The 143,849-nt window shown below is 44.0% G+C and overlaps 2 protein-coding genes, 1 long non-coding RNA gene and 1 pseudogene across 9 annotated transcripts in view; 1 reads left to right on the top strand and 3 right to left on the bottom strand.

The window, feature by feature from the left end:
* CEACAM1 (CEA cell adhesion molecule 1) overlaps positions 1-13,168 on the bottom strand; it is a 21,887-nt gene extending 8,719 nt beyond the window's left edge. The window contains exons 1-5 of one of the 5 annotated variants that reach the window (XM_003915629.4): positions 12,942-13,168; positions 11,705-12,064; positions 6,046-6,324; positions 5,390-5,644; positions 2,772-3,059 (exon numbers count right to left, since the gene is read on the bottom strand). In XM_003915629.4, coding sequence (XP_003915678.1) covers positions 2,772-3,059; positions 5,390-5,644; positions 6,046-6,324; positions 11,705-12,064; positions 12,942-13,005 — 1,246 coding nt within the window. In that variant the 5' untranslated portion in view covers positions 13,006-13,168. Of the gene's footprint in view, positions 1-2,771; positions 3,060-5,389; positions 5,645-6,045; positions 6,325-11,704; positions 12,065-12,941 lie in introns of those variants that run through there. The other 4 variants (XM_009194625.3, XM_021930373.2, XM_003915631.4 and 1 more) reach the window with 4 other exon arrangements.
* A 24,753-nt stretch (positions 13,169-37,921) lies between these two features.
* On the top strand, positions 37,922-68,180 carry LOC108583361. 2 transcript variants are annotated; one of them, XR_004180457.1, is made up of 2 exons: positions 37,922-39,620; positions 68,076-68,180. It is a non-coding gene; the product is annotated as an uncharacterized LOC108583361 (long non-coding RNA). The 2 variants fall into 2 exon arrangements; XR_001897953.1 differs by lacking the exon at positions 68,076-68,180 and adding an exon at positions 41,300-41,769.
* Positions 63,938-78,902, bottom strand: LOC101024912 (carcinoembryonic antigen-related cell adhesion molecule 8). Its single transcript, XM_003915632.5, has 6 exons — positions 78,740-78,902; positions 77,508-77,867; positions 73,968-74,246; positions 73,313-73,567; positions 67,344-67,475; positions 63,938-65,831 (listed from the first exon to the last, which is right to left on the bottom strand). The coding sequence occupies exons 1-5, from the start codon at positions 78,801-78,803 to the stop codon at positions 67,384-67,386; spliced, it is 1,050 nt and encodes a 349-aa protein (XP_003915681.1). The 5' UTR covers positions 78,804-78,902; the 3' UTR covers positions 63,938-65,831; positions 67,344-67,383.
* Positions 78,903-104,460: 25,558 nt separating this feature from the next.
* On the bottom strand, positions 104,461-105,367 carry LOC116271648 (annotated as a pseudogene). The gene has a single exon (XR_004180258.1). The product of XR_004180258.1 is annotated as a protein shisa-5 pseudogene (transcript).
* Positions 105,368-143,849: the final 38,482 nt, after the last annotated feature.

Here is a 143,849-nt window from a genome sequence, read left to right as displayed (position 1 = left end):
TGCCATGATAGAATCATGAATAAATAGAAAATCCGAATAGACCTATAAGCAGTAATGAAAATGAGTTGATAAAAGCATTTGACAAAATTCAACATTCTTTCATGCTAAAAAACACTGAAACTAGGAATAGAAGGAAATTCTCAACATAATAAATGCTACACGTGAAAACCCCCAGCTACCATCATAGTCAATGGTGAAAGATTGAAAACTTTTCCTTTAAAATCAAGAATAAGACAAGGATGCCTGCTTTTGCCACTTCTATTCAATGTAGTATTGGAAGACCTAGACAGAACAATTAGCCAAGAAAAAAAAAGCATCTAGATTGGAAAGAAGTACAATTATACCTGTTTGCAGAATACACTAACTTATATATAGAAAACCCTAGAGATCCCACAAAAAAACTATTAGAATAATAAATTCAGCCAAGTGGCAGTATACAAAATCAACAAACAAAAATCAGTTGTATTTTTGTATACTAACAATGAACAATTCAAAGGAAAATTAAGAAAAAAATTATGTTTATAAGAGCTTTAAAAATACTTAGAAATAAACTTAACCAAAGAGGTGAAAGATTTGTACCCTGAAAATACAAAACATTGCCAAAAGAAATTAAATAAGACATAAATGGAAAAGACATCCCATTTTCATGGATTAGAAGACTTAATATTGTTAAGATGACAGTACTACCCAAAGTGATCTACAAATTCAGTGCAATCTCTATCAAAATTCCAGTAATATTTTTTGCAGAAATAGAAAAATTCATTCTAAAATTTATATAGACTCTGAAGGGACCATGAATAGTCAAAGCAATCTTGAAAAAGAACAAAGTTGAAAGGCTCATACTTCCTGGTTTCAAAAATTTTTACAAAGTTACGGTAATCATCACGCCCATAATCTTAGCACTTTGGGAAGTGGAGGTGGGTGTATTGCTTGAGCTCAGGAGTTTGAGACCAGCCTTGGCAACATGGTGAAACCCCACCTCTACAAAGAAAAGCAACAAAACTAAACAAAAAAACCCCACATGATAACAACACAACAAACAAACAAAACCCAAAAGCTACAGTAATCAAAACAGTATGGTACTGGCAAAAAGAAATAGAAACCAGTGGAATAAAATATAGAGCCCTGAAAGAAATGTTTGCATACATAGCCAAATGGTTTTTGACAAGGGTGCCAAGTTCATTCAATGGGGAAAGGATAGTCTTTTCAACAAATAGCATTGAAGAAACTGGATATCCCTGCAAAAGAATGAAATTGAACCTTTATGTAACACCATATGTAAAAATTAATTCAAAATGCATAAAAGACCCAAATGTAAGAGCTAAAACTATAAAGCTCTTGGAAGATAGAGTGAAAACTTTGGAACTTTGAATTTGGCAATGATTTCTTGGCTATGACACCAAAAGCATAGGCAACGAAAGAAGAAATAGAGAAATTGAACTTCATGAAAATTAAAAGCTTTTGTGCATCAAAGCACATTATCACAAAAGTGAAAAGACCTCTTATAGAATGGGAGAAAATACTTGAGAATCACGTATCTGATAAGAGATTAATATCCAAAATATATAAAGAACTACTGCAACTCAACAAAAAATCCCCAAACAACCTAATTAAAACATGAGCAAAGAACTTGAATAAACATTTCTCCAAAGAAGATAAATGGCCAATAAGCACATGAAAAGATGCTAAATATTGCTAATCATTAGGGAAGTGCAAATCAAAACTCCAGTGATATACCACCTTACAACCATTAGGATGGCCCTTATAAAAAACAAAACAAAACAAAACAAAACCAAAAAACAACAAATGTTTTTGAGGATGTAGAGAAATTGGAACTCTAGTGCATTACTGGTGGGAATGTGAAATGGTATAGCCACTGTGGAAAATGGTATGATGGTTCTTCAAAATTAACCGGAATTACCATTTGATCCAGCAGTTCCACTTCTGCGTATCTATTCAAAAGAACTGAAAGCAGGGATTTGAACAGATGTTTGTATACCCATGTGTATAATAGCATTATTCATAATAGCCAAAAGGTGGAAGCAACCTAACTGTCCATAGATGGATGAATGGATAAGCAAAATGTGATATATCTATCTACACAGCGTAATAGTATTCGGTCTCCAAAAAGAATGAAATTCTGATACGTTCTACAACATAGATGGACCTTGAAGACATTATGCTAAATGATGTAAGCCAGACACAAAAGGACAAATATTGCATGCTTCCATCTGTATGAGAGGTACTTAGAATAGTTAAATACAGGGTGGGCACAGTGGCTCATTCCAGTAATCCCAGCACTTTGGGAGGCGGAGGCTGAGACTAGGAGATTGAGACCAGCCTGGGCAACACAGTGAAACCCCATCTCTACAAAAAAATTTAAAAAATTAGCCAGGCATGGTGGTGCACACCTGTAGTCCCAGCTACTCTGGAGGCTGAAGTGGCAGGATTGCTTGAGCCCAGGGGATTGAGGCTAGAGTGAGCTTTGATCACACCACAGCACTCCAGCCTGGGTGACAGATCAAGACCCCGTCTCAAAACAACAAAATAAACAAAAAAAACCCAACCAACCAAAAAAAACCCCAAAAACCAAAAAACAAAAAAACTAAGTATATTTGATTCAGAGCCTAAGCTCTTAACCACTTTGCAATTCTGTTTGCTATAATGGTCTCTTCATTGAGATTCTGCCTCATGTGAGTTTTATCCATTTTGCACACCGTTGGAAGAGTAATCCTCCAGGGACATATAGGAAGGGGTGAGGAGTCACTTACAGTTTACGATGAGCACGATGGGGTCGCTTCGGTTCTTACTGATTAGGTTGAAGACCTCACACGAATACTTCCCAGCATCCTCTCTCTTGACAGGGTTTATGCTGAGGGTGGCATTGTCCTGGGACAGCTTCATCCTCTCTGAGGACGGGAGACTCTGGTCCTTGAAGAACCAACTGATGGAGATTCCAGTGTCATTTGTGGAGCAGGTCAGGTTCACAGAATCCTTATCTTCTGTGACTGTGGTCTTGCTGGCTTTGATTTGGGGCTGTGCTACTACTGGACTTAGTTCTGTGGACAAACAGAGTATCTGAGATAACCTCCTGAGAACAGGGTTGGGGCCTGAGGCCTGGGGCTATGGTCCTTTCCCTGAGATCTTAGCCAGCTCTCAGGTCCCACAGTGAGCTGTGCAAAGGTGACCAACCAGGGGATAGCCCTGACCCTCTGCAGAAGGTCAAGTGTCTTTGTTCAGGTGATGATCTGTGAGGAGAGGGCTACACTTCCCTTCTGACCCCAGATTGTCTCAGAGTGACCCTCTGGGTATCTCTGTATCCCCACTTGGAATCCTCTTCTCAGTGTGCAGACCGAGCAACATCATCAGGTAGAATGTTTTGCCCACTGACTTTTTTTTTTTTTTTTTTTTTGAGACAGAGCCTTGCTCTGTCGCCCAGGCTGGAGTGCAGTGGCATGATCTTGGCTCACTGCAAACCCCGCCTTTCGGGTTCACGCCATTCTCCTGCATCAGCCTACCGAGTAGCTGGGACTACAGGCGCCTGCCACCACACCCGGATAATTTTTTGTGTTTTTAGTAGAGACCAGGTTTCACTGTGTCAGCCAGGGTGGTCTCGATCTCCTGACCTTGTGATCCCCCACCTCAGCCTCCCAAAGTGCTGGGGTTACAGGCACGAGCCACCGTGCTCGGCCTCCCACTGACTTTTGTGTGACCCTTTCCTGGAGCTTTCTGTGATCAGGCCTCCTTCCTGTGACTGTCACTTTACATAAAAAAAGGGAAGGTAGTGTGTTTCATTAAATAATTTTTTAGAGAATGAAGTTGGCCCATCCAGTCTTCACGACCTTAGTATCTGGAGAAGTTCCAATCCGAAGGATTTCTCACTGTAAAGAGGAGTTTTACTTCCTGGTCTGTGGATAGAATATCACAGTGAAGGAGATTCCTAGAGAGTAGGCACAGTGTTAACAAAAGGCTGATATTCTTACCTTCTCTACAAATACACACTGTTTGGCATTGCCCATTCTCTCCAATGCAGAGCCCCTGTGGCTGAATCTCTGGATTTCTCCAAGTGTGGGTCACTTGCTGTGTTCTGTGCTATCCCACATGCTGTGCCCACAGCCTCATACAGCTGGTGATTTCAGAGCCAGGACAAGCTCAGGGAGGTAGCCTGACCCAGGAGAGGATCAGGTGTTGACTGCTTTTTTTTTTTTTTTTTGAGACAGAGTCTTGCTCTGTCGTCCAGGCCTGAGTACAGTGGCGGGGACTCGGCTCACTGCCAAGCTCCGCCTCCGGGTTCACGCCATTCTCCTGCCTCCAGCCTCCTGAGTAGCTGGGACTACAGGCCGCTACCCCTGCGCCCGCCCTAGTTTTTGTATTTTTAGTAGAGGCAATTTCACCTGTGCTGAGAGATGAGGTCTCAATCTCTGACCTAAATGATCGCCCATCTCAGCCTCCCAAAGTGCTGGGATTCAAAACTTGAGCCACCCGGCGCTAACCTTTGAGACAGAGGTCTCTCTCTGTTGTCAGGCTGGAGTGCAGTGGCGCCATCTCGGCTCATTGCAACCTCTGCCTCCCAGGTTGAAGTGATTCTTGTGCCTCAGCCTCCCTAGTGACTGGGATTACAGGCACGTACAACCATGCCTGGTTAATTTTTTTTTTTTTTTTTTTAATTTTTAGTAGAGACGGAGTTTTTGCTATGTTGGTCAGGCTGGTCTCGAACTCCTAATGTCAGGTGATCCTCCTACCTCGGCCTTCCGAAGTGCTGGGATTGCAGGCATGAGCCACCACACCCAGCCATTGACTGCCATTTTGATTTAGCTGGATTCACGACAGGCCACCTGGCCACCTTCTCCACACACCTGCGTCCTACCCCACATGGAGTCAGGGCAGAGCCAATCACCGGGCAAGCTGGGAGTAGAGCAGGGAGCAAAGTCTGAGCTGCTCATCGCTGATGAAGGGCATTTCCTTCTCTCATTTAGGGAAAACTAATGTGAGCCTGTTTTAAAACCTCACATATTCCTTATATCTCATGGAGTAGGTAAAAGAAGGCCAAGAAGTTACAGAGGGGGACATGTCAGTGACAGAAGCAACTTGACCTTGAGGACCCTTTCTGCTTTCCCCTCTGTGAAGTCCCTCCTGCTACATGGGGCTTTCTGGGACTGAGAGAACCCCCTCCCCACATTCCAGGCTGGACCTAAGTTCAGCTGTGAGAAATCAGAAAAACAAAGGGAAGAGAGTCGGCAGAGATGAATTGAGAGGGTTCAGGGGAGAATTTGGACTTGTTTTGCCCGTTGGATACAGGCTGGAAAAGAAAATTTCTTCTCTGCTCCTATTTGAAAACCAGAGAGCTTGTACCCCAGAGCTTAATGTCAATGCCCCAGGAATTACTTACCAGAGACTATGATCATCTTGACTGTGGTCCTGTTGCGGCCAGTGACTGAGTTATTGGCGTGGCAGGTATAGGATCCACTATTATTCACAGTGATGTTGGGGATAAACAGCTCTTGTGTGCTTTGCTGGAATGTTTCATTAATAAGCCAGGAATATTTTGCAGGTGGGTTAGAGGCCGCAGAGCAGGAGAGGCTGAGGTTTGCCCCTGGACGGTAATAGGTGTCTGAAGGGGAAATGGTGGGGGTGTCTGGGCCATCTGGAGCAAAGAAAATAAAGCCACAGGTGATGTCATCAGAGGGAAAGGGAAGCTCCTGGTCTGGAGAAGGGCCACAGTGTTCCTCTCTACCAAGTCACAACCCTGAAGTCCCAACCAAACCTCCGCTGTGTCCACTGAGTCTGGGTCTGAGACATTCACCTGTTTCTTCCATCACAGGCTGCAGACCCTGAACCTCCCAGGACAGGAGCAGCCCCTCCCCTCCTATTCTTGGTCCAGGCTGGGACTGCCCAGGTTTGCTTGGGACAGGAAGTCATGGCCAGCCTGGGTGTCTAGAGTTAAGGGTCTGCGTCCTTAGACCTGAGAGGGACTGAGACGCCCGGCCTCTGGGTGCGTGGATTTGGGCTGGCGGCCTGGGCCACAGAGGAACAGAAAATACTCACAGGTGACATTCAAGGTGACTGTGTCACTGCGGTTGGCACTCACTGGGTTCTGTATTTCACACTCATAGGGTCCTGTGTCATTCCTTAAGACACTGAGTAGAGTGAGGGTCTTATTGCCATTGGAGAGCTGCAGCCTGGAACTGACCGGGAGGCTCTGATTGTTTACCCACCACAGGTAGGTTGTGTCCTGAGCCTCAGATTCACAGGTGAAGGTCACAGCATCCTTGTCCTCCACGGGGTTGGAGTTGTTGATGGCGATGTAGGGCTTGGGCAGCTCCGCTGTACAGATAACAGAGAGAAGATTGCCCTGTGTGGCACCTTTGATTCCTCCACAGGCATTTTTCTTTTCTCTCTTTTTTTTTTTGGAGATGGAGCCTGGCTCTGTTGCCCAGGCTGGAGTGCAGTGGTGTGATCTTGGCTCACTGCAACCTCCACCTCCTGGGTTCAAGCAATTCTCCTCCCTCAGCCTCCCAAGTAACTGGGATTACAGGCACATGCCACCATGCCCGACGGGCTTTCACTGTGTTGCCCAGGCTGGTCTCGAACTCCTGAGCTCTGGCAATCCGCCTGACTCGGCCTCCCAAAGTGCTGGGATTACAAATGTGAGCCACCGTGCCTGGCTGGGCATTTTTCTTTCTTTCTTTTTTTTTTGAGGCGGAGTCTCGCTTTGCTGCTGAGGCTGGGGTGCAGTGGCACGATCTTGGCTCACTGCAACCTCTTCCTCCTGGGTTCAAGTGATTCTCCTGCCTCAGCCTCCTGAGTAACTGGGTCTACAGGTGTGTGCCACCATACCTGACTAATTTTTTGTATTTTTGGTAGAGACAGGGTTTCACCATTAGCCAGGATGGTCTCGATCTCCTGACCTCGTGATCCGCCCGCCTCAGCCTCCCAAAGTGCTGGGATTCCGGCCAGGCATTTTTCAGAGTTGGCATCTCCCCACCTCTCAGCCAACCTGAGTCTTTAAAAGCCCACGGCAAGTGTGTGTTTCACAAGACAGATGCACGATGATCTGAGGGCTCAGAGACCGTGAGACCACCTGCTTTGTGTGAGAGAAGCACAGACTTTCTCAAGTGTGAACTGAGCAGCAGTGTTGGGTCGTGGACAGTCATAGCCCCCGCCACTTCTGGTCCTTCCCTGACTGGCTGCTGACTGCCTGGCCCACCTGTGGGTCCTCACCTGGAACGTGCAAGTGCTGGCTCCCTTCTAGCTTCACAGTCCTACTTTGCCCCACTAGGTGTGTTTTCTCTGCAGCTTCCCTGTCTAAGGACATCCTAGAGATGGGTAATGATGGGACTTCTCATTGTCCTTAAACCCTGAGGATACTGTGCAGCCTGGCCTGGGACTCTACATTTCAGCAGAAATAACACAGGGAACACCAGAGGCAAGCCTGAAGGTCAGCTCAGTCGTCAGGCAGTGGAACCACAAGGTGGGGCAGTTTTTCCCAGGTGTTTAATGATGACTGACTTGAGCCAGTGACTCCTAAAGATAGAGCAGAGTCCAAGGAATGATCTAGAAAAGAGTGAGGGTGACAGGCAGGAGCTGCCTGGATTTAACAGCATAACTATGTTCCTTGACTTTGGTTTTTAATGTCCCTTCTTCCCCTGAAAAGGGCAGGTGACAGCACTGTGGATCTTTTCTGAAATATGTGGGTTTTTTGCAAATGCAGAATAACTGACTAGTGGAATGGAAGGAGCATGAACTTGCTGAAAATCTGACCCTCATGGACCGTGTGTGTTTGGTAGATCTGGGATATAAATTTGAGAAGTTAGATTATTCCATTTGTGAAAATTGTTATTAATACTCTGGATCTAACACCAACTACTAAGAGGAATATTTCTCTAGAGAGCATGATAAACTCTTAAACCAAGCTCTGAAGTCCGGTAGGATCATGTTATGATCAAAGAAAGATGCTGAAGTCAGTTTGAAATCAGTGACTCCCTGGGTAGAAGGAACTCCTGGGTCCTGTTAGGAAGACAGAACTTGTCAGAAAGGATATCTGAGGGTTCTCAATTGCATTAAGAGAGAAACGATGCCATATGAGGAGAAGTGATGTATGTTATGTTAGTAAATTTAGAAAGAGTTCTATGTTACAAATTCCTGTGGAAATTCAGGTAAAAAGACGAGGAACCCAAAACAGTCGTGTGAAATACTTTCTTCCTTTTCTTTCAACCTTAGGAAACACAACTAGAGTTTGACCATATTCATCCAAATTGGGCAGAGTCTAAGTGAGACACTAGTGGCTAATGCATCTGCCTGTCCGAGAGATCCCACCTTATGACAATGGTGTCATCATGAGGACACAGATGTATGTGGAATGGGCAGCAAACCCATCAGACAGCACCTGCCTGGACAGCTCCACCTGGGGAAGGTCCCAGGAACCAGTAGAGGACCTGTAATCCCAGTTACTTGGGAGGCTAAGGTGGGAAAATCGCGTGAACCCAGGAGGCAGAGGTTGCAGTGAGCCAAGATCGTGCCACTGTGCTCCAGCCTGGGAGACAGAGCAAGACTCTATCTCTTTTTTTTTTTTTTTTTTGAGACAGAATCTCGCTCTGTCACCCGGGCTGGACAGTAGAGGATGTGAGCCCACAGCAGGACAGGGATGGAGTTGGGAGTCAAATGGGTGAAATGAGCCCATGGGCTTTGGGGACTGCAGACCTGTCCTTCTGCCTCTGATCCCCTGGTGAGTCAGTGTAGAGAGTGCACGGAGGAGTCGCTCGTCCCTGTCCTGTGGCCTGTTCCGGGACTCATGTTGGCCTCCCTGAGGGAAAGAGCCCTGGATGGGAACACAGTGGAAGCTTGTTCTCCTGGTGAGCTGGGGACAGTGGCTCGTGATGGACCTGGCAGGGGCGGCTGCTCCGGGTTGTTTTCTGTGCCTTTCCTACTGCCTGGGAGGTGGGCCTGGCCACAGTGTGAGCAGGAAGGGAACAGGACAGCCAGCCTTGTAAGAGGGAGTGTCTGGGAAAGGCCTAAGGTTGGAGGAAATGGTGCAGTTCAGCTGGGATAAAAGGAGAGGAAAATGAGGACATGGAGGAGCAGAGAGAGAGAGTCAGAGATGCCCACGATAGTGAGCAGTGGGGGCTACAGTGACCTCAGAGACCCCAGCAACCAGGAGCCTCTGGTGTCCCAGAATCAAGACCAGGGAGCCCTGAAAACCTTCCCACAGCCGAGCAGCCCCAGAGAGTCACATGAAATGTGGTACTTGGGGTGGCTTTAGGGGTAGATGGTCAGGGGATGGAACATGGGTCTCAGTCCCTGGAAGGATGGGGAGCAGGCATGGCAAGAACCTCCCAGGATTCTGCAACCAGATCCAATCTCTAAAGAGGTTATGGATCATTCAATCATTCATTCATTCATGAGAGAACTACTGAGCGAGTGTGTATTTCTTGTTGGGCCCTGGCTGGTGCAGGGTGTGAGTGGGGAGAGAAAGCAAAGTCCTTTCCTTTATCCTCCTGTGGGAGTGACACCAACACATCAGGAAACACAGGATTTCAAGTCCAGGGAGCAGAGGCGTGGGTCTGAGGGGATAGGCCTGAACTTTTTTTTTTTTTTTTGAGATAGAGTCTCGGCTGGGCACGGTGGCTGACACCTGTAATCCCAGCACTTTGGGAGGCTGAGGTGGGTGAATCACGAGGTCAGGAGATCCAGACCATCCTGGCTAACACAGTGAAACCTTGTCTTTACTAATAAAATACAAAAATATTAGGCGGGCGCGGTGGCCTGCGCCTGTAGTCCCAGCTACTCCAGAGGTTGAGGTAGGAGAATGGTGTGAACCTGGGAGGCGGAGCTTGCAGTGAGCTGAGGTTGCACCACTACACTCCAGCCTGGGTGACAGAGCGAGATTCTGTCTCAAAAAAAAAAAAAAAAAAGAGATAGAGTCTTGCTCTGTCTCCCAGGCTGGAGCACAGTGGCACGATCTTGGCTCACTGCAACCTCTGCCTCCTGGGTTCACGCGATTTTCCCACCTTAGCCTCCCAAGTAACTGGGATTACAGGCACGCACCACCACGCCCGGCTAATTTTTTTTGTATTTTTAGTAGAGATGGGGTTTCACCATGTTGGCCAGGCTGGTCTTGAACTCCTGACCTCAAGTGATCTGCCCATCTTGGCATCCCAAAGTGCTGGGATTACAGGTGTGAGCCCCCATGCCTGGCCCAGGCCTGGACATTTCCGACACTGACTCTAATTGTTGAATAAGTTCCAGAATAAAACTTGGTTAATTCTCCATTTGATCTCACTCCCCAGACCAGGATCTCCCCTCTGGGCTGCAGATGCCTAAGAAGAAAGGAACTGAACCAACTCTGGTATTGGGGTCCACAGATGCCAAATAAGGCCCCTGGAGTAGAGGAGAAGTTGAGGCTGTGGTTGAAGACACATCTCCTGTAACTGATTTGCCAGTTATGGTCTGTGTGACCTTGATATAGTGACTGTATTTATTGCCACGTGGCTCAGTTTCCCCTCAGACCTCAGAAAAACAGTATAAATGGTTAAAGGTTTTGGCTTGTCTTGTATCTGTGAATTAACGTTAAAATATTTGTAATTATTTGACCTCAGCTCGGCATAGGGGAGCTGCCCAAATAAACAATCTTTTTTTTTTTTTTTTGAGACAGAGTCTCGATCTGTCACCCAGGCTAGGGTGCAGTGGTGTGATCTCAGCTCATTGCAACCTCCGCCTTCCGGGTTCAAGCGATTCTCCTGCCTCAGCCTCCTGAGTAGCTGGGATTACAGGCGCACGCCACCATGCCCGGCTAATTTTTTTGTATTTTTAGTAGAGATGGGGTTTCACCATGTTGGTCAGGCTGGTCTTGAACTCCTGACCTCATAGTCCGTCTGCCTCGGCCTCCCAAAGTGCTGGGATTACAGGCATGAGCCACTGCGCCCGGTCACAGCATCTATTATTGTTGGATTCTGTGAGAGTGCCTCTCAGTCTGATCCCTGGTAGACAAGGAGCTTTCAGGAGCATCCTGTCTCCTCTGTTCCTCCTCCTGGGGATGCTGCACTTCCTATGGCATCTCCTAAGCCCCCAGGGCAGTTGGCTGATGGCCTGGGGAGCTTGTGCATCTGTCCTCTCCAGGCCGAGACTAAGGTGAAGGATGAGGCTCTGTCCTTGCCCAAATGAGGCTCTAGTGCCTGAACCCTGGCTGGTTACCAGCTCTAGGAGCCACAGCCCTTGGATAACTCAAATTCTTGTTCCCAGTCAGCCTGGCCCAGGAGGCCACAATCTAGCACTGGCCCAGGCTTCTCAGGGTCACCAGGAGTCGAGAACCTTGGGATAGTGTGTTGGAGCAGAGGATTCCCAGGGCTGAGCTTGTCTGTGAGGATCCCAGAAGGCCCCTCAGGCCAGACCCTGACTGAGTCCTACTGGGTCTTTCTTAGGGACATGTTCACCAGGAGGGTCCCAGGGGGCTACACTGAGACTGGTCTCCCCTCGATAAGTTACCCACATCAGACTGTCCTTCCTCTGAAGCAAGTGTCTGCAGAATCAGGACTCTGGAGTAAGAAATTTGATATTTTGGTGTCTATCCCTTAGTGTGTGTCCTGCACTAAATGCTCAAACCTTAACGTGGGGTGTAATGCAGAGGGCGACACAGGCACAACCCAGGCCTGACAATCCCATGTGTGTGAAGTAGAACTAACCCCAGAGGTCATGGGGAATCACTCACGATATACCCGGAACTGGCCAGTTGCTTCTTCATTCACAAGATCTTCCTTTATGACTTGTAGGGTGTAGGATCCTGTGTCATTCTGGGTGACGTTCTGGATCAGCAGGGATGCATTGGAGTATATTATCTCTCGACCGCTGTGTGCGGGCCCTGGGGTAGTTTGTTGAGTTCCTATTACATATGCTACAATTAGACGTTTGGCATCCACTCTTTCCCCTTTGTACCAGTTGTAGCCAATAAGATTCTGGGACAGATTGTGGGCGAGTAGAAGAACCTCCTTCCCCTCTGCGACATTGAATGGCCTGGATTCAATAGTGAGCTGGGCAGTGGTAGGTGGGTTCCAGAAGGTTAGAAGTGAGGCTAGGAGAGAGGAGAGAGCATCGGTCAATATTGGGACCTATGCATTAGGGTGGAAAAACGGGGTCCTGGGTCCTGACCAGGTCTCTTCACCCCCCCACCTTGGAGTGTGTCTGTCCTACTGGGTCAAGGACAGCAGTGTGACTCCCATTCCCTTAGTGCCTCTGACCTTGTCATTTCCCTGGAATGCTCTTCCCCAGGGATCTGCATGGCTCCCTCCCCACTGCCCTCAGATCCTGCTTACATCAGGGTGTTCTTGGGAGATCCTTTCCCTGACATCTCCCCTAGAGACCCTGGGTCTTCTCTTTCTGACCTTTTCCTGCTCTGTTCCCTCCAGGGCTCTTGTCTACCCCTGACCTCACATTCTAGATCTCTTTGCGTGTCTGTCTTCCCCACTCATGAGAGCGTGAGCTCTGTGACGGCAGGGATTTGTGTGATGTTGGCTGCACCCCAGTGCCTGGGACAGGCTGCAGACTCCTGTGGATGAGTTCCTGAGCGTTGCCAGGGCCCTTCACATCCTGGGGTTTATTGCCAATATCTGAGGTTGGTGGCTCAGGGCTCTGTTTAATGCCCCTTTTAAAATGTTTTCCTTAATTGTCACACTGACTTAAATTGTGATTATTGTCATCAGTTTTTGAAATTTATTGCTCATTGATGATTCACTTGGAAAAGGTAAAAAATGGGAGATCGTTTCTTCACTAACAGTTTCAGATCACTGAGACTTTCCTTTTATGATCTCTATCCCTCTTTCATGGCTTCTCTTCTATTTGGCTCCAAGAGAAGCCCTCTCTCCCCTTGCAGAGCCCCATCCTCCCCAGGGGACCCTAGCCGTTCTCTGTGCACCCTCCTTCCACCCCTTCCCAGGGAGTCTTCCCCTCACCTGTGAGCAGAAGCCCCTGCCAGGGGACACGCACTCTGTGCAGTGGGGTTGAGAGGTGCCCCATGGTGTCTGCTACTGGCTCTGTCTTCACCTGTGGTGGAGAGCTTGGGCTCCAGGAACGCTTCGCGCAGGGCTGCTGTGACTGTCAGCTCTGCTATTTTCTACCCTCTCTGCTGAGCCTCCTCCCTGGGGCCGGGAGCTTTGTCTGATGATGTGTGCTGGGGCGGGGTTTGCCCAGGAGGCTCTGTTTCTTCTCTTGTTCCTGCCCCTTTGTCCTTACTTTCTCTTTTCTTTCTGTCTACACTTTGGTTTCCCAGACCACACTTTGAGAATCAAGGCTGACGGGACCTCTGTCCTCATCAGGGGAGGAGGATCCCCCCTCTCCAGCACTGACCTCTATTGTGTCCTGGCTATGGGTCTGTCAGCAGCACACAGAAAACCCTGGCATATCCAAATGTGGTAATTATTTTCTTTGCGACACAGTGAGCTTCCAGGTTTCCCCATGCTCTCCAGCGCTCTGGGAAGGTAGGAAGACACCCAGCAGGAAGGTGACAGAGGTGGCTCTGGGGGATAGAAAGGGGCTCACTGGGGTATGACTGGGGAGGGACCAGCCTTCTGTCTCTAGTGTCACCAGCCTGGCCTCTGACCCAGGGACAGAGACCCAGGCCCAGGGGTCTCAGGTGGAGCTGCAGCTCCTGGATATGGAGGGGCAGGTGTCCTGTGGGTCCTGGGAAGAGAGGACTGTGATGACTCTGGGTGGCTCTGGGCTCTACTGTCCTTGGGGAAGGCTTCAGGGGGACCCTCCCTCTCTGTGTCTGTTGGCTGAACTGAGGCTCAGGGCCTGTCCATGTTCTCCCTGACCATCCTGGGTGCTCTCTGTCCTCTGCGAGGCTGATTGTCTTGTGGTCACTGCACCTTCCCCACGGGTGGTACTAGGAGGGAATGGGGAGCTGCACAGGGACCCCTCACAGAACAGGGTCCTCAGAGGACCCAGGAAGGGACAGAGCAGGTACATGGGAGGGCCAGGAAGGGTGTTTTGGAGCAAGGGATGGAAAGTGAGCTCTACCTTCGCCTCCTTAGCAAAGCCCAGCTCATGACCAGGGGAATCCGTTTCCTGAGTTTTTGTCTGTGTGCAATGTCTCCCCCTGGAGGGCAAGATGAGATCTGCAGCCTTGTCAAGGGCCACCCCAGGGAGGCTGACCAGGGTCCACATGATGTGAGCTGGCCCTGACCTGTGGGCAGACGTGGGCTCTGACCTCCAGGCTTCAAGGTCAACTCACACCAGGTCCTGTTCATTAAGGGTCCCCAGGCTGCCCAGCTCCATGCAGTGCAGGATGAGCCCAGGGAGAGGACATGAGTTGTCCAGAGGACTTCTGTCAAGATTCGAGAGAACTGTCCACCAGGGGGATGGGCTGCCTCAGAAGGAGCCATCTGTCCCAGAGGTTTGAAAAACAAAAACAAAAACAAAAACAAAAACAAAGCAAAACCAAACAAGAAAACAAAGGCCCAGTGAGGTGTCTTTGGGGGCTTGAGAATGAAATCTTGTCACGTGTGGCAACATGAATGGAACTGGGCTAGGAACAGAAAGTTAAACACCACATGTTCTTACTAATATATGGAACCTAAAACCAGTTGATCTCATGGAAGGAAAAGGTAGAACAGAGGATACCAGAGGCTGGGAAGGGTAGAGAAAGGGATAAAATTACACCTAGATAGGCCGGGCACGGTGCCTCACGCCTGTAATCCCAGAACTTTGGGAGGCCAAGGCAGGTGGATCATGAGGTCAAGAGATAGAGACCATCCTGGCCAACATGGTGAAACCTCATTTGTACTAAAAATACAAAAAATTAGCCAGGCGTGGTGGCGGGTGCCTGTAATCCCAGCTACTTGGGAGGCTGAGGCAGGAGAATCATTTGAACCTGGGAGGCAGAGGTTGCAGTGAGCCAAGATTGCGCTGTTGCATTCCAGCCTGGCGACAGAGTGAGACTCTGTCTTTAAAAAAAAAAATACAGCTAGATAAGAGGAGGAATAAGTTCTAATGTTCTATACCACTGTAGGATGACTATAGATTTTTTTTTTTTTTTTTTTCTTTGAGACAGGGTCTGGAGTACACTGCAGCCTCAACCCCCTGCAATCAAGTGATACTCGTGCCTCAGTCTCCCATGTAGCTGGAACTATAGGTGCACGCCACCATGCCTGGTTAATTTTTTGTTTTATTTTTCAATTTTTTTTTTTTAAAATAAAGAGACAGGATCTCACTATGTTGCCAAGGCTGGCCTTGAACTCCTGAGCTCAAGTGATCCTCCCACCTAGGCCTCCCAAAGTGCTAGGATTACAGGCATAAGCCACCATGCCCAGCCAAGTGTTTTGATTTTTTTGTAGAGACTGATCTCATTATGTTGGTCAGGCTGGTCTCGAACTCCTGGGCTCAAGCAGTCCTCCCATCTTGGCTTTCCAAAGTGCTGAGATTATAGGTGTGACCCACCGCAACTGGCCTGACTATAGTTAACAATAATATATAGTTCCAAGTAGCTAGAAAGAGGATATTGAATGTTCCCAACACAACGAAATGCTAAATGTTTGAGATGATGAATATGCTAATCACCCTGACCTGATCACTATACCTTATATGTATCAATTCGCTATGGACCCATAAATATGTACAATGATTAGGTGTCAATTAAAAAAATACAGTTAAAAAAGTCATTTAGAGCTAAATCACGATGTGAAATGTTATTTTCTTGCCTCTCATCTCATGACAAACAACACTTGGCAATGGCAAAACATCCTCAGGAGCTGTGGCTGTGTGCTTTAGCGCACAGACCAGTTTGTTTGTGAGAATGTGTCACCTAATGCGAGTGAACCTACATGAGATCATCACCCTTCCTGGGGGACCTCAGAGAAGGACTGAGAACCGCTAGCTCAGTTGTGTGGAGGAGGTTGCAGGTGAGTCACTTGCTGGAAGGAAGGCCTGTGGGCCAGCTTGAGGAGGAATCTATTTGTGGAGGCCACTGGATGGGGCCACCTGGGCCTGGGTGAAGAGGGTCTGAGGGCACAGGACAGGGGGAGAGAGAAGGTGGTGTGCATCGTCATGCTGGCAGGTGCTTCAAATGTCTCTTCATTCGTTCATGGCAGGCAACTCACACTTTAACAAAGCAACTCAGCAAATAAAATGAGGATATTGGCTGGGTGCGGTGGCTCATGTCTGTAATCCCAGCGCTTTGGGAGGCCGAGGCAGGTGGATCACTTGAGGTTAGGAGTTCAAGACCAGCCTGGCCAACATGGTGAAACCTCGTCTCTACTAAAAATACAAAAATTAGCTGAGCATGGTGGCAGGCACCTGTAATCCCAGCTACTCTGGAGGCTGAGGCAGGAGAATCACTTGAACCCAGGAGGCGGAGGTTGCAGTGAGCCAAGATTGCACCATTGCATTCCAGCCTGGGCGACCAGAGCAAAACTCAGTCTTAAAAAAAAAAAAAAAAAAAAGATTTTTTTCTACTTAGTTCAAGTTCCTAAAAAGGTCTCCAGATTGTCAGATTCCCCTGGAAGCGGGTCAGGGAACGGTCCCCAGTAAGAACTATTGAAATACATTAACAAAAAATAAAGACAGATAGAATAGCTAAAACAATCTTGAAAAAGAAAATTGGAGGACTCACCTTTCTCTTTCTTTCTTTCTCTCTCTTTTTTTTTGAGACTGGAGTACAATGGCACGATCTCGGCTCACCTCAACCTCCGCCTCCCGGGTTCAAGTGATTCTCCTGTTTCAGCCCCCTGAGTAGCTGGAATTACAGGCATGCGCCACCACACCTGGCTAATTTTTTGTATTTTTAGTAGAGATGGGGTTTCTTCATGTTGGTCAGGCTGATCTTGAACTCCCAACCTCAGGTGATCCGCCTGTTTCAGCCTCCCAAAGTTCTGGGATTACAGGTGTGAGCCACCGCGCCCGGCCAGGACTCACATTTCCTTATCTGAAAACTTACTATGTGGTGGGTACAGTGTGCCTTGCTCCAGTGATGAATGTACTGAAGGCCTTGACTTTACCGCAGTGCAATATATCAGAATAGCAAAATATGAATATGCACATATTTAAAAAAAAATTTACTACAAAGTTACTGTAATCTGAAGAGTGTGGAACTGGCATAAAGATACACTTATACCAGTGGATTAGACTTGAGAGTCTGGACGTAAACCCTCACATGTACAGTCACTTCATCTTTGACAAGGGTGCTGTGGTTTTTTAGGTGTCAAGTTGCCTGGATTAAGAGACACCCTCATAGCTGGTAAAGCCTTGTATCTGGGTATGACTGTCAGGGTGTTTCCTGGAGAGACTGGCATTGGAGTCAGTGAACTCAGTAAGGAAGACCTGCCCTCACTCACTGTGGGTGGGCACCATCCACTTGGTTGAGGGCCTGGATAGAGCACAAAGGCAGAGGGATGGTGAATTCTCTGTCTCTCCTGGAGCTGGGACCCCCTTTTCCTTTTGCCCTTGGGCATTAGAACTCCAGGTTCTTTGGCCTTCGGCCACAGACTGAGAGTACACCATGGCTTCTTTGGTCAGAACTGAACCATGCTGCCAGCTTCCCGGGTTTTCCAGCATGCAACTGGCTAATCATGGGACTTCTCAGCCTCCGTATTCACACAAGGCAATTCCTCTAACAAATTCCCCTCGTATATCTACATCTATTTCTATGTCTACAACTGTATCTCTATCCTGTTGTCTCTGTCTCTCTGAGGACCCCAATTAATACAGGTGCCAAGTTAATTGAATAGGGGAAGAATAATCTTTTCAAATAATGGTGCTGGGACAATTGGATAACCACCTGCAAAGAAATGAAATTTTGGAGCTCTATTTCTCACCATATTCAAAAATTAACTCAAAACAGATTAATGAGTTAAGTATAAGAGCTAAAACCATAAGAAACTCTTAGAAGAAAACACAAGGATAAATCTTTATGACCTCAGATGTGGCAATGGACTTTTTAGATATGACACAAAAACATGAACAACAAAAGGAAAAATAAACTGGACTTTATCAAGATAAAAACCATTTGTACATCAAAGGACATTATCAAGAAAGTGAAAAGATCATCCACTAAATGGGAGAAAAAATTTGCAGACCATTATATGAATAAGGTTTTATGTCATGAAAATATAAAGAACTGCTACAACTCAATAACAAAACCCCAAAAACCTGATTACAAATGGGCAAAGGACTCCGATGGACATTTCTCTAAATGATATACAAATAGTCAATAAGCACATGAAAAGACACTTAGCATCAATAGTCACTAGTGAAATGCAAATCAAAACCACAGTAAGACCCCACACCGCACATACAACAATTGCTACAATTCATTTAAAATGTTAAATAAGATATGTTGGCAATATGTGGAGAAGCTGGAATCCTCATACATTGCTGGTAGGATTATAAAATGGCACAGTCACTGTGGGAAATGGTTTGGCTGTTCCTCAAAAAGCTAAACACAGAATTATCATATGAAATAGCAATTTAATTGTTAGGTATATGTCCAAATAATTGAAAACAGGGACTCAAACAGATACTTGCATGCGAATGTTCATTGCAGCATTATTCACAATAGGTAAAATGTAGAAACAACCCAAGTGTCCATCAACACATGAATGGATAAACAAATATGGTGATACATACAACAGAATGTCAGTCAGCCTTAAAATGGATTGAAGCTCTGACATGTGCTGCAACATAGATGGACCTTGGAAACATTATGCTAAGCGAAATAAGCCAGAAACAAAGTGACATATGTGTATGATGCTATTTGTATGAAAAATCAAGAAGAGGTAAATTCAGAGACAGAAAGTAGATTAGAGATTATCAAGATCTGGGGGCAGGGAGCAATGGGGAATTTTTTTTTTAATTTTTAATTTTTGTGGGTACATAGTAGGTGTATATATTTATGGCGTACATGAGACATTTTAGCACAGGTATGCACTATATAATAATCACATCATGAAAAACTGGGTATCCATCCCCTCAAGCATTTATCCTTTGTGTTACAAACAATCCAATTATATTCTTTTAGTTACTTTAAAATGTATAATTAAATTATTGTTGACTATAATCCCCTTGTGCTATTGAATAGTAGGTCTTACTCATTCTTTCTATATATATTTTTTATAACATTAACCATCCCCACCTCTCCCCTATCCTGCCACTACCCTTCCTAGTTTCTGGGAACCATCCTTCTCTTCTTTATCTCCATGAGTTCAATTGTTTTGATTTTTAGATCCCACAAATAAGTGAGAACATGTGATGTTTGTCTTCCTGTGCCTGGTTTATTTCACTTAACATGATGACCCTTACTTAGTTCCATCCATATTGTTGCAAATGACAGAATCTCATTTTTTTTTTATTATGGCTGAATAATACTCCATTGTGTATAAGTACCACCGTTTCTTCATTCATTCATCTGTTGATGGACACTTAGGTTACTTCCAAATCTTGGCTGTTGTGAACAGCTCTGTAACAAACATGGGAGTGCAGATATCTCTTTGATAAACTGATTTTCTTTCTTTTGGGTATATACCCAGCAGTAGGATTGCTGGATTGTATGGTAGTTCTATTTTTAGTTTTTTTGAGGAATCTCCAAACTGTTCTGCATAGTGGTTGTACTAATTTACATTCCTACCAACAGTGTACAAGAGTTCCCTTTACTCCATATCCTTGCTAGCATTTGTTATTGCCTGTCTTTTGAATAAAAGCCATTTTAACTGGGGCAAGATAATATCTCATTGTAGTTTTGATTTGTGTTTCTCTGATGATCAATGATGTTGAGCACCTTTTCATATGCCTGTTATTTGTATGTCTTCTTTTGAGAAAGTCTATTCAGATATTTTGCCCTTCTTTTAATTGGATTATTAGATTTTTTCCATAGAGTTGTCTGAGCTCCTTGTATATTCTGGTTATTAGCATTTCTAGTTCTTTAAGATGCATCATTAGGTTTTAGGTTATTTATTTGAAGTTCTCCTCTTTCTTTTTTGGATGTAGGCACTTAGAGCTACCAATTTCCCTCTTGGTACTGCTTTCATTGTTTCCCACAGGTTTTGGTATGTTCTGTTTTCATTATTATTTGTTTTGAGAAATTTTCTAATTTCCTTCTTAATTTCTTCATTGACCCACTGACCATTTAGGAGCATATTGTTTTAATTTCCATGTGTTTGTATAGTTTCCAAAATACCTCTTGTTATTGATTTCCGAAATACCTCTTCCCATTGTAGTCAGGGAAGATGCTTGATATTATTTCAATTTTTTGAATGTTTTAAGACTTGTTTTGTGACCTAATATATAGCCTATTTTTGAGAATGATCCATGTACTGAGGAGAAGAATGTGTATTTTGCAGCCATTGGATGAAATGTTCTGTAAATATCTATTAGGTACATTTGTGCTATAGTTCAGATTAAGTCTGATGTTTCTTTGTTGATTTTCTGTCTGGGAGATCTGTCTAATGCTGAAAGTGGGGTGTTGAAGTCTCCAACTATTATGGTATTGGGGTCTCTCTCCCTAATATTTGATTTATATATTTGGGTGCTCCAGTTTTGGGTGCATGTATGTTTACAATTGTTATGTCTTTTTGCTGAATTGAACCTTTTATCATTGTATAATGACCTCCTTTTTCCCTTCTAACAGTTTTTGTCTTAAAATCTATTTTGTCTGATACAAGTATAGCTACTCCTACTCTGTTTCTGGTTTCTGTTGGCATGGAATATCTTTTTCCATCCCTTTAATTTCAGTCTATATATATCTTTAAGGGTGAACTGTGTGTCTTGTAGGCAACAGATCATTATGTCTTATTTTTCAACCATTCAGCCACTCTGTGTCTTTTTTTTGGAGAATTTAGTCCATTTACATTCAATGTTATTATTGATAAGTAGGGACTTACTCCTGCCATTTTGTTGTTTCTTTTTCTGTTTTTGTTTATTGCAGTCTTCTCTTTCTTCTTTCCTTCCTTCCTGTCTTCCTTTTAGTGAAGGTGATTTTCTCTGGTGGTATGCTTTAATTTCTAGCTTTTTATTTTTTGTGTGTTTGTTGTATGCTTTTTGATTTGTGGTTATTATGAGGCTTGCAAATACTGTCTTAAAACCATCATTTTAAACTGACAACAACTTAACACTGATTGCATAAACAAACAAACATGCAAAAGGAAAACTAATAAAAACTCTACACTTCAGCTTTGTCACTCCACTTTTTAATGTTTTGTTGTTTCTCTTTATGTCTTATTGTACTGTCTGTGTCTTGAAAAGTTAATGTAGTTGTGATTTTTGATTGGTTCATCATTTAGTCTTTCTGCATAAGAGAAGTTTGTACACCACAATTACAGTGTTATACTATTCTGTGTACTTAACTATTACCAGTGAGTTTTGTACCTTTAGGTGATTTCTTCTTCATTATTAACATCCTTTTCTTTCAGATTAAAGAACTCCCTTTAGCATTTCTCATAGGACAGGTCTGGTGTCGATGAAATCGCTCAGCTTTTGTTTGTCTGTGAAGGTCTTTATTTCTCCTTCATGTTTGAAGGATATTTTTGCCTGATATACTATTCTAGGGTAAAAGGTTTTTTCCTTCAGCACTTTAAATATGCCATACACTTTCTCCTGGCCTGTAAGGTTTCCACTGAAAAGTCTGCTGCCAGATGTATTGGAGCTCAATTGTATGTTGTTTCTTTTCTCTTGCTGCTTTTAGGATCCTTTGATCTTAGGGAGTTTGATTATTAAATGCCTTGAGGTAGTCTTCTTTGTGTTAAATCTGCTTGGTGTTCTATAACCTTCTTGTATTTGAATGTTGATATCTTTCTCTGGGGTTGGGAAGTTCTCTTAGATTATTCCTTTGAATAAACTTTATGTGCCTATCTTTTTCTCTACCTCCTCTTTAAGGCCAATACCTTTTTTTTTGGAGACAGAGTCTTGCTCTGTCACTCTGGCTGGAGTTCTGTGGCACCTTCTCGGCTCACTACAAGCTCCGCCTCCTGGGTTGGTTCACACCATTCTCCTGCCTCAGCCTCCGGAGTAGCTGGGACTACAGGTACCCACCACCATGCCCGGCTAATGTTTTTGTATTTTTAGTAGAGACAGGGTTTCACCGTTTTAGCCAGGATGGTCTCGATCTCCTGACCTTGTGATCCGCCTGCCTCGGCCTCCCAAAGCACTGGGATTACAGGTGTGAGCCACTGCACCTGGCCTAAGGCCAATAACTCTTAGATTTAACCTTTTGAGCCTATTTTCTAGATCTTATAGATATACTTCTTTTTTTTTTTGGTCTCCTCTGTGTTTTCAAATAGCCTGTCTTCAAGCTCATGAATTCTTTCTTCTGCTTGATCAATTCTGCTATTAAGAGACTCTGTTGCATTCTTCAACATGTCAATTGCATTTTTTCAACTCTAGAATTTCTGCTTGAGTGTTTTAAATTATTTTAATCTCTTTGTTAACATTTTAATTTTATTTATTTTATAGAGACAGAGTCTCACTCTGTTGCCCAGGCTGGTCTCAAACTCCTGAGTTGAAGTGATCTTCTGGCCTCTGTCTCCCAAAGTGTTAGGATTACAGGCACGAGCCACTGTGCCCAGCCTGTTTGTTAAATTTATCTGATAGGATTCTGAATTTCTTCTGTGTTTTGTCTTGAATTTCTTTTGAGTTTCCTCAAAACAGTTATTTTGAATTCTGTGTCTGAAAGGTCACATATTTCTGTTTCTCCAAGATTGGTTCCTGGTGTCTTATTTAGCTTGTTTAGTGAGGTCGTCTTTTCATGGATGGTGCTGATGCTTATAGGTGTTTGTTGGTGTCTGGTCACTGAAAAGTTAGGTATTTATTGTAGTCTTCATGTCGTAGTCTGGGCTTGTTTATGCCTGTCCTTCTTGGGAAGGCTTTCCAGGTATTTGAAGGCACTTGGGTCCCAAGCCTAAGAATGCTGTGGTTTTTGCAGACTTAAATAGGTACCGCCTTGGTGATCTTGGATAAGATCTGGAAGAATTTTCTGGATTACCAGGTAAAGACTCATGTTATTTTCCCTTAATTTGTCTCAAACAAATGGAATCTCTCTGTTCATGCAGAGCCATCTGGAACTGGGAATGTGGTGATGCAAGCACCCCTGTGGCCACCACCACTGGGACTGTGCTGGGCCAGACCTAAGCACTGCACTGGGTCTTGCCCAAGGCCCTTCCCTTCAGAGTGGTGAGTTCTCCCAAGCCTCAGATGTGTCTAGAAATGCTGTCTGGGAGCCAGGGATTGGAGTAAAAAACTGTGGCTGATTAGCCAGGCATGATTGTGGGTGCCTGTAATCCCAGCTACTCGGGAAGCTGAGGTAGGAGAATCGCTTGAACCCGGGAGGCAGAGGTTGCGGTGATCAGAGATCATGCCATTGCACTCCAGTCTGGGCGACAAGAATGAGATTCCATCGCAACAAACAGACAAACAAACAAACAAACACACACACAACTGTGGCTAATCTGGCACTCAAACAATGCAAAGTCCTTCAGGCTCTTCCTTCCCCTTTCTCCACCACCATCACTGTTCCACAGGGGATTCCACCCGTCCTCTGCTGATGTTCACTTAAAGCCCAGGGGCTCTTCCATCAGCTTGTGGTGAATGCTGCCAGGCCTGGGACTCACTCTTCAGGGCAGTGGGCTCCACTCTGGTCCAGGGAAGGTCCAGAAATGCTCTCCAGGAACATAGGCCTGGACTCGGGGACCCCAAGAGACTGCTTGTTACTCTAGCCCACTGCGGCTGAGCTGGTACCTGAGGCACAAGACAAAGTCCCCTTTACTTTTTCCTCTATTTTTCTCAAGTAGAAGCAGTCTCTCCCCATGGCTACCACAGCTGGGAATGCGCTGGGTCACCCCTGAAGCCAGCATGTCTCAGAGCCCAAGGCCCACTGCATACTACCTGGGTATCACTGCTGGTTATTCAGGGCCCAGGGGCTCTTTAGTCAGCAGGTGATGAGTTCTGCCAGGATCAGGTCCTTCCATTCAAGGCAGTGGGTTCCCTTTTGGCTCACGGCGTGTCTAGAGATGTCATCTGGGAGCTAGGGCCTAGAATAAGGGCCTCATGACTCTGCCCAGTTCCCTCTCCTACTGTGACTGAACTGGTATCCAAGATGCAAGACAAAGTCCTCTTTACTCTTTGCTCTTTTCTCCTTAAGCAGAAGGAGGGAGTCACTTTCATTGCTCTAGCTGCATTGCCTGGGGTTGGGGGAGGGGTGGTGAAAGCGTTCCCTTAGCCATGCCAGCTGGTGTCTCCTTTGGTTACATGCCACCCTAGTCCACTGGCTTTAAGCCCAGCCAACTAGCAGTTGCCTTTCAAGTTTACCTAGGACTCCAGAGCACATCAGCCCTCCGTGGGGAGGCTCCCTGACAAACTGAAGTTCCGACTGCTGGGATGGGTGATTCCTCTCTGGCTAGGGCTGGTCCAAATACTGCCTCTGTGTGTGGGCACTGGCTGAGCCCAGCATGGCTTTATTCTTTCCTGTGATGAGGCAGCACGGAATTTAGTGTAAGGTCCTCCAGTCGCTGCACTCATCCTTCCCAAAGTGCAGATTCTCTCTCCACGCTGCAGGGCTGCTGCGGGGTGGTGGGGGATGGGTGAGGGGTGGCGTGGCCTCTCTCTGGCCCTCTTCAGTGCCTTCTTTCTTTTTGTAAGACAGAGAGCCTCGCTCTGTCACCCAGGCTGGAGTGCAATGGTGCAATCTCAGCTCACTGCAGCCTCCACCTCCTGGGTTCAGGTGATTCTCATGCCTTAGCCTCTGGAGTAACTGGGATTACAGGAGTGCACCACCACGCCTGGCTAATTTTTTTTTGAGGCAGAGTCTCACTCTGTTGCCCAGGTTGGAGTGCAGAGGTGCGATCTTGGCTCACCACAACCTCCGCTTCCTGGGTTCAAGCGATTCTCCTGCCTCAGCCTCCTGAGTAGCTAGGATTACAGGCATGTGCCACCATGCCTGGCTATTTTTGTATTTTTAGTAGAGACAGGGTTTCATTATGTTGGCCACGGTGGTCTCAAATTTCTGACCTTGTGATTCGCTCGCCTCAGCTTTCCAAAGTGCTGGGATTATAAGCGTGAGCCACTGCGCCCGGCCTAATTTTTGTATTTTTGGTAGAGATGGAGTCTGTGTAGCCCAGGCTGGTCTCACGCTCCTGACCTCAAGTGATCCGCCTGCCTCCACCTCCCAAAGTGCTGGGATTACAGGCATGAGCCACTGCACCTGGCCCAATGCCTCTTTCAGCGATATGAAGTTAAAACCAGGTACTGTGATTGCTCCCCTGGTTTTTGGTTCTTGTGACAGTGCTTTTCTATGTGCAGATTAAAATGTGGTGTTCCAGTTGGTTGGGGGGGGTGGTGCAAATGGTATAGGTGTCTATTCTACCACCTTGCTCTGTACCCTGGGAACTATTGTTTAATGATACAAAGTTTCTGTTTGGGGTGATGAAAATTTTTTGGAAAAAGTAGTGGTGATGGTGGTTTAACTTTGTGAATATAGTTAATTCCACTTGTGTAATTAGAGACAGGGTCTCACTATGTTGCCCAGACTAGAGTCCAACTCCTGGCCTCAAGCAATCCTCCCTCCTCAGCCTCCTGAGTAGCTGGGGCTACAGGAGAACTCCATCAGGGCTCTGTAGTAAATTCCATTTAATTGTACAGTTTAAAATGATTAAAATGATACATTTTTTGATATGTATATTTTATTACAGTTTTAAATAAGTATTTGGTGAAAAAACCCCCAGCATGTGAAATACCCACCCTGGGCAGATAGTCCTCAAACTCATGTGCAGACCCATCATGACATTCTGCGCAGAGATCCAATGATTTAGACATGTGACTGACCACACAACTGCAGATGCATGAAATAAATGTACTCGCAAAGAAACGGTTGCGCTGGGCCCACAGACGGGAGGTCAGCAGCCCCCTGGAAAGGCCCTAGGCTGGGGCCCTCTGGTGGACGGTGAGGAAATTGTAGAAGAAAAAGTCATGCCAAGCGGGTTTGGTTAAAAAAAAAATCATCCTTTGTTTTTAATGTGTCTAGACAAAATTTCAACACTGTCATGTTCCATATATTTTCTTTCACAATGTTCTTTGATTCTAGCTCTTCTCTGGTGTTTTAAAACAAGCTTACACTAAACTCAGATGTTCAAAGTCTGATGCCCTGCCACTTTCTTACTTCAGTGCACATTTCTTTTTCGAGATGAAGTCTTGCTCTGTCGCCCAGGCTGGAGTGCAATGGCACGATCTTGGCTCCTGCAACCTCCGCCTCCTGGGTTCCAGCGATTCTTCTGCCTCAGCCTCCTGAGTAACTGGGATTACAGGCGGGTGCCACCACACCCAGCTAATTTTTGTATTTTTAGTAGAGACGGGGTTTTACCATGTTAGCCAGGGTGGTCTCGAACTCAGGTGATCCACCCGTCTCAGCCTCCCAAAGTCCTGGGATTACAGGCATGAGCCACTGTGCCCAGCCTCAGTGCACGTTTCTTATAATTCCTTCTAAAATCCGACCATTGTCATGGGCATGCATCAAGTCTGTGAATGCAGACCTCTGGGATATGCCCAATGGGAATATTGGGGACTCAGAGAATAGTTATTACCCAGGGTAGGAAGGCATGAGGCAGTATCAAGGGACACCTGCAGAGGGGTGGGGGTTGTGTCCCACAGATGGTGGGAGCCACGGATGGTTTCATCAGGACAGAGGCACAATAACCCCATCTTGATGGTCTCAGGGCTTAGACTCACCTGTTGCATCCAGAACCAGGCATTCAAATTAGCGCTCCACCTGCGGAGCACTGGGCAGAGATGGACAGCAACCTCCCCCTGCAGGACAGTCAGTGCAGCCTGGGTCACCTCAGCACTCCATGGGCCTTTGCCTGCAGTGTTCTGGCCAGGGAGGAGGCCAGGCCTATCCCTGTCATATCACCTAAAGGGCTGTCTGCCCCGAGGGTCTGCAGAGGAGTTGAACAGAGTGAGGGGTGTAGGAAGCAGTAGGGCCGTGTTTCTTCTTGAGCTCTGTGAACTTTTGTCTTCTTACTCCCTGAGGTCACTCCAAAATGTGGGCATCTAGACCTGAGGCAGGAGGGTAGGACTGGGCCAGCTTCTTCTTGGCATGTGACCTGTGTCATCACATGGGGGCCTGTGCTTAGGAGGGTCCTTCACTTAATATAATGCCCTTCTGTGACTGTGTTGAAACTCTTAATCCTGTCTTGAAGAAGGGTACTGCATTTTTGGGTTGCACTGAATCCCTCACATTATGTTGCTCTTCCTGGGTCAGGAGCAGGGAGAGGGAGAGGCCATGAGGTGAGGGGGAGGCTCTGGGCTAGGTGGGACCTGTGTCCCCCAGGGCTCTGTGCTGCCCCTGTCTTAGGACCTGTAGAGTGGTTTGGTCTCATCTGTTTGCTCCCGGTGTCCACTGAATGGTGAATCCTTGTATACCAGGGACTGTCCCACTATCCAGGACAAGCCTACAGTGTGTGTGCTCACTCAGTATGTATGTCAGGCTGGACAGAACCTCACTTTATCCCTGTCTGCTGTGAGAGCTGCAGGGAGGATCACCTCCTGGGAGTCTCGGTGTCTCTGTACCTGAGTGGTGGGATTAAGAGACCTCAAAGGGCCGTCTCAGAGGGGACTCAACAGTGTCGAGGCTGGAGGAGGCCTGGGCTCTGGGGCCCGAGGATGTCACACACCTCTTCAGTCTTTTGAAATGGTTTCATCTGTTATTTTGAAAATCACATAGGAGGCCGGGCGCGGTGGCTCACACCTGTAATCCCAGCACTTTGGGAGGCCAAGACGGGTGGATCACGTGGTCAGGAGATCGAGACCATCCTGGTTAACACGGTAAAACCCCATCTCTACTAAAATTACAAAAAATTAGCCAGGCGTGGTGGCAGTCGCCTGTATTCTCAGCTACTCAGGAGGGTGAGGCAGGAGAATGGCGTGAACCCAAGAGGTGGAACTTACAGTGAGCTGAGATCGCGCCACTGTACTCTGGCCTGGGCAACAGAGCAAGACTCTGTCTCAAAAAAAAAAAAAAAAAAAAAAAAAAAGTCACATAAGAAAGTGTAGCAATATAAGCATGTGTAAAATAATGTGTCAGATCCCTGACCCCACCCCACTCCAATTCCATTTCCAGGATGTAACCGCTGTTTGCAGTTGGTATGAATCTTTCAATAATACTTTCTCATTTGTCCCACTCATTGTTTATACAGTCAAACATTAATGAATTATACTATTACTTGGTAATGTTGTTTATAGTGAAGCATGTGTGGTGGACACTTCCTTTCTCTATACATGGATTTGCTCCAATTGTGTTTCTTTTTCTGTTTTAGAGGTTTCATTTTAGATTCAGGGGTACATGTACAGGTTTATTATATACATAAACTGCATGTCACAGGGGTTTGGTGTACAGATGATTTTGCCACCCAGGTATTAAGCCTAGTACCCAATAGGTGTTTTATCTGATCCTCTCCCTCCTCCTACTCTCCACCCTCAAGTAGGCCCCAGTGTTTGTTGTTCTTCTCTTTGTGTCTATGTGTTCTAATCATTTAGGTCCCACTTAAAAGTGGGAACATGTGGCCGGGCACATGACTCATACCTGTAATCCCAGCACTTTGGGAGGCTGAGGTGGGCAGATCACAAGGTCAGGAGTTTGAGACCAGCCTGGTCAGTATGGTGAAACCCCGTCTCTACTAAAAATAAAAAAGTGAGAATATGCAATATTTGGTTTTCTGTTCCTCTGTTAGTTTGCTAAGGATAATGGCCTCCAGCTCCATCCATGTTTCTGCAAAGGAAATGACCTCATTCTTTTTTATAGCTGTGTAGTATTCCATGGTGTGTAGGTACCACATTTTCTTTATCCAGTCTACCACTGATGGACATTAATGTTGATTCCATGTCTTTGCTATTGTGAATAGTGCTGCAATGAACATTCATATGCATGTAGAATGGTAGAATGGTTTATATTCCTCTGGGTATATACCCAGTAATGGGGTTGCAGGGTCAAATGGTACTTTTGTTTTTAGCTCTTTGAGGAATTCCCATACTGCTTTCCATAATCGCTAAACTAATTTACATTCTCACCAACAGTGTATAAACGTTCCCTTTTCTCTCTCTCTGTTTTTTCTTTTTTAGACAATCCTGCTCTGTTGCCCAGACTGGAGTGCAGTGGCACAGCCTCAGCTCTCTGCAACCTCCACCTCCCAGGTTCAAGTGATTCTCGTGCCTCAGCCTCCCAAGTAGCTGGGACTACAGGTGTGCACCACCACGCCTGGCTAATTTTTGTATTCTTAGTAGAGTGGAGGTTTCATCCTGTTGGGCAGGCTGGTCTTGAACTCCTGGCCTCAAGTGATCCTCCCTCTTTGGCTTCCCAAATTGCTGGGATTACAGGTGTGAGCCACTGTGACCAGCGCATACCTTTTTCTCTGCAACCTCAGCAGCATCTGTTATTTTTTGACTTTTTAATAATAGCCACTCTGGTGTGAAATGGTATCTTACTGTAGTTTTGATTTGCATCTCTCTAATAATTAGTGATGTTGAGCATTTTTTCATATGCTTGTTGGCCACATGTGTATGTTCAAGCTTTTGAAAAGCATCTGTTCGGCTGGGCGCGGTGGCTCAAGCCTGTAATCCCAGCACTTTGGGAGGCTGAGACAGGCGGATCACGAGGTCAGGAGATCAAGACCATCCTGGCTAACACGGTGAAACCCCGTCTCTACTAAAAAAATACAAAAAACTAGGCAGGCGCCTGTGGTCCCAGCTACTCCGGAGGCTGAGGCAGCGTAAACCCGGGAGGCGGAGCTTGCAGTAAGCTGAGATCCAGCCACTGCCCTCCAGCCCGGGCGACAGAGCGAGTCTCCTTCTCAAAAAAAAAAAAAAAAAAAAAAAAAAAAAAAAAAAAAAAGAAAAGCATCTGTTCATGTTCTTTGCCCCAGTTGTGTTTTTTAATTGGTTTTTCCTTATTTATTTTGTTGCATGGCTACACTGTGATGCTTTATCCACTTGCCTATTGGATTTGACGCTGTGTCCCACTCTTCATGTTGAGAAGACATTCTGCAGTGACTATCCTCATACACATATCTTTTACCCACGTGGAGTATTAATCCAGGAACTCATTTATTCAGCTCTTATAAAGTGCCTTGTGCCAGGCTGTGGGCAGGTCAAGGGCTTTAACAGAGACAGGGCAGGCACAGTCCTGCCTTCTTAGAGCTCACCCTCAGTGGGGCTCTCAGAAGTAGGACAGTGGTCAAAGCGTATGCACACTGAACACAATGAGGCCAGGGCCGGGTGTGGTGGCTGAGCTCAAACCTGCAATTCCAGAGCTTTGGGAGGCCAAGGCAGGAGGTTGCTTGAGGCTAGGAGTTCAAGGCTGCCGTGAGCTATGATCATGCCACTGTACTCCTGCCTGGGCAACAGAGTGAGACTCCATCTCAAAAACCCCCACAAACACCCCCCCAAAAAAAAATCATGGGCCAACGTTGTTGTAAGTACTGCGATGTCATCAGGAATATATGAAAATGTCCATCTCCAATATCCCTATGTTTCTTGGAATAATGATTAGAGTAGAAAGTGCCTGTATTCCTGTGCCTACCTCTGCCCACACACCGTCTTCACTTGCACTTAGTCATCTACCACTTACCCTTTCACTAAGTGCTGTTGATTATGTCCCTGTGGTGGACCAGATGCCAGGAGCCCTGAGATGTCCTGAGCAGCTCCCTCTGCTGGTCCTTCTAAGAGTTCTGGTCTACAGGTGACACACCTGAGCACAGGTGACCCCTGCAGAACCTGTGATTACCACTGAAGGCTGACAGTGAGTGATGGGTGTTCCAGGAGGGGCTGTCACCTCCATGTACAGGGTGGGGGAAGGTGGAAGGGAGCAAGTGGCTGATGACTTTGGCTGTAAAGCAGGTGGACAGGCTGATGTGGGCTCCTGGGAAAGGATGGAGAGGGGAGGGGAGAGGAGGGGAGGGAAGGGAAGGGAAGGGAAGCGGAGGGAAAGGAAGGGAAAGGAAAGGAAGAGAACGATACAGAGGTTGGAACTTGCCTTCATGGACCAAGAACAGCAGTGAGGCCATCCAGGCTGCAGCTGGGGAGGGAAGACATGGGGAGTAGTGGGTCAAGGGAGAAGCAGACAGTAATTGACCTTGGGGGCTGAGCGTGAACAGAGGTGTGTTATGTGTATCTGTCCCCGCCATTGATATGAGGAGGGGTGGGGATGTGGGTGACACCTGGGTCAGTGGGATTTCCTAGCGTCTGCTGTTCCCCAAAGCCTCTCCATGTAGAGGGTCAGTATAGATCTGATGCTGTGTCTGGGGGAAGCGGCTGGTGGTCCGAGGCAGCCTGTGGTGCTTACTGTCCCTAGGGATGAGAGGAAAGAGATGAGGAAGCCTCTTTACAGTGAAGCCTCAGGTGTGTGAAGCCACAGGTGTCTCACATGTGCCTTGGGTGACAGTTTCAGGGTTCAGGTGGTTGTTATTGTTATGATGTTTGCCTGACAAGGACCCAGGTATCCAGGGATCCAGAGCACAAGGCCCTGGTGAGGGGAGGGTCAGATGAGGCTGAGCAGGTTCAAGTGGTCAGAGTGGGAGGGACTCCTGGAGAGACTGAACCTCAACTCTTCCTGTCAGGAGCTGTGACTGTGTCCAGGAGAGATGACAGGCGTGACCCAGGACATTGAGTGAGTCATTGAGACATTGGATATGAGGGCAGGGTAGAGAGGACCCTGGTGACTGCTCAGATGTGGGATGTGAGCAGGGCTCTGACCCATGCAAGTTACAGGATCCCCCCACCCCCAGCCCACAGACAACCCTTACACTGGGGATTCTGAGTGCTGTGTGTGCCCAACAGGGACACTGGATTGGCTGGACCTGAGTCCCTGTAAGGGCAGGGATGGGCTGTAAGACCAGAGTCTTCTCTGTGGGTGTGATGTGAGCAGGAATGAGCAAGATGGGGGTGATAAGGCTTGGCCTGGGGGAGCTGGTAGAGGAGCCCTGGGGCTTGGATCAGCTCAACTTCCCAGTGGCTCAGCTGGGGCTGGAGGAGCAGGATGCTGTACTCGGGGTGCTCCAGGCTGGGTGATGTGTGAGGTCAAATGTTAATCATGAAAAGTTCCCCCCTTTTGTAGGCAGACAGTGGCCTGAGGGTCAGTTGCAGGAAGATGCATCATGAGGCAGGAGCAGGCACTCATCCTTCCAGAGACCACACCCTGGGTGCAGCACTCAGCCCTGCAGGGAGTGGCAACAGATGTGCCTACAACCCTAATGTCCAGGCACATGCAACAAATGTTTCTCCCTCATTGCATCTTTCTCATGTGGAATAGAATGGGCAGTGATATGGTTTGGCTGTGTTCCCACCCAAATCTCATCTTGAATTGTAATTGCCATAATCCCCACATGTTGTGGAAGGGACCTGGTGGGAGGTAATTGAATCATGGGGGTGGTTTCCCCCATGCTATTATCGTGATAGTAAGTACTCATGAGATCTGATGGTTTTATAAAGGGCCTCCCCCTTTGCTTGGCTCTCATTCTTCTCATTGATGCTGCCATTTGAAGGACATGTTTGCTTCCCCTTCTGCCATGATTGTAAGTTTCCTGAGGCCTTCCCAGCCATGCTGAATGTGAGTCAGTTAAACCTCTTTCCTTTATAAATTACCCAGTCTCCAGCAGTTCTTTATAGAAGCTTGAGAACGGACTAATACAGGCAGCTTTTCCCAAAGTCTCTTCCCATCCTTGTGCTGCCTGCTGTGGTGCCTGGGAATGAGGGCCCTGGGTCACTGTCCAGGGTGCTGATGTCCATGAACTGTTGAAGAGCTGGTGAGTTGTGATCTCCCACTTACTTCTGCTTTCTTTTATTCTTAACAACTGAGCATGTCACCAAAGAGAAGATAGAGAGATACTAAGGGCATGAAGAGCCCTCTGTCTGTCTCTCTCTCAGGACCTGGAGGGTGCTGGGGACATCACTACAGGAACTGACACCAAAGTTAGGATGACCCCATCCAGATACACATGTGTAGTTTGTAATGAATGATGATGAGAAAATGGCCTTGAAAGGAGTGATGAACAGCACAAGAGCCTCTCAAAGATGTGCACATCCTCATCTCCATATCTGTGAATAAGTCTCATGGTAAAAGACACTTTACAGATTAAAGGAAAGTTCATGAGATGGGAAGTGATATGGTTTGGCTGTGTCCCCACCCAAATCTCACCTTGAATTCCCATGTATTGTGGGAGGGGCCTGGTGGGAGGTAATTGAATCATGGGGGCAGGTCTTTCCCATGCTGTTCTTGTGATGGTGAGTGGGTCTCAGGAGATCTGATAGTTTTATAAGGGGGAGTTTCCCTGTACAAGCTCTCTTTTTGACTGCTGCCATCCATGTAAGACATGACTTGCTCCTCCTTCCCTTCTGCCATGATTTTGAGGCCTCCCTACCCATGTGGAACTGTAAGTGCATTAAACCTCTTTCTTTTGTAAATTGCCCAGTCTCAGGTATGTCTTTATCAGCAGCATGAAAACAGACTAATACAGTAAATTGGTACCAGTAGAGTGGGGTGCTGCTGAAAAGATACCCCAAAATGTTGATAGCAAAATGGACAATAAAGTCCAGGCTGAGGTGGTCTCAGATGGAAGTGAGGAACTTGTCAGGAACTAGAGCAAAGGTGACTCTTGTTATGTTTTAGCAAAGAGACTGGTGGCATTTTGCCCCAGCCCTAGAGATCTGTGGAACTTTGAGCTTGAGAGAGATGATTTAGGGTATCTGGTGGAAGAAATTTCTTTCTTTCTCTCTCTTTCTCTCTCTCTCTCTCTTTCTCTCTTTCTCTCTTTCTTTCTTTCTTTTTCTTTCTTTCTTTCCTCCCTTTCTTTCTTTCTCCCTTTCTCCCTCTCTTTCTCTCTTTCTTTCTTTCTTGACACAGTTTCACTCTTGTTGCCCAGGCTGGAGTGCAATGGCACAACCTCAGCTCACTGCAACCTCTGCCTCCTGAGTTCAAGTGTTTCTCCTGCCTCAGCCTCCTGAGTAGCTGGGATGACAGGCTTGTGCCACCACATCTGGCTAATTTTGTAGTTTTAGTAGAGATGGGGTTTCTCCATGTTGGTCAGGCTGGTCTTGAACTCCCAACCTCAGGCAATCTGGCCACCTTGGCTTCCCAAAGTGCTGGGATTACAGGCATGAGCCAACGTGCCCAGCCCTCTGGTGGAAGAAATTTCTAAGCAGCAAAGCATTCAAGAGATGACTTGGGTGCTGTTAAAGGCATTCAGTTTTATAAGGGAAGCAGAGCATAAAAGTTTGGAAAATTTGCAGCCTGATGATGCAATAGAAAAGAAAATCCCATTTTTTTGAGGAGAAATTCAAACTGTCTGCAGAAATTTGCATAAGTAATGAGGAGCTGAATGTTAATCCCCAAGACAATGGGGAAAGTGTCTTCAGGGCACATCAGAGGTCTTCATGGCAGCCCCTCCCATCACAGGCCCAAGAGGCCTAGGGGGAAAAAGTGGTTTCGTGGGTTGGGCCCAAGTTCTCTGTGTTGTGTGCACTCTAGAGTCTTGGTGCCCTGCATCCCATCTGCTCCAGCTGTGGCTGAAAGGGGCCAACATAGAGCTTGGGCCATGGCTTCAGAGGGTGCAAGCCCCAAGCTTTGGCAGCTTCCATGTGGTGTTGAGCCTATGGGTGTACATAAGTCAAGAATTGGGGTTTCAGAACCTCCAAGTAGATTTCAGAAGATGTATGGAAACACCTGGATGCTCAGACAGGAGTTTGCTACAGGGGCAGGGCCCTTATGGAGAACCTCTTCTAGGGCAGTGCAGAAGATAAATGTGGGGTTGGAGCCCCCACACAGAGCCCCTACTGGGGCACTACCTAGTGGAGCTGTGAGAAGAGGGCTACCATCCTCCAGACCCCAGAATGGTGTATCTACTGACAGCTTGTACCATGTGCCTGGAAAAGCTGCAGACACACTCAATGCCAACTCATGAAAGTAGCCAGGAGGGAGGCTGTATCTTGCAAAGCCACAGGGGTGGAGCTGCCCAAGACCATAGGAACTCACCTCTTGCATCAGTGTGACCTGGATGTGATACATGGAGTCAAAGGACATCATTTTGGAGCTTTAAGATTTGACTGCACCACTGGATTTCAGACTAGCATGGGGCCTATGACCTCTTCGTTTTGGCTAATTTCTCCCATTTGGAATGGTTGTAATTACCCAATGTGTGTACTCCCCTTTGTATCTAAGAAGTAACTAACTTGCTTTTGATTTTACAGGCTCATAGGCAGAAGGGACTTGCCTTGTCTCAGATGAGACTTTGAGCTGTGGACTTTTGAGTTAATGCTGAAATGAGTTAAGACTTTGGGGGACTGTTGGGAAGGCATGATTGGTTTTGCAATGTGAGAACAGGAGATTTGGGAGGGGCTGGGGTGGAATAACATGGTTTAGCTGTGTCCCAACCCAAATCTCATCTTGAATTACCACATGTTGTGGGAGGAGCCTGGTGGGAGGTAATTGAATCATGGGGGCAGGTCTTTCCCATGCTGTTCTTGTGATGGTGAGTGGGTCTCATGAGATCTGATGGTTTTATAAGAGAAAGTTTCCCTGAACAAGCTCTCTCTTTTTGCCTGCTGCCGTCTATGTAAGACATGACTTGGTCCTCCACCTTCTGCCATGATTGTGAGGCCTCCCCAGCCATGTGAAACTGTAAGTCCATTAAGCCTCTTTCTTTTGTAAATTGCCCAGTCTCAGGTATGTCTTTATCAGCAGCATGAAAATGGACTAATACAGGGAGATTATTGTGGTTTATCCAAGCTGCATCCAAAATAACCACAAGGCCCCTTTCTTATAAGTAAGAGAGGGAGGCAGGAGTGGGTGGAGATGTGGAGACAGAAGCAGAGGACAGAGTGGTTTCAAGATGCTGGGCTGCTGTCTTTGAAGATGGAGAAAAAGGACACAACCAAAGATGTAGGCAGCCTCTAGGAGGTGGAAAAGGAGAGGAAATGGATTCTGACCTGGGGCTTCCAGAAGGCACACAGCCATGAGGGCCCCTTGTCACTAAGCTTGTAGTAACTTATCACAGCATCAACAAGAAACTAAAGAGGTGTCACCTTTCCTCATCTGATGGTGTGTGCAGGTGGGATCAGGGGTCATTTAGAGTTAAATCCTGATGTAAATTCTGATGTAAATTAACCCATTACTAGTTGTTTTCTTACCTCTCATCTCAAGATGAAGAACCTGTGGCAGTGGCAGAACACCCTTGGGAACCGTGGTTCTGTGCTTTAGTGCAGGGACTGGCTTGTTTGTGGGAAGGGGCCGCCTGGTCCAAGTAAACTTACATGAGATTGTCACCCTTCCAGGGGCCCTCAGGGAAGGGCTGAGAACCACTGGCCCAGGTGTGTGGAGGAGCTGCAGGTGAGGCAGGGCTGGAGGGGTCTGCGGGGCCAGGTAGAGGAGCAAACAGGTTGTCCCATCCCCATGGGAGCCTGCATGAGCTTTAGGCTGGGGAGCCCTGCTCCTCTGACCTGGACGCTCCTGTGTGGAGAGGAGGCTTGCTCAGTGAGATCCACGCCAGGGGGTAAATTGGGAACTGATGGGAAGTGAGTGGCTAGAGTCCTGGGTAGTGCCTGGGAGGACCGTGCTCGAGGACTGAATTCTTGGTCTGTCCCCACCTTGGTTACTCTGACAGCCCCTCTCTGTGTCCCACCAGAGTCAAGATGTCCTGAGCAGTAGCCACTGGGACAGAGAACCTGGTGGCCAGGGCTAAGTATCCAGGATCCTGGATTTGGGAACAGGCAAGCTCATTTGCAGAGGACAGTGATAGATGGGCCACCAGGGCCTGGGTGAAGAGGGCAGGAGGGCTCAGGACACTGGAGGCTATGTGGGGGTCACACCCATGATCTGCACCACCTATGGACGCTCCTGCATTGCTCACCTTTGTGTGGACGTCAGATGGCCCCAACTTCCGCGCTCCTGAGACACCTCGTGCATTCACAGAGGGAGCCAGGCTGGGGCTGTGCATGGCCTTGGTCCCTGGGGCAATGTGAGGACAGCTGAGCGCTCGGTTGGCTGGGCAGGGCTCCTGTGAATCCCACCCTTTCCTGTGTAGGGTCCACTCCAGCCTGAGTCCCAACCCCCTACTCATGTCTCCCAGGGAAGAAAGACTGGGGTTGAGATAAGGTGGAGATATTTTCCCTGTGTGACCCGGGAGAGAATGGACATGGAGTTTCAGGTGAGTTTCTGCTAAGTTCCCATGAGCAGAAAAAGAGCCAAGGAGAGGAAGGGTCCTCTTTATTCTTATCCTTTCCGGGTGACCCTGAGTGGGCCACAGGCCCATTCACTTTCCCTGCAAAAGCCCCCGCTTCCTGTGGTGATGAGAGGCCTTTGTCTTGGCCCACCCAGAGCCTAGGGCAGCCTGTCAGGGTCTCCAGATATTCAGTAGGGACCCTCATCCCTCCCTGTCCCCAGGCCTGTGTCTCCTCAGGATTCAGAGCTGGTTCTCCGTCTCAGGCTCCATGTCCTTCCCCATCCCCAGGGCTGGGGGTCGGGGACGCCACATTGACCCACAGGAGCAGCTCCCAGAGGAACCTAAGAAACCACATCTGCTTTGTGGTTGACCCAGCAGTAAATATGTGTGTCATGGTTTAACGAGTCCTGAAAAAAAAAAACCAAAAACAAAAAAACCCAGAAGAGGCCTTGACCCCTGTGGCCTTCTCAGAACAGAGTCTGGTGTCTCCCAGGCTCTGGGCCCACCCAGGGCTGCTCTGGGACTGAACCTGGCTGTGGTTCAGGGGGTTCCTGTTCCCAGGCCCCTTCCTCATCTGATCACCATCCCCTGTTCCTGTTTGCAGTTTCCTGAATCTCAGAGCTCAGCCAGGTGTGGGTGGGGGCAGATCCTGGGTCCCCCTGGGGCCTGCGGGACCAGAACATCTGTGACCCACACTTACCTCATAGACGACAGTGGCTGTCCTGGGGCTGGGTAGTGGGGGCCTGGGCAGGGGAGAGAGGGCATGTCAGGGGACAGGGAGGGAGGGTCATGGAGGCCCAGCCTGGAAGGTTCCTGTCTCTGATTGGCCAGGACTTACTTCCCTGGGTCTACTTCTGGTCATTTCCCCTCAGGAGTGACCAGCTCTGCCCCTGAGCTCAGCCTCCCAGTGTGGACACAGCACCCTGACCCCTATCCTGGCTGGGCCCACCCTGTACCCTTGTTAATGTGGGCCCCTGACTGATGCTCCCAGTGTCCGCTCTGCACCTACTGGGCTCCAGGGGTCTTCTCAGGCAATGGAGGGTCCCGGGGTGGGGTCAGCACAGGGCGTGGGTGGTCCTGGCCCTGTAGGGAAGCCTGGATCCTGGCCGGAGGCACTCACTTTGACCTGACTGTTCTGGGGAAAGGTGGGTTTGTGCTATGCTGTGGGGTTGATGGTCCCTCTACCCTGAACCTGCACTGCTGGGACCCCAGTAGAAAGGGGCTGGGGAGGGGATGGGCTTACAGGGTAGGTGGAGCTGTTTGAGGGACCATGGCCTGGGGGACAGAGACACGAGTCAGTAGCAGGGTGGGAGGAGAGCCTGGGCCCCTCACGGAGGAGGGTGTTGGGGTCCTGAACTCCCAGAGAATCAGGGAGAAGGGGCTTCTTACCAGGAGAGACCGTCCAGCCATTTTAGGGGCCAAGTGAGCAAGTGAGTTTGCAGAGGTGGCCCATGACCAAGAACCCACAGGTCAGGGCTGACCTGGCCAGTCGGGGTTCCCTGCAATGATGTTTTATGAGACTCCTTGAAGCCCCATGGAAAGGATCAGAGGACGTCAGAGGGTGACTGGCAGGAGTGGACACTGTGGGCCAGGCTTAGGGGTTCCTAGCCACACCCAGGCTGAAGGGACACCGGGGAGCTGCTCTCTAAAGGCCACTGGCCCTAGGAAAGGTCAGGCTTACTTGTGAGGAGTGCAAGATTAAAAGCCAAACTTTGGAGTTAGAACAGGGGATGAAGAGGGGACCCTGTTTCCAAAGAGGGGCATGGGGATCTCCTTTCTCCATGGGTTCTGTAGCAGGAGCTGAGCCAGGTAAGGGGGTTGAAGACCTTACAAAGCCACATCTGTCCTGACCAGAGGGGAAGGACCCTCAGGTTGATGCTGGGCTGGGAGAACATTGACCCAGGGATGCAGGAAAGGAACTGAGGGCCCAGGGAAGGAACCAGATCGTGGGGGTTTGCTGAGAGGAAGGGTTAAGGCCCCAGAGGGGAAGCAGGGCCAGGCACAGGTTCAGGACACTGAGGGGACCGCAAGTGTCTTGGATTCTCCCGGAACTCAGTGTCCCTGCTGTGGCCAGACCCTGCACTCAGGGCTGGTGATGCTGAAATGGGACAATAGCCTTGTCTTCTCTCTCTACCTCTTAGCAAGAGACATAAAGGACATTCCAGAACATGCCATCCTGGAGCCCAGATTCTCTTGTCTCACAGCTCAGGGGCTGCAGGAACTGCATTAGCCATGGGGGCACTGACCCCACCCAGCATGTCCAAGCTGTTACACCCTTCACTGTGTGACTATGCCCAGGACTCCCCCTCAGACCCCGAGCCTGCAAATCCCTCCTCACTTGGTGGGTGGATTCAATGAACAGCAAGAGGTACCGGGTACTGAGCACCCCCTCCCCCACTCCCTTCCTCCAGGCAGCTGTGGCTTTGCTGTGTGAGGGAACTAGGACCACATCCAGAGGTGAGACCTTAACCGGGCTGAATTCACAGAGGAGGAAGCTGTTGAGGAAGCAGCCCAGGGTCAGCAGCTGGTGAGGGAGGAGCTGTGGAATGAGAGGGAAGGATCTCTTGGGGAGGGCTCAGAGAGCCTAGCCCTGAATACTGGGTGGGGTCTTCTTCCTCCTGGCCTGGGGTCAGACTGGGAGGTGGGAGGGAGGCTGGGGAAAAGCTGTAGTAACTTCCAGTCCTGGCGAGGAGCAGGAAACATGCCAGAGCAGCCACCGGTGCCACGCCAACCAGAACCCTGGTCACAATGCCAGCGATGGCCCCCACAGGAAGGCCTGGGGCATTTTTTTCTGCAGAAAGGGGAAGGCAAAGGGGATGAAGCCCAAGTCTGTTCCAGGGGGAACCATGAGGGGCCTTGCAGGGCAGGGGCTTGAGTGTGGTCTCTTGTGATGTCTTCATAGCTGACTCCCTTGCTCTCTGCGGTTTTCAAGCCTGAGACATTTTCTGTGTCTCAGGCTTGAAATACTGGGATGCACCGACTCCTACATTCTCCCCCAGGTGCCTGCACCTCGCCCTGCTCCTGTGCCTTTAAATCCCCTTCTTCCTCTCACTTCACACTTCTTCCCTCTGTCTTTTTTTTTCTTTTTTCTTTTTCTTTCTTTTTTGAGACGGAGTCTTGCTCTGTCGCCAGACTGGAGTGCAGTGGTGTGATCTCGGCTCACTACAACCTCCACCTCCCAGGTTCAAGTGATTCTCCTGCCTCAGCCTCCTGAGTAGCTGGGATTACAGGTGTGTGCCACCATGCCAGGCTAATTTTTGTATTTTAAGTAGAGACGGGGTTTCACCATGTTGGCCAGGATGATCTCGATCTCTTGACCTCTTGATCCACCCACCTCGGCCTTCTAAAGTGCTGAGATTACAGGTGTGAGTCACCCCACCTGGCGTTTTCTTTTTTTTTTTTTAGACAGAGTCTCGTCCAGGCTGGAGTAGAGTGGTGCGATCTCCTGCTCACTGAAACCTCCATCTCCTGAGTTCAAACGGTTCTCCTGTCTCAGCCTCCCTCATAATTGGGAGTACAGGCATGTGCCACCATGCCAGGCTAATTTTTGTATTTTTAGTACAGACGGAGTTTCACCATGTTGGCCAGGCTCTTCTCGAATTCCTGACCTCAGGCGATCTGTCTACCTCGGCCTCCCAAAGTGCTGGGATTACAGGCGTGAGCCACAGTGCCCGGTCTTCCCTCTGTTTCTTTTTTTCCATTCCATGATTGTCATACAGAGCTAGCCCTTGCTGTCCACTCAATGCTGATGAGTGGGGATGATGCTCTTTGACTGTTTTCAGGGGCCTTCCATGTGCAAGGCCCAGTGGGCACCAACCTACGTACAGCTCATCTCATCCTCGCATCACCTTGAGGGAAGGGGCATCACCCCCAGCTGCAGAGTTAGCATCTGAGACTTACAGTGCCTCAGTAAGTCAAGGAAGGTGACAGAACTCGTACATGATACAACCAAATTTTAACCAAGGTCTCCTTGACTTAGCTAATAACAAAGTTCATAAAAAAAGTAATACTAGTTGATAGCACTGATTGAGCCCTGGCTCTGTGCACTAGTCTGTTAAGGGCTTTAATTACATTAATCATTGAATAAACATCCTCACAACCACCCTGAGATCCAAGTGTTTGTTAAAATTCTACAGGTGAGGAAACTGAGGCCTAGGAAGTTGAGTGTCTTGCTTAAGGTCAAACACCTGGAATGTTTCTGGCGCTGACTGTCAGGCCTCTGAGCCCAAGCTAAGCCATCATAACCCCTGTGACCTGCACATATACATCCAGATGGCCTGGAACAACTGAAGAACCACTAAAGAAGTGAAAAAGCCAATTCCTGCCTTAATTGATGACATTCCACCATTGTGATTTGTTCCTGCCCCACCCTAACTAATCAATTGGCCTTGTGACATTCCCCCTACTGGACAATGAGTCTCATGATCTCTCCACCATGCACCTTGTGACCCTGCCCCTGCCCACAAGAGAAAACCACCTTTAACTGTAATTTTCCACTACCTACCCAAATCCTGTAAAACTGCCCCACCCCTATCTCCCTTTGCTGACTCCTTTTTTGGATTGAGCCCACTTGCACCCAAGTGAATAAACAGCCTCACTGCTCACACAAAGCCTGTTTGGTGGTCTCTTCACGCGGACACGCATAACACTGACCCTGATAGTTGACACAAGAGATTTAGTTCCAGGTAAAAACTGATGAGTTCTCCTTTTGCTCCTCATTCCTCAGATCAGACTCTCCGCCCCTGCACTGTAGATGCCCAGATGAAGGGAGATGAACCCATGACTGGTCTCAGGTCTGCAGATGCCTAATAACAAGCAGCCTCATACAGCCCCGGTGGAGGAGAGGAGGGGGCTGTGGCTGCAGACAGACCTCGCCTGACTAATCTGCCAGCTATGGACTGTGTTGTTATAGGAGTTATTAAGAAATTATTTTAGGGAGATAGAGAGGAAAGGGGGTCCTTGGGAAGTTTTTCTTTTTCTTTTTTTTGAGACAGAGTGTTGCTCTGTTGCCCAGTCTGGAGTGCAGTGGCATGGTTTCAGCTCACTGCAACCTGTCTCCCAGGTTCAAGTGATTCTCCTGCCCAGCCTCCTGAGTAGCTGGGATTACAGGCACACACCACGACACCCGGTTAATTTTTGTATGTTTAGTAGAGACGGAGTTTCACCATGTTGGCCAGGCTAGTCTCCAACTCTTGATGTCAGGTGATCCACCCACCTTGGCCTCCCAAAGTGTTGGGATTGCAGGCGTGAGCCACCGCCCGGCCAGTTTTTGTTTCTTTTAAAGCAGTTCCAGAAATGTTTCTTGTCTAGCAGAAAAGCCTCAGCTTTTAGAGACTGGCTGGCAAGCTTTGATATGCAAATGAAGGCCATTGGAAACTGGGTCCACCCAAATATGGTGATTCCCGCCCTCTTCTTGCCCTTGCTGCCATATGTGCCTGGCAACATGGCCGCGCCCACATATCCCCATGTGTAGAACGTCAAGGCACCCTGCATTTGTATATTAAAAGACTAGGGTGGGAGGGCCAGTTTCTTCTCAGGCTACATGAGTGACATGCCTGGTCAAACCAATGATCTGAGCCCTATGCAAATCAGATACCACCTCCTCTGGCCTCCTCATATAACTGGCTGTTTTCTGCTATACTTGGGGTTTCCTCTCTTTGCTTGGAACCCCCCTCCCTCTGTCCCTGTATGGGGGAACTTTTTCCTTCTTTTTTGGCCTATTAAACTCTTTGCTCCACGTGTTCTGTGTTGTTTTATCTAAATTGGCATAAGACCAAGGATCCTGGTATTGCTCCAGTCACCAGAGCCATATCATTGTGACCCTAGTCAGTGACTGTCTCCCTGGGCCTCAGTTTCCTTTCAATAAATAAGATAAATGTTATTTGGCTACAAGGTTGTTTATGAATTAACCTCAAAATGTTTACAATTACTTGACCTCAGCTGTGCATAGGGCAGCTGCCCAGATGAACAACATGTATGTGTTTGCAATGCTTGTTCCCTGGTGCCATAAAGAAATACCACTTGAACATAAATTTAATTTTCTCAGCAAGGCCATTTTTATATTTTCTGCAGAAAGGGTACACTCGCCAGCAGTTTTGCCACGAGAGTACACCGAACAAGGGAGACAGGGTCATTTATAATCTGATGTGTCTACCTTACTGCTGTGTCTGGTTTCCATTGGCTGGAATGGGACCTCCCATTCTGTGTCTGTCCTGATTGGCTAGCAACTTATAACTTTTTAAAAGAGGCAAAGGCAGAGAACAAAGCAAGGAAGAAGTAACTTGTGGAATGCTGAGAAAGGTAAAAACATCTTCAAATAAGGAAGAGGAACAGGCTATGACCTAATGCTTGCTTGGACCAGTATAAGCATGCCAGGGCAAATATTCAGTCTAAATTGTGGGAGCTAAGAACATAACATACATTGATTTTTTTTTTTTTTTTTACAGCTAGCAGATATTTAAGAATATTAGCACACGTCTTTGAGTAAATTTTGCTTCTAAGAAAAGTTGCTATTTATTCCTGATTAGACAGGGAGGAAAGTCTTTGAAGAGGAACCTCTACTTTACTTTTTACATATGCTTATTTGCCTCTAAGAGAAAGGGCCCTGGACCTGATTTCAGGTGGAGAAGGAGCTGCTGGGCATATCCTCTCTTCTTTGTTCCTCTCCCTAGGGACACTGAACTTCCAATGGAGTCACCTAAGTCCCCCAGGGCAATGGACTCATACATGCTGAGTCTCAGGTGAAGGTTGAGGCTCTGTCCTTGCCCAGATGAGGGCCTGGGGGCTGAGCCCTGACTAGTGACCAGCTCCAGGAGCCACTGCCTGGACAGCTGGTAAATTGTTGCTCCCAGTCAGCCCTGCCCAGGAGGCAACAACCCAGCCCTGGCATAGGCTCCCCAAAGCTCCACAGGATTCCATAGACCCCTCAGGTCAGACCCTGACTTAGTTCTCCAGGGTCTTCTCAAGGTCGTGTCCATGGGGAGGGCATGGGGTGCTTGGCTGAGACTGATCTTCCCCTGCGGAGTTCCCCCCATCAGACTGTCCTTCCTCTGCAGTGAATGTCTGCAGGGTCTGGATACAGGAAAGGAATTCTGATCTGTTGAAGTTTGTGTACCTTGTATGTGTCCTGCAGTAAATGTTCAAACCCCAACGTAGGACATAATGCAGAAGGGGACACAGGCACAGCCCAGGCCTGACAATCCCATGTATGTGAAGTAGAACTGACCCCCAATAATCAGAGGCTGTGGGAAAATCACAATGTACATGGAACTGGTCAGATACTTCCTCTTCATCTTTATGGAATATAGGGTGTAGAATCCTGTGTCCTGGATGACATTCTGGATCAGCAGGGATGCATTGGGGTATATTGTCTCTTGAATGCTGTGTGCAGACCCTGGGGGTAGTTATTAGAGTTCCTATTACATATCCTGTAATATGGTGGTTGGTCTCCACCCTTTCCCCTTTGTACCAATAAGATCCTGGGGCAGACTGTGAGTGAATAGAAGAACCTCCTTCCACTCTGCGGCATTGGACAGCATGGCTTCAATAGTGAGCCTGGCAGTAGTTGGTGGGTTCCAGAAAGTTAAAAGTGAGGCTAAGATGGGGGAGAAAGCATCAGTCAATACTGGGACCTATGTATTTGGATGGAAAGATGGGGCCTTGGGTTCTGAGGAGGTCTCTTCACCCCCCCAGCCCTGGAGAGAAAGAGAGAGAGAGAGAGAGAGAGAGACAGACAGACAGACAGACAGACAGTGTGTGCATGTGCATGTGCACGCGTGGGTCCTGCTGAGTCAAGGTCAGCAGCGTAACCCCCATTCCCTCAGCACCTCTGACCTTGGCACTTCCCAGTTTGGAATCCTCTTCCCCAGGAGTCTGCACAGGCCCCCACCCCTTACTGCCCTCAGATCCTGCTCACATCAGGGCATCCTTGGGAGACCCTTCCCCTGACACCTCCTCTAGAGACCCTGTTTCTTCCCTTTCTGACCTTTCCCTGCTCTGTTCCCTCCAGGGCTCTTATCAGCACTTGACCTCACATTCTAGATCTCTTTGGGTGTCTGTCTTCCTCCCCATGAGATCGTGAGCTCTGTGAACGCAAGGACTTGTGTGATTTTGGTTGCACCCCAGTGCCTGGGACAGGCTGCAGACTCCTGTGGATGAGTTCATGAGCATTCCCATGGCCCCCCACCTCCTGGGATTTACTTGCCAATTTCTGAGGTTCATGGGTAAGGACAGTGTTTAGTAGCCCTGGTTCTGTTTTTTTCTGGAGTGTTACCCTGACATAAAATTTTATTGTCGTCAGTTTTCAGAATTTATTCATCAGTGATGATTCACTTGCAGTATGTTAACAATGGAGATTGTTTCTCCATTAACAGCTTCAGATCATTGAGATTTTCCTGGTGTGACCCCTGTTCCTCTCTGGTGTCCTCTCCTCTGAGGCTCCAACAGAAACCCTCTGTCCCCCCTCAGAGTCCCATCCTCCCCAGGAGATCCCAGTCAGTCTCTGTGCTCCCTCCTCCCTCCCACTCCCAAGGAGTCCTCCCCTCACCTGTGAGAAGGAGCCCCTGCCAGGGGATGCACTCTCTGCAGGGAGGGCTGAGGGAAGAGCCTGAGCTCCAGGAACGCTCTTGTCAGGGCTGCTGTGACTATGACTCTGCTGTCCTTCCTCCCTGTGTGCTGAGTGTCCTCCCAGGGCAGGAGCACTTCCCAGGGTCATGGATGGGGGTGGACTCTGCCCAGGAAGCCTCTCTGCCCACTCCCCTCTCAGTCCTGCCTCCTAGTCCATCCTTCCTTTTTCCTTTCTGTCTTCATTTAAATTCCCCAGACTATGCTTTGAGAAGCAAGGTTTATTTGGACCCCTGTCCCTTAACAGGACAACCCACCCTCCCCAGCACTGATCTCTGCTGTGTCTTGGCCTTGGGTCTGTCAGCACCACAGAGAGAGTCCCTGGGGTCCTCAAACCTGGTGTTATTTTCTCTCTGACACGGAAACCCCTCTGTGTATTCAGGGTCTTCTTAGTGTTCTTAAATGTCTGGGAAGGTTGGATTTCCTCCCAGCAAGGAGGTCACAAAGATGTCTGGGGTCCTAGAAATGGACACATCTTGAGCTAAAACCCGGGTCTAAGATTCTTACTTGTTGTTTCTGCAGTGCTATGTGACCCTAATTTCCTGGAAGTAACTGAGAATGAAGCTGCACGGTGCTGTAGTATGTCATCCAGACCCCAGACATTTCTAGATTGCTTTTATGATTTTCTCTACAGCTTGCACCACATTTATTATTATTTACTTCATACTATTTTTGTTTTTTTTGGGAGATGGGATTTTGCTCTTGTTGCCCAGGCTGGAGTGCAGTGGCGTGATCTGAGCTCAACGCAACCTCTGCCTCCCGGATTCCAGCGATTCTCATGCCTCAGCCTCCCGAGTAGCTGGGATTACAGGCATGCGCCACCACACCCAGCTATTTTTTTGTATTTTTAGTAGAGACAGGGTTTCACTGTGTTGGCCAGGCTGGTCTCCAACTCCTGACTTCAGGTGATCCGCCCACCTCGGTCTCCCAAAGTGCTGGGGTTACAGACATGAGCCACTGCAGCCGGCCCATAGTATATTTTTTTCTAAATAAATGTAGTTTACAAAACATCCTTGTTTTAGCAGGACACGGTGGCTCATACCTGTGATCCCAGCTACTCGAGAGACCGAGCTGGGAGGATGGCTTGAGGCCAGGAGTTGGAGACAAAACATCCTTGTCTTAACGCAATATTGTCCATGAAATTATAGATTTTATATGTGCTTAAATGTTTTTCTAACATGCATTAAAATAAACACATGAGTATTAAAATTAAAAAACAGCTTATTTAACTTTCACCTAAAATCAGTTTTGGGAAATGCTGATACAGTGGCATAAACATGGACTTTATATCCAGATAGGCCTGGGGTCAACTACTGACTCTGTCACTTAACTATGTCAACTTGGACAAGTCACTTGGCTTCTGTGATCCTTGATTCCCTGATTTGTAAAAGGAGGATGGTAAAATCCTCCTCGCAGAGTTGTTGGGAATAAGTGAGCTGCTGTGGGAGCCCAGTGCCCAGGCGGGTGTTGAGTACATGATGGTTATCATTGTGGTTATTGCTGTGGAATTCTGGTTATTTTCCAAAGAGAGTATCTGGAATATTAGGCTTGTGGATTTCTGCTGACGTGCATATGTGATAAAGTTACTTTTTCGCTCGTTAGGACTTGTGGCGCATCTGTCATTATTTTCATGTCACAGTTTCACTACCTGTTTGCTCTGTGATTTTGGTCAAGTTGCCTAACTTTTCTGTGCCTCATTTACCTAATTTGTACAATGTGGGTAACAACTAGTGTGAGTGTGTATTTCCCAGATCTGACCACTAGGGGGCACAGAAGCACCAGCACCTACCGACCATGGGTCTATCAGTGCTGACGGTCTGTAAACATCCTTCTCCCATGAAAGAAACCAGGGCTCCCTGGAGAAATAACTGATTCCAGGGCTGGGTCAGGAAAGCATAGAGGAACCTGGAGCTTCTTGTGGGGCCCGAAAGTAAGGAACTACACGAAAAATGATGGGGATGTGTCGAAAGATTTCCAAGGAGCTCTCAATGGTCAATTTTGGGACAATATGAACAACATAATAAATAACGATAGTAATGGATTCCAATTCATAAAAACCCATGAGTCCATGCTGATATAAATAAATAATTGAATAAATAAATAAATGAGGGAACAGAAGTAGCTTTTTCTTGTAGCAGAATTCCAGCTAATAAATGTAGAAGGAGTGATGGAAATAGAAAATCACTATTTGGCTAACACCACAGTAACTGTTATTTGTAGGCAAGGATCATCATGGAATATGAAGGGGCCTGGAATGAGGCAGGAGTGAGAACAGGTGGAGTGACTTTGTTTCCCTGAGAGGAGGGAAGAAGCAAGCCATGAGTCAAAGCCCTTTGATTTTTGTTTGGCAATTCTTCTGTCTGTGTTTTCAGATTCTCCCAGCCTGTTGCCTTGTCACAGAGTTGGTTGTGGACTCTGCTATGGCAGGATTTATAAAGCACCTGCAGGGGCCAGGGACTGTGCTAGGCAGTGGAGCCTGTGTGAGTCAAAGGGTCAGGCAGGGCCTAAGCTTGGTCTCATGCAAACCACTGATGTGACTTCTTTCTGGAAAATTCTAAAAATAATCTCTGCCTTCAGGAGGCTCAAGTCTAATGAGGGAGATGACATCCACTTCCTAAAGCCTAGAGATATGAGTGCAGCCATCTCTCAAAGTGGCAGAAGTGGACAGGGGACTCTGAGTTGGGTGAGTGGAACTTGAGCTGGCCTCACAGGGTGGGATAGGATTTGGGTTGGTGGAGGGCAAAGAGAACGGCTGCGTGGAGCAGTGGTGTGTTGTAGGAGAGGCGCTCTCTGGAGCTCTTTGTATGGAGATCATTGAGGGTAGGGGCTGTTTGTGTTCATTTTTGTATTCCCTGAACTCATAGAGCCTGGCACTTTGGGAGTATTCTATAATTGACTGTTGAATGGAATGATCATTTTGTAACCTGTTAACTGGGCCTGATGTGTTATAAAATATGCAAAAGTGCAGCCTATGTCTTAGAAAATATGTGAAAGTGCAGCTTATGAGCAGAAAGAAAATCTTACTGGAAAACGATCCCATGTATGCACAGAGCCTGGTGCGGCCACTTTACTTATGCTGCTGAGTTCTCATCAGTCCATACAAAGGCCACCACAGGGGCCGGGAGGGCCTCCTCAGACCTCCCTCCGGGTGCCTAAGTCTCTTTACCCCTCTGTTCTCCCAGGTCCTGCTCCCTGTCAGTTCACTCCATCTGGTTTCCTCTCCATGCACTTGGGGTGGGTGTCACATCCTGTGTCTCATCACTGGGGGCTTCAGGTCCTTCAGATCCATTGATTAAAATACCTCTAAAACAAATGGACTTTCCTCTTGTTAACATGACAACTTCTTATAACGCATTTCAAGAACATTATTTGTACCAAGAGTCTCTCTGATGTACAGAGGCCCTTCCTTCCCCAGGAAGGAGGTAAGGGGAAGTTGGGAGAAAACACCACTCTGCCTGGGTTACTTATTTCCCTATTCTACAATGTACTTGGTAGATGTTCAAAAATATTTGTTGACTTTGTCCATGATCCACATGGCTCTCATATAGTCTTTTATTCACACATATATTCAGTGAGGCTTTGAGTGCCTAGTGTGTGCCTGGTATTTGCTAGACGGTGGATGCTGAGATCAGGTGTGCTGCTGTCTCTGAGGAGCTCTCACTATACAGCTGCACCTAGGGTGACCGAATCCACCTGCCCTGCTTTACAGACGTGGAAATTAAAGTGCAGGGAAGTTACAGGATTAGTTCAATGTCACAAGGTCACCAGCCTCAAAGTTACAGGAGTAAAGCAAGTTTCCTGACTTGCTGGATTTTCTGTTAGTGTGCAGCTACGTGGCTGCTGCAGGTGCAGACGTGGTGAGCTCCCATAGGAGAGAGGACGTTCTGAGTGAAGTGGGAGCCCTGAGCACCCTGGATTAGCCAGGAGGACATGCTGGGTCCAGCTGTGACTGCACAAAGGACCATTGGGGACATTTTTATTCCCTTTTTCAGGTTGAGCTTGAAATGAGGAAAATTGATCTCAGAAAACCAGTAGTGGAAGATTTTTGTTTTTTTTTTGAGACGAGTCTCGCTCTGTCACCCAGGCTGGAGTACAGTGGGGCAATCTCGGCTCACTGCAAGCTCTGCCTCCCAGGTTCATGCCATTCTCCTGCCTCAGCCTCCTGAGTAGCTGGGACTACGGGCGCCCGCCACCACGCCTGGCTGATTTTTTTGTATTTTTAGTAGAGATGGGGTTTCACCGTGTTAGCCAGGATGGTCTCGATATCCTGACCTCGTGATCCACCCGCCTTGGCCTCCCAAAGTGCTGGTATTACAGGGGTGAGCCATTGCGCCCGGCCAGTGGAAGATTTTTCACAGGGCATTGGTGAGGTGGGTCAGAGAAGCCTGTGCTGATGTCTGTCACGGTGTTTCTCACTGAATGGTAATGGTCTTGCTTTGAGTGGGTTCTGTCCATAACCTGGAGCTCTGTGAGGCAGTGACCAGGTGTGATTCACCTTTGTCTCTCCAGTGACAGTGCACAGCAGGCTCTGATAAATATTTCTTACAAAATAAAACAGAATAAAAAGTAGACATCTGCACAGATGTGGGATGACTGAGCAACAGCAGAAGCAGGAAAAGTCAGTGTCCCCACATCAGCTGATATGGGGTTTGGCTTCTAGGAGGTGCCAGGATAGGATTGGGAGTCCTGTGGCTCTGCTGTTCTGGGGAACACCCCTATGATTCAGAGTGTCTGCTGTGATTGCTGCATTTCACTTGCTTATGGGTAAGTGAGCAGAGGGTGTGGGACTTCAGGTGACCCCTTATGGCAGGTGGCGGAGGGAAGATGGGGTGGGTGGTGCATGGGGGTAGTTTACGCATATTTGAAGGTTGGTTGTATGAAAAGGTGTTAAACTTATTTCAGCCTGTGGAGAGTAGGATGAGGATTGGTGAGTGTGAATCAGATATATTTTGACTCAAGATGAAAAAGAACTGTCACAGTAAAGGAAGTTTCCTTGGAAAATTACAAGTTTACTGGCAGAATTCAAACCAGGGATGGGGGTGTCTGAAAATACCTCTCAATGATTTTTAAGGTAACAAGGCAGAGCTTGGCTTGGAGTGAGGTTTCCCACTGATATCACATATTAAGTATTATAAAACCTGTCCTTTGCAGTGAGACATTGCTCAGTGATGCAGGCTGAGCTCTCTATGACAGTTACTTTCAGTCATGTGGGCAGCTGTGATTGTCTTATCCAGTCTGTGACTTGGACTTCACCAACTACCTCTGTTCCCGCTCCAGCCAGCCCTATCCTCTCCTTTACACCAGGAGTTAGGTACATTAACTGATGATAGCCACAAAGTGGCAGTGCTGACTCTCTGTTCTTTTTTTTTTTGTTGCTGTTGTTTTTTCTTTTTTTTTTTCCGAGAGGGAGTCTCTCTCCATCGCCCAGGCTGGAGTGCAGTAGCGGGATCTCGGGTCACTGAAAGCTCCGCCTTCCGCGTTCCAGCGACTCTCCTGCCTCATCCTCCCGAGTAGCTGGGACTACAGGCGCCCGCCACCACGCCCGCCTAACTTTTTGTATTTTTAGTAGAGACGGGGTTTCACCGTGTTAGCCAGGATGGTCTCGATCTCCTGATCTCGTGATCCGCCCACCTCAGCCTCCCAAAGTGCTGGGATGACAGGTGTAAGCCACTGTGCCTGGCCCTTTCCGGTGTTTTCTAAAACCTCTACCAGAATGTGGGCAAGCCTAAGGGGCTTTTAGGATTAAGAAAAGGTCACGAATGAGGTGAAAGGTAAACTTCATTATTATTTTTCTCTTGTGAGGTTACATAGTTGAGATGAGTATGAAATAGTTGCATTTTAGAAGTGGAAGACACTGGAGAGAAGTGCTTCACAAATCTTAATGTGTTCATGGATCACCTGAAGATCTTGATTAAATACAGGTTCTGATTCTTCTGGTGGGGCCTGAGATTCTCAGTTTCTAAGGAGTTTTGGATGATGTCGTTGCTGCTGGTTGGTGGACCACACTTTGAGTAGCAAGGTTTGAGGGTCATTTAGATATTAATTCTCATTGCATGTGATTTATGGCTGAAGAGAGACCAAACTACAGAGAGAGAATATAACTTACCTTCCATAGCCATGCCCTCACTGCATGACTTTTTGCATTTAAGCCCAGGACTTCAGCTTCTCCGTCCAATTCTTGTTCCATGCATCACGTGGCCCCCTACACTGTTGTTGGTGGTATCTCTTTACCTTAGGAGCCCAGAACCCCATTTCCACTACCCACCGATCTTGGCTTAAGATTTCACTTTGACTGATTCTGCCCTTACTCAAAACCTTCAGGGGCTCTTCTATAATCACAAGATCAAGTTTGAACCTCTATATCTACTGTTCATGCCTCTACAACATGTGATTCCCCCTTTAGCAAGCTTACATAACTTCCCTGTGTTTTTAACTGACTGTGCTCTGGCTCCCCCTGCTCCTTCCTGTTCACTACACATACTTCGTTCAGGTCTCTCAGTGGTAGTGGTGGTTACACGGTCTCTGCTGTTAGCCTCACCAAGTTTCTAATCCCATATCCACCACCGACCTTGACAAGTTACTTCCCCTTTCTGAGGATGAGCATCCTCCTCTGAAATAATTTCAAGTATTGATTGAGAGAGTAAATAAAATAACATCTGCAAGCCCACTCTCATTCCTCGGACCCTCTTTAAAACTAGCATCTATGCAGGGTGGGGAACATCACACACCAGGGCCTGTTGTGGGGTGGGGGGAGGGGGGAGGGATAGCACTAGGACATACACCTAATGTAAATGACGAGTTAATGGGTGCAGCACACCAACATGGCACATGTATACATAAGTAACAAACCTGCACATTGTGCACATGTACTCCGGAACTTAAAGTATAATTAAAACAAAAACAAAAACAAAAAAACCCTAGCATTTACAGTGATGCCTGACATCTGGTTCCCTGGCTTATGTTTCTCCATGTCTCCACTTTCCTAAGGCTGAACCATTCAAGGCCTAACCTGAACCCTGTCTCTTTTGTGAGCATTTCTCTTCCTTCCTTCCTTCCTTCCTTCCTTCCTTCCTTCCTTCCCCTTGCTTACTTTCTTCCTTTCCTTTCTTCCTTCCCTTCCTTCCTTCCTTCCTTCCTTCCTTCCTTCCTTCCTTTCTTTCTTTCTTTCTTTCTTTCTTTCTTTCTTTCTTTCTTTTCTCTCTTCCTCTTTCTTTCCTCTCTCCTTCTTCCGCCCTCCTGGGTTCCATTAGTTCCTCCATCCTTCCAGGATTACAAGGTGCTCTACCACCATCACCCTTCAAGTTTTAATTAGAGATAGGAGTTCACTTTGTTAGTGGGGATGGTCTCGAACTCCTGACCTCAAGTGATCTGCCTGCCTTGGCCTCCCAGAGTGCTAGGGTTACAGGCGTGAGCCACCATGCCTGGCCTTATGAGCATTTCTGACCCAGTTGATCCTACCCTTCTATAGATTGTTTCGCCCATGTATTGGCATTTAATTATGTGCCAGTCCTCCCAGTGAGACCCTGTAGGGAGGCTGAAGGGGTATTGGCTGTGTGAGAATTGAAGGCTAATTGAGTGAGTTCTTTTCTTACTACCCCCTGAGTGTTAGAGCTGCCGTCTCTTTTTTTTTTTTTCAGCTATTGCCAGCAGCAGTTCCTCCTGCACCAGCAGCACCAGACCCTGGCAGGCATGTGAATACCCTAGGGATTGCTCTTGTCAGGTTCCTTCCTGCCTCTGGGTTTTGGTTGAATTGGCGTTTTCTTTTTTCATCTTATCAGATGGCCCCTCTGAGGAGGTGATTGATGATATCCCTTTATGGAAACCCTAAGATAATAACTCTAAGGAAGTTTACCACATTCTTTTCTTTTCTTTTTTTTTTTTTGAGACAGAATTTCACTCTTGTTGCCCAGGCTGGAGTGCAATGGCACCATGTCGGCTCACTGCAACTTCCACCTCCTGGGTTCAAGTGATTCTCCTGCCTCAGCCTCCTGAGTAGCTGAGATTACGGGCATGCACCACCACGCCTGGGTAATTTTGTGTTTTTAATAGCAATGGGGTTTCTCCATGTTGGTCAGGCTGGTCTTGAGCTCAGGTGATTCACCTTCCTCGGCCTCCCAAAATGCTGGGATTACAGGTGTGAGCCACTGTGCCCGGCCTGACCACAGTATTTTCTAACTTAAACAACTTGGTGGCAGGAGATGTGTACACTTTCCTATTTCATAAAATTTACAGCAGATTCAGAAGAGATTAAGGACAAAGGACCAAATGGGGAGGACAGGTTTTTTTAAGGGAGGTCATGTAATTTCAATCTGGAGTCTATGAATTGTTCATTCAACTCTATGTGGAAGTGTGCATCTTTGCATGTGTGGTCGTATATTTGGATCACATGATTCATAATTCTGTCCCTATCAGTGGCAATTAGGAGCTCATGTCAGGCTTATGAAAATAAAATATATGGGTGTGCACTATTACTGAAGCCAGGGTTTCTGATACCTGGAGAGAAAATAGGCCAGGAGGGCTGGTCACTTCACTTAGTGTCCTGCCTTCTCTCTTTCTCTCTCTCTCTTTCTCTCTCTCTCTCTCTCTCTCTCTCTCTCTCTCAACAGAGTCTCACTCTGACACCCAGGCTGGAGTGTAGTGGAGTACAGCTCACTTCAACCTTCACCTCCTGGGCTCAAGTGATCCTCCCATATCAGCCTCCTGATTAGCTGGGACCACAAGCACATGCCATCATGCCCAGCTCATTTTTTGTTTTGTTTATTTGTTTGTCTGTTTTTGTAGAGATGGGGTTTCACCATATTGCCCAGGCTGGTCTCGAGCTCCTGGGCTCAAGTGATCTAGCCATTTTGGCCTCCCCAAATGCTGGGATTACAAGTGTGAGCCACCATGCCCAGCCCTGCCTTCTCTTTTTATTAGACAGCAGTCTATTCACTCATTATGTTCCCAATAAAAGGATTTTTAACCTTCTCATTTTCCTACCAGGGGTCCATGCCAAAGTCCATATGTATTTATTTGTGTCTAGAATTGGATGTTCTTTTTGAAAAGAGAAGCCCAAGGAATGGCTTCCTAGCTGATTTCCAGGATTCTAATCTTCATTGTCTAAACTTTGAGTTTCCATCCCTGGATACTGGTTAGAGTCACTTGTAGGGCATTTGAAACTTACCAATGTCTGTGCCTTCTCCAAGTATGTCTGATTCGATTGGTGCATGGTGTGGCCCAGCCATTGGTTGGTTAAGAATGCTTCCAAGGAAAATGGTCATTTTATTGTGGAGGAATTTTAGTCCAGGGCTCAAAGTTAACATCCCGTTAATTAGAGATATCGACATCTCAGGGCATCCTAATACGGATGGAGAAGGCACAAAATCACCTCTTTGGTTTTCTCACCCAAAGTGCATAACCTCAATTTAATCATGAGAAAAAATTAGAAAAATTTAAACTGAGGATAACTCTACAAAATAACACGCCAATACTTTTCAAAAATGTTGAGGTCATGAAGGCAAAATAAATTCTGAGGAACTGTCCCAAATTAAAGGAGACTGAGAGGATAGAACAATGAGATGCAATGTGTGGTCATACATTGGACTCCGTTCCAGAAAAAGGACATTAGTGGGAAGATAAAAAGGATTTGAATAAGGTTTGTAGATTCATTCATTGTACGATGCCAGTGATCATTTATTGATTTTAATGTTTGCACTGTGGTTATCTAAAACAATATTTAGGGAAGTTGAGCAGAAAGTATATGGGGACTCTATTGTTGGAACATTTTTGAAAGTCTGAAATTATTTCAAAATGAAAAGTTTGGAAAACAAAGAAGAAATCTAGGTATTTCTGTTAAGTTGCCAGAGTTGAAGACCATTTCCCAAGTTATCTTGCCTAATAATGTAGAGTAATCTTCCTGGAAATGCTATTTGTCATGTTTGTGAGTTCTCTTATCTGTAGGATGAAGTTCCTATTCCTTAGGCTGTCATTCAGAGCCCTCATAGCCCGGCCCCAATCTACTCCCTTGATTTACATTGAAGGACCTGACCTACATTTTACTTTCTCATTTCCAAACATTTTCTAATTCTTTTCCCTGTTCATATCATACCCTTGCCTATGTTCTCAGCCTCCTGAGTTGTTCTTTGTCCTAATGGCCCATTTCAGATCCTGTCTCTTCATTGAAGCCTGTATAGTTATTTCTGTTAGAAGCAGTCATCTTTCCTTTCTTTGAATTCCTGTAGGTACAACGGTATGGAGTGAAACATGAGTTTTATTTTATTATATTATATTTTAGAAAAAATCAATTTATTCTGCTCATTGAAAGTTTTTCTTTTAAAAAAACTTAAAATTTTGATTGGAGAAGGATTAGAGATTAAATTGTTGATGTTTGAATTTCATTGTGGTTTTAAAAAAACTTTTATTTTAGGTTCAGGGTACATGTGCAGCTTTGTTATGTAGGTAAACTCGTGTCACAGGGGTTTGATGTACAGATTATTTCATCACCTAGCTACTAAGCCTAATACTCAGTAGTTACGTTTCCTGCTCCTCTTCTTCCTCCCACTCTCCACCCTCTTGTAGGCCTCAGTGTCTGTTGTTCCCCGTTTTATGTCCATGTGTTCTCATCATTTAGCTCCCACTTATTTTTTAATTTTAATTTAATGTAATGTTATTTATTTATTTATTTTTTCGAGACACAGTCTCGCTCTATCGCCCAGGCTGGAGTGCAGTGGCGCCATCTCCGCTCACTGCAAGCTCTGCCTCACGGGTTCTGGCCATTCTGCCTCAGCCTCCCAAGTAGCTGGAACTACAGGCACCCACTACCATGCCCAGCTAATGTTTTTGTATTTTTAGTAGAGACAGGGTTTCACTGTGTTAGCCAGGATGGTCTTGATCTCCTTACCTCATGATCCACCCGCCTCAGCCTCCCAAAGTGCTAGGATTACAGGCGTGAGCCGCCGCACCCAGCCTTATCCCCACTTATAAGTGAGAACATGCAGTATTTGTTTTTCTGTTTCTGTGTTAGTTTGCTAAGGATAATGTCCTCTAGCTCCACTCATGTTCCTGCAAAAGAGATGATCACATTATTTTTTATGGCTGCATAGTATTCTGTGGTGTATATGTACCACATTTTAAAAATGCAGTTTTCCATTGACAGGCATTTTGGTTGATTCTGTGTCTTCTCTATTGTGAACAGTACTGCAGTGAACATTCGTGTGCATGTGTCTTTATGATAGGATGATTTATATTCCTCTGGGTATATACCCAGTAATGAGATTGCTGGGTCAAATGGTAGTTCTATTTTTAGCTCTTTGAGGAATTGCCATAACTGCTTTCCACAATGATTGAACTAATAATTGACACTCCCACCAACAGTGTATAAGCACCCCCTTTTCTCCACAGCCTTGCCAGCATGTTTTTTTTTGACATTTTTGATAATAGCCATTCTGACTGGTGTGAGATGGTATCTCACTGTAATTTTGATTCACATTTCTTGAATGATCATTTCCTATGCTGTTTGGCCACACGTATGTCTTCTTTTGAAAACTGTCTGTTCGCCAGGTGGAGTGGCTCACACCTGTAACCCTAGCAATTTGGGAGGCTGAGGTGGGTGGATTGAGGTCAGGAGTTCAAAACCAGCCTAGTCAACATGGTGAAACCCTGTCTTTACTAAAAATGAAAAAAAGAAATAGCTGGATGTGGTGGTGGGCACCTGTAATCCTAGCTACTTGGGAGGCTGAGGCAGGAGAATTTCTTGAACTCGGGAGGTGGAGGTTGCAGTGAGCTGAGATCACGCCACTACACTAAAAAAAAAAAAAGTGTGTTCATGTCCTTTGCTCACGTTTTAGTGGGGTTTTTTTTCTTGTAAATTTGTTTAAGTTACCTATAGATGCTGGATATTACATTTTTGTCAAATGCATAGTTTGCAAATATCTTTTCCCAGTCTGTAAGTTGTCTATTTACTCTGTTGATAGTGTCTTTTGCTGAAAGCATGAGTTTAGGATTCAGAAATATGTGAGTCTGAGTCCTAGTTCCACCTTTTGTCAGGTGAGATAAGGGACAAGTTAATTGATGTCTTGGAATAGAGGGATAATAGTGCCTACTTAAAGGGTCATTGTGAGCATTGGATGAGGTGCAAACATAAAGGTCCCCAGCATGTAGCAGATTACTTCCTCTTCATTCCTGTAGCTCAGTGGTTCCAAAGGTATTGTGGGTGGTGTGAACTCTCTTATCAAAATTTTCTATAGATCTTCAAAAATATTTGTATCTGGTCATCACTAAGATGACCTTGAACTGAACTGAATGCTTAGGACTTTAAGAAGTTCAACTGACATTTGGATTTTTGTGAACACAACTCAGTAAATAAGTTATCTATCAACAGAGGAATGTAACCCAGCAGAGGAAGAAGGGAATGACAATGGGATTGTAAGTGGGAGAAAGCTGTGATGCCTTCCACACTCATCCCTTTGTTCTCAGTCAGACAATATCAAGAAAGTACAACTTCTAAAATTATGTAAAGGAAAATAAACACCTCAGGACTGCCAAACTCATTTCACCAAAGGGATACTTCAGCCTGGAGATTGAGTCATGCAAGACCCTCATTTTTTCCCCAAATGAACAACTGTTACTTTACAACCTTGTGTCAAAGCATTGTACGTTAGCCAGAGCCTCAGGAGAAGACGAAAAGGCCCTAGGCATATCCGGATGACCTCCCTCATAAATTGTTTTTTTGCTGTCCTTGAACCACATTTGAAGTATATTTGTGGAATAGACTCTTCCAAGTACTCTTGAATATTGGCGTTTCATAACTATGGAGATCATGCCATTGGACTAGGAAAAAAAACCCAGGACTTTAGTTACAAATAAATGCATTCATGAAGATTGCTAACCCAACATCAAGCAGAACAAGAGTGAATTATGTGGGGGTAAATTGATACAGGACTAAAATGATTTTTTCATGACCTCTTTTGTAAAAAAAAATTGCTGACTTTTTTTATGTTTTGTTCTCCAGAGTCAAAAAAGTTTTTTTTTTTGTTTTTGTTTTTTATTTTTTCCTTTTGAGCTTTTTAGCGTACAACAAATTGGGTAAAGTATAATTTTGTGAGCACAATTTGAAAGATTTATCTTTCTCTCTACCCAATTTCTACAAAAATAAACTATTTGTGCATATTCTTAATTTATAACAATATAGGTATTTGCATAAATTCCATAAGAATTTGTTTTCTCTTGTAACAAGACACAATTGGAGACACTGGTTATTTTACTAAGGCTTTGAGTGAAATAGTATGTTTTCAGATATGACCAGAATGTTATGAGGAATTGAGACTGACTTTATAGAACTCACAAAAAGCCTCTTAGACAGACTGACCTGGTTACCTTGTCTATGCAGTTTCTTTAAAAAGTTAATGATCTGTGGTAAGTAAAGAATGTCACTTTCTGATAGGGCCAGGAATCCCCAAGTTATTTTGAGACCTCAAGAAAAGAGGAATTCACGGAATTCATACAAGTATCTACAGGCACAGATAAATCCCTGGCTTGTATAACCTTGAGAGGCTTTTGGAAGTCTAATCTGAGATTCCTTACGAAAAAGGTCTCAGCAAAGCCAATTTAAAAAGACTCTCTATGGCCAACCACTATTGTTGCTGTACTTTATGCAAATAATCAGGCCAGGTATAAGACTAAAACTTATTTTGCAAATACGTTTGTCCTACTATGATTTGTGTTTCATAAAAATGGGAGCCTGGAGAGAGAAAAATTTGTGTTTCAGAAGAAAACTTCAGTACAACTGATATTAAATTCTAGGCTTGTTCATTATTTTTGAGTTTTATTATTTGCCTATAATTTGGACTGAATCCTAAATTCTTTCCTGGCTATGAGTATCAAAAGTAATGATTTCAAGATTTTCTTCCATTTTGGAATATTAGAAATGAAAAAGGTGCTTTTCTTCAAGCCCTGAAAACTGAAACTAGATGAGTTAAGTAAACTGTTGGAGAAATCACAGCAACTTATATATAAACAACCTTTGTGCCTGTTGATGTATGGACTACACAAAAGGGTCACATGAACACTGGATTTGGACTGAGATTCAGAGAAATCTGTGAGAGTGTCACTGTAGTTAGAAGATGCTTCAGAGACTCTAGAAAAATGAGCCTATAGGCCAGGTGCGGTGGCTCATGCCTGTAATCCCAGCACTTTGGGAGGCCGAAGCGGGCGGATCACGAGGTCAGGACATCAAGACCATCCTGGCTAACACGGTGAAACTCCATCTCTATTAAAAATTACAAAAAATTAGCCGGGCGTGGTGGCGGGCGCCTGTAGTGCCAGCTACTCAGGGGACTGAGGCAGGAGAATGGCCTCAACCCAGGAGGCAGAGCTTGCAGTGAGCCGAGATCGCACCACTGTGCTCCAGTCTGGGCAGCAGAGCCAGACTGTGTCTCAAAAAAAAAACAAAAACAAAAACCAAAAACAAAACAAAAAAAAGAAATGAGTCTATACTATAGATTGCTGCAGATGTTACAGGTGAGCCAACGTGCAACTGAAAGTGTTAGTGGTGATGGCCCAAATAATTGCTCTAATCGAGGAGGCAGTTGTGTATCCTCAATTGGATTCCAGGATTATACTTTTTGTTGTTGTTGTTGTTGCTATAATTAGTCCTTGGTCCTTTTCCAATTTGACTTCACCCCGTTTTCCATGGGAAATGACTTCCTAGGAATGAGCCTTCATAGTGATGTAAGATCAGATGAAACATACAGCCACAAAGTCATGTATTTAACAGTGATTTCTCTGAAAGATTTAGAATAATACAAGGGGTGGGCAGGTGTGGTGCTCTGCCCATAGACTGTGCCCGGCCTATAGACTCATTTTTCTAGAGTCTCTGAAGCATCTTCTGAAATCTTCACATTTTGAAAGGCCAAGGTGGAAGGATCGCTTGAAGCCAGGAGTTCAGGACCAACCTGAGCAACAAAATGAGACCACATCTCTACAAAAAATAAAATAAAATAAATTAGCTGAATGCAGTGGTGCATGCCTGTAGTTTCAGCTATTCGGGAGGCTGATGTGGGAGGACCTCCTGAGTCCAGGAGTTTGAGGCTACAGTGAGCTATGATCATGTCACTACACCCTAGCCTAGGTGACAGAGTTTTTTTTTTTCTCTTAAAAAAAGAAAAGCAGGGTGGGGGGTGTGGGGAACAGGAAGCCAGAAAGCCTCAGGGATCTCCAGATGATTGCCCTCTAAATAGTTCTTTGCTGGCCTCAAAATCTTTCAAAATGTATAGCGTTTCATAAAACAAGGCATGTCAATTATAACTTCAGGTGTGCAACAAAAATCTAGCTCCTAAAACTAAAGCCTGTTAAGTTTTATTCTGATATTTATCATCCCAGGCACAGAACAAAGGCAAGATGAGATCAATTATTCTTCCACCTATCCCATCTCTTTCTACCTGCCTTCCCCCCTGTAAGGAAATATATAAATACTAAGCCTTATGCAACCTCTTCAGAGAGAACACCACACCCACAGAAGTTTTCTGTGATTCGTATTTTTCCAGGGTGCACTCTCAAGCTCTGGCTCTGTCACAAACCTTAACTGGTTAAGACCCTTGCCTCAGTCACTCATTCTGGATGACCACCATGAGTCTTGCACAGGCCTTCACTGATCCCTTTGCTACCCAGGTGATGTGTACCTAGGTGAGTTAGGTTCCCACGAGTCAAACACTCTTCTCCCTTTCTGCCTCCTCTACCTCCCCCTCCTCATTCAGTGCTGTGTGCCCAGGTCTGGCCCCAGCTCCCAGGCCATTAGTATTAGCCTAAGAAAGCAAGACCAGGAAGAACAGGCTGAGAAGGAAGTCAGAGGCCAACAGGCATGAAAAGAGGCAGATGGGACTGTCATGAAGGAAGTCAGAGGCCAACAGGCATGAAAAGAGGCAGATGGGACTGTCATTTCCCAGAGCCACCCACTCTGGGTGTGTTTTATGACTGCTACTGGATTTGGAATCTTTTCCTCTTTGTGGCCATAATAGGAATTCACCCTTCTCCTACTTCCTTCCTGTTATACTTTCTATTCATAGGGAACTCCATTTGTGACCAGAGAATGGCTGTAAAAATGGTTGACAGTTGAGTAAAACTGACTTTATAATGACTGGGAACCTGGCTCTGTTTTTTTCCAAAAGAGGCTGAGATTCCTCAAAGCCAGCTTTTATGCAGGGCTGTGCCGTTGTGAGTGTGGCGTTAGGGAACAGGTGCATAAGTGAAGGGTGAGACAGAAAACAAAATGCTGGCTCTTTGTCAAATCCTGAAAGTAGAGGCGGCAAAAATCATTCTGGAAGGTGGATGTCATTTAGGAGACCTTGGAAATCTCAGGGTATCCTCTTCCCAGATGAAGTGGAGGATGAGGTTAAATTATGGAGTTGGGTGATAGTGGGTACATTACTTCTCTGCCTCGTTTTTTTTTGACGGAGTCTCAATCTGTCACCCAGGCTAGAGTGCAGTGGCACGATCTCACCTCACTGCAAGCTCTGCCTCCTGGGTTCACGCCATTCTCCTGCCTCAGCCTCCCGAGTGGCTGGGACTACAGGCGCCCGCCACCAGGCCTGACTAATTTTTTTGTATTTTTAGTAGAGATGGGGTTTCACCATGTTGGCCAGGATGGTCTCAAACTCCTGACCTTGTGATACGCCCGCCTCAGCCTCCCAAAGTGCTGGGATTATATTTGTGAGCCACCGCACCTGGCCTGCTTCATTTTTTTAATCTGTAAAAATGGGGATAACATGCAGGAATTTTTGTGAAGATGTTAGCTACATGGAAAGATCTTAGAATAGTGCCTGGCACATAGTGAGTGCCAAGTCAGTGCAAACTATTATGATTACGGGAATAGGAAAAGGTGCCATCCTGGACGTGTAGGGTGAGGAGGTATTTTCCAGCCAGGGTCCTAGCAGGCCAACTGGAGATGAAGATGGTTAAGCAGAAGCAGCTTAACTTCCAGGAGTGGAAGGATTGGGGAGCAGTAACTCATGCACAAGATTCTGTGAAAATGCCTTTACCCAACAGCAGGGATACCCAGAATGGGTGTGGCTTCTGTCACAATTGTTGTCTGAGAGTGTGTCCTAGACTCAAATGGCTTTGATGTAAGCCAAGTACAGAAATGGGCTTCAGGGCTACCTTGCACATAGCATTCATCTTGTCAAAGGAAAGCATTCGTCTTGTTAAAGGAAAATATTCATTTTGCTAAAGGAATCCCCTCTTGTAGCCCTGGTTATTATTTTTGTCTCAGTACTACTCTTGTTTATAGGTTGTCAAGAGAAAGATTGAAGAAGTGTGAAATACGGAAGTGCATATATGAATTAACAGGGCAGAAATGGGACTGAGAAAGTGTGTATCAATTTATGTGAACATAAAGAGGACTTCTTGTTTTAAACAGATCTCTTTGTATAAATAATGTGGGCTGTCTTGAGTGGATGGCAGACTCTATCACAATAATAACAGCCCAGCAGAGTCCCAAGAGAATGGGGCGCATGACTTCTTTCTCAATGGCAAGTTAAGAGTGTGTAAGTCGGTGAAGAGAGAGGAGATGAAGAAGAAGATGGGTGAGGATGAGAGAAATGAGATGGTGAAAAGAACAGACTGAAAGGAATGTTTACTGAGTGCTCATTGGGTACAGGCTCTGTGACTAATACCTTACACATCTTAATTTACTCTTGGACTGTCATCTTCTGATACAGTAAGAGTCATCTTTGTGCTGCTGATGAGAAAAGGCTGTGGGAGGTGAAGTGAGTGGTCCAGGATCATCCAGCCAGTTCGTAGCAGAGCTGGTGTGTTTCACCTCAAAGTTGGTGCTCTTGCCTGTGATTCACACAGAACAGTGAGATATAGAAAGAAGGCAAAGGAAATTTTTATTGTGAGTGATGTTTATGAAAGTTACCAGTGTTAGGCCTCCCCAAAGTGTCCACGTCCTTATCCACGGAACCTGTGCATGTTACTTTATTTGGCAAAAAGACTTCACTGTTGAGATGGGAAGTTATTTTGGATTATCTGGGGAGGTCCAGTGTAATCAGAATTGTCCTTGTAAGTGAAAGAGGGAGGCGGGAGGGTCAGGGTGAAAATGCTGCAGCTGGAGAGACTCCACTAACCATTGCTGGCTGTGAACATGCATCAAAAGACAACATTTCAACTAATGTAGGTACAGATCTAATAGGCTTTTATTTGTGATTCAGGATTTGGGGCAGCTCTCACTCTATGAACACAATGATAGCTCCCCCTGGGCAATACAATAACAGAACAATGGGTTTTGTCAAATTGGAACCAGTAAACAGAGCCATAGAAATAAATGGATCGGTTAACATCAGGGTACTTCAGGTTACTTTTTTTTGGGGTAAATGTTAAAGCAGAGGGGACTTCCTTATGATGTTGACTCAGGGAGACTGGAATCTTCTGTTTTCAGAAAACACTAGTCTGTTTTGAGATCTGCTTCCTTAAAATTCTAGTTGGAGTATGTAGCATTTAGCATGAGTGGCTCTAATTTGGAGTCTTTAGACTCTCACTTAAGTGAGAGTGTGACCAAAACTTAAAGCATTAGCATTACCCTCAGTTATCATCATTTTTGACTTCCATCATTTATAGGTTATGATATCCTCCTGATCACACATTTCTTTGAGTTTATGTAATTCCAGCCAAATAGAGACCATTTGATATTTGATGGATGGCAGCACACAAACATTTAATACTTTTAGAGATTACAGCACACCAGGGAGACCGCTAGTATGACTATGAGGAAGATAATGTTAAGAGTTTGGAGTATGCATCTTTGGCAAGATGCAAACCAACTAAAATAGAATAGATCAAAGAATGAACCAGATGAGTGTAGCCATTTTAACCAAGTAGCATGTTTGTTAATTTTTGTAACTGAGACTCTATAACACCTGATATATTTGTCCATGTGCAACAAGAAGCGTCATAAACTATACAGAGTCCTCTCTGATCAGCCAATAGGGAGCAATTTTATTATCTAGCATTGCATGCCTGGGTTAAAGTAAAACAGGCAGTGAGAACAAGTAAGTCTAGGAGTCTGACTCTAAAAGGGACCATAGTACATTTGAACAAAGTTGTGTTAAAGATGCTGCTAACATCAGCCATTGGGTGGACTAAAGGATCTCATACTTAAAAATTTGGGGTTGACACGCTAGATTAGACACTCAGTTAATCTATCATTCTATGTATATTCTCAAATATAACATCCCAATCAAAGCCTTGGTAATATAACGGATGTTTTAAAATATGTCCCATTATAAAGATAGCAGATTCTCACTGAACTTGTGCAAATAACTGAATTACAATAAACATATGAATACTCATGAATAGTTGCCTAGTTCTGTGGCAGTCAGGTAGGGAGCAAAAGTAAATGTTATAATTTTTGTTCACAAAAGTCTACTTTACCAAATGGCAGTAAGTTATAGATAGCTTAAAAGATGAAGAAATTCATAAATCTGAAAAAGAAAACACTTAAAGAATTGGCAAATTTTCAAATAAAAAATCTTAAAAATGGGCCGGACACAGTATCCCAGCACTTTGGGAGTCTGAGGCAGGCGGATCACGAGGTCAGGAGATTGAGACCATGGTGAAACCCTGTCTTTACCAAAAACACAAAAAACTAGCCGGGCGCGGTAGTGGGCGCCTGTAGTCCCAGCTACTCGGGAGACTGAGGCAGGAGAATGGTGTGAACCCAGGAGGCGGAGCTTGCAGTGAGCCGAGATGGCGCTACTACACTCCAGCCTGGGCAACAGAGCCAGACTCCATCTCAAAAAACAAACAAACAAACAAACAAAAACTTAAAAACATTATCCTCATTATTATTTAGTTCAATGAAATTGATGTTTTTTTCCTTCTGTGTTTTTGTTGGCAATTTCATGAAGGTATCAGCCTGTTTGCAAGTTCTTAGACAGTTCAGTGGTATGATCTTAAAGTTATCAGAAACTTGTGTTCGGCAGTACTTGTCAGATTCTTTTCCATAAATCTTGAAAAAGAAGCAATTTTGAATGGTAGCTGATTGCAAATGCTTTGAGGAAGAATAAAAACAACTGTCTGTGAATGACAAAGATTGAAAACGACTATGGTTAAAACTCTGAGGGGAGTTCATTATGATAAAGACATGGCTCACATAGAAATTTAGTTACTTCTGTGGCATATGACATTATGAGTGGTAACATATTCGATTTCTAGGAATCTCATGTAATTTTTGGAACACTCATATCAGTAACATACCTGCAAATATAACTTAGAGAAGGTTTAGCAGCACTTATCAGTTGACAATGCTTTCCATGTAATTTAACATATCAAATAAGGCAGCTTTTCCACTTAGCTTCTGTTTTTCAACTGGATTACTGAGTTTTTGGTGGAGCCCATTAATGAATAGGGCCAGCAAAGTATAGGCTTGTATATGTTGAAAAAGTTTTCTAGGAAATTCTAATGCTCCCAGCTAAAGAACCATTGTTTTAGCCTCATGTTCTACCTATTAGAACAGGAGTTCTCCATCCTGGTTATGTGTTAGTAGCATCTGGGAAGGCTTAAAAATTACCAATGCCTGGGTCCCACTCCAGATAGTAGGTCAGAATTTATGGGTGGGGCTTGAGCATCATTTAAAAAAATGTTTCTCAGTGATTCCATTGTGTGGCTATATTTCCCATCAGATTTCTCTGATTTCTTGTGGCATTTACTTTTTTCTATTTTGGTATCACGATTATTTTTCATATCTTATCTCCTGTCTTAGGCTGTATGTTCTCTGAGGTAGGGACCTTGCCTTCTTCATTTCTGTATCTTTCATGAACACACGAATTGGTCATCAGGAAAAGGTTCTCAACCACACATAGGTTGTGTCCTGAATCTCAGGTTCCCACATTAATGCGAGAGTCATTGTTCTCCATGAGGTCAGAGGTTACTTGTTTTGAAGGGTATGTGGGTAATTCCACAGTTCAGATAGTGGATGGGAAATTACCCTGTTTCTAAGCATAGCATTGGAACTAAGAGTTCTATGTGTATTTGGGGTAGAGGGGCAGGGATGTGTAGGAAGACAGTTCTAATTAGGATGGAGGAATTATACTAGGAAGTAGAGATAAAGGAAGTGAGAAGGATTAGTAAAAAGAAGAAATGTGAACTTATAAAATAGGCCAGAATAGGCCCCTTTAGATTCTTCAGCAGGTGAGTGAACTAGATTTTAGGAAGGTAATGAGGCAGTCATATGCAAGGAAGATTTTGAAGACTGGAGACAAGGAGTCAAGCAGGACTTTGAACAGTTCGTTGAGGTCTGTGGGAATGGAGAGAATGACGCAAGTGAGAGATGTTAAGAAAGGATCAGAAGACTTTCATAGTGTATTGAATCTGGGAAACAAATGAACAGAGGTTGGGGATAATTATGTCTAAGAGACAGTGGGGTACAGGAAGCATGCAGACCAGGGAAGAAGAGACCTGCAGGAATTAGTGCTGAGAAGCAGGAGTTTATTGGGAGGAGGAGGAGATCCAGTCCCAAGATACAGGTCTCTCTCCCAAACATGGCAGTCAACCCTGCAGGAAACAGGACAAGAGGAAAGGCCATCATACCTGCCAGTCTCCCTGAAATGCAGAAACTACACCAGGGCTACTATGTCAGAGCCACCCTGGCAAGTATTCCAATCATGATGCTGACAGTGGCCCTAGCTGAGAGGCCAGGAGAACTTCCTTGTACTGAAGCATCTGTCATGGAAAGAAAAGAAAAGAAGGAATGAAGGTGATGCCATTTTACAGTGGGGTACCCCAGGAACCAGTTCCTAGCATGAAGTAGTCTCTACTTGGTTTTTCAAGGAATACATTATTTTTTGTGGGAAGGTTGCTGGGAGGTGATTAGCCATCTATATTCTTGCAGGGTTTTTTCCCTCTCACCATGTTTCTAGGCTGGTGATCAGGCCTCTGTCAATTTCATCCTGGCCTTTCTTTACTTAGATATTTTTGAAGGCTTTGTGATGTGAAAAAGCTGATTGCTATTTTATGTGTCATTAGAACTTTCCACCTTTTCACGGTTGCATCTTTTTCTCAGTGTCTTAGTTTTGGCAGGTCTCTATGGCAGGGAGATGATTGACAGAAGGCCCAGGTCAGGGCATTCCAAATTGACCACCTCCTTTGCACAGAGACCTCTCTTTCCAGGAGCTCCCAGAAGGGGTATAGAAACAAGCCCAGTATTGTGAGACTCTGTTTAACTCTGACGGGTGACTAGTTGGAGGACGCCCCATCAGCCTTGCCTAAACTCACTTAGAACTGTATTGCTATCTAAAACTTCCTTTTCTTTCTCCTTCACAGGAATCAAATCTGCATCGTGGTCTGAGGGCTCTCCTGGGTTCCTCTCACACCTGCTCCACTTTCCCTCACAGGTGTTTTTCCTAATAAATTATCTTGCATGTCTAATCCCATCTTGGTTGCATCTCATTGGGTAAAAACTAACATACTTGGTTTGATTCTTTGCACTTAGCTTTTTTTCTGTCTCTTTCACATGTAGCCAGTAACCATGTCCTCGTGTTTTCTGTGTTGCCTCTTTTTTAAATATGTGTGTGTATTTACATAAGATACCTCTTACACACACACACACACACACACACACACACACACACATACACAACCTTTTGCATCTGTTTCTTTATTTCTATTGGAACCGTTTACTTTTGGCCCTCACCAGTCAACTCAGGTTGATTATTAATGCTATGTTAGCTACTGTTGAGGGGCGCCTCCTATGGGCCAGGCCCTGTGCTAAATACTTTACCTGTATCTCATTTGTTTTATACAATAATCCTGTCAGGTAGACATTATTTCCATTTTACAGATGAGACGACAAAGGCCTAGAGTGGCGAAAAAACTTTCCTGATGTCATATGACTGGTGAGAAGTAGACTTGAGATTTGATTCTAGGACTACCCAACTTGAAGCTAATGATAATAGTAGTAATATACCAGCTAAAATTTATGAAACATTTTCTCTGTGTGAGGCATTTTGCTGAAGGTTTCATTGATGATTACATTAAACCCTTAAAACAATGCTATGAAGCAAACACTGTTACTGCAGTTTTCAGTTGAGAAATCAGAGGCTCAGAGAAGTTAAGAATCTTGTGCAAGAAATTTGTAACTGTAAACACTTACAAAAGAGGAAATAAATCAACAAACTAATTTACAACTTTATGATATAGGAGAAAAACAAACTAAACCCAAACACAGTGAATGAAGGAAGTAATAAGGATTAGAGTTGATATAAATGAAATGGAGAATGGAAAAACAGTAGAGGAAATCAATGAAACCAACAGTTGGTTCTTCAAAATAAGATCAACAAAACTGATAACCATTAACTAGATTGACTAAGAAAAAAAAGAGAGAAGACTGAAATTGCTATACTCAGAAATGAAAATGGACTCCCAGCATGGTGGCTTACACCTTCAATCCCAGCACTTTGGGAAGCCAAATCAGAAGGATTGCTTGAGGCCTGGAGTTTGAAACCAGCCGGGGCAACATAGGGAGATCCTGTCTCTACAAAATTAAAAAAAAAGAAAAAAAAAAAAAATCAGCCGGGCATGGTGGCATGCGCCTGTAGTTTCAGCTACCTGGGAAGCGGAGTTGGGAGGATCACTTGAGCTCAGGAGGTTGAGACTATAGTGAGTTGTGATCACACCTCTGCACTCCAGCCCAGGCTAGCCTAAAGAGTGAGACTCTGTCTTTCTCTCTCTCTTGCTCTCAAAAAAAAGAAAAAAAAAAAAAAAAAAAAAAAAAGAAAAAGAAAGAAGAAAAGAAAATGGAGATATTATGTATCAGTTCTAGAGAAATATTGTTTACAAAAATACTATGAATAACTGCATGCCAATAAAGTGGATAACCTAGGTGAAATGGACAAATTCCTAGAAACACACACAAAAAGTCTAGATAGACCTATAATTAGTAGGAAGTTTGAATAAAAATTTCATTTGACAAAATTCAATATTCTTTCTTAATGAAAACATACTGAGTATGAATGGAAGGAAACCATCTCAGTATAATAAAGGCAGTATATGAAAAGCCCAAGGCTAACATCATACTCAATAGAGAAAGACTGAAAGCGTTCTCCCTATGATCAGGAACAAGACAAGAATGCCTGCTTTTGCCACGTCTGTTTAACATAGTATTACAAGTCCTAGCCAGAGAAGTTAGGCAAGAAAAAAAAAAAAAAAGAATTTCAGATTGGAAAGAAGAAGTAAAATTATCTGTCTGTTCACAGCTAACTTGAACTTCTATGTAGAAAACTCTAAAGATGAAAAAAACCTGTTAGAATTTATGAATAAATTCAGTAATGTTGCAGGATACAAAATCAATGTGCAAACATCAGTTGCATTTCTGTATACTAATAATGAACAACCTAAAAAGGAAATTAAGAAAAAAATTTAATTCACATTAACATCAAAAAGAATAAAATACTTAGGGATAAGTTTAACCAAGGAGGTGAAAGGATTGTATTCGGAAAACTAGAAAACACTGCTCAAGGAAATTAAAGACAACCTCAATAAATGGGAAGACATTTTGTTTTTATGGATTGGAAGACTCAGTATTGTTAGGAGGACAATACTACCCAAAGGGAGCTATGGATTCAACACAATTTCTTTCAGAATTCCAATGACTTTTTTTTTTGCAGAAAGAGAAAAATCTATCCTGAAGTTCATATGGAATTTCAGGACTCAAAATAGCAAAACAATCGTGAAAAAAAGAACCTTGAGAAAAAATGCTGAATCCTGATTTCAGCATTTACTACAAAGCCACAGTAATCAATACAATGTGGTACTTGCATAAAGGAAGACATAGAAACCAGTGGAATGGAATAGGAAGCCCAGAAAGGAATGCTTGCATATATGGCCAAATGATTTTTGATAAGGGTGCCAATACCACTCAATGAAGAAAGTGTAATCTTTTCAACAAATGATTTCAGGAAAGCTGGAAATCCATGCAGAAGGATGAGCTGAACCTTTACCTGACACCATATACAAAAAACTAACCCACAGTAGGTCAAAGACCAAATGTAAGAGTAAAAACTATAAAACTCTCAGAAGGAAACTCAGGGGAAAAAACTCCATGACATTGGATTTCACAGTGGTTTTCTTGGTTATAACAACAAAAGCATAGGCAACAAAAGAAAAAATGGATAAGTTGAACTTCATGAAAATCAATAACTTTTATACATCAAAGAACATTTGTCGAGGAAGTGAAAGCGCAACCCTTGAAGTGGGAAAAATATTTGCAAATCATGTCTGATAAGGGATTAATTTTCAGAATATATGAAGAACTACTACAAATTCACAACAGCAAAAATCCAACAACCCAATTAAAAAAGGACAAAAGACTGGCTGGGCGCGGTGGCAGTGGCTCACGCCTGTAATGCCAGCACTTTGGGAGGCCGAGGCAGGTGGATCTTGAGGTCAGGAGATCGAGACCATCCTGGCTAACATGGTGAAACCCCATCTCTACTGAAAATACAAAAAATTAGCCAGGCGTAGTGGTGGGCGCCTGTAGTCCCAGCTACTTGGGAGACTGAGGCAGGAGAATGGCGTGAACCCAGGAGGTGAAGCTTGCAGTGAGCCAAGATCGCGCCACTGCACTCCAGCCTGGGCGACATACAAATGGCCAATTAGCACATGCAAAGATGCTCAACATCACTAGTACTTAGAGATACGCAAAACAAAACCGCAATGATGGAATACCTCAAACACATTAGGATGGCTTTGATTAGAAAAAACCACACACACACAAACAAGTGTTTTTAAAGAGGTGGAAAAATTGGAGCTCTAGTGCACTGCTGATGGAAGTGTGAAATGTTATAGCCTCTGTGGAAAATGGTATGGCTGTTTCTCAAACAATTAAGCAAAGAATTACCATTTGATCCAACAATTTCACTTCTGGACATATGTGCAAGAGAACTGGAAGGAATTTGAACAGATATTTGTACACTAATGTTCACAGCAGCATTAGTCACACAATAACCAAAAGGTGAAAACAACTGAAAAGTCCATTGAAAGGTAAGTGGATAGAAAAATGAGGTGTATCCATACAATGGAATGTTCTTCAATCTTAACAAGGAAGAAAATTCTGATACATGGTGCAAAATGGATGAACCTTAAAAACATTATGTTAAGTGGAACAAGCCAGACACAAAAGGTGAACTGTTATATAATTCCATTTATATAAGGTTGTTAGAATAGTCAATTACATAGAGACAGAAAGTAGAATGGAGGTTACCAGGGGTTGGGGGAGAAGGAGTAAGAGTTACTGTTTATTGGGTAGAGAAATTTATTTAATATGGTAAGATGAAAAAGTTCTGGAAATGGATGGTGGTGATGGTTACACAACACTAAATTGCACGCATCGTAATAGTTAATGGTGGCTGGGCATGGTGGCTCACGCCTGTAATCCCAGCACTTTGGGAGGCCGAGGCAGGCGGATCACCTGAGGTCGGGTGTTCAAGACCAAACTGACCAACATGGAGAAACCCCGTCTCTACTAAAAATACAAAATTAGCTGGGCGTGTTGGCGCATGCCTGTAATCCCAGCTACTTGGGAGGCTGAGGCAGGAGAATTGCTTGAACCCAGGAGGCGGAGGTTGTGATGAGCCGAGATCGCACCGTTGCACTCCAACCTGGGCAACAAGAGTGAAACTCCATCTCAAAAAGAAAAAAAAAAAAAAAAGAAAAGACATAGTTAATGGTCTCATGTAAAATATATATATAGTGGCTGGTAGTCTTACCTCTATAAATACACACTGGCACTGCCCCTTCCCTCCCATGCAGAACCCCTGTGGCTGAATCTCCCTATGTCTCCAAGTGTGCATCACTCACTGTCCTCCATGCTGTGCCCACAGCCTCATGCAGCCCGTGACTTCAGAGCCAGGACACAGCTGAGGAGTCTTCCTGGAGGCTCCCTGTCTTCCCATTTTTCTGCAGCCTGACTTGGGGGAGGTTTGGCTTCAACAGGCAACTTCATTTAGCCAGATTTGGGACAGGCCACCTGGGCACCTTCTCCATACACCCCGGTCACCAGGGGAGCTGGGAGCAGAGATGGGAGCAGAGTCTGAGCTGTTCCTCCCTCATCCAAGGGGCTTCCTCCTCTCATTTGGAGAATGTTGTGGCTTGTTTCAAAGCCTTGGATGTTTCTTTCAGCTAATGGCATAGGTAAAAGAAAGCAAAGGGGTAACAGAAACATAGGGGGTGCCATGTGTTGGTGACAAAGAAAAGCAACTTGACCTTGAGGACCCTCCTTCTTCCCACTTTGTGAAGCCCTTTCCACAACATAGGGCTCTGGGGCTGATGAAGGCCCCTTTCCACATTTCTCAGGTCAGCCCCAAGGTCAGCCAAGAGAAATCAGAAAAACAGGCAGAAGAGAGTCTGTAGAGATGAATTGGGAGGGTTTAGGAGAAAAATTGGGGATTTGCTTGTGCCATTGGACACAGGCTGGGAATAAAACTTTTTTTTCTGGCTCATCTCTGAAAGCCAGATAGACTCTACCAGAAAACATACTGCCAGTGCTCCAAGGATCCACTTACCAGAGACTGTGATCATCCTGACTGTGGTCCTGTTGCGACCAGTGGCTGAGTTAGTGGCGTGGCAGGCATAGGATCCGCTGTTCTTTGCAGTGATGTTGGGGATAAAGAGCTTTTGTGTGTGTTGCTGGAATGTGCCATTGACAGACCAAGAATATTGTGCCAGTGGATTAGAGGCCGCATGGCAGAAGAGGTTGAGATTTACCCCTGGAAGGTAATAGGTGTCTGAAGGGGAAATGTTGGGGGCATCTGGGCCATCTGGAGCAAAGAGAATAAAGCCACAGGTGATGTCATCAGAGGGAAGGGGAAGCTCCTGGTCTGTAGAAAGGCCACAGTGTCCCTCTGAGCCAAGCCACAACCCTAAACTCCCAACCAAACCCCTTCTGTGTCTACTGAGACAGAGTCCAAGACATTTACCCGTTTCTCCCATCAGAAGATGTGGACCCCAAGTCTCCCATGACAGGGACACCCCCTCCCCTCTTATTCTTGGTCGAGGCTGGGCCTACCCATGTTTGCCTGGTGTAGAAAGTCATGACCAGCTGGGTGTCTAGGGGTGGGGATCTGCATCTTTGGAGCTGAGAGGGACTGAGAGGCCCGGCCTCTGGCTGTGTGGATTTGGGCTGGCGGCCTGGGCCACAGAGGAACAGAAGATACTCACAGAGGACATTCAGGGTGACTGGGTCACTGAAGTTCACACTTGCTGGGTTCTGTATTTCACACTCATAGGGTCCTGTGTCATTCCTTGTGACATTGAGTAGAGTGAGAGTCCTGTTGCCATTGGAGAGCTGCAGCCTGGGACTGACCGGGAGGCTCTGATCATTTACCCACCACAAGTAGGTTGTGTTCTGAGTCTCAGGTTCACAGGTTAAGGCCACAGCATCTCTGTCTTCCACGGGATTGGAGTTGTTGCTGGAGATGGAGGGCTTGGGAGTCTCCGCTGTGCAGAGAACAGAGAGAAGACTGTCCTGTGTGGCACCTTTGATTCCTCCGCAGGCATCTTTCAATCAGAGTTGGCATCTCCCACCTCTCAGCCTACTCGAGTCCTTAAAAGCCCATGGCAGGTGTGTGTGTCACAAGACAGATGCACGATGATCAGGGCTCAGAGACCATGAGGCCACCTTCTCTGTGTGGGAGAAGCACAGACTTTCTCAAGTGTGAATTGAGCAGCAGCGCTGGGTTGTGGACACACCCAGGATGGGGAGTTACAGATCCTGGTGTCTCTTCTCGTCCGTCCCTGACCGGCTGCCTGCCTAGCCCACCTTGGGGTCCTCACCTGGAACATAGGTGCTGGGTCCCTTCCAGCTTCACAGTCCTACTTTGCCCTTTGAGGTGTGTTTTTGAGAGTTCTGTTTCCAAGAACATTCTAGAGATGGGAGACGATGGGACTTGCCATTGTCCTTAATTTCTGAGAATACTGGGCAGCCTGACCTGGGACTGGGTATTTCAACAGATATTACACAGGGGAGCCCAGGTGCAAGCCTGGAGGTCGGTTCCATCATCAAGCAGTGGAGCCACAAGATAGGGCAGTGTTTCCCAGGTGTTTCATCGTGACTTACTTGGGCCAGTGACCTCTAAAGATAGAGCAGAGTCCAAGGAATGATCTAGAAGGAGTGAAGGGGATGGGCAAGAGCAGGTGGCTTTGGAGCAGAACCATGTTTCCTTTCCTTGGTTTTTAATGTCCCTTCTTTCCCTGCAGAGGGCAGGTGAGGAGCTGTGGATCCTCCCATAAATACATGTGGACATTTGCAAATGCAAACTGACTGGTGGGAAGGGAGCATGAAGTGCTGGAAATCTGGCTTTCATGGACCATGGGTGTTTGACAGTTATGAGAGAAATTTGGGAAGAAGTTTTGCAAATATTTTCTCCCATTGGACATTATGCAAAGTGAAATAAGTCACTCACAGGATAGATACTGTAGGATTCTACTTACATGAGGTTCCTAGGGTAGTCACACTCACAGAATCACATAGTAGAATGGTGGTTGCTATGGGCTGGGAGTGGGTGGAATGGAATGTTGTTCATGGGTCTGCAGTTTCATTTACACAGGATGAGGAGGTTCTAGAGATGTGCTGTACAGCTTCATGCCTATAGTTCATACACATTTGAGTATTTCTTATACATATGGCTTAGAAACAAAAAGTATTTTGAATTTCTAACTTTTTAAAATTTTTGAACATTTGCAGTATACATACTGGTTTAGTATCTCAAATCTGAAAATCCCAAATCCAAAATGCCCCCGTGAGCATTTCTTTTGAGCATCACATTAGTGGCCAAAAACTGTGGAATTTTGGAGTATTTCAGATTTTGGATTTTTGATGGTCAATGTGTAACTGTAATTTGCTTTTTAAAATTTGTCAGGAGTTTAGATATTATGTTCTGACTACAGTCAAAAACAAAATGGAGGAAACATGAAATTTTTTCCATAAGTAGAAATTGCTCTTAATTGTCCACAGATATAAATCAATTGGTGGGAGGAGTATTTCTTTTGATAACAAAATAAGGTTTAGGTGTCCTGTGAATTCCAACAGGATCACATTATGCTCAAAGGAAGATCCTGAAGTACACTTGAAATTAGCAGCTCCCAGGTAGAGGGAGGCACGTGAGTCCTGTTAGGAGGACGCAACCGGTCAGAGAGGAAGTCTTAGGTGTGTCAGTTCCATAAAGGGAGGAACAATGCCAAATTAGGAGAAGGGATGTGTGTTATGTTAGTAAATTTAGAAAGTTTCCTGCCCCTAATTCCTACCCAGAGTTAGGCAAGATTGAGAGGAACCCAAAATAGGCATGTGCAATGCTGTCTTCATTTTCTCTTGACCTCAGGAGACACAAGTAGAGTTTGATTAGGTTTTTGCAAATTGGCTAGAGTCTAAGTGAAATGCCAGTGGCTCATGCGTCTCCCCACCCGAAGGACCCCATTTATCACAATGATGCCATCACAAGGACACAGATGTGTGTGGAACAGGCAGTAAACCCATCAGACAGCACCTGCCTGGCCATCCAGGATCTAGTCTCTAAAGAGGTTTTGAATCATTCATTCTCTCGTTCATTCCCTCTCTCCTTCATGAGAGAACGATCAAGGGTGTGTCACATGTGGGGCCTGTCCTGGTGCAGGGTGTGAGTGGGGAGAGAAAGCAAAGTCTTCTCTTTTGTCCTCCCATGGGAGTGCCAGCAACACATCAGGAAACAGGATTTCAGGTTCGGTGAGTGGGGTCAGGATCTTAGAGGGAGCCTGGACATTTCTCGCACTGGCTCTGACAGTTGGGGCAGGTGATTTAGTTCTGTACAAATTAATCAGTTGTTTATTTGCTCTCACTTCTCTGAGCTTTGGATGCCCAGGAAGAAAGGATTTGAGTCAATGGATGACCATGGGGTCCATGGAACACAATAAGCCCTGCTTTCTTGTGGAAGAGAGGATGGGGCTGTGGCTGGAGAGAGACCTCATGCGACCCTGATCTGTCCCTCGTGTTTGTGTGACCCTGGTTCAGTGACTGTGTCTTCCTGTGCCTCCATTTCTTCTCAATAATAAGCTTCTATTAAAATAAATAATAGTCTCCTAAGCCTCCCAGGCCAGTTGGCTGATGACCTAAGAAGCTTGCCCATCTGTCCTCTCCACTCTGAGTCTCAGGCGAAGGACAAGACTCTGTCCTTACCCAGGCTCTGGGTCTGAGCCCTGGCTGGTGAGCAGCTCCAGAAGCCACAGCCCTTGGACGGCTGGTAAATCTTGGCTCCTAGTTGGCCCTGCCCAGGAGGCCACAACCCAGTGCTGGCACAGGTTCCCTGGGGTCACCTGGAGTCAGGATCCTGGGACAGGGGTCTGGAGCAGGGGCGTCCAGGGATGAGCTTCTCTGTGAGGATCCCAGGGGGCCCCTCAGGTCAGGCCCTGACCCAGTTCTTTAGTCTTTCTCAGGGTCAGGTCCATGGGGAGGGCAAGGGGTGCTTGGCTGAGACTGATCTCCTCCTGCTGGGCCCCGGCCATCAGACTGTCCTTCCTCTGCCGCGAGTGTCTGCAGGGTCTGGATGGAGAAAGGAATTCTGATCTGTGGAAGTCTATCTTCCCTGTGTGGGTCCTGCACTACATGTCCAAACCCTAAAGTAGGATGTAATGTAGAGTGGGACACAGGCATAGCCCAGGCCTAACAATCCTGTGTGTGTGAAGTAGAACTGACCTCCCAACACCCAGAGGTCATGGGGAATCACTCACGATGTACGCTGAATTGGCCAGTTACTTCTTCATTCACAAGATTTAGCGTTATGACTTGTAGGGTGTAGGATCCTGTGTCATTTCTGGTGACGTTCTGCATCAGCAGGGTTGCATTGGGGTATATTGTCTCTCGACCGCTGTCTGCAGGCCCTGAGATATTTACTTGAGTTGCTATTACATATCCTATAATTCGACGATTGGCGTCCACCGTTTCCCCTTTGTACCAGTTGTAGCCAAGAGGGTCCTGGGGCAGATTGTGGACAAGTAGAAGAACTTCCTTCCCCTCTGCAGCATTGGATGGCACAGCTTCAATAGTGAGCTGGGCAGTGGTGGGTGGGTTCCAGAAGGTGAAAAGTGAGGCTAGGATGGGGTAGAGAACATCAACCAATATTACAACCTGTGTATTGGGAGTGGAAAAATGGGGACTTTTGCTTTGGAGTTTGTGGTTTTGGTTGTGTGTGTGTGTGTGTGTGTGTGTGTGTCCCCTACTGAGTCAAGGTCAGCAGCCCCCATTTCTTCAACACCTCTGACCTTAGCATTTCCCTGTGTGAAATCCTTTTCTTCAGGGTTCTTCGCGGCTCCCTCCACACTGCCCTCAGATCCTGCTCACATCAGGTGTTTTGGGAGACCCTTTCCCTGACACCTCCTCTGGAGACCCTGGGTCTTCCCTTTCTGACCTTTCCCTGCTGTGTTCCTTCCAGGGCTCTTGTCAGCACCTGACCTTACATTCTAGATCTCTTTGTGTGTCTGTCTTCCTCCCCAGGAGAGTGTGAGCTCTGTGAGGGCAGGGACTTGTGTGATGTTGGCTGCACCCCAGTGCCTGGGACAGGCTGCAGACTCCTGTGGATGAGTTCATGAGCATTCCCAGGGCCCTCTGCTTGCTGGGGTTTATTTGCCAATGTCTGACATTGTTGGCTAAGGGCAATGTTTCATACCCTGGTTATGCTTTTATTTGAAGTGTCATCTGGTATGGTTATTATCATTTTTCAAATTGTAGCAGCCAGTGATGATTAACCAGGAATATGGAACACTTGAGATGTTCCTGCCTCTCACCAATTCCAGTTCAATGTGATTTCCCTGTTGTGACCCCTGCCCCTCTCTTGTGTCCTCTCCTCTGTTAAGGCTCCAACAGAAGCCTTCTGTCCCCTCTCAGAGCCCCGTCCTCCCCAGGAGACCCCAGCCAGTCACTGTGCTTCCTCCTCCTGTCCTCTCCCAGGAAGTCCTCTCCTCACCTGTGAGCAGCAGCCCCTGCCAGGGGATGCACCATCTGCAGGGAGGGGCTGAAATGGGCCCCATGGTCTCTGCTGCCTGTGTGTTCTCCTGTATGGAGATAAGCCTGGGATCCAGAAACTTTCTGAGCACGGCTGTCAGCTGTGCTGTCCTTCCTCCTCCTGTGCTGAGCCTCTTTCTGGGGCAGGAGCACTTCTCAGGCTCATGGGCGGGGTCTGTGCCCAGGACACCTCTCTGTCCCCTCCCCTCTCAGTCCTGCCTCCTTGTCCCTCCTTTCCCTTTATTTTCTGTCTTTGTTTCAGGCCCCTGGGAATTGCTGAGGCCTCTGCCTCCTTCAGCAGTGATTCTCTCACCCCACCTCTACACACACTATGCCCAGACACACACACACACACACAGACAAACACACAGAGACACACACACAGACACACACACACAGACACACACACACAAAGAGACACACACAGACACACAGTCACACATACACCCTGTAGGTTGGGTGAGCACAGCCGTGGACCCTCAGCGTCCTGCAGCCCATGTCTCCAGGTCGGGTGCACAGTCGCTTCCCCTGCCCTCTCCCATCCCCATCTGACTCTTCCCATCAGATCAGGAGGTCGGGGCTCCGCAAGGACCCTGTCACAGGGACACCACCACTGAGCTTTGGGGAGGTGGGTGCTCACTGGTGAGAGGGAGGATCCCTCTCTCTCATTGTGTCAAGCTTGGTTGCAGCTTTCAAGGATGGACATTCAATCCCCTGGATATCCCAGAGGGAACTGTCCTTACTGGTGGTGTGCAGAGCAAATAATCTCTTACGCCTCCTGCGAGAGAGGGCTGTTCTGATTGGTCAATCGGGGGCTGTGGGCCTAGTGGTCACCAGGGACAGGTATCAGCCATTTTCTTGCTCTCTGGGTTCTGGCAGCTGAGCTGGGGCTTGGGCCTTCCATGTTCTCTCTGACCATCTTGGGTGTCCTCTGTTTTCGCCCAGCTGACTGTCCTGTGGTCATCCCACCTTCCCCATGGCTAGTGCAGCAGGAAGTGGGGAGTTGCCCAAGGGCCCCACAGGACACTGCTCTCTGAGATCCAGGAGAGGAAGCCTGGGACACAGCAGGGGCTCAGAGCTGGAGAGACTCATCCCAACTTACTCTGCAGCCAGGATAGGCTCAGCCCTCCCCATGCTGACATCCTCTGGGGTCTGTCCTAAGGGTTTGGACCTGGTCAGGCCCCTCTGTGTAGAGGAAGGATGGGCAGTGGCCAGAGAGTCCGTCTGGGGGGGACGTTGCTCACACCTGAGAGGGCAGGTAGGGATGGGCCATGTTCTGGGAACAAAGAGAGCTCATCCCTTGCCCCCAGGTTGTGTACATGAGAGAGCTCTGTCCTCCCTCCTGGCTTCACGAAGGACAGCAGGGGGCAGGTGGTCACATCCCAGATAGTGCCTGGGCGTGATCATCACATATTCCTCGAGCTTCCTGGGGTGCAGAGGGAAGGTCACAGGGTGCCTGGCTAATTCCCCAGAGGCACTGTGGGCCCTCAGGCAGCTGTGGTTCTGTGTCAGCGCTGGGCTCAGCCTGTCATGCCCTAGAGAACAGGACAGACGGAGCGGGGGGAGGGCATTTAGGGAGCAGTCACAGAAAGAGTTGATGAGGATGGAAGGAGATCATGAGGTGAAAGCGCCCAGAGTGGCGTTGCGTGCACCAGCGCTGCCCTGGCAGATGCTTTTTTTTTTTGTTTTTAGACGGAGTCTCGCTCTGTTGCCCAGGCTGGAGTGCAGTGGCCTGATCTCGGCTCACTCTTAGCTCCGCCTCCCGGGTTCACGCCATTCTCCCGCCTCAGCCTCCCTAGTAGCTGGGACTACGGGTGCCCGCCACCATGCTCGGCTAATTTTTTGTATTTTTAGTAGAGACGGGGTTTCACCGTGTTAGCCAGGATGGTCTCGATCTCCTGACCTCGTGATCCGCCCGCCTCGGCCTCCCAAAGTGGCTTTTTAGCTGGACCCCAGGGAAGGAGTGAGTGTGTGGGGCAGGAGGTGCCTGCAGAGGGAGCGGCCTCATGCTGGCGGCTGCCTGGCTGCAGGGAGGAGCTGACAGAGTCTGTATGGGGAGCTTGGAGGGTAAGGAGGACGTGGGCTGGGGTGCCCTGTGAGGGTGGACCCTGCTTGGCTGTGGGTTCCGCTGAGGGAGGTCCACAGTCGCTGGGAAGGCTCCAAGCTGGAGGGACTCTGCCGCCCTCTGGTGGACTGGAAGGGAAGTGTGGGTGGTCGCAGTCCCAGGGTAGGCTGCGTGTTTTATTCCACGTGGATCTGCACATTTCACGCGAGGTCACCCACATGTTAAGTCAGAGCTCCATCACGTTCCAGCCACGTGAGTCCCAGTTTCTGTGGCTGCAGGTTCACTGTCCTCCCTCTTTCACAATCAGATGTCCCAGACACAGATTTGTGTCACCTGTGAGTTTGTGTTTGTGTGCAGTGGGCTGCACTGTGTATGTCCTGGGGCAGTGATGTCTGCGGCTGAGCACTGGTTGGGGGTTTGGGAGCAGAAGAGGGAGGTGCAGGGTGGGAAGATCAGTGTTAGGGGAGCAGAGAGGGAGCAGGGACAAGTCATCTTTATTTCTTACTCCCAGGGGACCAGAACTCAGGACCCTGACTCTGGGGCTCAGCACCACACCCTGTTAGTGTCCCTGGGTGTCGTGAGTGCTCATAATTTTATGTTGCCTTGGATTTTTTTCAGTTGTAAGTTTAAGTGCCTTATATCAGAGGCAGGGCTTGGTCACCATGACAGTTTTCAATACTGTACCCGGTCCAAATGGCTCCAGTTGGTGGCCAGAGATAAAAGCTTAGAGACATCTCTCCTGCTTAATGTGTTGGGCTCCCCTCTCTCCAGCTGGTTCTTTTAAAAGGACAATTCTGACATGTTTTTTCTTAAATTTAAAGCTCTCAGTCACAGCGTGATCTCCTGGCCCCAGTGCCTGCTTTAAACGAACTCAGTCAATCTGTTTGCTGGAAACCTGTCAGATAGCATCCTGGCCCCAGTAAAGCCAAGATCCACAGGTCCCTTTTCTTTCTTCCTCTCTTTCTTCCTCTTTCCGTCCTCTCTTTCCTTCCTTCCTTCCTTCTTTCCTTCCTTCCTACTCTCTCTCTCTCTCTCTTTTCTTTTCTTTCTTTCTTAGACGGAGTCTCACTCCATCACCAGGCTGGACTGCAGTGGCATGATCTCAGCTTATCACAACCTCAGCCTCTCAGGTTCAAGTGATTCTCCTGCCTCAGCCTCCTGGGTAGCTGGGACTACAGGCACGCGCCACCACGCCTGGCTAATTTTCTTATTTTTAGTATAGATGGGGTTTCACCATGTTGGCCAGGATGGTCTTGAGCTCTTGACCTCATGATCCACACACTTCAGCCTCCCGAAGTGCTGGGATTACAGGCGTAAGCCACCGCGCCCGGCCCAGGTCCTTTTCTTTTCCCTGTCTGGGCTCCCTCACCTTGGTGTCTGTGGTCTCCAGGTGTGCCGTGTGCCCCCTAGTGTTGGTAAGTAGTAACAACACTTAAACTTTCACATTGTGGTTGTGTCACGGAGCCTCACCTGCCATCCAGCGCCTGACACTGAGGCTGCCCCATGGGACCCGTGCAGGTTGAGCCCCTGCTGGTGCTCTTTTCTTGGGGCCTCTGGTGCTGTTGGGGACAGGAGCTGCCAGCTAACTTTTTGAAGAAACTGAAGAGTTTTATTTGAAATAGTGGGGTCAGATGATGCATTCCTGGGCTTGGGCTGGTATAACAAACACCGTAGCCTGAGTGACTTAAACAATAGAAATCTATTTCTCACAGTTCTGGAGGCTGGGATGTCCAAGGTCAAGGTTCCTGCTGATCCAGTCCTGGTGAAGGACCCCTTGCAGATGCCTGCTTTCTTGCTGTATCTGCACATGGTAGGTGCTTGGGAGGGGGTGGAGAGACAGAGAAGGAGAGAGAACATTCTCCTGTGCCTTCCTATTTTTATAAGGGCACTAATTTTGTTATGAAACTTCCACCTTGTGACCTAGTCTTACTCTAATTGCTTCCCAAAGACCCTCTTCTCCAAATTCCATCACATTAAGGATAAAGGCTTCAGCAGTTTTTGGGGGGCACTTTCAGTTTCCAGCAGGGGAGCTGGGAGCTGCTTCTTTTCCCGTTCATGAGACCTGGCTTTCTTTGCTGGGATGGTTTCACACTCACAGTCCCACACTGGGCTGTAGCCCCACAGAGCCTGTTTCCTCCTCACTTCTTCTGCCCATTCCTAGGTTTTTCTTCCTGTGCTACCATCTCCCTGTGGCTTCACCTGCTTCAGTTGCAAGCAGCTGCCCCTAGGTCGCTGCCCCCCTCACCATCTCTGGCCTCTACCATTTTTTTCTGAGCCCTGAGTCCAGAGTTCTGAGCCCTGATCCCAGGAAGGGTGAAGCTGGGATGGGCACTGTCCAAGGTGCTGCTCTCTGTGGCCGGCTTAACAGAGAGGCACCCTGATGTATCACCAAGGAGGAGGCCCTTGAAAAAAGCTGTTCTTCAGGGGTGCTTGCATCATGGTGGGGTTGGGGGGGTAGACACTCTGGAGTGAGCTGGACCCATGAACTGCAGGGACCCTGTTCTGTTTCAGCTACCAGCTCCTCCAGCCCCGTGTTTTTCTCTGTAGCTGATTCTCTGGTGTGATCTCTAAGCCTGTGTTAGTCCTCCTCACAATGGTCAGAGCTGTCTGTGGAGATCTAATGGGGGGTATGTGGCTCATGTGCTCACATAAAGTGTCCTGGGGTCAGGCTTTGTGACCTACCCTGCCCCAACTCCACAGCAAGATCTGAATAGTGCGCCAAGTAAGATAAAGTCAGAATCCATGAGGAAGGGTGAGAATCCTGGCAGTGCTGAGGTCTGTGCCTCCAGCTTAACTCTCAGTTTCTCTGCAAATACACTTATGTTGTGCATCTGCAGTTGGCTGGGCAGTTTCATGTCTCTAAATCCTTGACTCTCTCTGTGGATAAGGTCATGAAGCGTCTGCATGTAAGTGTATGAGGGCTATCTGATCAGGGTGGGTATGTTTTACATAGTGGGTTTTCTTCACCAAAGACTTCAAAAAATTGTGGTAGAGTGTATATATGTACACTTATATATACTTATATGTGTAAGACAAATATATATTTATAAATGTATCTGTAAATATGCACATTTATAGATGTATAATGTGCCATTTAAGCCACTTTAGAATGTGCAATCAAATGGAATTAACCACATTCACTATGTTAAATAACCATCACTAGTATTTTTCCTAGAAAATTTTCATCATTCCAAACTGAAACTCTGTATCTTTTAAGCAACAACTCTCTATTTCTTCCACCCTAGACCTTGATTATCTGCAGTCTGCTTTCTGTCTCTATGAATTTGCCTGTTCTTGGGGTTTCTATAAATGGAATCATACACATATATCATTTTGTTTCTGGCACATTTCACTTAGCATAATGTTTCCAAGGTCCCTGCATGTTCCAGCGGGTGTCAGAGCTTCATTCCTCTTTATGGCTGATTCACATTTTGTTTTTATGTATCACCGTATTTGTTTGTCCATATTCATGTGTTGATGGACATTTGGGTTGTCTTCTTATTTTATCTATTGTGAATAACGCTGCAATCAACACTTCCATCTGAGTACCTGTTTGAGTCCCTGGATTCAATTCTTTGCATATAGAGCTAGGAGTAGGTGTTGTTTCACACAATAATTCTATGATTAGCACTTTGAGGAACAGCATAACTGTCTCTCATAGTGGCTGTACCTTTTTATATTCTCACTAGTAATGTATGAGGATTCCAAATTCTATGTAAGGCTGCCACATGTTATTTAACATTTTAAAAGAATGATAGCCATTGTTATCACTGTGATATGGTATCTCATTGTGGCTTTGACTTTGCAGTTTTCTAATAACTAATGATGCTGAGTGTCTTTTCATGTCCTTATTGACTATCTGTATTTCTTCTTCTCCTTCTCCTTCTTCTTCTTTCTTCTTCTTTGTTTTATTTATTTATTTTTTTGAGATGGAGTCTCGCTCTGTCACCCAGGCTGGAGTGCAGTGGTGCGATCTCAGCTCAATGCAACCTCCACCTCCTGGGTTCAAGTGATTCTCCTGCCTCAGCCTCCCAAGTAGCTGGGACTACAAGTGTGCACCACCAAGCCCGGCTAATTTTTGTATTTTTAGTAGAGATGGGGTTTCACCATGCTGGCCAGTCTGTTCTCAAACTCCTGACCTCGTGATCTACCTGCCTCAGCCTCCCAAAGTGCTGGGATTACAGGTGTGAGCCACTGCACCTGGCCTGTATATCTTCTTTGAAGAGATATCTATTTGAGTTTTTTGCCCACTTATAAATGGGGTGGTTTGTCTTTTTGTTATTGAGTTGTAGCAGTTCTTTATTTATCCTGGACATGAAGCTCTTCTGTATGTAATTTGCAATTTTTTTCTCCCGTTCTGTGCCTGGTCTTTTCACTTTCTTGATAATGTCCTTTGATGCACAAAAGGCTTGCATCTTTATAAAGCTTAATTTATCTGTTTTTCCTTGTTGTTGTTCATGCTTTTGTGTCATATCTAACAATCCATTGCCACATTCGAAGTCATCAAGATTTACCCCTCTTTTTTCTTTTTCTTTCTTAAAAAAATATATTTTATTTACATAGGTTTTTGGGGGAACAGATTGGTATTTGGTTACATGAGTAAGTTATTAAGTGGTGATTTGTGAGATTTTGGTGCACCCATTACCCAAGCAGTGTACACTGAACCCAATTTGTAGTATTTTTTCCCTCACTCCCTTCCCACCCTTTTTACCTGAGTCCCCAAAATCCACTGTGTAATTCTTATACCTTTACAGCCTCATAACTTAGCTCCCACTTATGAATGAGAACATATGATGTTTGGTTTTCCATTCCTGAGTCACTTCACTTAGAATAATAGTCTCCAATCCCATCCAGGTTGCTGAGAATGCCATTAATTCATTCCTTTTTATGGCTGAGTAGTATTCCATCATATGTATATACATATATACATACCAAGTTTCTTTATCCACTCATTGATTGATGGACATTTTTGTTGGTTCCACATTTTTGCAATTGCAAATTGTGCTGCTATAAACATGCATGTGCAAGTATCTTTTTTGTATAATGACTTCTTTTCTTCTGGGTGGATACCCAAAAGTGGGATTGCTGGATCAAATGGTAGTTCTACTTTTAGTTCTTTAAGGAATCTCCACACTAGTTTTCATAGTGGTTGCACTAGTTCACACTCCCACCAGCAGTGTAGAAGTGTTCCCTTTTCACCGCATTCATGCCAATATCTATTTTTTTTTTTATTATGGCCACTGTTGCAGGAGAAGGGTGGTGTCACATTGTGGTTTTGATTTGCATTTCCCTGATTGTTAGTGATGTTGAGTATTTTTACGTGTTTGTTGGCCATTGTATATCTTTCTTCAGTAATTGTCTATTCATGTCCTTTGCCCACTTTTTGATGGGATTGTTTGTTTTTTCCTTGCTAATTTGGTTGAGTTCATTATAGATTCTGGATATTAGTCCTTTGTCCGATGTATACATTGTGAAGAGTTTCTCCCACTCTGTGGGTTGTCTGTTTACTCTGCTGACTGTTCCTTTTGTCGTGCAAATGCTCTTTAGTTTAATTAAGTCCCAGCTATTTATCTTTGTTTTTATTGCATTTGCTTTTGGGTTCTTTGTCATGAACTCTTTCCTAAGCCAATGTTTAGAAGGGTTTTTCTGATGTTATCTTCTATAATTTTTATAGTTTCAGGTCTTAGATGTAAGTCCTTGATCCATCTTGAGTTGATTTTTGTATAAGGTGAGAAATGAGGATCCACTTTCATTCTTCTGCATGTGGCTTGTCAGTTATTCCAGCACCATTTGTTGAATAGGGTGTAATTTTTCCATGTGATATTTTTGTTTGCTTTGTCAAAGATCAGTTGACTGTAAGTATTTGGGTTTATTTCTGGGTTCTCTGTTCTGTTCTATTGTTTCATGTGCCTATTTTTATACCAGTACCATGCTGTTTTGGTGACTATGACTTTATAGTATAGTTTGAAATCAGGTAATGTGATGCCTCCAGACTTGTTCTTTTTGCTTAGTCTTGCTTTGGCTATATGGGCTCTTTTTGGTTCTATATGAATTTTAGGATTTTTTTCTAGTTCTGTAAAGAATAATGGTGGGTTGTTTTTTTTTTTTTTTTTTTTTTTGAGACGGAGTCTTGCTCTGTTGCCCAGGTTGGAGTGCAGTGGCCGGATCTCGGCTCACTGCAAGTTCTGCCTCTCGGGTTTACACCATTCTCCTGCCTCAGCCTCCCGAGTAGCTGGGACTACAGGCACCCACCACCTCGCCCGGCTAGTTTTTTTGTATTTTTTTAGTAGAGACGGGGTTTCACCATGTTAGCCAGGATGGTCTCGATCTCCTGACCTCGTGATCCGCCCGTCTCGGCCTCCCAAAGTGCTGGGATTACAGGCTTGAGCCACTGCGCCTGGCCAATGGTGGTATTTTGATGGGAATTGCATGGGATTTATAGATTACTTTTGGCAGTATGGTCATTTTCACAATATTGATTCTACCCATCCATGAGCATGGGATGTGTTTCCATTTTTTTGTGTCATCTATGATTTATTTTAGCAGTGTTTTGTAATTTTCCTTGTAGAGATCTTTTACCACCTTGGTAGGTATATTGCTAAGTATTTAATTTTTTTCCAGTATTGTAAAAGGAGTTGAGTTCTTGATTTGATTCTCAGCCTGGTCGCTGTTGGTGTATAGGAGAGCTACTGATTTGTGTACATTAATTTTGTATCTGGATAGTTTGCTGGATTCTTTTATCAGTTCTAGGAGCTTTTTGGAGGAGTCTTTAGGGTTTTCTAGGTATACAATCATATTATCAGAAAACAGTGACAGTTTGACTTCTTCTTTACTGATTTGGATGCCCTTTTATTTCTTTCTCTTGTCTGATTGCTCGGCTAGAACTTCCAATACTATATTGAATAGAAGTGGTGAGACTGGGCATCCTTGTCTTGTTCTAGTTCTCAGAGGGAATGCTTTCAACCTTTCCCCTTTCAGTATTATGTCGGCTGTGGGTTGGTCATAGATGGCTTTTATTACATTGAGGTATGTCCCTTGTATGCTGATTTTGCTGAGAGTTTTAGTCATAAAGGGATGCTGGATTTTGTCAATTTTTTTTTCTGCTTCTGTTGAGATGATCATGTGGTTTTGTTTTTAATTCTGTTTATGTGCTGTACCACATTTATTGACTTGCATATGTTAAACCATCCCTGCATCCCTGGTATGAAACCCACTTGATCATGGTGGGTTAACTTTTTGATATATTGTTGGATTCAGTTAACTAGTATTTTGTTAAGGATTTTTGCGTCTATGTTCATCAGGGATATTGGTCTGTAGTTTTCTTTTTTGGTTATGTTCTTTCCTGGTTTTGGTATTAGGGTGATACTGACTTCATATAATGATTTAGGGAGGATTCCCTCATTCTCTATCTTGTGGAATAGTGTTAATAGGATTGGTACCAATTCTTCTTTGAATGTCTGGTAGAATTTAACTGTGAATCCATGTGGTCCTGGATTTTTTTTTTTTTTTTTGGTTGGAAATTTAAAAAATTACCATTTCAATCTCACAGCCTGCTATTGGTCTGTTCATGGTATCCTAATTCTTCCTGATGTAAGCTAGGAGGGTTGTATCTTTCCAGGAATTTATTCATCTTTTTTAGGTTTTTTAGTTTATGCATGTACTGGTGTTGATAGTAGCCTTTAACGATCTTTAGTATTTCTGTGGTGTCAGTTGTAATATCTCCCATTTTGTTTCCAATTGAGCTTATTTGGATTTTCCCTCTTCATTTCTTGGTTAATCTTGCTAATGGTCTATCAATTTTATTTACTTTTTCAAAGAACCAGCTTTTTGTTATATTTATCTTTTGTCTTTTTTTGGTTTCAATTTCATTTATTTCTGCTCTGGTCTTGATTATTTTCTTTCTTCTGCTGGGTTTGGGTTTGGTTTGTTCTTTTTTGAGACAGAGTCTCGCTCTGCCGCCCAGGCTGGAGTGCAGTGGCGCGATCTCCGCTCACTGAAAGCTCCGCCTCCCGGGTTCACGCCATTCTCCTGCCTCAGCCTCCCGAATAGCTGGGACTACAGGCGCCCACCACCTCGCCTGGCTAGTTTTTTGTATTTTTTAGTAGAGACGGGTTTCACCGTGTTAGCCAGGATGGTCTCGATCTCCTGACCTTGTGATCCGCCCGTCTCGGCCTCCCAAAGTGCTGGGATTACAGGCTTGAGCCACCGCGCCCGGCCTGGTTTGTTCTTTTTTCTCTAGTTCCTTGAGGTGTGACCTTAGATTGTCAGTTTGTGCTCCTTCAGACTCTGGTGTAGGCATTTAGGGCTATGAACTTTCCTCTAAGCACCGCCTTTGCTGTATCCCAGAGGTTTTGATAGGTTGTGTCACTATTGTCGTTCAGTTTGAAGAATTTTTAAATTTCCATCTTGATTTCATTGTTGACCCAATGATCATTCAGGAACACATTATTTAATTTCCATGTGTTTGCATGGTTTTGAAGGTTCCTTTTGGAGTTGATTTCCAGTTTTATTCCACTATTGTCTGAGAGAGTACTTGATATGATTTTAATTTTCTTAAACTTATTGAAACTTGTTTTGTGGCCTATCATATGGTCTATCTTGGAGAAAGTTCCATGCACTGATGAATAGCATGTATATTCTGTGGTTGTTGTGTAGAATGTTCTGTAGATATCTGTTAAGTCCATTTGTTCCCCCTTGGGAGGCTGAGTCAGGAGAATTGCTTGAAACTGGGAGGCAGAGGTTGCAGTTGGCCGAGATTATGCCACTATGCTCCAGCCTGGGTGACAGAGTGAGACTCCATCTCAAAAAAAAAAAAAAAAAAAAAAGAATTTGGAGGTGGGGACTTTGGGAGGTAATTAGAATAAGAGTCAGTCGTAAAGGTAGGGGCTTCATGATGGAATTAATGCTCCTATAAAAAGTGGAAGACCCAGGAAAATGATCTCTATCTCCTGTTTTCTGTCTTGCCACCCCCTCCCAACCCTCCACTGTGTGCAGATACAGCAAAAAAGCAGGCATCTGCAAGAAAGCCCTCACGAGGACTAAATCAGTTGACACCTCCACCTTGGACTTCCCAGCTTCCAGAACTGTGAGATATAGATTTCTATTGCTTAAGTTACCAAGGCTAAGGTGTTTTTAATAGCAGCCCAAACCCAGGAATATATCATCTGATTCACTGTTTTGAATGAAACTCTTCAGTTTCTCCATCAACTTAGCTGGCAGCTCCTGTCCCCAGCAGCATCAGAAGCCCCAAGAAAAGAGCTCCAGGAGGGGCTTAACCTGCATGGGGGGCAGCCTCAATGTCAGGTCCTGGATGGCAGGTGAGGCCTCAGTGACACAACCACCAATGTGAAAGTGTAAGAATTTCTAACTACTTACAGATACTGGAAAGCACAGGGCACACTTGGAGACCATGGACACCGGGGTTGGAGAGCCTAGGCAGGGAGGAGAGAAGGGAACTGTAGGCCAATGGCTTTATTGGGTCCAGGGTGTTGTTGATAGGTTTCCAGAAGGGAGCTTTGATGGGTGTGTTTAAAGAAGCAAACACTGGGGCAAGAAGATCACGCTGTGGCTGAGAGGTGGTCACTTTAAATTGCAGGGCAAATGTCAGAACTGTTTCAGTTTAAAGGAAGTAGCTGGAGAGAGGGGAGCCCAGCACACTATGCAGGAGAGAAGCCTCTAAGATTTTATCTCTGGCCACCAACTGGAGCCATTTGGACCGGGCACAGTAATGGAAACTCTGTGATAGTGACAAATACGGGAATCACTCTGATGTGTTGCAGTTAAATTTACACCTTAAAAAATGGATGCCAAGACAACATAAACAAGACCCAGGGACACCAACAGGGTATGGTGTTGTGCCCCAAAGTCAGGGTCCTGGGTTCTTATCCAAGTGAGAAATAAAGATAACTTTTCCCTGCTCCCTCTCTCCTCCCCTGACACTGATCTTCCCACCCTGCACCTCCCTCTTCTGCTCCCAAACCCTCACCCAGTGCTCAGTCCCAGATATCACTGTCCCCAGGGCATGTGCAGTGCAGCCCACTGCACATAAACACAAACTCACAGAAGGTGATGACAATTTGTGTTTGGGACATCTGATTGTGAAAGAGGGAGGACAGCCTACTTGCAGCCACAGAGACTGAAACTGGAACGTGCTGGAACATGCGATGTTTGGTTTTCTGTTCCTGTGTTAGTTTGCTGAGAATAATGGTTTCAAGCTTCATCCATGTCCCTGCAAAGGACATGAACTCGTCCTTTCTTATAGCTGTCTTGTATTCCAAGGTATATATGTGCCACATTTTCTTTATCCAGTCTATCATTGACAGGCATTTGTGTTGGTTCCAAGTCTTTGCTCTTGTAAATAGTGCTGCAATAAGCATACGTGTACATGTGTGTTTATAGTAGAATGATTTATAATCCTTTGGGCATATACCCAGGAATGGGATTGGTGGGTCAAATGGTATTTCTTGTTCTAGATCCTTAAGGTATTGCCACACTGTCTTCCACAATGGTTGAACTACTTTACACTCCCACCAACAGTGTAAACATGTTCCTATTTCTCCACAACCTCTCCAGCATCTGTTGTTTCCTGACTTTTCAATGATTCCAGTCTAACTGGTGTAAGATGGTATCTCATTGTGGTTTTGATTTGCATGTCTTCACTGACCAGTGATGATGAGCTTTTTCTATATGTTTGTTGGTCAATAAATGTCTTCTTTTGAGAAGTACCTGTTCATATCCTTCTCCCATCTTTGATGGGGATGTTTGGTTTTTTCTTATACATTTGTTTAAGTTCCTTGTGGATTCTGGATATTAGCCCTTTGTCGGATGGATTGATTGTAAAATTTTTCTCCTATTCTGTAGGTTGCCTGTTCATTCTGATGAGTTTCTTTTGCTGTGCAGAAGCTCTTTAGTTTCATTAGATCCCATTGGTCAATTCTGGCTTTTGTTTCCATTGCTTTTGGAGTCATGAAGTCTTTGCCCATGCCTATGTCCTGAATGGTATTGCCTAGGTTTTCTTCTAGGGTTTTTATGGTTTTAGGCCTTACGTTTAACTCTTTAATCCATCTTGAGTTAATTTTTGTATAACGTGTAAGGAAGGGGTCCAGTTTCATTTTTCTGCATATGGCCAGACAGTTTCCCCAACACCATTTATTAAATAGGGAATCCTTTCCCCATTTCTTGTTTATGTTAGGTTTGTCATGGTTGTAGGTATGTGGTGTTACTTCTGAGGCCTCTGTTCTGTTACATTGGTCTATATATCTGTTTTGGTACCAGTACAATATTTTTTTGGTTACTGTAGCCTTGTAGTATAGTTTGAAATCAGGTAGTGTGATGCCTCCAGCTTTGTTCTTTTTGCTTAGGATTGTCTTGGCTATACAGGCGCTTTTTTGGTTCCATATAAAATTTAAATTAGTTTTTTTCTAATTCTGTGAAGAAAGTCAATGGCAGCTTGATGGGGATAGCATTGAATCTATACATTACTTTGGGCAGTATAGCCATTTTCATGATATTGATTCTTCCTATCCACGAGCATGGAATGTTTTTCCATTTGTTTGTGTCTTCTCTTATTTCCTTGAGCAGTAGTATATAGTTCTCCTTGAAGAGGTCCTTCACATCCCTTGTAAGTTGTATTCCTAGGTATTTTATTCTCTTTGTAGCAATTGTGAATGGGAGTTCACTCATAATTTGGCTCTCTGTTTGTCTATTATTGGTGTATAGGAATGTTTGTGATTTTTGCACATTGATTTTGTATCCTGAGACTTTGCTGAAGTTGGTTATCAGCTTAAGGAGATTTTGGGCTGAGATGATGGGGTTTTCTAAATATACAATCATGTCATCTGCAAACAGAGACAATTTGACTTCCTCTTTTCCTATATGAACACCCTTTATTTCTTTCTCTTGCCTGATTGCCCTGGCCAGAACTTCCAATACTATGTTGAATAGGAGTGGTGAGAGAGGGCATCCTTGTCTTGTGCCTATTTTCAAAGGGAATGCTTCCAGTTTTTGCCCATTCAGTATGATATTGGCTGTGGGTTTGTCATAAATAGCTCTTATTATTTTGAGACACGTTCCCTAAACACCTAGTTTATTGAGAGTTTTTAGCATGAAGGGTGTTGAATTTTATCAAAAGCCTTTTCTGCATCTATTGAGATAATCATGTGGTTTTTGTCATTGGTTTTGTTTATGTAATGGATTATGTTTATTGATTTGTATATGTTGAACCAGCCTTGCATCCCAGGGATGAAGCCATCTTGATCGTGTTGGATAAGTTTTTGATGTGCTGCTGGATTCGGTTTGGCAATATTTTATTGAGGATTTTCGCATTGATGTTCATCAGGGATATTGGCCTGAAATTTTCTTTTTTGGTTGTCTCTTTGCCAGGTTTTGGTATCAGGATGATACTGGCCTCATAAAATGAGTTAGGGAGGAGTCCCTCTTTTTCTATTGTTTGGAATAGTTTCAGAAGGAATGGTACCAGCTCCTCTTTGTACCTCTGGTGGAATTTGGCTATAAATCCATCTGGTCCTGGGCTTTTTTTTTTTTTTTTTTTTTTTTCCTGGTTAGTAGGCTATTAAATACTGCCTCAACTTCAGAACTTGTTGTTGGGCTCTTCAGGGATTCGACTTCTTCCTGGTTTAGTCTTGGGGGGGTGTATGTGTCCAGGAATTTATCCATTTCTTCTAGTACCTTTTGAAACCAAAAACACATTCTACTTTTTATAATATACTTTGATATAGGGTTTTAAAAATATCTGTTTTAATCACATACCGTAATTACATAATAAGCTCCTAGTAATCCTTTGATATGGTTTGGATCTGTGTCTCTGCCCAAATCTCATATCAAATTTTAATCTCCAGTGTTGGAGGTGTGGCCAGGTGAGAGGTGATTGAAACATGGGGGAGGTCTCTCATGATATAACATCGTTGCCCTTGGTGCTGCCATAATAATTGAGAATTCTTGTGAGATCTGATTGTTTAACCATGTGTAGCACCTCCCCCTTGCTCTCCTCTTCTTGCTTCCATCGTGTGAGATTCCTTGCTCCCTCTTTGCCTTCCCCCATTGTAAGTTTTCTGAGGCCTCCCCAGAAGCAGAGCAGGTGCCAGAATTGTGCTTCCTGTACAGCCTGCCAAACCATGGGTGAATTTGACCTCTTTTCTTTTTCTTTTTTAATTAATTAATTAATTTATTTTTCAGATGGAGTTTTGCTCTGTTGCCCAGGCTGATGTGCAGTGGCGTGATCTCGGCTCACTGCAACCTCTGCCTCCCCGGTTCATGCCATTCTCCTGCCTCAGCCTCCCCAGTAGCTAGGACTACAGGTGCCCGCCACCATGCCGGGCTAATTTTTTGTATTTTTAGTAGAGATGGGGTTTCACCGTGTTAGCCAGTATGGTCTCGATCTACTGACCTTGTGGTCCACCTGCCTCAGTCTCCCAAAGTGCTGGGATTACAGGCATGAGCCACCGCACTCGGCGTCAATCTCTCTTCTTTATAAATTACCCAGTCTCAGATATATCTTGGTAGCAACATGGGAACAGACTAATACACCCTTATATTCAGTAGAACAAACTAGAAAGTAAGCAGTTCTAACTATGTACCTGATGTGAAGCTCAGGACAAAGAACAGAGCTATGAAGATAATGCCTGGAACCTCTCCCAGCCTGGCCAAGAGGCATAGCTGGGACATGGACTGGCTGTTGTTCCCAGGCTTTGCTATGGTTACATCTCTTGAACTCAGAATCTAAGAGCTCAAATCTAAAGACACAGGACTATAGACAAATTAAAGAAATGTGTATATGCAGAGCAGCTGTTTGATGACCTTAAAACATCTAGTAGGCATTATAAACCTGTCTGCCAACAGACCCAGGCACAAATATCTAAATTAAATTCTGAAGACATTTCTACTTTATTTTGCCAATAATTTAAAAACCATCTTTATTTAAAGATTACTAAAATTGCATGAACTGAAAAGCATTTGTACTTATTTACTTTATGAGTACTCATTTATCTTTACATTAAATTGATACCATGTGTAAACTACATACAAACATATGGATAGACATATACATATATGTAATGTAACATATTGCATATACATGTACCCATAAAGATAGAGGGTGACAAAAAGACTTTAGAGTTTTAATTTTAGGACTTTAAGCATGAGATGGGTAAAACTCAGTATTTTAAAAGGACAGTTGGATTCAAATTGTGCCTTTGTAAATGAAAAAGGTAACATTTATCTGAAGAAGCCCTTACTGAGTTTTAGAAAAAATGGGTAGCAAATTTACATCTCAAAACACTAAAAGGGATAGAATTTAAGCTTTTACAAGAAGGAATTTGGATGTGTTCAAGAAAGATTAAAAATAGATGCTAAGTTAACACAAAAATGATAGAAATTTACCATAAGATTTTATAAGAAAACTAATTTTATTTTAATAGGTAGCTTTACTTTGGTCTCTGTTTACCAACTGGACCACTGAGCTCAGGACAGAGCCCATTAAAGAAGAGGGATGACAAAGTCTTTGCAATGTTTAGATACTAATAGTTTAAATATGTGAAAAGAAGGGAGAGGACCTAGACCATTAAAAATCAAGGATTTCATTGAATCCCAGGTCCCCGAGAAGAGTAAAATGCCATGGGAACCATAATGTGCAACACTTCCACAGTTTACTTTGCTACAAAGGCATTTTTCTCATTGTTTAAACTGTGTCTTTCTTATCTAAACATGCAAAGATATAAGTAGTCTTCTGAAGTAGTAATCATTTATTATAACCACGGTTAGTCACCTCCCAAACCACAGATTTACCACTGACACAGAAGCCAGCACACAAACAAGATGAAGTATTTGTACAGTACAAAGTAATCTCTGATGCCCCTAAAAGCCGGAGGTCAGGTAACACAACAGAAAACAGAGCAGAGTTTTAGACCTGAAAGGAATCCATTCACTTACAATTCTTGGGGTTCCATGTGGAAAAACAGAGAATCCTCCCAAACAGAAAAGTCTGTGGCATCTTTCCTGTTTTTCCTAAGTGGTCCCAGGCTGTTCAGAATTCTTTAGGTCCCCTCATGTGGCATCAAGGGTAGCAAGAGGGAGACAAAGAGAGGAATGAATAAAAGAACAATTGTTAAGAAAGGAACAGAGAGACTAAGCACATGATTTAAAATGATTCCAGTCACCTGAAAAAAAAATTCAAGAAACAAATAAGAAAAGGAGAAAAGTGAAGCAGCATAATTGTCTGGGGTAAATACCCAAGATTTATTGTCTCATAGCCACAGAAACTAGGTTCAGAGTGGAAGTTTAATAGGTGAAAGAAAGAGAAGAGCTCTCTGCAGCAGAGAGGGGTCCTGGAGAAATGGGTTGCTGCTTCTGTGGTGAAATGCAGCAGGTTTTATAGATGAACTTGAGGAGGTGGTGTCTGATTTACAAAGGGCATGAGAGATTAGTCAGACCAGGTGTTCCATTTGCGTAAGGTGCAAAAAACTGGTTAGGTCTAGGTGTACCATTTGCATAGGGTGTGAACATCTGGCTTCCCCCACCCTAATCTTTTATTATGCGGATGGGTTTTCTACCTGGCTGGCACCATGTTGCCAGTTTCTTTACTGTACATGTGGTGACAAAGAAAAGGAAAGATGGAGCCTCCATGTTGAACATGTCTGGCTGCTGCTGCCGCCCCCCACCCCACCCACTGCCCCGCCCTGGTAGCTCCTTTCTGTTGGCACAGCTGCTGGCATTCACCTGTGCAAGATTCCAGCTTGCTTATCTATTTCTGCAGTTCGATTTTTTAGGCTGCTCTTTGTTAGGAAAGAAATGTTTTGGGGGCTGCTTTTTTATTAAAAGAGAAATTTCACCAAGGACTCTGTTTCTCTTACTATCTGCCTAAGTACTTTCTATCTCCTGTATCATATTTCCCCCCTCAGAAGTAGTAACCCTAACTGCTGTTAAGGGGTGTTGGACAATGGCTCTTTCTGGCTACTTCCTGCTGAAAAGGGGTGTAGTGTGAGAAACAACAGTTAAGTCTCCTCCTGAGGTCAATCTAAGGGTCCTCAGAAGAGATGCATGTCCATGTGTGGTTTCATTGTGTGCAGCACTATTTGGAGTTTAATAGCTTCTAGGTGAGAAGAGATAAATGTTACAAGATGGTTTAGGTATAGACTTTGAATATGAGTATTAAGATTACCATTGGTAGTGGGGGTACTATAGGTCACAACCATGACAGTAAAGTTTGATACTTGTCAACTGTTCTGATGGGTTGCAATACTGATTTCCTCCACCAGATGTCACTGCATCTTACCAGAAGCATTAATATAGAAGCAACTTTCTTTTAATTTTTTTCTTTTTGAATAAGTGGCATTGGATTGGGTGTCGAGAGTAACTTTAGTGTTAACTTTGGTTAAATCTTTTCTGTAATTATTAGTCCTGCTATAAAGATGATAATTAGGTAGAATGTTACAGAAATTAGAATTTTCCATCCAGTATTTCACATTTTGAGTGCCACAGTGTATAGTCATGCTGCAAATAGTAGAGTGAGTATAACAATTTCTGCAAGGGTGGTGTAGTAAATAATTTCCATCTAAAATTTTGCTCCCCAAGATACAGAATTTCCCTTTTGGGGTCTATGAAATTACAAATGTAATCCCATGGATAATCAAAATCTCCCTGCAAGTATGTGTCAAAAAGAAGTTCTAGTATCTGGAGGCGAATCTTGAGAGGAAAGGTATAAATGACAAAGTATTTGGTGAGGTAGGGGTGGGACTGAGGAGGATGAGTAGCCCTCACTCAGTTACTTATCTTTTATGATTTTCAGCTTAAGTTCTCCTATCTCTTCACATTGATACCTGGGACATTCCTCTAGGCTGTCAGGGGTTGCTCCCTCAGTTTTCCAGACTTTGACTCAAGTGTCACGTATCCAGGAGTCAATACCTGTAACTTTTACCACTGAGGGTGTTGAAAGAAGAACAGTGTAAGTTTCTTCCCAGCTTGAGCTTAGGGAAGGAGAGAGAGAAGGGAGAGCTTTCCTAATACCAAATCTCCTGGGTTAAATAAAGGTGGTCTTATTTTCTGGAGTTGGGCTTCTGCTAGTTGTGTTAATTTCTGTTGAAAGTGAGCCAGAGAGGTTACATGTTTAATCAATTCAAAGGTTTAATAGAAAGTCATTGGTAAGGCTGGGCGTGGTGGCTCACGCCTGTAATCCCAGCACTTTGGGGGGCTGAGGCGGGTGGATCACCTGAGGTCAGGAGTTTGAGACCAGCCTGGCCAACATGGTGAAACCCTGTCTCTACTAAAAATAAAAGAAAATAACTGGGTGAGGTGGCAGGCACCTGTAATCCCAGCTACTTGGGAGGCTGAGGCAGGAGAATGGCTTGAACCCAGGAGGCAGAGGTTGCAGTGAGTGGAGATTGTGCCACTGCACTCCAGTCTGGGTGACAAGAGCAAAACTGTCTCAAAAAAAAAAAAAAAAAAAAAAGTCATTGGTAAGGAAAGGTCATCCATACAGCATTTCGAAAGGGCTTAGGCCTAACTTTGAAAAGGTATTTCTTACCCGCAGTAAAGCCATGGGAAGAAGAGCAACCCAAGGAAAGTGAATTTCTTGGAACTGTTTTCTGAGGTGTCTTTTGATAATATCATTTGTCTTTTCTACCTTTCCTGAGAACGGGGGTCTCCAAACACAATGGAGATGGCACTATATGCCTAATGCCTTTGAGACCCCCTGTGTGATGGCTGCCTTAAATGAGGGGCCACTGTCAATTTTGAGGTACTTAGGTAGACCAAAGCAGGGAGTTTTTAAAATTAGCTAACACTTTTATTACCTCAGAGGCGTTTTCTGTAAGGCATAGAAATGCTTCTACTTAGTTAAAGTATCTACCTATACCAGGAGGTATTGGATGCCCTTCATCTTTGGCATGTGGGTGAAGTCTATCTGCCAGCACTCCCCTGGATAGCTTCTCATCCTTTAAGTTTGAGGAGGAAGAAGCCACTTGTTGGAATTATTTTTAAGACAGACTTCTCAAGCATGAACAACCTGCTCAACTGTTTTTAATAAGTTCTCTCCTGAAAACAATCTCTGGGCACACTAAGTTTTATCATTTCTCAAGTGACAATCTTGGTGAAAGATATTAAGGGTGTTCCACTGGCTGGAGTCTGGCAAGTGGAGTTTGCCATCCTCTGACTATTGCCATCCTGAGGGCTGGAAAGTGTACCTTGAGAGATGGCCCAATCTATCTCTGCAGGGGAGTACTGAGGCTTAATTTTTCTTATGGAGCCTTCCCAGATTAGAGAGCCTTTTAGTGTGTTAAGATCCTGAGGCTTTCTTGCCATTGACTTGGCTACCTGATCAGCTAACTTGTTTCCTTTGGCAAAGTCATCTGTTCCCTTCTGATGTCCCTTACAATGCATTACTGCTACCTCTTGTGGAAGGAAAACTGAGGATAATAACCTGTTAATTTCCCAATGGTATTTTATATGAGATCCATTAGTGGTAAGACTCTTTCCTTCCAAATTGCAGCATGACCATGGAGAACTAAGAAAGCATACTTGGAGTCAGTGTAAATGTTAGCTACCTTTCCCTTGCTTAATTCAAATGTTCTTGTAAGAGCTATCAGTTCAGCTGGTTGAGCATTTGTGCCTGGAGAGAGGGGCCCACTTTCAGTAATATCATTCAGAGTGATTATGGCATATCCTGCCTTATGGACTCTGCTTTACAAAGAAACTTCCATCTGTGAAGAGGATCCAGTTTGGATTTTCTAGAGGAGGTTCCCTGAGATCCTCCTTGGCTATGCAGGTCTATACCACAACTTCTTCATAGTCATGTTCAGGTTCCTCGGGGAGGAAAGTGGCTAGGTTTAGGTGAGAACAAGCTTTCAATTGGATTGTAGACCTTTCTAATAGCAGAGCATAATATTTAAGGAGCAAGCTATCTGTTAGCTAAAGGCTTCCCCTAGAAGAAGCCTTGTTACATTATGTGGGGTATAAAGAAGTCTTGTTACATTATGTGGGGTATAAAGAGTTAAGCCATTTCCAAGGGTTAATTTGGTGGCCTTCAATACGAGTAGGGCCACTGTGGCAACTGCTCGGAGGCATGCTGGCCATTCTTTAGCCATCAAATCAAGTTCCTTGCTCAGGTAGCCCACTGGCTGTTGAGCTGGTCCTTGGGCTTGAGTTAAAACTCCCAGGGCCATTCCCTGCATTTCTGATACATAAAGATTGGAGGCCCTCCCTATGGGAAAGCTGAGGGATGGTGCCTTAAGTAAGGCTTGTTGTAGCTGGTTGAAGACCTTTTGAGCTTCAGGTTCCCAGGTTAGAAAATGAGTTTTAGCCACTTGAGTTTCTTTTATTAGGTGGTATAAGGGATGTTCTATCTCACCATTCCTAGGTATCCATAGTCTGCTAAATCCTGTAATGCCCAAAAATCCTTAGTTGCTTGAGGGTTTTAGGGAGGGGGAAAAAGGAAATGGACTTAATCCTTTCTTCCTCTAACGCTCTGGTCCTTTCAGACAATATTAAGCCTAGGTACTTCACTGAGGTTTGGCAAAGCTGGGTCCTGGATTTTGAAACCTTATATTCTCTGTCTGCTAAGAAATTAAGAAGAGTTTTCAGTACCTTCCTGAGAAGCTTCCTCAGTTGCAGCACGGAGCAGCATATCACCCATATATTGCAAGACCCTGACCTGAGGATGGGACAACTCAGAGAGGTCCTTTGACAGTGCCTGTCAAAAGAAGTGAGGACTATCTCAAAATCCCTGAGGCAGCACCATCCATGTTAACTGGGTGGTCTGGCCAGAGGGATCTTCAAAGGCAAACAAGTATTGAGAGTGAGGATGTCATGGTATACAGAAAAAGCCATCCTTTATATCTAGGATTGTGAACAATTTAGTTCCCCCAGGTATTTGAGTTAGCAAGATATAGGGATTAGGGACCACTGGATAAATTGGGACGATGGCCTTATTAACGAGGCAGAGGTCCTGAACTAGTGTCCATTCCCCGTTGAATTTTTGCATTCCTAATATTGGGGTGTCGTAGGGGCTGTTACAGGGTTTGAGGAGGACTCAACCTATTCTTCCTTGAACTACCCATGCTTCTGGGTTAGTATTAGCTTCCACTGGGGGAGACAAAGTATTTTTCCTGGGGCTATAAGGATGTTGGCCCCTATGTGAGTAAAAATATTTCTACCTAATAAAGCAGTGGAACTTTCAGACATACTTAAGAAGGCATGTATAAATGATAGGTCTCCCACTCTACAACTAAGGGGTTGAGAAAAACATTGGGTTAGAACCTTTCCTGAGATGTCTATCACAGTCATGCTACAGGAAGAGGGGAGGCCTGGATTAGTGAGGAGAGAGGCTGGCTCCAGTGTCCAGAAGGAGGTCCACCTTTCTTTTAATTTCCAATATCACCTGGGGTTCCTGTGCAGTAATGGAAGCTTGAGCTGCCGGAGCCAAGGGTTTGAATCCTGGGACCCATCGGTCCCATTGGACCATCTGTGAAACTGATTCTGATCTGAGTGTTCTCCATCTCCAGGGGCAGTCTGATGGAATGGGCGCTGTCCAGGTTCCTGCCCTCTCTGGAAGCTTGATAATGAGGAATCCTGATGTGTCACTATGGAAGAGGCTATGGGAAAAAGCTGTTTCTCAGGGCTGCCTGGATCACAAGGTGGGGGCACTTTTGACTTGGCTGGGCCTGTGAATTACAGGAATTCTGCTCCATGTCAGCAACCAGCTCTTTCAACTTGTGTTCCTCTTTGTAGCCGATTCTCTTGCCTGATTCCTGAGCCTGTTCTAGAGTCCTCCTCACAATGCCTGATGGTCAGGGCTGTGTGTGGAGACCTAATGAAGGGTCTTGTGTGCTCACACAGAGTGTCCAGAGGACAGGCTTCATGACCTCCCCTGCCCCAACCCCACAAGATCTGGATAGTGGGCCGGGTCAGATAAAGTCAGAATCCCCAGCAAGGGTGTGTGTCCTGGCAGTGCTGAGGTCTATGCCCCAGATTAACTCTCAGTGTCTTTGCAAATACATTTATGTTTTGCATGCACTGTTGGCTGGGCAGTCTCATGTCTCTAAATTCTTGTATCACTCTGTGGATAAGGTAATAAAGAGTCTGCGTGTAAGTATATAAAAGCTATCTGATCAGGGTGGGTGTGTTTTACATAGTGGATTTGTTTTTCACCAAAGACGTTTCAAAAAGTTATGACAGAGTGTATGTATAGACGCACATGCATATTTATATGTGTTAGATGTTAATATATTTATATAAATTTAATATATGTATAAATGTACATATATTTATATATAATGTGCCATTTTAACCACTTTAAAATATGCAATCAAATAAAATTAACCACACACAGTGTTACATTACCATCACTACTATTTATCCTAGACAATTTTTATCATTTTAAACTAAAGGTCTATATCTTTTAAGTAATAGCTCCCTATTTTTTTATGAGTAAATTTTTATTTTTATTTATTTTTATTTTTTAAAAATTAATTAATTATTATTATTATACTTTAAGTTCTAGGGTACATGTGCATAAAGTGCAGGTTTGTTACATATGTATACTTGTGCCATGTTGGTGTGCTGCCCCATCAACTCGTCAGCACCCATGAACTCATCATTTACATCAGGTATAACTCCCAATGCCATCCCTCCCCCCTCCCCCCTCCCCATGATAGACCCCGGTGTGTGATGTTCCCCTTCCTGAGTCCAAGTGATCTCATTGTTCAGTTCCCACCTATGAGTGAGAACATGCGGTGTTTGGTTTTCTGTTCTTGTGATAGTTTGCTAAGAATGATGGTTTCCAGCTGCATCCATGTCCCTACAAAGGACACAAACTCATCCTTTTTTATGGCTGCATAGTATTCCATGGTGTATATGTGCCACATTTTCTTAATCCAGTCTGTCACTGATGGACATTTGGGTTGATTCCAAGTCTTTGAATAGCTCCCTATTTTTTCCACCCTAGACCTTGATAATCTCTAGTCTACTCTCTGTCTCTATGAATTTACCTATTCTTGATGTTTCATATAAATGGAATCATACACATACGTCATTTTGCTTCTGGTATATTTCACTTATCATAATGTTTTCAAGGTCTATGAATGTTCCAGTGTGTGTCAGAGTTTTGTTCCTCTTTATGGCAGATTAACATTCTGTCGTATGTATCATCACATTTGTTTATTCATGTATTGATGAGCACTTGGATTGTTTTCACAATTTCTCTTTTGTGAGTAATGCTGCAATCAACATTCCCATATAAGTACCTGTTTGAGTCCCTGGATTCAATTCTTTGGGTATATAGCTAGGAATGGATGCTGTTTCATATGAGAATTCTGTGATTAGCTTCTTGAGGAACAGCACAACTGTTTCTCCTAGTGGCTGTACATTTTTATAATCTCACCAGCAATGTATGAGGATTCCAAATTCTACATAAGGCTTTCACTTGTTATTTAACATTTTAAAAGAATGTTAGCCATATTTGTAGGTGTAGTGTGGGATCTCATTGTGGCTTTGACTTTGTATTTTCCTAACGACTAATGATGTTGAGTTTCTTTTCATGTCCCTCTTGATGATTTCCATATTTTCTTTGAAGAAATGTCTATTTGAGTCCTTTGCCCATTTATATAAATTGGGTGGTTTGTCTTTTTGTTATTGAGTTGTAGCAGTTCTTTATATATTCTGGGCATGAAACCATTATCTGAGTGATTTGCAACTATTATGTCTCATTCTGTGTTTGGTCTTTTTATTTTCTTGATAATATCCTTTGATGCACAAAAGGCTTGCATCTTTAGCCCAGTTTATCTGTTTTTCCTTTTTGTTTCTCATGCTTTTGGGTCATACCTGAGAATGCATTGCACATTTGAGGTCATTAAGTTTTACCCTTATATCTCTTTATTTTGTTTTTCCAAACGATTGCATTTATTATAAACAAGAGTACAGACCATAGACTCAGAAACACAACAGATTCGAAGCTAAGACAGCTCTGGTGAAACAGTAATAGAGGTAAGAGGAACACTGAAGTATTCATGTCTGGGCCAGAGCTACCATCCAGGGCCCCACACTCCACCTTTGGTCCAGATGGCCCCTTGGCCCAGGTGTCCCTGCTGCCAGAACACGCTGGACTGGGGTACAGGAGTTGCATATTGCATGAGGTTGGTGTCAGGGGAAGCAGGGACTCACAGTTGCCAGGTTGTCCGTCTCCTCTGAACCAATTTCCCTCCACAACCCTGGGATTTCAGTCTCATATCGACTATCATGTTTTAAAACAGAAAACAGGCAAAATGTTTGGTTAAAATGAAATGAAAACACTGCAGGCAAGAGACCTGAGTGTGCTGTTGGACAGGAGCCCTGCTCACCTGTGGGAAGGGCAGGGCCAGCAAGGGCAGCAGAGCTCCCTGTGGGCAGCTAGGCTTTGTGTGGATGTGGCCCTCCGGGTGGTCCCAGGGAAGATGCAGGGACAGGGGACAGTCCAGGCAGACAGCTATCAGGTGAGTAGGGCTCTGCCTGAGGTGTTCTGGCATCAGGGGACTACCTGACCCCCAACAGGCATGACACAGGCTCCAGGGAGCAATGGGACATCTGCCTAAAGGATCAAAGCCCAACTTGGTCAGATCCCAAGCTTTGTCTGCATCACTTCGAGCAGCAACTGGCTACGCTGCCGAAACCAGGACACATCTGCATCATACAGAAAGCTGCACCATCCTGGTGTGACAGGCCATACTTGGTCACCCTAGGGTAAGCTGGAGAAGAACTCTAGATGTGCCCTGGAGAAACCCCCACCTCTCAGGGGCCACCTCACAGGGTGCCCCCACCACCCCATTCTTTGAGTTTGGCTTGAGATTTTAGGAAGCATAATTTCAGGTGAGGAAGAGAACAAAGTCTGGTCCCAGCCCACTCTGGCAAGGATCATTCCCCACCTCCTCAGCATCAGAGGAACCCACATATACAGGCAGCACACACACAGCACACCTGGGCCATAAGGAACCGTGCCTGAACACCACTCACACACAACATAACCAAGTGGCAGCCACAGAGGCCGGGGGATGCTCAGAGGGCCGCCTTCGGGGCATCCATGTAGGCTGGGTTGTAAGGAGGCTGGCTGGCCGGGTAGGGCGCGGTTGCTCCTCCAGCCAGGGTCTCATGGTAGGCTGGCAGGCCCATGGGCTGGGCCGGGTAAGGTGGTGGGTACTGCATTGGGTAGGGTGCTGCTGGCATCCCTGGCTGAGGCAGCATGGTGTGGTAGCCCTGGTAGCTTGCTCCAGGGTAGCTGGGTGGCACACTTGCAGGCTGAGGATAAGGGGTGTGCACCACAGTGGTGGATGTGATGGTGGTGACAACCGGACGTGGTCAGTGGCAGGTCTTGTATAGGCAGCAGCAGGAGCAGGTGAAGCAGGTGATGATAGTGATGACAGACAGCACAAAGATGGTCAGGCCAACGGTCAAGGTTGCTCCGAACCCCATGTTAGCCTCTGCATTCACCCAGAGGCCTCCTGTACCCCTGGGCTTCCCCTCTTCCCTTCGTGGGCCACTCAGATTCAACTTCCTCCCCTTTTGGAGAAAAGGAAAGCAAATCTCCAGATGATGTCGGCCACAGGAAGCACCTCCTATGTCTCTTTCTAATATGTTTTTATGGTTATAGATCTTATAATTAACTCACTGATCTATTTTTAGATAATTATTTGATATGGTTGGAAGCATAGTTCTCTAAGTTTATTGTTTTGCGTGTGGTTATCTAGTTGTTTCCGCACCGTTATTTAAGAGGATGATTGTTCCTCCATTAAATTATCTTGACACCCTTATGCAAGAGCAATGAACTATAAGGGTGAGGATTTATTTCTGGACTCTCGATTCTATCCCTTTGGTCCCTATTTGTATTCTTATGCCAGCAGCTTCTGTTTTTAATAGTTGTAATGTTTTGTGAGATTTCAAATAAGAAAGTTCAAGTTCTACAATTTGTTTTGGCAAAATTGTTTTGGCTATTTCAAGGGTACTTTTTTGAAAAGCAAGGAGGTCCATTTCTGTGTTGTGAACACAGAAAAGCCTTTTCTGTGTTCTTTCAGCAGGAAATTTTGCTGTCTAGGGATCTTTTCAGGAACTTTATCAAAGTAGGTAAATTATCACCACTTCCTTTGCTGAGGTACTGTGTTAAAATGTGTGTTGTCTCCCGTTGAGGAATTGAGAGACCCTGGAAGCACTTGCCCATGTGGTGAGGGACAGTGAGCTCCTTAAAGAGGGTCACAGAAGACATTGCTTTGGGACACAATGTTGTCAGGGGAGCTGTGTGCATCTCTACTTCTTTATTTTTTGTACAAGTTGCATCTCTGCTGGACATACTAGATATTGAAATCTTTGTTCATTCTCTTGGTTCTGGGTTGGCTGACCTGTCAGCTGGAGCTGGAGGACATGCCTGGCAGGGGAGTGACCCCCATGGGAAAGAGCAGGGCTCAGCAGAGTGAAAGCAGCTGGGACCCAGAGAAGCCAGGGAGGTCCGACTCTTAGAAGCCAAAGACCAGCAGGTGGGTGTCCTCAGGTGCAAATGGACTGTACTGGCACCCATTGCAGTTGACTGGAAAAAGAGGCTTTGGATGTTCCATTTTCTCTCTCAGCTCTTCAGCAGGAGATTTGGGCCCTGGGCTGGCACTGTCCTGCAGCAGGGGCAGGGTAGACAGGAATGGCTGCATATCAGGCCTAAGTCCATGTCATCCTCTCAGGCATTGCCACTGAAGATGGAGAATTTTGTTCAGAGGCCCAGCCTGGGCACATGGGGGGAACCACCTTATTAAAAATTAAGAAAACAGTATACATGCTTTATTCTTCTAGAATAATTATTAATGTCATGTTTTACAATGTATCTCTCAAAGGAATGGTGAGAATCATCTACATAATGTATGTTTTAAGTGATCTTTTCTATAATTGCAGCTTTCATATGTTCTTATAGAAACCATTTTCTTTGGGAACACACAGGCAGTATCTCTGTGTTCATTTCTACTGGGAAATCTTTATGCAGGGTGGAGAAAGTCACATTTCCTAATGAGAGATGGAAAGCATCTGACTACTGAAAAAGTGTCCAAATGCTGCTGGTAATGATCATGGGGCTGCAGGTAGAGGTCAGTTTAAGGAGGTGTCAGGGAAAGTCATTTTGACAGTCTTTTTTTTTTTTTTTTTTACAAAATCATGGGCAGAAGCCACCATCTGGACCCACCACATATTGGAATGGATGAGGGACATAAATAGAGCTCAGTAAATTAAGAATGAAATCCATGAGTGGGCAAGAGGTTTGAGAGGTTGACGGGTGTAAGAGGTGGATAGGTGAATGTTGAGAATGTTCAAAACATCTTCTTTTTCCATAATAACAGAGCATTTAGGCCCCTGAGCCAGACAGTGTCCAGGCCAGGGGGAACGGGATGTTGTCCGCTCTCCTGGCCAAAAGTGAGACTCCAGCAGTGTCCAGTTACTTGGTCCAGTTTGGGATTTGTTCATATTTTTAAAATGATCCAACAGTATACAATTTTGAAAATATACAAAAATCCCTATGCTACCATTCATAGATAGCCAAGATGGCCCTAAGATGGTGAGAGAATCAGAATGGGGTTTGGGTTTACGTTGTGTATTTTTTCTCCCAATATCTACAGAATTCCCTACATCCCACTTTTTAAAGTAACCCAGTGGGTGTCATTCCCTTTCACAGTTACAGACATTTCCAGTTCATGGTTACAGACCCTTGGAAAACCCACACCCTTTCTGCTGTGAGGTATAGGCAGCCATGTGGCATCACCTCTAAACATGCCTTCTGGGACATCAAATTGCTGATTAAATAAAAGTCATTTCAGTAGATATTGAAGACCTCCATTTTACCCCCTCACACTTGTAATTCTTCTACCAAAAGGTGATGGATTTTAGTGGTGATTTGCTTTTATAGATTAGTGTAGATTAATGCTTCTGCCAGGGGCAGTTTTTTCATTGGGAAAAGCATTTGGCAAAGTCTGGAGACACTGCTGGTTGTCAGAGCTGGGGGAGGGAGTCCTGCTGGCCTTGAATGGGTAGAGTCCCCAGAGAGTGCTGAACATTCTAGAGCTCACAGAGCCCCACCAGCATGACCACTACAAAGTTCAATGCTGAGGAGGAGTGGAGAGCACTGATGTGCCTCCCCTAACTTCCCTGGAGCTTTTTACCTTCTCCTTCCATCAGTCTCTACCACTTTCTCACCTCAGCTTGCTCCTTGAACCTGAATGCCCTCCACTTGAACTTTCCCTTAGTTTAAGACCTGCTGTAATCTCTTGACTTTCTTGGCCCCTTTCTGATCCTTAGCAAGGTGTCTTCTAGAGGGTACCTTCACCTTTCCTGGAGCTTCCCAGGATCCAGATGCCCCTGCCTTGTGTGGGCACCAGGGATATGGCCCTGTGCCTGTGTCCCTAAAGTTCCTGTCACTCAGGACCTTTGTGTGAGAACAACTGAGGTGATATTACCCTCCCTTACTTTTCTTGGAACATAAAAATATGTACAAACCTTGTAGAGTAAAATTTCTTAATGCATGTGAAAATTTAAAAAATATATATTTTTGCCTCCCAAACTTTACTGGGAAAAATTTATTACAGTCCCAATCATAAAAAATGACACGTATTCAGGGTTATTCACTGTATTGTTTGTTTAACAGCAAAATATTGGGGACAACCTAGACTTTCACCAGCACAATGCTAATTAAACAGGTTAGCTTATATCTACACAACAGAATATAATGCAGCTGCATAAAAAGTATAGAATCTTTCAGGTATTCACATGGAAACACCTCCGTGTTCTATTTTAATTATAGCATCTAAACATCACAGAATAAGATGCAGTTTTTGTACTAGATCTGACCTTAGAACATTATTTTTACTGTTTTTTTTTTTTTTTTTTTAAATTTAAAGAGAGAGGGTCTCACTCTCATACCCAGGCTGAAGTGCAATGGCAAGATCATAATTGACTGCAGCCTCAATCTTGTGAGCTCAGTGATCCTCCTGCCTCAGCCTCCTGAGTAGCTGGAATCACAGGCATGTGCAACCATGCCTAGCTAAATTTTTCTGTTTGTTTCTGTAGAGATGGGGTTTTACCCAGGCTGGTGAAACCCCAGGCTGGTCTCAAACTTCTGGGCTCAAGTGTTCTGCCCACTTTCATTCCCAAAATGCTGGAATTACAAGCAAGTGTCATCACACCTGATTCTGCCTTTTTAAAAAAAAAAAAAAAAAAAAATTGAACTGCAGTCTACTCACTCATCTCTTTCCCCATCAGGTGATTTCTATTTTTTCCTCTATTTCTCCACCGTATGTCCATACCAAAATCCAGATGTATTTGCTTTTGTTTAGAATTAGTTTTTTTTTTTTTTTTTTTTTTTTTAAAGAGAAACCCTAGGAATGGTCTCCTAGCTGATTTTCAGGATTCTAATCTTCACTGTCTAAGCCATAGGTTTCCAACTCCAGATACTGATTAGAGTCACTTGTAGGGCATTTAAAGCCTACCAATGCCTGTACCATCCCTCAAGTATATCTGATTTGGCTGATGTGTGGTGTGGCCCAGGTATTGGTTGTTTAAAAATGCTTTTAAGGAAAAGGGTCATTTTGAAGTGGAGGAACTTTAGCCCAGTAATCAAAGTTAACATCCCCAGTAATCAGAGATAATGACATCTTAGGGCATTGTAATGTAATGTAATGGATGGAGAAGGTGCAGCATCATCCCTGTGGTATTCTTGTACAAAGTGTATAACCTGAGTTTAATCATGAGAAGATATTAGAAAAGTCCAAACTGAGGGTCATTCTACAAAATAAGTAACCAATACTCTTCAAAAATGTGAAAGTCTTAAATGTAAATCCTAACTTTCCCAGATTAAAGGAGACTGAGAGAACAGTACAATGAAGAGCAATATGTGATACTAGATTGGATCCTAGTCCAGAAAGAGGACATTAGTCAGAAGATAGAGGGGATTTGGATAAGGTCTGTACAGGCATTCATTTTACAGTGTTAATAATCATTTATTGATTTTGATTATTAGGTGCATATCTATAATGTTAATATTTGGGGAAGTTGAATGAAAAGCATATGAGGACTTTGCCTATTTTTGGAACATTTTTGAAAGTCTGAAATTATTTCAAAATTAAACTTGAAAAAAAAAAGAAATATAGATCTTTTATTATTTCTATTAAGTTTCCAAAGTTGAAGATCATTTCCCAACTTATCTTGCCTAATACTGGTCAGAGTAATCTTCCTGGAAATCCTGTTTGTCATGTTTGTGACCTTCTTAAAGCTTTCCAGTGACTTCTCTTATCTGTAGGATGAAGTTCCCATTATGTAGGCTGCCATTCAGTGCCCTCATAGCATGGCCCGAATCTCCCCCCCCCCTTTTTTTTTTTTTTTTATCTGTGTTGAAAGACCTGACCAACATTTTACTTTCTTATGGCCAAACTTGTTCAAATTTTTTCTTGCTTATATAATGCCTTCCCTGTCTTCTTAACTATGGGACTTCAGTTAAGGTGGTGGGAAATATTTTAGAAGAAAAATTATAAAGATAGTTACAGGAAGTAGTCACAAACCTTCTTGGAAGTCTGGGGGTTTGCATAGCTTCAGTAAAAGGTTTGGCTGAAGGCAGCTGAATAATCTTAAAAGCTTAGGGCATAGATACACAGGAATGTAGAGGAGTTTATCTAAATAGCTTGTTTACTCAGGCGATCCTAAAGCCAACATTTAATCTTATGCTGGGGAACTACTCTCCAGGAGGTCAGCAATGTCAATTACCTTTTAGTGGTGTTTACTGAAGACCTTTGTCATTTAATCTGTACTAAATAAATGCGAACTTCACGGGCTTATTAGGGCCTCTGCTGTTAACTCTTTACGGGACCCATCTCGGTATCGGTGAGTGACAGGGCCACCTAGCCTGCTGTTTCACTGGATATTTGTGTCTGAGTGTATTTGTTTATCCATTGCTGGGTCAGGGTCTGCGGGTTGGACCCAGACAGTTGGTGCCCCGTGTGAGGACCTGGCAAATTGGTGCCCAGGACTGAGGTATAGCTGCAAATAATCGTGACAGAACCCTCAAAAACTAAGGTGAAGACTGTGCGGTTGGTAAGCCAGTAAGTCCATAAGTCAGTAAGTCAGTAGGTCATCGGTGCCCGCTTGGAATCTCCAAGTTCGAGGGAATTGTTCAGGGTAGGGTTTTATCAGGGGACAACAGTTATCAGCACAAGAGAAGCAGTATCTAAAAGTATTCAATCAGCTGCTTAAAGCCACTGGAGCCTCGGTTTTGCAGGCTCAATTAAGGGACCTATTGCAAATTGTATCACTTAAGCCATGGTTCCCGAAAGAAGGTGAGCTAGACAGAGAGCTTTGGGAACAGGTGGGAAGAAATTTTTTTTTTTTTTTTTTTTGAGACAGAGTCTTGTTCTGTCACCCAGGCTGGAGTGCAGCGGCGCGATCTCGGCTCACTGCAACCTCCATCTCCTGGGTTCAGGCCATTCTCCTGCCTCAGTTTCCTGAGTAGCTGGGACTACAGGCGCCCGCCACCACAGCTGGCTAATTTTTTTGTATTTTTAGTAGAGACGGGATTTCACCTTGTTAGCCAGGATGGTCTTGATCCCCTGACCTCATGCGCAAGAGTAACGGGTCCCAGTATAATCTTTAATGCTATGGGCTGTAGTGAGGGCAACTCTGGTCCCATTATACACAGAAGAGCCTAAAAAGGGGTTAGGAGAAAGAACCGTCACCTACTTTACCACCCCTGAGTCCCTCAGCCCCACTATCACCTGGCCAAAATAACAAAGAGGAAAGGGAGGTTTTGCCTGAGCCCCCTCCTCCAATAAATAAGAAGAAAGACAAGGCATACACTACAGCTATGGGACCCTGTCTTAAGCAAGCGGCATTGGAAGGGGAGCTTTTAGCCTGCCCAGTGATGCAAAATCAAAAATGCAATCAGGTGTATGTTTATAAAGAGATAAGAAAAGGCATTAGAAGCCGAAGCTGCGAAGCTGCGCAGCCAAGCGGGCGGAGGGCTTTAGGAAAGGCTCAGCGAGAAAAAAGCTCCTAGTGTCCAAGCTGACAGGGTCCGCCAAGGCCAGCAGCCTCCGCCCAGCAGTGGGAGGAGGGAGCCGTGCAGACAAAAAGTGGCGCCTATGCAAGCGCAGTGCGACCGTTGCCCAGGACGTGTGTCACTGCCCTCTGGCTCCACAGGCAGCCCACGGTAAAATTTCATGTGTTCCTTGTATGCAAGGAACATCTCAAATTATAATTCTCTGTTAAAATTTACGTTAAATTTAAATTATAATTATGGCCACTGTTTTTCCTCCATTACCCCTGATGTGGCTCTCTCAAAATCTTAATTGTGTAGAACAGTGACCTCTGAAGGGAGAGAAATTACAAAGAGCCCTTGAATTAGTTGAGGAACAAGTAAAAGCCGGTCATATAGAACCATCTAACAGCCCTTGGAATTCGCCCATTTCCTCATTCCCAGAAGTCTGGCAAATGGAAATTTTTACATGACTTCCGTGCTATTAATGCTAATCTACAGCCTATGGGACCCCTTCCGCCATGGCGATTGCTCAAGATTGGCCTATAATTGTTACTGACTTAAAAGACTGTTTTTATACTATTCCTCTCACAGAACAGAACAGAGAAAAATTTGCGTTTACATTACCAGCTATTAATAATGAAAGGTCAGCTTGCCGATTTCATTGGAAAGTGCTTCCTCAGGAATGCTGAATAATCCTACCTTGTATCAGTAATATGTAGATCAGGCTGTGCCCCCCAGTAGAAAATAATTTGCTAATTGCAAGATTATTCATTTTATGGGTGATATATTACTGGCAGCCCCAAGAGATCCAGCACTTTTAAGTTTATATGCCCGTCATAAAGAATACACAGTTGGCCAGGCGCGGTGGCTCATGGCTGTAATCCCAACACTTTGGGAGGCCGAGGCAGGCGGATCACGAGTTTAGGAGATCCAGACCATCCTGGCTAACATGGTGAAACCCTGTCTCTACTAAAATACAAAAATTAGCCGGGCATGGTGGCCTACACCTGTAGTCCCAGCTACTCAGGTGGCTGAAGCAGGGGAATCACTTGAACCCTGGAGATGGAGGTTGCGGTGAGCCGAGATCATACCGCTGCACTCCAGCCTGGTGAGAGAGCAAGACTCCATCTCAAAAACAAAAACCAACCAACCAAACAAACAAAAAGTTAAGATGTTTAATTATAGCACTTGAAAAAGTACAAATGTCCTCCTGTTGGAAATATCTGGGGTACATACTAACTTCCCCGTCAGTAAGACCTCCAAAGGTTAAATTAAATACTAGCAACTTACATACCTCAAATGATTATCAGAAGTATCTGTGCGATATAAACTGACTTTGCCCCGTCTTGGGCATAACTACTTAATCAGTTGCAAAACCTGTTTTCTGTCTTAAAGGGCAATACAGCCCTAGATTCTCCCAGATATTTAACCCCTACAGCAAAAAGGGAGATTGAGGAAATAGAACAAGCCATCTCTCACAGGTGACTAGATCGCATGGCTCTGCTCTATTTTGTTCAGTTGTCTGTTTTTCCCACCAAACACCCCCCTACAGGGTTAATAGGACCGATGATCCTGGGACTGTGCTTTCTAGAATGGGATTGTTGCTCATATACCAGGACTAAAACACTATCTCCCTATATCCATTTAATAAGTAAAATTATGTATTTGGGCCACAGACAATGCAATCAGTTGCTAGGTTATGATCCTTGTATTAATCAGGTTTCCTTTAAGTAAAAAGCAAGTCAAAGCAGTTTTGCCTCCATAGAGAAATAAAGGGAAAGAATGAGTAAGAGAAAGACTAGAAGAGACAGATCAGAGAGAGACACAAAAAGTAAGACAAAGAGAGATAAAGTAGGAAGAAGAGAAAGAAACATCGAGAAAGTTATAAGAATGCACCTTTAGTAAGGAATTTTATAAAACAAAGTCAGAAAGTTAAGGTATGTCAAAGATTGTGAAAAATGTTATAAAAAAGAATTTATGCAAGAAATGTATAATTTTTGTTTTGAAGGTATAAGTGAGTTTTAAAATGTTAATTGTAAAAGAAATTCTGTGTGTAAATGTATTGGCTAAAGAAATATCATCCAGTTTTTCTGTAAACTGGACCTTAAAATAAAGCACAAAAGGTTTTTCTTAAAGCACTAACCTGCTCTTTAACAAATATTATAAAAGATCTCTTAGCACAGGCACTACTGCTAGAATTTCCAGTACACCAGCACCAGCCTGGAGACTATGTCCTCATCAAAGGATGAAAAGAAAAAGCTCGAGCCAGTCTAGGAAAGACCCTACAGGACCCGCAGCCCAGGAAGATGTGGCTTCTGCAGAGGACACAAGCCCTGGACGTTACTTGGGGGATGCTGAAGAAGACAACTCAGGAGGCTGAATGAATCCTGCTCTGGACACAGACACCACTTACTCCAGATTATTTGTTCCTGGCTATGCTCTCTGTTGTACATTGCAACTCGTGTAGGGTATTGATCGTTTTTATGCTCTCGCTTTGTCTGCAACCTGTACCTGCTACACTCTATTGGGCTCATATCTTAGATCTGCCTTTCTTTCGCCCTGTCACCTGGGCAGACAGTTCCTTCCCAGCCTCAAAGGATGTGACGGCTTGACTAGAAAGGATTAGCATACCCCCAGGGGGGTTTCTCAGTAATGGCATACTGTGAACTGAGGTGCCAAGTAACACTACAGGTCACTCCTTGATTGGAAAAGAATGTTGCATATTATGTTTGTCTCATGTGATTTGCTAATTCTAGGATGCAAAGCTGGAATAAAACAATGACCGTCTCAACTGACAGAGCTGTTGCTGCACACACCTGTGCTCTTCAATCAACAGAGCCTGATACAAGAAACAGAAAAGGGGGATATGTGGGAGTTCAGTCAGGGTGGTGGGAAAGATTTTAGAGGAAAAATTATAAAGATGGTTATAGGAAATAGTCACAAACCTTCTTGGAAGGCTGTGTGGGTTGCACAGCTTCAGTAAAAGATGTGGCTGAAGACAGCTGAATTCTCTTAAAAGGTGTAGATACATATGATTGTAGAGGAGTTTACTCAGGTGGTCTTAAGAACACCTGATTATCTGCAGGTGCATGATTGCTCTCTACTCAGGAGTTCGGTAATGTCAATTACCCTCTAGTGGTGTTTACTCAAGACGTTTGTCATTTAATCTGTACTAAATAAATGCAAACTTAGCTGGCTGATTGGGGCCAGTGCTGCTAACTCTTTTCCTGAACTTTCTTGCTATGGGTGAGTGGCTTGGCAGCCCAGCCTGCTCTTTCACTGGATATTTGTGTCTGAGTATATTTGTTCATCCGTCACTGGGTCAGGATCTGCTGGTCAGACTCAGACAATCAACCTCCTTAATTGTTTTTTGTCCTAAGGCCCATTTCAGACCCTGTCTCTTTATTGATGTCTGCATGGTTCTGTTAGAGGCAGCCAACTTTCCTTTCTTTGAATTCTGGTAGGTACAACTGTGTAGGGTGAAATACGAGTTTTATTTTGTTATTATTTTAGAAAACAGAAGCTAATTAATTCTGCTCATTAAAAGTTTTCTTTTTAAAACAAATCTTAAAATTTTGATTGGAGAAGGATTAGAGATTAAACTGTTGATGTTTGAAATTCATTATGGCTTTAAAAATGCTTATTTTAGTTTCAGGGGTACATGTGTAGTTCTGTTATGTAGGTAAGCCCATGTCACGGGGGTTTGATGTACAGATTTTATCATCAATTATGTACTAAGCCTAATACTCAATAATTATTTTTTCTTCTCTTGTTTTGCCTCACGCCCTCTACCCTCAAGTAGGTCCTGGTGTGTGTTGCTCCCTTTGTGTCTATGTGTTCTCATTATTTAGTGCCCAGTTATACATGCAATATTTTGTTTTCTGGTTCCTGCATTAGTTTGCTAAGGATATTATCATCTAGCTTCATTTATGTTCCTGCAATAGACAAGATATCATTCTTTTTTTTTTTTTATGGATGCATAGTATTCCATGGTGTATATGTACCACATTTAAAAAAATGCAGGTTTCATTGATTGACATTTAGGTTGATTCCATGTCTTTTCTGTAGCAAATAGTGCTGCAATGAAAATTTGTGTGCATGTGTCTTTATGGTAGAATGATTTATATTCCTGTGGGTATATAACCAGTAATGAGATTGCAGGGTCAAATGGTAGTTCTGTTTTTAGCTCTTTGAGGAATTGTCACACTGCTTTCCACAATGGTTGAACTAATTGACACTGCCACCAACAGTGTATAAGCATTCTCTTTTCTCTGCAACTTTGTCAGCATGTTATCTTTTATTTTTTGATACTAGCCATTCTGATTGGTGTGAGATGGTGTCTGGTTGTGGTTTTGATTTATATTTCTCTAATGATCAGTAATATTGAACTTTTTCATGTGCTGTTAGCCACATGTATAGCTTCTTTTAAAAAGTGTCTCTCCATGTCCTTTGCCCACTTTTAATGGTTTTTTTTCTTGTAAATTTATTTAAGTTTTGTATAGATGCTGGATATCATACCTTTGTCAAACGCATAGTTTCTAAATATTTTCTCTCATTTCTTGGGTTGCCTGTTCACTCTGTTGATAGTTTCTTTTGCTGGAAGCATGAGTTTTAGATTCAGAAATATGTGAGTCTGAGTCCTGGTTCCACATTTAATGGACTTTGAGATAAGGACAAGTTCATTGATGTTTTGGGATAGAGGGATAATAGTAACTGATTAAAGGGTCATTGTGAGCATTATATGAGGTGCAAACATAAAGGTCCCCAGTGCATAGCAGGTTTTTTCCTCTTCATCTTAAGATGTATATTCTCTCATAAAACAAGGTCACATCAATTGTAACTTTAGGTGTGCAATCTAAGTCTAGCTCCTAAAACTAATATCTGTTAGATTTTACACTGATAATGCTTTTTCTTTCTACGTACAGAATAAAGACAAGATGAGATCAAATATTCTTCCCACTACTTGTCTCTTCCTGTCTTCCCTCTTTTAAGAACATGTATAAATGCCAGGCCTTCTGAAAACCTCCTCAAAGACATAACAAACCATAGAGGGTTTCTACAACTTGTGTTTTTCCAGGGTTTGCCCTCAAGCTCTGGTCCAATAAACCTCAATTGATTCAGACACTTGAATCAGGCGCTCAATTTGGTTAACATTTTGCCAACCATGAAGGGGTCCTCTTAATGGAGTTTAGAACCTTTGACCTGCAGGGCTTCTTCTATTGTTCATGCTCAGTACCATCTGTAGAGCTTTAGTTCTGACCAATCGTGTGACTTTCTGAGAATTGGATCCTACTTTCTCTTGAGGTCCCTTCTCTCTCCAATTTTTTTTTGTTTGAGATCTGAGTTTTGTTTTTTCATGGAACTCCTCTCCTCATGGAGCTTTGCTCACTTCCTAAAAGGAACATGAGTTTCCTGCTCCTGTGACAATGGAGAGCAGACTACAGCTTGGTCCCTGCTCAACTGAGGAGCTGGTTTAGGGTTTTGTTTCAGAATTTGATAACTGCAGGATAAGGCTTATTACTACTTCATTCTAACCTCTCCTTATGCTTAGAGTGTTCAACAGTATGTAAACAGTGCAATCGCTATTTGTGGGCTTTTTTTTTTTTTTTTTAAATCATTCTTCCTTTGGATTTGACCAACTCCTCACCCTGTCTAATGTCCAAAACCCTTTCACTTGATCAAATCCAAATCTAACAGGAGCTCTACATTACGGTGAAGCAGGCCTTTAAATTGGCTAAAGTTCTGTAACTGCAAAACATCCAATTCCACCTCTAGAAACACCACTTTGTTGAAGAAAATAAAAATATTTTAACCCACAATATATTTTTTTGACAAATTTTGATGTGTCTATCAGAAGGCCAGCAAATAGAAGTGGCCCTGCACAGTTGCCTTTTGTGGAAAATATCTACCTCATAGAGAATCATTATTAATGCAGGCATGTCTTCCCTTATCTGGATCGGGGGAAAATGTACTGAATCTCACACCTTAAAGATAAAAACTTTAGCATTGATTTTCTCTGAGGGCTGCTACCAGCAAGGTTTCACTGACACAAGACCAGCTTTGCTTACTGAACTTTCTTTCTTTCTCCCATGACTTGTATTACCACTAAAACCTGATTTACCATCATAACCTTGATTTGGACATGCAGAAATACAGAAAAATAATCAGCCAACTAAAGGGTAAAAATGTATTAGTCTCAAGTTTCCTGGCTTCTCTCTGTGCATTCTTTCCATTTGGATGGTAAAAATCACTGTTTCCTCCACCAAATTTTGATTACTGGGAGAAGATTTGTGTTGGACTAGTCTTGGTGTAGTAATTCTGGTGTACTTTTTTGCGATGTTGGGGTATGAATATTTTGATTGATTAATCCATTTCCTCCCAGAAATAGTCTTTTCCTTTATCTCTTTCCTTCAGTGTTGTTCATAAAGGGAGGTACTGGATAAAGTTTTCTGTCACCTTGTCATATGTCCTTGAGGGCTTGATTTGTGACCAAGTCAGAGCACTCACTCTTGGTCTCCACCAACAGGGGGAGGAATCATTTTTGAGTCACATTAGGTGACCAGCCTTAACATGGCTGAGAACCTGAGGTTTTTTATTTTTTATTTTGTTTTCCAAATGTGTTAAGCTCCCAGGAAGGCTTGTCATAAGAAATCCCATCCATCATAGCCTTGTGTCATCCCAAGTCTTGTTGCTTGGATAGGGCTGTGACAAGAAGAGTCTTTGGCTTTCCTAAGCTTATTCCTGAGAGTACATATTTTATTTTGTTGGGGTGGAAGAAAAGATCATTCGGATTGGTTTTTCACTGAAGAAGTTGTTGGATTGGGTCACTTAGAATCAATACACCACTGGAAATTCTAATTGTCCATGGCCAGAAGATGGATTCTTTAAATTGAGACTTCTAAGCTAAAAAATATTTTAGAGCTCTCTTGTTCCAAATGGTTGATCAGAGGATTGAATTTCAAAGAATGACACCTAATAGTGTTATGGCTAGCCTTAAAATTTCTTTTGACTAAATTACAGAGCAAAAATCTGACCTAAAACAAAGTTAATTTTTTTTTTTTTGTAAGCTCAAACTGCTTGCCTTAGGTTCTCTGAGAAAATAAGAATAAAAGCCACTTTACTTTGTCATCGAATAGTTAACAATTTTATGCTTTTACTGCTGCATCCTGGATTTAATTTTGGATGAGGGAACCAGCCTTATTTGTTTTGATGTTTGTGCGATTTTTGAGTTTTTGAGGTGCTCCTTCACCTCTTTGGAGATGCCTCATACATGCTTGGCTAAGCCATAATCTTGGTTAAGGCTTATTAGTTTCATTTGGGAGGATACTTTTGGTTAAAAAAAATCAAAAGCCAGAAATAAGAGCTATTTGTCCTACCTAAAATCTGATAATAAGAAATCTGAGGCCGGGCACAGTGGTTCACTCCTGTAATCCCAGCACTTTGGGAGGCCTAGGTGGGCGGATCACAAGGTCAGGATATCGAGCCCATCCTAGCTAACAGGGTGAGACGCCGTCTCTACTAAAAATACAAAAAATTAGCCGGGCGTGGTGACGGACATCTGTAGTCCCAGCTACTCAGGAGGCTGAGGCAGGAGAATGGTGTGAACTCGGAAGGTGGAGGTTGCGGTGAGCCGAGATTAGGCCACTGCACTCCAGCCTGGGTGACAGAGTGAGACTCCGTCTCAAAAAAACAAAGCAAAAAAAAAACAAAAAAAAAAACACAAAAAACAAAACAAAAAAACCCCAAAAAACTGAAAGTGTTACAGTAGGTAGCTGGTCAGACATGAGCAGGGTAGGAGAGATCCTTCCATTCCCCCACACTAGAAATGTCAAGTGATCATCACCAGATGATGGTCAAGTCAGGTGGTTGTTAACTGTCTCTCTAAAGTAATAATATTTTTGCAGGTAGTGCCAGGGACGTACAGTCTCACAATAGATAGAAAACACCTGGGCCGGGCGCGGTGGCTCAAGCCTGTAATCCCAGCACTTTGGGAGGCCGAGGCGGGTGGATCACGAGGTCAGGAGATCAAGACCATCCTGGCTAACATGGTGAAACCCTGTCTCTACTAAAATACAAAAACTAGCCGGGCGTGGTGGTACCTGTGATCCCAACTACTGGGAGGCTGAGGCGGGAGAATGGCGTGAGCCGGGGAGGTGGAGCTTGCAGTGTGAGCGAGATGGCGCCACTGCACTCCAGCCTGGGAACAGAGACTCCGTCTCAAAAAAACACCTACAACAGGTGATCAGCAGCTTCCCGATAAGTTCTCAGAAATTGAGCAAGTGGGCTCAAATATATGCATTAGGAGCAACATAATAGAGTTTTCTGGTATATGACCTTCAGGACCATTTTTTTCCCCTCAAGTGGTGAGAGCGGTCATTCTTGCCTTGTTCTGCTGAGAGTGAATGGTTTCAACTTTTTCTCATTCAGTATTATGTTGGCTTTGGGTTTGTGTGCCAATTTTGCTGAGAGTTTTAATCATAAAACGGTGCTGGATGTTGTCAAGTACCTTTTCAGTGTCTATTGAGAGGACCATGTGAGTTTTAAACTCTGTTTATGTGGTGTACCACATATATTGACTTGTGTATGTGGAACCATTCCTGCATCCCTAATGTGAAACCTACTTGATCATGGTGGATTATGTTTTTGATGTGTTGTTGGCTTCAGTTAGCTAGTATTTTGTTAAGAATTTCTAGGCTGGGCGTGGTAGCTCACGCCTGTAATCCCAGCACTTTGGGAGGCCAAGGCGGGTGGATCACGAGGTCAGGAGATGGAGACCATCCTGGCTAACACGGTGAAACTCCGTCTCTACTAAAAATAAAAAAAATTAGCCGGGTGTGGTGGCTGGCACCTGTATGTAGTCTCAGCTACTCTGGAGGCTGAGGCAGGAGAATGGCATGAACCTGGGAGGTGGAGCTTGCAGTGAGCCGAGATCGTACCACTGCACTCCAGTCTGGGAGACACAGCGAGACTCTGTCCCAAAAAAAAAAAAAAAAAAAAAAAGAATTTCTGCCTCTGTGTGCATCAGGGATATTGGTGTGTAATTTTCTTTGTTATTTCCTTTTCTGGTTTTGTTATTAGGGTGATACTGGGTCATAGAATGATTTAGGGAGAATTCCATCTTTTTCTAGCATGTGGAATAGTGTCAAATGAATTGGTACCAACTCTTCTTTGAATGTCTGGTAGAATTCAACTGTGAATCTGTCCGATCCTGGAATTTGCTTTGTTGTTAATTTTTATATTATCTTTTCCATCTGTTGCTTTTTGTTGATCTGTTCAGGGTTTCCAATTCTTTCTGATTTAATCTAGGAGGGTTTTATATTTCCAGGAATTTGTTCATCCCCTCTAGGTTTTCTAGTGTATGCTCATAAACATGTTCATAGAACCTTTGAATGATCTTTTGTACTTCTGTGGCGTTGGTGGTAATAACTCCCATTTCATTTCTAATTGAGGTTATTTGGCTCTTCTCTCTTCTTTTCTTGGTTAATCTTGCCAATGGCCTATCAATTTCATTTATTTTTCCAAAAAGCCAGCTTTACATTTTATTTATATTTTGTATTATTTTGTTTCAACTTCATTTAGTTCTGCTCTGATCTTGGTTATTTTCTTTCTTCTGCTGGGTTTGGGTTTGGTGTGTTCTTGTTTCTTGAATTTCTAGACATGTAACCTTAGATTGTCTATTTGTGCCCCTTCAGTCTTTTTGATGTAGGCATTTAAGGCTATGAACTTTAGCACACTCTTTGCATAATTCCAGATGTTTTGATAGGATGCATCACTATTGTTCAGTTCAAATAATTTTTAAATTTCTATCTTGATTTCATATTTGGCCCAATGATTGTTCAGGAGCAAGTTATTTAATTTCCATGTGTTTGCATGGTTTTGAAGGTTCCTTTTGGAGTTGATTTCCAGTTTAATTCTACTGTTGTCTGAGAGAGTACTTCATATAATTTCAATTTTCTTAAATTTATTGAGACTTGTTTTGTGGCCTATCATATGGCCTATCTTGAAGAAAGTTCCTTGTGCTGATGAATAGAATGTATATTCTATGGTTGTTGGGTAGAATATTCTGTAAATATCTCTTAAGTCTATTTACTCTAGGGCATAGTTTAAATCCATTGTTTCTTTCTTGACTTTCTGTCTTGATGACCTGTCTAGTGCTGTCAGTGGAGTACTGAAGTCCCTCACTATTATTGTGTTACTGTCTGTCTCATTTCTTAGGCCTAGTAGTAATAGTTATATAAATTTGGGAGCTCCAGTGTTAGGTGCATATGTATTTAGGACTGTGATATTTTCCTGTTGGACAAGTCCTTTTATTATTAATGTCCCACTTTTGTCTTTTTTAACTGTTATTGTTTTAAAGTTAGTTTTTAAAAAATTATACTTTAAGTTCTAGGGTACATGTGCACAATGTGCAGGTTTGTTACATATGTATACATGTGCCATGTTGGCATGCTACACCCATTAACTCATCATTTACATTAGGTATATCTCCTAATGCTATCCCTCCCCTCAACCCCTCCCCACAATAGGACCCGGTGTGCGATGTTCCCCTTCCTGTGTCCAAGTGATCTCATTGTTCAATTTCCACCTATGAGTGAGAACATGCAGTGTTCGGTTTTCTGTTCTTGTAATAGTTTGCTGAGAATGATGGTTTCCAGCTGCATCCGTGTCCCTAAAAAGGACACGAACTCATTCTTTTTTATGGCTGCATAGTATTCCATGGTGTATATGTGCCACATTTTCTTAATACAGTCTGTCAGTGATGGACATTTGGCTTGATTCCAAGTCTTTGCTATTGTGAATAGTGCTGCAATAAACATATGTGTGCATGTGTCTTTATAACAGCATGATTTATAATCCTTTGGGTATATGCCCAGTAATCGGATGACTGGGTCAAAAGATATTTCTAGTTCTAGATGCTTGAGGAATCGCCACACTGTCTTCCATAATGGTTGAACTAGTTTACAGTCCCACCAACAGTGTAAAAGTGTTCCTATTTCTCCACATCCTCTCCAGCACCTGTTGTTTCCTGACTTTTTCATGATTGCCATTCTAACTGGTGTGAGATGGTATCTCATTGTGGTTTTGATTTGCATTTCTCTGATGGCTAGGGATGATGAGCATTTTTTCATGTGTCTGTTGGCAGCATAAATGTCTTCTTTTGAGAAGTATCTGTTCATATCCTTTGCCCACTTTTCGATGGGGTTGCTTTTTTCTTGTAAATTTGTTTGAGTTCTTTGTAGGTTCTGGATATTAGCCCTTTGTCAGATGAGTAGATTGCAACTCCCGTTCTGTATGTTGCCTGTTGACTGTGATGGTAGTTTCTTTTGCTGTGCAGAACTCTTTAGTTTAATTAGATCCCATTTGTCAATTTTGGCTTTTGTTGCCATTGCTTTTGGTGTTTTAAACATGAAATCCTTGCCCATGCCTATGTCCTGAATGGTATTGCCTAGGTTTTCTTCTAGGGTTTTTATGGTTTTAGGTCTAACATTTAAGTCTTTAATCCATCTTGAATTAATTTTTATATAAGGTGTAAGGAAGGGATCCAGTTCCAGCTTTCTACTTATGGCTAGCCAGTTTTCCCAGCACCATTTATTGAATAGGGAATCCTATTTTGGAATAAGTGCAATGTGGTGCTGAAAAGAATGTATATTCTGTTGATTTGGGGTGGAGAGTTCTGTCGATGTCTATTAGGTCCGCTTGGTGCAGAGTTGAGTTCAATTCCTGGATATCCTTGTTAACTTTCTCTCTTGTCGACCTGTCTAATGGTGACAGTGGGGCGTTAAAGTCTCCCATTATTTTTGTATGGGAGTCTAAGTCTCCTTGTAAGTCTCCAAGGACTTGCTTTACGACTCTGGGTGCTCCTGTATTGGGTGCATATATATTTAGAATAGTTAGTTCTTCTGATGAATTGATCCCTTTACCATTATGTAATGGCCTTCTTTGTCTCTTTTGATTTTTGATGGTTTAAAGTCTGTTTTATCAGAGACTAGGATTGCAACCCCTGCTTTTCTTTGTTTTCCATTTGCTTGGTAGATCTTCCTCCATCCCTTTATTTTGTGCCTATGTGTGTCTCTGCATGTGATATGAGTCTCCTGAATACAGGAAACTGATGGGTCTTGACTCTTTATCCAATTTGCCAGTCTGTGTCTTTTAATTGGACCTTTTAGTCTATTTACATTTAAGGTTAATATTGTTATGTGTAAACTTGATCCTGTCATTATGATATTAGCTGATTATTTTGCTCATTAGTTGATGCAGTTTCTTCCTAGCATTGATGATCTTTACATTTTGGCATAGTTTTGCAATGGCTGGTACCAGTTTTTTCTTTCCATGTTTAGTGCTTCCTTCAGGATCTCTTGTAGGGCAGGCCTGGTGGTGACAAAATCTCTAAACATTTGCTTGTCTGTAAAGGATTTTATTTCTCCTTCATTTACGAAACTTAGTTTGGCTGGATATGAAATTCTGAGTTGAAAATTCTTTTCTTTAAGAATGTTGAATATTGGCCCCCACTGTCTTCTGGCTTGTAGAGTTTCTGCCAAGAGATCTGCTGTTCATCTAATGGGCTTCCTTTTGTGGGTAACCCGACCTTTCTCTCTGGCTGCCCTTAACACTTTTTCCTTCATTTCAGCTTTGGTGAGTCTGACAATTATGTGTCTTGGAGTTGCTCTTCTCGAGGTGTATCTTTGTGGCATTCTCTGTATTTCCTGAATTTGAATGTTGGCCTGCCTTACTAGGTTGGGGAATTTCTCCTGGATGATATCCTGCAGAGTGTTTTCCAACTTGGTTCCATTTTCCCCGTCACTTTCAGGCACAGCAATCAGATGTAGATTTGATCTTTTCACATAATCCCATATTTCTTGGAGGCTTTGTTCATTTCTTTTTCCTCTTTTTTCTCTACTCTTCTCTTCTCACTTCATTTCTTTCTTTTGATCTTCAATCACTGATACTCTTTCTTCCAGTTGATCAAGTTGGTTACTGAAGCTTGTGCATTTGTCATGTAGTTCTCATGTCATGGTTTTCATCTCTATCAGTTCTTTTAAGGTCTTCTCTGCATTGATTATTCTAGTTATCCATTCATCCATTCTTTTTTCAAGGTTTTTAGTTTCTTTGCACTGGTTATGTAGATCCTCCTTTAGCTCTGAGAAGTTTGATTGACTGACGCCTTCTTCTCTCAACTCATCAAAGTCATTCTCTGTCCAGCTTTGTTCTGTTGCTGGCGATGAGCTGCGTTCCTTTGGAGGGGGAGATGCGCTCTGATTTTTTGAATTTCCAGCTTTTCTGCACTGCTTTTTCCCCATCTTTTTGGTTTTATCTGCCTTTGATCTTTGATGATGGTGATGTACCGATGGGGTTATGGTGTGGGTGTCCTTTCTGTTTGTTAGTTTTCCTTCTAACAGTCAGGACCATCAGCTGCAGGTCTGTTGGAGTTTGCTAGAGGTCCACTCCAGACCCTTTTTGCCTGGGTATCAGCAGCAGAGGCTGCAGAAGGTAGAATATTGCTGGACAGTGAGTATTGCTGTCTGATTCTTGCTCTGGAAGCTTCGTCTCAGGGTTGTACTGAGCCGTGTGAGCTGTGAGGTGTCAGTCTGCACCTCAGTTGAAAATGCAGAAATCACCAGTCTTCTGTGTCACTCACTCTGGGAACTGGAGGCTGGAGCTGTTCCTATCCAGCCATCTTGGGCGCCCCCTCTAAAGGTAGTTTTTTTTTTCTGATATAAGAAATAGTTACTCCTGCTCCCTTTTGTGGCCATTTGCATGAGGTGTCTTTTTCTACCCTTTTACCTTAAGTTTATATGACCCTTTATGGTTAGGGGAGTCTCTTGAGGGCAGCAAATACTTGCTTGGTGAATTATTATCAATTCTGCAATTCTGTATCTTTTAAGTAGAGCATTTACACCACTTACATTCAATGTTAGTATTGAGATGTGAGGTACTGTGCCATTCATCCTGCTATTTGTTGTCTAAATACCTTGGTTTTATTCATTTATTTATTGTATTTGTGTTGTATAGGTCCTGTGAGATTCATGCTTAAACAGGTTCTGTGGTGATGTGTTTCCAGGATTTGTTTCAAGATTCAGAGCTCCTTTTAGCTGTTAATGTAGTGCTGGCTTGGTAGTGGCAAATTCTCTTAGCATTTGTTTGTCTGAAACAGACAGTTATCTTTCCTTTATTTATGAACTTTAGTTTTGCTGGATATAAAATTCTTGGCTGATAATTTTTTTTAAGGAGGCTACAGATAGGTATGCAAGCTCATTTGAGGTGTTCTTCCATGATTGTAGAGTACTAAAATCACCTATGTTGAAAAGCATTTGGGATTATTTACTTAATTGATGAGTACTCATTTATTTTTATATTAATTTGATACCATGTATAAAGAATATATAAACATAGGTATGGACATATACATATATGTGATACAACATAGAACATATACATGTGCACATAAGGACAGAGGGAGACAGAAATGCTTTAGATTTTTGATTTTAAAACTTTATTCATGGAACCCATAAAACTCACTATTAAAAAAAAACTGTTGAATTTAACCTGTACTTTTGTAAAGAGAAAAAATTAACATTTATCTGAGGAAGCACTTGCTGAGTTTTAGAGAAAGTAGGTAGTAAATTTACATCTCAAAGCAGAGAGAGAGAGAGAAAGAAGGAATTTGGGTGTGTTCAAGGAAGATTAAAAATAGATGTCAAGGTAACATAAAAATGATAGAAATTTATAACAGGATTTTATAAGAAGACCAACTTTATTGACATACATAGCTTTTATTTTGGTCTCTGTTTTCCAACTGTACTCCAGGAAATACACTACACAGGTTCCCTTAAGTGCTGGTGGGTCACTGCACATGCAGACAGCCCACTTTAAGGGAAGAATCAGGGGAGAAGAGATGCAGACCCCAGAATTATTCCAACATACAAAAGCCTAAGTCCAAGGTCAAACCACACACGTGAAATCTCATCACCTGTTTGGCCCTGTTTTAAGTGTACTTTACTTTCTTTAATTTCTGCTCTAAAGCTTTTAAATAAACTTTCACTCTTGCTGTAAAACTTGCCTCAGTCTCTTCTTCTGCCTTATGACCCTTAGTTAAATTCTTTCTTCTGAAGAAACAAGAATTGAGGCTGCTGCAGACTTGTACAGATTTGCTGCCATTAATATACTTTAGTGCCATTCTACATGATAGAATATATATATATATATATATTCTTATATCTATGCATATAAATAAATAATATATATATATATTCATAGCGGCCTTGAATCTACATTCTTGCTGCACTTTATGTAAACAATCCAGGTATAAGACTAAAACTTATTTTGGAAATACATTGGTCCCATATGATTTCTATTTCATAAAAATGGGAAACAGAAGGGGGAAAATTATTTTTCAGAAGAAAACAACAGAAAAATGTTATTAAATTTTAAACGTGTTCATTTTTTTTGGAATTTTGCTATTTACCTACAATTTGGACTTAATCCTAAATTTTTTCCTGGCTACAAGTTTCAAAACTAATGGTTTCAGAATTTTCTTCCATTTTTCTTCCATTTTGGTATATTATAAATTAAAACTGTGCTTTTATAATTTTTATCATTTTTAAAAATTACACTTTTAAGTTCTGGGATACATGTGCAGAACCTGCAGGTTTGTTACATAGGTATACACGTACCATGGTGTTTTGCTGCACCCACTAACCCATCAGCTACAATAGGTATTTCTCCTAATGCTATCCCTCCCCTAGGCCCCCACCCCCCAACAGGCCCCAGTGTATGATGTTCCCCTCCCTGTGTCCATGTGTTCTCATTGTCCAACTCCCACTTATGAGTGAGAACATGCGGTATTTGGTTTTCTGTTCCTGTGTTAGTTTGCTGGGAATGGTGGTTTTTATCTTCATCCATGTCCCTGAAAAGGACATGAACTTATTCTTTATTATGGCTGCATCGAATTCCATGGTGTAGATGTACCACATTTTCTTGATCTAGTCTGTCATTGATAGGCATTTGGGTTGGTTCCAAGTCTTTGCTATTGTGAATAGTGCTGCAGTAAACATATGTGTGCATGTGTCTTTATAGTAGAATGATCTATAATCCTTTGGGTGTATACCCAGTAATGGGATTACTGGGTCAAATGGTATTTCTTGTTCTAGATCCTTGAGGAATCGCCACACTGTCTTCCACAATGGTTGAACTAATTTACACTCCCACCAACAGTGTAAAAGTGTTCCTATTTCTCCACATTCTCTCCAGCGTCTGTTGTTTGCTGACCTTTTAATAATCACCATTCTAACTGGTGTGAGATGGTATCTCATTGTGGTTTTGATTTTTATGTCTCTAATGACCAGTGATGATGAGCTTTTTTTCATATGTTTGTTGGTCACATAAATGTCTTCTTTTGAGAAGTGTCTGTTCATGTGCTTCACCCACTTTTTGATGGGGGGATTTTTTTTTTCTTGTAAATTTGTTTAAGTTTCTTGTAGATTCTGGATTTTAGCCTTTTGTCAGATGGGTAGATTAAACCTTGCAAGCTGAAACTAGATGACTTATGGAAACTTCTGGAGAAATCATAGCAACTTATATATAAACAGCCTTTGTGCCTGCTGATGAGTAGACTAAACAAAAGGTACACATGAACACTGGATTCAGATTGCAATTCAGAGAATTGTGTCAGATTGCCATTACAATTGGAAGATGCTTCAGAAACTCTAGAGAACCTAGTCTATAGACTGCTCCAGACATTACAGGCGAGCCGACATACAACTGAAAGTGTTAGAGCGATGTTTGCCAAACAAATTGCTCTAATTGAAGCAGCATTTGTGTGACTTTAATAAGGTTCCAGGATTATACTGTCCCTTTGTTGCTGTGACTTTCCTTTGCCCTTTTCTGATTTGTCTTCATCCCCTTTTCCATGGGACATGAATTCTTAAGAATGAGCCTTCCTAGTCATGTAGGATCAGATGAAACATACAGCCACAGGGGTCTTCTACAATGCTTTCTCTGAGAGCTTTTGAAGAATTGTGGGGCCAGGAGTGCTGGCACAGGCCTGCAATTCCAGCACTTTGAGAGTCCAAGGCAGGAGGATCACTTGAAACCAGGAGTTTAAGACCAGCCTAAGCAACAAAGGGAGACCACATCCTTACTAAAAACATAAATCAAATTAGCCAGGTGCAACGGTGCATGCCTATAGTCTCAGACACTTGGGAGGCTAAGCTGGGAGGACAGCTTCAGCCCAGGAGTTCAAGGCTGCACTGAGTATACTCTAGTCTAGGTGACAGAGCAAGATTGTGTCTCTTAAAAAAAAAAAAAAGAAAAAAGAAGAAAAAAAGAATGGGGTGAACAGGAAAGCCAAAGATCTCAGGCATCTCCGGATGATTGACTGAAAAAAAATTTTTTTTGGCTTCAAAACCTTTCAAGATGTATATTTCTTTGTAAAAGAAAGACATGCCGATTGTAACTTTAGGTGAGCAATCAAAATCTAGCTCCTAAAACTGAAGTATTTTTACTCTCATTCTGATAATATTTATTTTCTGAGGCACAGAAGAAAGACAAGATTAGATCAATTGTTTTTCTGCCCACTCCATCTCTTCCTACCTGCCTTCTCTCCTTTAATCAAATATATAAATACTAAGCCTCCAGAAACCTCTTCAGAGAGAACACAAGCCACCGAGATTTTTTGCAACTCATGTTTTCCCAGGTTGCACCGTCAAATTCTGGCTCAATAAAACTCAACTGGTCAAGACTCTTGCCTCAGTCATTCATTCTGGATACCTACCATGAGTCCTGCAAAGCCCTTCAGTCATCTATTGCCTGTCTAGGTGATGTGTACCTAGGTAGGTCAGGTCTTCATGAGTCAAACACTCTTCTTCCTTTTCTGCCTTTCCAACCCTACCACTCAGTGCTGTGTGCTCTGATTTGACCCCAGCTCCCAGGTTGTTTGTGTTGGTCTAAGAAAGTAAGACCAGGAAGGGCAGGTTGAGATGGAAGTAAGAGGCCAACAGCCGTGGAACATGGCAGGTGTGGCTGTCATTGCTCAAAGCCACACTCCCTAGGTGCCTTTTATGAATTTTTCTGGATTTGGAATCTTTTCCCTATGTGTCTTTCTAGAAACTCAGCCTCCTTCTACTTTCTTCTCATTACACTTTCTGTTTCTAGTGCACTTGTTTATGTCCAGAGAATGGCCATGCAAATAGTTGACAATAGAATAAAAAATGACTTTTTGGGAGACTTGGAACCTGGTCTTTCTTTTTTCCAAAAAAGGTTGAGGTTTCTAAAAGCTAGCTTTTATGCAGGGCTGTGCAGTTGTGAGTGTAGTGTTAGGGAACAGTTGCATAAGTGAAGGATGAGACAGAAAACAAAATCTGGCTGTCAAATCCTGAAAGTAAATGGGACAAATATCCAGAACCTACAAAGAACTCAAACAAATTTACAAGAAGAAACCAAACAACCCCATCAAGATATGGGCAAAAGATATGAACAGACATTTCTCAAAAGAAGACATTCATACAGCCAACAGACACATGAAAAAATGCTCATCATAACTGGAATCAGAGTAATGCAAATAATCAAAACCACAATGAAATGCCATCTCACACCTGTTAGAATGGCAATCATTAAAAAATCAGGAAACAACAGTTGCTGGAGAGGATGTGGAGAAATAGGAACACTTTTACACTTTGTGGGAGTGTAAACTAGTTCAACCATTGTGGAAAACAGTATCGCAATTCCTCAAGGATCTAGAACTAGAAATACCATTTGACCCAGCCATCCCATTACTGGGCATATACCCAAAGGATTATAAATCATGCTGCTATAAAGACACATGCACACGTATGTTTATTGCGGCACTATTCACAATAGCAAAGACTTGGAATCAAGCCAAATCTCCATCAGTGACAGACTGGATTAAGAAGATGTGGCACATATACACCATAGAATACTATGCAGCTATAAAAAGGATGAGTTCGTGTCCTTTTTAGGGACGTGGATGCAGCTGCAAACCATCATTCTCAGCAAACTATTACAAGAACAGAAAACCAAACACCGCATGTTCTCACTCATAGGTGGAAATTGAACAATGAGATCAGTTGGACACGGGAAGTGGAACATCATGCACCAGGGCCTATTGTGGGGAGAGGGAAGGGGTGAGGGATGGCATTGGGAGTTATACCTGATGTAAATGACGAGTTGATGGGTGCTGACGAGTGATGGGTACAGCACACCAACATGGCACGTGTATGCTTATGCAACAAACCTGCAGGTTGTGCACATGTATGTAGAATTTAAAGTGTAATAAAAAAAATCATTTTTGAAGATGGATGTCATTCAGGAGACCTTGTAAATCTCAGAGTGTCCTCTTACCAGATGAAGTGGAGGATGAGGTTAAATTATGGAGTTAGGTGACAGTGGGCACATACTTCTCTGCCACAGTTTTTATTTTTAATCTGTAAAAATGGGAATGGTGGCACTTAGGATTTTTTTGTCATGACTGTAGCTACCTGAAAAGCACTTAGGATGTGCCTGGTGCATAGTGAGTGCTGCATCAGTGTGTGAGCTATTATAATTATGAGAATAGGCAAAAGTGCCACCCTGGCCATCCAGAGTGGGGTGGGACTTTCCAGTCAGGGTCCAGGCAGGCCAGCTGGAGATCAAGCTGGTTAGTGGGAAGCTTAACTTCTGGGAGTAGAAGAATTTAGGAGGAGTAACTAATGCACAACATTCTGTAAACATTCCTTTACCCAACAGTAGGAATACTCAGAGTGGGTTTGGCTTCCGTGACAATCATTATCTCCTGGGAATCTAAGAATGTGTCCTAGAGTTGAATGGCTTTGATGTAAGCCAAGCCCAGAAATGGGCTTCAGGACTGCCTTGCCGATAGCTTTCATCTTGAGAAAGGAAAGCATTAATCTTGCTAAAGGAATACCCTCTTCCGGCCTAGGCCATTATTTTTGTTTTTATACTATCCTAATTTTTAAGGTGTAAGGAGAAAGACTGAAGAATAAAATAATGAAGTGCATGTATGAAATAGCAGGGTAGAATTGAGGCTGGTATGTGTAAGTTAAGACAAATCATGTATAAATTTTTTGTGAACATAAAAAGAATTTGTTGTTGCAAACAGACCTCTCCATATAAATAATACCCATTGCCTGGAGTGGATAGCAGACTCTATCACAAGAACACACCATCAGAGTCATGAGAAAATGGGTAGTGTGGCTTCTTTAATGGCAGGTTAGACTGAGAAAGCTCCTGAGGAGAAAGGAGTTGAAGCAGAAAAGGGGTGAGAGCAAGAAAAATGGGATGGTGAAAGGAAAGGACTGAAAGGAATGTTTATCGAGGGCTTATCAGGTACCAGGCTCTGTGACTAATGTCTTACACATGTTAATTTACTCTTCCACTGTCATTTTCTGATGCAGTAAGAGTCAGCCTTACACTGCAGATGAGGAAGGAGCCTGAGGGAGGTCAAATGAGTAGCCTAGGGTCATCCAGCCACTTCATAGCAGAGCTAGTATGTTTCATTGTGGTTTGTGCAGACAGAAAAGTGAGACATGGAAGGAAGGCAAAACATATTTTTGTTGTGGGTAATGTTTATGAAAGTGACCTGTATGACGCAGAATGATGGCCTCTTAAAAATGTCCACATCCGGGCTGGGTGCGGTGGCTCATGCCTGTAATCCCACCACTTTGGGAGGCTGAGATGGGCAAATCACGAGGTCAGGAGTTTGAGACCAGCCTGGCCAACATGGTGAAACCCTGTTTCTACCAAAAATGCAAAAATTACCTGGGCATGGTGGTGGGCACCTGTAAGCCCAGTTACTTGTGTGGCTGAGACAGGAGAATCATTTGAACCTGGGAGGTGGAGGTAGCAGTAAGCCACGATCACCCCATTGCACTCCAGCCAGGGCAATATCAGTGAAACTCGGTCTTAAAAGAAAAAAAAAAAAAAATCCACATCCTAACTCTTGGAACACGTGCATTTACTTTTCTTGGCAAAAACACTGTTCAACGGTGATGAAGTTGGGTATCCTGAGATGGAAAACTTATTCTGGATTATCTGGGTAGCTCCCAGTGTCATCATAAAGGTCCTTGTAAGTGAAAGAGAAAGGCAGGAGGGTCAGGGTGAGAATGATGCAGCCTGAGAGACTCCACTGACCATTGCTTGCTTTGAACATGTGTGACAAGACAAAATTACAACTAATTTAATTATAGATGTAATCGGCTTTTATTTGTGATTTATGAGTTGGGGCAGCTCTCCCTCTGTAGATACAGTGATAACTCCTCCTCGGCAATAGAATGACAAAACAGTGGGTTTTGTCAAATGTGAATCAGTAAACAAAGCCCTAAAAATAAATTGATTGGTTAACATCAGGTACTTCAAGTCACTTTTTTTTGGTAAAAGTTAAAGCAGAGGGGACTTCCTTATTATGCTCACTCAGGTAGACTGGAATCGTCTTTTTACAGAAAAATATGATCTGTTTTGAGGGCTATCTGATTCCTTAAAATTTCAGGGGGTGTATATAACATTTAGCATGTGTGGCTCTGTTTTAGAATGTCTGTACTCTCGCTTAGATGAGAATATGACCAAAACTTAAGGCATTAGCATTAGTCTCAATAACCGTAATTTTGGGCTTCCATCATTTATTTTATTTTATTATTATTTTTTTAATTTGCTTTGTCTTAAAAATTTTTTTTTATACTTTGTGTTCTAGGGTACATGTGCACAACCTGTAGGTTTGTTATATTTGTATACATGTGTCATGTTCTTGTGCTGCACCCATTAACACATCATTTACATTAGGTGTATCTCCTAATGCTATCCCTCCCCCCTTCCCTCACCCCACAACAGACCCCGGTGTGTGATGTTCCCCTTCATGTGTCGAAGTGTTCTCATTGTTCAATTCCCACCTATGAGTGAGAACATGCGGTGTTTGGTTTTCTGTTCTTGTAATAGTTTGCTGAGAATGATGGTTTCCAGTTTCATCCATGCCCCTCCAGAGGACATGAACTCATCCTTTTGTATGGCTGCATAGTATTCCATGGTGTATATGTGCCACATTTTCTTATTCCAGTCTGTCATTGATGGACATTTGGCTTGGTTCCAAGTCTTTGCTATTGTGAATAGTGCCGCAATAAACATACGTGTGCATGTGTCTTTATAGCAGCATGATTTATAATCCTTTCGGTATATACCCAGTAATGGGATGGCTGGGTAAAAAGGTAATTCTAGTACTAGATCCTTGAGGAATTGCCACAGTCTTCCACAATGGTTGAACTAGTTTATAGTCCCACCAACAGTGTAAAGGTGTTCCTGTTTCTCCACATCCTCTCCAGCACCTGTTGTTTCCTGACTTTTTCATGATCGCCATTCTAACTGGTGTGAGATGGTATTTCATTGTGGTTTTGATTATTTGCATTACTCTGATGTCCAGTGATGATGAGCATTTTTTCATGTGTCTGTTGGCTGCATAAATGTCTTCTTTTGAGAAGTGTCTGTTCATATCCTTTGTCCACTTTTCGATGGAGTGGTTTTTTTCTTGTAAATTTGTTTGAGCTCTTTGTAGGTTCTGGATATTAGCCCTTCGTCAGATGAGTAGATTGCAAAAATTTTCTCCCATTCTGTAAGTTGCCTTTTGACTCTGATGGTAGTTTCTTTTGCTGTGTCGAAGCTCTTTAGTTTAATTAGATCCCATTTGTCAATTTTGGCTTTTGTTGCCATTGCTTTTGGTGTTTTAGACATGAAATCCTTCCCTATGCCTATGTCCTGAATAGTATTGCCTAGGTTTTCTTCTAGGGTTTTATGGTTTTAGGTCTAACATTTAAGTCTTTAGTCCATCTTGAATTAATTTTTGTATGAGGTGTAAGGAAGGGATCCAGTTTCAGCTTTCTACTTATGGCTAGCCAGTTTTCCCAGCACAATTTATTAAATAGGGAATCCTTTCCCCATTTCTTGTTTTTGTCAGGTTGGTCAAAGATTAGATGGTTGTAGATGTGTGGTAGTATTTCTGAGGGCTCCGTTCTGTTCCATTGGTCTATATGTCTGTTTTGGTACCAGTACCATGCTGTTATGGTTACTGTAGCCTTTTAGTATAGTTTGAAGTCAGATAGCATGATGCCTCCAGCTTTGTTCTTTTGGCTTAGGATAGTCTTGGCAAAACGGGCTCTTTTTTGGTTCCATATGGACTTTAAAGTAGTTTTTTCCAATTCTGTGAAGAAAGTCATTAGTAGTTTAATAGGGATGGCATTGAATCTGTAAATTACCTTGGCTAGTATGGCCATTTTTATGTTATTGATTCTTCCTCTTCGTAAGCATGGAATGTTCTTCCATTTGTTTATGTCCTCTTTTATTTCATTGAGCAGCGGTTTGTAGTTGTCCTTGAAGAGGTCCTTCACATCCCTTTGTAAGTTGGATTCCTAGGTATTTTATTCTCTTTGAAGCAATTGTGAATGGGAGTTCATTCATGATTTGGCTCTCTGTTTGTCTGTTGTTGGTGTATAAGAATGCTTGTGATTTTGGCACCTTGATTTTGTAACCTGAGACTCTACTGAAGTTGCTTATGAGCTTAAGGAGATTTTGGGCTGAGATGATGGGGTTTTCTAAATATACAATCATGTCATCTGCAAACAGGGACAATTTGACTTCCTCTTCTCCTAATTAAATACCCTTTATTTCTTTCTCTTGCCTGATTGCCCTGACCAGAACTTCCAACACTATGTTGAATAGGAGTGGTGAGAGAGGGCATCCCAGTCTTGTTCCAGTTTTCAAGGGGATTGTTTCCAGTTTTTGCCGATTCAGTATGATATTGGCTATGGGTTTGTAATAAATAGCTCTTATTATGTTGAGATACGTTTCATCAATACCAAATTTATTGAGAGTTTTTAGCATGAAGCACTGTTGAATTTTGTCAAAGGCCTTTTCTGCGTCTATTGAGATAATCATGTGGTTTTTGTCTTTGGTTCTGTTTATATGCTGGATTACATCTATTGATTTGTGTATGTTGAACCAACCTTGCATCACAGGGATGAAGCCTACTTGATCATGGTGGATAAGGTTTTTGATGTGCTGCTGGATTCAGTTTGCCAGTATTTTGTTGAGGATTTTTGCATCGATGTTGATCAGGGATATTGGTCTAAAATTCTCTTTTTTTGTTATGTCTCTGCCAGGCTTTGGTATCGGGATGATGTTGGCCTCATAAAATGAGTTAGGGAGGATTCCCTCTTTTTCTATTGATTGGAATAGTTTCAGAAGTAATGATACCAGCTCCTCCTTGTACCTCTGGTAGAATTTGGCTCTGAATCTGTCTGGTCCTGAACTTTTTTTGGTTGGTAGGATATGAATTATTGCCTCAATTTCAAACCTGTTATTATTCTATTCAGGGATTCAACTTCTTCCTCATTTTGTCTTGGGAGAGTGTATGTGTCCAGAAATATATTCATTTCTTCTAGTTTTTCTAGTTTATTTGCGTAGAGGTGTTTATAGTATTCTCTGATGGTAGTTTGTATTTCTGTGGGGTCGGTGGTGATATCCCCTTTATCATTTTTTATTGTATCTATTTGATTCTTCCTTCTTTTCTTCTTTATTAGTCTTGCTAGCGGTCTATCAATTTTGTTGATCTTTTCAAAAAACCAGCTCCTAGACTCATTGATTTTTTGAAGGGTTTTTTGTGTCTCTATCTGCTTCAGTTCTGCTCTGATCTTAGTTATTTCTTGCCTTCTGCTAGCTTTTGAATGTGTTTTCTCTTGTTTCTCTAGTTCCTTTTATTGTGATGTGATGTTAGGGTGTCAATTTTAGATCTTTCCAGCTTTCCCTTGTGGGCAGTTAGTGCTATAAATTTCTCTCTACACAGTGCTTTAAATGTGTCCCAGAGATTCTGGTTTGTTGTGACTTTGTTCTCATTGGTTTCTAAGAACATCTTTATTTCTGCATTCATTTCGTTATGTACCCAGTAATCATTCAGGAGCAGGTTGTTCAGTTTCCATGTAGTTGTGCGTTTTGAGTGAGTATCTTAATCCTGAGTTCTAGTTTGAATGCACTGTGGTCTGAGAGACTGTTATAATTTCTGTTCTTTTGCATTTGCTGAGGAGTGCTTTACTTCCATCTCTGTGGTCAGTTTTGGAATAAGTGCAATGTGATGCTGTGAAGAATGTATATTCTGTTGATTTGGGGTGGAGAGTTCTGTAGATGTCTGTTAGGTATGCTTGGTGCAGAGCTGAGTTCAATTCCTGGATATCCTTGTTAACTTTCTGTCTCGTTGATCTGTCTAATGTTGACAATGGGGTGTTTAAGTCTCCCATTATTATTGTATGGGAGTCTAAGTCTCTTTGTAAGTCTCTAAGGGCTTGCTTTATGAATCTGGGTGCTCCTGTATTGGGTGCATATATATTTAGCATAGCTAGCTCTTTCTGATGAATTGATCCCTTTACCATTATGTAACGGCCTTCTTTGTCTCTTTTGATGTTTGTTGGTTTAAAGTCTGTTTTATCAGAGACTAGGATATCATCCCCTGCCTTTTTTGGTTTTCCATTTGCTTGATACATCTTCCTCCATCCCTTTATTATGAGCCTATGTGTCTCTGCATGTGAGATGGGTCTTCCGAATATAGGGCGCTGATGGGTCTTGACTCTTTATCCAATTTGTCAGTCTGTGTCTTTTAATTGGAGCATTTAGTCCACTTACATTAAGGTTGATATTGTTATGTGTGAACTTGATCCTGTCATTATGATGTTAGCTAGTTATGTTGCTCGCTAGTTGACGCAGTTTCCTCCTAGCATCAATAGTCTGTACATTTTGGCATGTTTTTGCAGTGGCTGGTACTGGTTGTTCCTTTTCATGTTTAGTGCTTCCTTCAGGAGCTCTTGTAGGGCAGGCCTGGTGGTGACAAAATCTCTCAGCATTTGCTTGTCTGTAAAGGGTTTTATTCCTCCTTCACTTATGAAGCCTAGTTTGGCTGGATATGAAATTCTGGAATGAAAATTCTTTTCTTTAAGAATGTTGAATATCGGCCCCCACTCTCTTCTACTTGGAGAGTTTCTGCTGAGAGATCCGCTGTTAGTCTGATGGACTTCCCTTTGTGGGTAACCCAACCTTCCTCTCTGGCTGCCTTAACATTTTTTCCTTCATTTCAACTTTAGTGAATCTGACAATTATGTGTCTTGGAGTTGCTCTTCTCGAGGAGTATCTTTGTGGCATTCTCTGTATTTCCTGAATTTGAATGTTGGCCTGCCTTGCTAGGTTGGGGAAGTTCTCTTGTATAATATCCTACAGAGTGTTTTCCGACTTGGTTCCATTCTCCCTGTCACTTTCAGGTACACCAATTAGTCGTAGATTTGGTCTTTTCACATAGTCCCATATTTCTTGGAGGCTTTGTTCATTTCCTTTTTACTCTTTTTTCTCTAAACTCCTCTTGCTTCATTTCATTCATTTGATCTTCAATCACTGATACCCTTTCTTCTGGTTGATCGAGTCGGTTACTGAAACTTGTGCATTTGTCATGTGGTTCACTTGTCATCGTTTTCCTCTCTATCAGGTCATTTAAGGACTTCTCTAGATTGGTTATTCTAGTTAGTCATTCATCAAATCTTTTTTCAAGGTTTTTAGTTTCTTTGCGCTGGGTTCATATTTCCTCCTTTAGCTCGGAGAAGTTTGATTGTCTGAAGCCTCTCTCAACTCGTCAAAGTCATTCTCTGTCCAGCTTTTTTTCCGTTGCTGGTGAGGAGCTGCATTCCTTTGGAGGTTGAGAGGTGCTCTGATTTTTAGAATTTTCAGCTTTTCTGCACTGCTTTTTGACCACCTTTGTGCTTTTATCTACCTTTGAACTTTGATGATGGTGACCTACAGATGGCGTTTTGGTGTGGATGTCCTTTCTGTTTGTTAGTTTTCCTTCTAACAGTTAGGACCCTCAGCTGCAGGTCTGTTGGAGTTTGCTTGAGGTCCACTTCAGACCCTGTATGCCTGGGTATCAGCAGTGGAGGCTGCAGAAGAGTGAATATTGCTGAACAGCCAATGTTGCTGTCTGATCATTCCTGTGGAAGCTTCATCTCAAAGGTGTACCCAGCTGTGTGAGGTGTTTGGTGTCAGTCTGCTGCTAGTGGGGGATGTCCCCCAGTTAGGATACTTGGGGGATAGGGACCCACTTGAGCAGGCAGTCTGTCCATTCTCAGATGCCAAACTCCATGCTGGGAGAACCACTACTTGCTCCAAAGCTGTCAGACAGGGACATTTACATCTGCAGAGGTTTCTGCTGCCTTTTGTTTGGCTATGCCCTGTCTCCAGAGGTGGAGTCTACAGAGGCAGGCAGGCCTCCTTGAGCTGCGGTGGGCTCCACCCAGTTCAAGCTTCCTGGCCACTTTGTTTACCTACTTAACCTCAGCAATTGTGGGCGCCCCTCCCCAAACCTCGCTGCTGCCTTGCAGTTAGATCTGACTGCTGTGCTAGCCATGAGGGAGGCTCCATGGGCGTGGGACCCTCCAAACCAGCAGGGGATATGATCTCCTGGTGAACCATTTGCTGAGACCCTTGGTAAAGCACAGTATTAGGATGGAAGTGACCCAATTTTCCAGGTGTTGTGTGTCACGGTTCCCCTTGGCTAGGAAAGGGAATTATTCCCTTCCTGCTTGCACTTCCTGGGTGAGGCCATGCCTCACCCTCCTTCGGCTCTCACTCATTGGGCTGCACTCACTGTGCTGCACCCACTGTCCGAGACACCCCAGTGAGATGAACCTGGTAGCTCAGTTGAAAACGCAGAAATCACCTATCTTCTGTGCTGCTCATGCTGGGAGCTGGAGGCTGGTGCTGTTCCTATTTGGCCATCTTGACACCACCCCCTCTTCTTTTTTTTTTTTTGGATGGAGTCTCGCTCTGTCACCCAGGCTGAAGTGCAGTGGCACCATCTCGGCTCACTGCAATCTGTGCCTCCTGGGTTCAAGCGATTCTCCCACCTCAGTATACCATGTAGCTGGGATTATATTGCAGTATCTGGCCAGCAGCCCGCAATGCAACAGGGCTCTTTCTTTGTTCCCAGGCATATAGGCAGGTCAAGAAGTAAAAGACATACACAAGATAGTGAAAACTGAGTCTGGGGAGGTCATTGACTTCTGGTCTTGTGATGCCGCCAATGCACTGGATATAACAGTATTTATTAGTAAGTTTAGTGAAGGCAGGGGTAGGTTACTGAGGGATTTAGGGTGGTTTGATTCTGAGGTGAGATTGTCACATGCGGATGAAGTAATTCTTTAACATAACATCGGTATGCAGAAGTACAGTATACAGAGATAAGAATTTACAACATGGTGTGTGCATCAGCATTTTCTAACAGAGCCTTAAAACAGAAACACAGTGTATCCATAACCTATGATTAGCAAGATATTAATCAGCATTAACAGTTGCAGTCAAAGCTGGTTGCAAACAATCAATAGAAACAGGAAGTGAAGCTAGACAACCAGTTAAACCAAAAAATTCTCAGAGGGGAGTATGCCTTACCCCTAAAGAGACCTAGAAGAGCCGTGGCAAGATAAGGGCATTTATCACCCTATCTTATCCATATGAACAGGCGCTCCTCATGTGTCCATTTACAGGTTCTCCACAAGGGTTGCATTCCAATCCCAGAGCTATGAACATCTGCTTTTCTGGGATAGGAATCTTGGTAATGTGAAACTTCCCTGACTACACGTCGACTAATAGGCTCTCTGCAGGGAGAAACACATCATGCACTGTTGGCTAATTGTGGCAGCCCAACCTGGCATTGTCTTTACACAATCTTGCATGCAATTTTGTGTTTACAATAATCAGGAGCATTTCATCTTTTATTCCATAACAATGGTTTCAGGGGGTCTCCCTACAGGACTACAGGTGCGCGCCACCACGCCCGGCTAATTTTTGTATTTTTAGTAGAGACAGGGTTTCACCATATTGACCAGGCTGGTGTCGAACTCCTGACCTTGTGATCTGCATGCCTTGGCCTCCCAAAGTGCTGTGATTACAGATGTGAGCCACTGTGTCCTGTCCATAAACCACACATTTCTTTGAGTTTTTGAATTCCAGCCCCAGAGAAACAATTTGATATTTGAAGGATGGCTGATCACAAATATTTGCACACAAATAAAAATGTTTGTAGATTGCACCACATGAGGGAGACTACCAGTATGACTATCAGGACGAAAATATCAAGAGTTTGGAATATGTACCTTAAGCAAGATACAAACCAACTACAATAGAATAGATCAAAGAAGAAGCCAGAAGAGACTAGTCATTTTAACCAGGCAGCACATTTGTTGATTTTTACAACTGAGTATAATACCCGAGGTATTTATCCATGTGCCAAAAGAAGTGTCAGAAACTGCACAGGCTCCCCCTTGTTAAGCTGGTAGAGAGCAATTCTATTTTCTAGCATTGCATGTCTATGTTAAATTAAAACAGGGCGTGAGAAGAATAGGCAAGTATAGAAGTGGAAGCCTAAAAAAAACTCTTATATTTGAGGAAAAAGTTGTGTTAAAGATGTAGCTAACGTCAGCTTTTGGGTGGACTAAAGGATCTCTTGTTGTGTAAAAATGTGTGGGCCAGGTGCAGTGGCTCATGCCTGTAATCCCAGCACCTTGGGAAGCCAAGGCGTGCTGAGGTCGGGAGTTCAAGACCAGCCTGTCCAACATGGAGAAACCCCGTCTCTACTAAAAATACAATATTAGCCAGGTGTGGTGGTGCATGCCTATAATCCCAGCTACCAGGGAGGCTGAAGCAAGAGAATCACTTGAACACAGAAGGCAGAGGTTGTGGTGAGCCAAGATTGTGCCATTGCACTCCAGCATGGGCAACAAGTGAGAAACTCCATCTTAAAAAAAAAAAAAGTGTGGTTGATGTGATGTGTCTGACACTGTTAACTTACTCTCAGAAGCTACTTCTTGTGAAATCCTAAGTACAGCATTATTCTGGGAAGCAAAGGAGACAGGCATAAGCAAGGACAAATTAAGAGAGGTAAGAGTCTCATCATGATTGACAGTCTTGTTCTGACATCTTGAGAAAAGCTGTCCACAGTGTACAGTCATCAACTTGTTGTCGTGCTTTGCAGTATAAGTGTCTCTAAGCTATAGTGTTGAACATTTGGTGAGCTCTGAGTGGCCCACACATCAGACATGAGGGTTTTCCCATGAAATTTACATTGAGTTGTCCACCTCCAGCTTATATGGTTTCAGCAACGGAGCTGTTCTTGTTTTTAATGATTTCATTGGAGAAAATTGAATTGGAAGAACCAAAAGAATTCAGGGTCCAGTCTAGTCTACCAGTGGATTATAAATACTCAAAGATAATGAACAGTGGTTCAGTCTGGTTACAGGTGTACTACAGTTTTTCTTTTCAACATAATTTTTCTCTATATAGGAGTCTCTATTTTTTCCAAAGATAATTCCAGTAGGATGAATTGTTTGCAAAATAGGTTGAGTCTCACCAAACTTGCCTAGATTTTTTACCTAAGTGAAGCAAGAGTAGCAATGGACCATAGAGGATCCTTTTAAACTTTGCTTTGCTAGAAGTTTTATAAGACTCTCAGATTAAACTTTCAGAAACCTCTTGAAACTAGGAAGCCAAACCAAGGCCAACTTTAGACTTTGCCTGCATTCCCTATGGGTTTATTCTATGTATATTCTCAAATACAACATCCCAGTCAAAGCCTTGGTAATATAACCAATGTTTTAAATGTGTCATGTTATAAAGAGAGCAGATTCTTACTGAATTTGTGCAAATAACTTTATTACCATATGCATATGTATACTCATGAATAATTTCCCAATTCTGGGACACTCAGAGAGGGAGCCAAAGCAAATGTTTCAATTTTTGTTTACAAAAGTATACTTTACCAAATTGCTGTAAAGTATAAATAGCTTAAAAGAGAAAGCTCATATATCTGGAGAATGAAACATTCAAGGAATCAGCACATTTTCAAATAAAAAATTGTGAAAATATTATCCTTTTGATTATTTAGTCCAATAAATTTGAGTTTTTTTTCTTCTTTGTCTTGAATTTCATGAAGGTAGCATCCTGTTCATTAAAATTTTGAAAGTTCTCAGAGAGTCCAGTGATATGATCTTGAAGTTATCAGAAACTTGTATTCAAGAGTCGTTGTCAGAGTCTTTTCCATATATCTCCTTGAAAAAAAAGCAATTTTGGACTGTAGCTGATTGTAAATACTTCGAGGAAGAACGAAAGCAACTGCCTGGGAATGACAAAGATTTAAAATGACTATGGTTAAAAATCTAATGATATTTTTATTAGGTTTATTATGGTAAAGACACAGCTCACATAGAAATCTAGTTACTTCTGTGGCATATGACACTACGACTGATAACATACTCAATTTCCAGAAATTTCATATAGTTTTTAGAACACTGTTTTATTTAATTTATTTTATTTTATTTTTGAGACAGAGTCTTACTCTGTCGCCCAGGCTGGAGAGCAGTGGCACCATCTTGTCTCACTGCAAGCTCCACCTCCCGGATTCCTGCCATTCTCCTGCCTCAGCCTCTGGATTAGCTGGGACTACAGACACTTGCCACCACGCCTGGCTAATTTTGTTTTTGTATTTTTAGTAGAGACAGGTTTCACCGTATTAGCCAGGATGATCTCGATCTCCTGACCTCATGATCTGCCCACCTCGGTCTCCCAAAGTGCTGGGATTATAGGCATGAGCCACCACGCCCAGCCTAGAATACTCATATTATTAACATTCCCATAAATATTATTTAGAGAAGGTTTAGCATCACTTATCCCTCATTTCAAAATGCTTTATATATATTTTGACATATCAAATAAGGTGGCTTTTCCATTGAGCTTCTGTTTCCCAACTGGATCACTGAGTTCTTGGTGTAGCCCATTAATAATTAGGGCCAAAAAAGTATAGTCTTACCTATGTTGAAAAAGGTCCTTAGGAAATTGCAGTACTTCTAGCTGAAAATAATTGATTTAGTTTTAAGTTCTACCTATTACAACAAGAATTCTTCATCCTCGTTACATGTT

This window comes from Papio anubis, chromosome 20, assembly GCF_008728515.1.
Source record: "Papio anubis isolate 15944 chromosome 20, Panubis1.0, whole genome shotgun sequence".
Lineage (NCBI taxonomy): Eukaryota > Metazoa > Chordata > Mammalia > Primates > Cercopithecidae > Papio > Papio anubis.
Note: the sequence above shows the minus strand (reverse complement) of the source record. Positions and strands in the feature narration are given on the sequence as shown.

Excerpts from the sequence above, each read along its gene's own strand:
- LOC101024912 (XM_003915632.5), bottom strand. The coding sequence starts at position 78,803 with ATGGGGCCCATTTCAGCCCCTCCCTGCAGATGGTGCATCCCCTGGCAG. Across the intron at positions 74,247-77,507 it reads TGGCCAATTCAGCGTACATC|CGGAGACTCCCAAGCCCTCC; the intron begins GTGAGTGATTCC and ends TTCTCTGCACAG. Across the intron at positions 73,568-73,967 it reads AGTCACCCTGAATGTCCTCT|ATGGCCCAGATGCCCCCAAC; the intron begins GTGAGTATCTTC and ends TCTTTGCTCCAG.